General features: G+C 40.8%; 3 protein-coding genes and 1 long non-coding RNA gene across 8 annotated transcripts; 2 read left to right on the plus strand and 2 right to left on the minus strand.

Moving 5' to 3' along the window:
• The first annotated feature begins 4,454 nt into the window (after positions 1 to 4,454).
• Positions 4,455 to 36,865, plus strand: LOC144685891 (uncharacterized). 2 transcript variants are annotated; one of them, XR_013577806.1, is made up of 5 exons: positions 4,455 to 4,506; positions 19,467 to 19,699; positions 24,749 to 24,884; positions 34,988 to 35,024; positions 35,131 to 36,865. It is a non-coding gene; the product is annotated as an uncharacterized LOC144685891 (long non-coding RNA). The 2 variants fall into 2 exon arrangements; XR_013577807.1 differs by lacking the exon at positions 34,988 to 35,024 and having other exon boundaries at positions 35,131 to 35,267.
• On the minus strand, positions 22,013 to 40,291 carry LOC144685890 (CCR4-NOT transcription complex subunit 7-like). The gene is made up of 7 exons (XM_078550894.1): positions 40,148 to 40,291; positions 35,071 to 35,220; positions 28,286 to 28,479; positions 27,488 to 27,649; positions 25,895 to 26,039; positions 24,992 to 25,102; positions 22,013 to 23,785 (listed from the first exon to the last, which is right to left on the minus strand). The coding sequence occupies exons 2-7, from the start codon at positions 35,185 to 35,187 to the stop codon at positions 23,654 to 23,656; spliced, it is 861 nt and encodes a 286-aa protein (XP_078407020.1). The 5' UTR covers positions 35,188 to 35,220; positions 40,148 to 40,291; the 3' UTR covers positions 22,013 to 23,653.
• Positions 40,292 to 57,820: 17,529 nt separating this feature from the next.
• Positions 57,821 to 89,752, minus strand: LOC144685892 (protein FAM114A2-like). Of its 4 annotated transcripts, none has more exons than XM_078550896.1 (14): positions 89,610 to 89,752; positions 84,524 to 84,834; positions 84,217 to 84,316; positions 83,389 to 83,490; positions 81,603 to 81,709; positions 80,671 to 80,805; positions 77,717 to 77,875; positions 75,879 to 76,002; positions 73,462 to 73,547; positions 71,375 to 71,518; positions 68,831 to 68,970; positions 63,563 to 63,635; positions 63,038 to 63,091; positions 57,821 to 60,241 (listed from the first exon to the last, which is right to left on the minus strand). In XM_078550896.1, the coding sequence occupies exons 1-14, from the start codon at positions 89,650 to 89,652 to the stop codon at positions 60,140 to 60,142; spliced, it is 1,680 nt and encodes a 559-aa protein (XP_078407022.1). In that variant the 5' UTR covers positions 89,653 to 89,752; the 3' UTR covers positions 57,821 to 60,139. The 4 variants fall into 4 exon arrangements, with proteins under 4 accessions (XP_078407022.1, XP_078407021.1, XP_078407023.1 ...); XM_078550895.1 differs by having other exon boundaries at positions 81,603 to 81,712; positions 89,610 to 89,751; XM_078550897.1 differs by lacking the exon at positions 89,610 to 89,752 and adding an exon at positions 89,397 to 89,518 and having other exon boundaries at positions 81,603 to 81,712.
• A 184-nt stretch (positions 89,753 to 89,936) lies between these two features.
• On the plus strand, positions 89,937 to 99,026 carry LOC144685894 (microfibrillar-associated protein 3-like). Its single transcript, XM_078550899.1, has 3 exons — positions 89,937 to 90,076; positions 94,287 to 94,765; positions 96,492 to 99,026. The coding sequence occupies exons 2-3, from the start codon at positions 94,492 to 94,494 to the stop codon at positions 97,289 to 97,291; spliced, it is 1,074 nt and encodes a 357-aa protein (XP_078407025.1). The 5' UTR covers positions 89,937 to 90,076; positions 94,287 to 94,491; the 3' UTR covers positions 97,292 to 99,026.
• The last annotated feature ends 45,153 nt before the right edge of the window (positions 99,027 to 144,179 follow it).

Raw genomic sequence — 144,179 nt, forward strand, 5'->3', positions numbered from 1 at the left:
CGCCCCTTGATGTTCAATGGTATTGCCATCACTGAATCCCTCACTATCAAAATCCTGGGGGTTACCATTGACCAGAACTGAACTGAACGTGCCATATAAATACTGTGGCTACAAGAGCAGGTCAGAGGCTAGGAATCGTGCAAAGAGTAACTCACCTCCTGACTCCCCAAAGCCTGTCCACCATCCACAAGGCACAAGTCAAGAGTGAGATGGAATACTCCCCACTTGCCTGGATGAGTGCAGCTCCCACAACACTCAAGAAGCTTGACACCATCCAGGGCAAAGCAACCCGTTTGATTGGCGCCACATCCACAAACATTCACTCCCTTCACCACTAATGCACAGTAGCAGCAGTGTGTACCATCTACAAGATGCACTGCAGGATTTCACCAAGGCTCTTTCGACAGCACCTTCCAAACCCACAACCACTACCATCTAGAAGGACAAGGGCAGCAGATAGATGGGAACACCACCAACTGGAAGTTCCCCTCCAAGTCACTCACCATCCTGACTTGGAAATATATCGCCGTTCCTTCACTGTCACTGGGTCAAAATCCTGGAACTCCCTTCCTAACAGCATTGTGAGTGTACCTCATGGACTGCAGTGGTTCAAGAAGGCAGCTCACTACCACCTTCTCAAGGGCAACTCGGGATGGGCAATAAAATGCTGGCCCAGCCAGTGAAGCCCACATCCCGAAAATGAATTTTTAAAAACCCAGAGAAATGGCACTGAGTAAATTGTTGGAGCTCCAGGCTGCCCAGGTCCTGATGGACTTCATCCTCAGGTCTTGAAAGAAATGTCTAGTTAGATAGTTGATGCATTGGTTTTGATTTTCCAAAACTCCCTAGGTTCCGGGATGGTCCCTTAGATTGGAGATAGAAAATATAACTCCATTATTGAAAAAGGGAGGGAGACAGAAAGTGGGAACTTACAGACCAGTTAGCTTAACATATGTTGTAGGGAAAAGGTTAGAAGCTATTATTAAAGAAGTTATAGCAGGGCACTTGGATAAGCTCAAGGTCATCAGGCAGAATCAGCATGGTTTTGTGAAAGGGAAATCATGTTTAACCAATTTATTGGAGTTATTTGAGGAAGTAACATGTGCTGTGGATAAAGGGGAACTGGCGGATGTACTGTACTTAGATTTCCAGAAGATATTTGACAAGGTGCCACATCAAAGGTTATTACGGAAAATAAACACTCATGGTATAGGGGATAACATATTGGCATGGATAGAAGATTGGCTGGCTAACAGGAAGCAGAGAGTAGGCATCAATGGGTCCTTTTCAGGTTGGCAAGATGTCATGAGTGGTGTGCCACAGGGATCAGTGCTGGGACCTCAACTGTTTACAATTTATATAAATGACTTGGATGAAGCGGTGGTTGCCAAATTTACTGATGACACAAAGATAGGTAGGAAAGTAAGTTGTGAAGAGGACATAAGGATATAGACAGGTTAAATGAGTGGACAAAGACTGGCAAATGGAGTATAATGTGGGAAAATGTGAAATTGTCCTTTTGGCAGGAAAAATAAAAGAGAAGCATATCATCTAAATGGTGAGAGATTGCAGAGCTCTGAGGTGCAGAGGGATCTGGGTCTCCTAATACATGAATCACTAAAGGCTAGTAAGCAAGTACAGGAAGTAATTAGGAAAGCTAATAGAATTTTATCATTTATTGCGAGGGGCATTGAATACAAAAGTAGGGAGGTTATGCTTCAGTTGTACAGGGCACTAGTGAAGCCACATTTTGAGTACTTTGTACAGTATTGGTCACCTTATTTAAGGAAGGATGTAAACATGTTGGAAGCAGTTCAGAGAAGGTTTACCAGGATAATACCTGGAATGGGTGGGTTGCCTTATGAGGAAAGATTGGACAGACTAGGCTTGTATCTGCTGGAGTTTAGAAGAGTAAAAGGCGACTTGATTGAAACATATAAGACCCTGAGGGGTCTTGACAGGATGGATGTGGTGAGGATGTTTCCTCTTGTGGAAGAATCTAGAACTCGGGGTCACTGGTTAAAAATAGGGGGTCGCCCATTTAAAACAGATGAGGCGAAATTTTTTCACTCAAGAGGGTCGTGAGTCTTTGGAACTCTGTTCCTGAAAAGGTGGTGGAAGCAGTGACTTTGAATATTTTTAAGGCAGATTCTTGATAAACAAGGGGGTGATAGGTTATTGGCGGTAGGTGGGATGCAGATTTCAGGTTACTGTCAGATCAGCCACGATCGTATTAAATGGCGGAGCAGGCTCGAGGGGCTGAATGGCCTACTCCTGCTTCTTGTTCATATGTATGTTCGTACGTAAATGGCGAAAACACTAATGACGAACATACTTTACAATGGGAGTCAATTAGATAAGTTCCAGCCATCCTAAAATTTGAACATGTATAAAGGATCAAAGGTAAGAAAATATATAGTTTTAATAAATTTAAGAGAAATTTACTGGAGAAATTGTTTAAAAAAAAATAAAACAAGAACAAGGTCAAATTTGTCACACTTACAGAATAGAACTTGAGCGTGGAGATGGAGGGAGTGGGTGAAGTGGCTGATGTAGATGCGGATAAAAAAAACAATGTTATTTTTGACTGCTTCGCCTTTTCCTTTTCAATTTTGTAAAGTTCTTGGTAAGATGCAATAGCAATGTCAGGCAGTTCTTTCCACGTTTGTATCATAGTCTGTTATCTGTTTCTTTTTTTCAAATCTTCTGCTGATCCTATAAGGTCTGCCATCATCTTGGGTGTAAAATGAACCTTCTTAGGCTCTTTTTCCTGCTCTTGTTTAAATGAATTTATTTTTATCAGTTCCATCAATTCTTTTGTAGAGAGCTCCTCTTGATGAGACTGAAGCAATTCCTCTACTTCATCTGTGGCCAGGTCTTCAAATCCCTCCCTTCCAACTGTTTTGCCAACTCAACAATCTTGGTTACCTCAGCATCCACATTGGGAACCCTGTGAAATCATTCACAGCATCAGGCCAAACTTTCTTCCAGCAGGCATGGCTGATTCTCTAACCTCATCCCATGAGTTCTTATTTATTCCTATTGCTGTGAGGATATTGAATTTCTTCCAGCAATCACAGACTGTGGTCGTAGGGTTTGCTTCCATAAGGTTGAGAATGTGGCTGAATCTATTTATGGGTTTCGTCAGCTTTGAAGCATGCAATAACCCCTCCTGGTCCATTGGTTGGATAAATGAGGTCATATTTAGGGGTAAAAACAAAATGGCAGTGTCTGGATGGCTATATGCACAAGAGTGTGGATGTCCAAGTGCACTATCAAGGATAAGTAGGCCCTTGAAGGACAAGGTCTTTTCCCTCAGATAAGTGCTGACCTCATGTCGAAAGCAATTCTCAAACCAGTCTTCGAATACTGCTGCAGTAATTCAGGCATTGCTGTTAGCCTTCCAAAAAACTAGTAGATGAGATTTATTTTTCCCTTTAAGAGCTCGAGGGTTTTTCTAACCTATAAGCAAGCATTGGTTTACACTTAAAACCAGCCACATTAGCACATATTAAGAGCATTAGCCTGTCCTTTTCAGCTTTAAAACCAGATGCTGTTCTTTCTTCTTTGGATATGCCAGTCCTATTTGGCATTTTCTTCCAGAACTGGCCAGTTTTGTCTGTGTTAAAGACCTGTTCTGCCTGGTACCCTCTCTCCTCAATGTATTCCTGCAGAGCCTTGGAAAACTCTCCTGCCATTGCATGGTCAGCTGATGCAGCCTCCCCCACCTTCTTCACATTATGCAGACCAACACTTTTCAAAGTGATAAAACCATCCTGTGCTGGCCAAAAATCCACTGGAAGGCAAAGGAGAGGCCCCTTCTGTGCCACCTTCATCGTCACTATTATCACCAGTAGCACCAGCTCTACCCTTTTTGCTACTTTTTATGCGTTGGTACAATTCAAGTCCCTCATTTCTAATGATTGGACCATTAACTGGGATCCTCCTTTGTTGCTGGTTCTCTATTCACACGTTTGGTAATTCTCCATTTCTTCCAAGTGTGGATCTCTCCTGCTCAGAAAAGTTAACCTGGCAGGACAACTACCAGAAACACTAACCCTTATTTTATCTTCAGACTACCTAATATACCTATTTGTAGATTCATTGACACTGTATTTCATGGCCAGCATGGTAGCACCAGCAACATTTTTCAGTCTATCTATATGGGCAAATGTCATCTCTTGTTTAGGATTTTTACGGCTTGGTTCTGACTCACTCATTTTTTACAGTACAGTACTGCCTAGATACTGCACTGTGATCAGGAATTAAATCCCAGTAACAAGGAACACCCAAGTGCAAACAACAGCAGATGACACATGTGCAGTGCTCATCATCTACTACAGGAAATACGTCATGGACACCTTCCTTTTTTTAAAATCTTCATTTAGGTGTTTTTTCTTTCTTTCGGCGTTTTCTAACGTTGGCTTCTAGTTATTTTTAAAACCACGGAGAAGCGAACATTTGGGCCCACAATGGACGATCTGGCGTACAAATACTTTTGCGTGGGTAAGTGAATTCGCAAATGGCAGGATTTTACTGTACTCAGTCAGAAAAGTGGTTTAATTGAGACCAGCCTAGATGTCAAATGGGCATTTTCTCAGGAAACTAAAAGTAATGTGTCTAAGAAATTGTAGTTTGACGCATTTGTATAAACTAAAGCATTTCGACTAGGTCTCCTCAGAGCAAAGAAGGCTAAAAGGGCATTTGATAGTAGTGTTTAAAATCTATGAAGGGTTTAGATAGGGTAAATGAAGAGAAAACTGTTTGCAATGGCTGAAAGATTGATACCTGGTTTTTTTGTCAATTCTGTTAAAGCTGAGATGACGTGAGGAAAAAATTTACAGGAGGAGTTAGGATTTGGATTGCTCTACCTGATAGGGTAATGAAAACGGATTAAATAGAAGCCTTCATAAGGGAATTGGATAAATACTTGAAGGAGGAAAAAATTGCAGGAATATGGGGAAAAAGCCAAAGAGTGGGACTAGCTGGATTGTTCTTCAAAAGAGCTAGTGGGCTGAATGGTCTCTTCGAGTCCAGGTTATGATGCAATGAAAAAAAACTTCCATTTTAAACAAAGGTTTAACATTATACAGTTCTTTAAAAGCTACAACAGACCCGCGTGGCATGTCAAACACTAATGTAGCAGAAACTGCAAATTCCTTCACGGACGGAAATATAAAGTAAAATGCTTTAGCAAAATTAATATAAATTTATGCTTCCCTACAAAATTTTTGTGGACAGAGATTAAGTACAACAACTCCTTACCTAAAATATTAAAGTTTATCATGCAGGGTATTAGAATATGAACCAAGACATAGAAAACATTATCAAATGTGTATATGTATTTTGTATGTTTTACAGCACAAAATCAATGCAATTGCTTTATTTTTATACAGACAAATCAATGGCAACATTTTCAAAGTGAATGTTTCACTTGCCACACTTAGTTGGCTGCAGTGGACTGGGAAAGGAGTTTAGCAGAAAAGACGGTTGATGATCAATGGCAGACGTTTAAGAAAATAGTTCATGACTCACAACAAAGATATATCCCAGTGAGGAAGAAGGATTGTAGGAAGGGGATAAACCAACCATGGTTAACCAAGGAAGTTAAGGACAGTATCAAATTGAAAGAAAAAACATAGAATGTGGCAAAGATTAGTGGTAAGCCAGAGGATTGGGAAAGTTTTAAAAACCAACAGTAGATGACCAAAAAAATAATAAAGAGGGAGAAAATAAACTTTGAGGGTAAACCAGCAAGTAATATAAAAACAGACAGTAAGAGCTTCTTTAGATATATAAGAGAGAAGCAAAAGTCAATATAAGCCCCTTAGAGAATGAAGCTGGGGAAATAATAATGGGGAACCAGGAAATGGCAGAGGAGTTGAATAAATACTTTGCATCAGTCTTCGCGGTAGAAGGCACTAATAGCATACCAAAAATACTAAATAATCAAGGGGCAAAAGTGGGGGAGGAAATAAATGCAATAGCTATCACTAGAGAAAAAGTACGAGGGAAACTAATGGGGCTAAAGGCCGATAAATCACCTGGACCTGATGGGTTGCATCCTAGGATATTAAAGGAGATGGCTGCAGAGATAGTGGATGCACTGGTAATCTTCCAAGAGTCCTTAGATTCTGGAAAAGTCCCAAAGGATTGGAAAACTGCCAGTGTAATACCCTTATTCAAAAAGGGAGACAAAAATCAGGTAACTTGTAGGCCAGTTAGCTTAACATCTGTCATTGGGAAAATGTTGGCGTCTATTAGAAAGGATGTAATAGCAGAGCATTTAGAAATGCATAATCTAATCAAGCAGAGTCAGCATGGCTTCATGAAGGGGAAATCATGCCTGACAAATTTATTAGAATTCTTTGAGGAGGTAACAAGCAGGATAGATAAAGGGGAACCAGTAGATGTAATATATTTGGATTTTCAAAAGGCATTTGATAAGGTGCCATAAGGCTACTTAATAAGATAAGAGCCCATGATGACGGGCTTATTAGCATGGATAAAGGACTGGCTAACTAATAGGAGACAGAGAGTTAGGATAAGGGAGGTATTTTCAGGATGGCAACCTGTAACTAGTGGAGTACCACAGGGATCAGTGCTGGGGCCACAATTAGTTACAATATATATTAATGACTTGGATGAGGGAAATGAATGTACTATCGCCAAGTTTGCGGATGACACAAAAACCGGTGGGAAGGCAAGTGCTGAGGATGACACAAAGAGTCCGCAGAGGGATATAGACAAGTTAAGTGAGTGGGCAAAAATGTGGCAGATGAAATATAATGTGGGAAAGTGTGAGGTTATGCACTTCGGCAGGAAGAATAGAGGAGCTGAATATTATTTAAACGGAGAAAGACTGAAGAAAGCTGCAGCACAGAGGGATTTGGGGGTCCTCATGCATTAATCCAAAAAAGCTATAATACAAGCTCAGCAGGTAAGGCAAATGGAATGTTGGCCTTTATTTCAAAAGAAATGGAGTATAAAAATAGGGAAGTCTTGCTAAAACTATACAAGGCACTAGTTAGACCACAACTAGAATACTGTGAACAGTTTTGGTCCCCTTATCTAAGGAAAGATATTCTGGCATTGGAGGCAGTCCAGAGAAAATTCACTAGGTTGATCCCGGGCATGGAGGGATTTTCTTGAGGAGAGTTTGAGTCGGTTGGAGTTTAGAAGAATGAGAGTCAACCTTATTGAAACATATAAGATTCTTAGGGGGCTTGACAGGCTAGTTGGTGAGAGGTTGTTTCTGCTTGTGGGAATGTCTAGGACCAGAGGGCATAATCTCAGAGTAAGGGGGCGCCCATTAAAAACAGAGATGAGGAGGAATTTCTTCTTCAGAGTGTAGTCAATCTGTGAAATTCTTTACTGCAGAAGGCTGTAGAGGCTGCGTCGTTAAGGATATTCAAGGCTGAGATAGACAGATTTTTAATCAGTAAGAGAATAGAGGGTTATGTGGAAAAGGCAGGAAAGTGGAGTTGAGGATCAGATTAGCCATGATCTCATTGAATGGCAGAGCAGACTCAATGGGCCGAATGGTCTGCTTCTGCTCCTACATCTTATTATGGTCTTATATTTGTACTAAGCAGTCTCTTACAAATAGTAACTTTTACGTATAATAACATTTTTCCTGTCATGCTTTATTTTGATGGCCTTTTTTTACAAAACCCACAAATTGCAGTTACCTCACTGAAACTATAAAGGTATCCTAGTCGATAGGTTTGTCCACATATTTCTATTAGAGTCATAGAGGTCTACAGCATAGAAAAAGGCCCTTCAGCCCATCGATTCTGCGCCAGTCAAACAAGTACCTAACCATTCTAATCCCATTTTCCAGCACTAGGCCCATAGCCTTGTATGCCATGGCATCGCAAGTGCACATCCAAATACTTCTTAAAATGTTGAGGGTTTCTGCCTCTACCACCCTTTCAGGCAATGAGTTCCAGATTCCCAACACCCTCTGGGTGAAAAAATTCTTCCTCACATCCCCACTAAACCTCCTGCCCCTTACCTTAAATCTATGCCCACTGGTTATTGATCCCTCCACCAAGGGGAAAAGTTCCTTCCTGTCTACCCTATCTATGCCCCTCATAATTTTATACACCTCAATCATGTCCCCCCTCAATCTCCTCTGCTCCAGGGAAAATAACCCCAGTCTATCCAATCTCTCTTCATAACAAAAACTCTCCAGCCCAGGCAACATCCTGGTAAATCTCCTCTGCACTCTCTCGAGTGCAATCGCATCCTTCCTATAATGCAGATTCCAGAACTGCACGCAATACTCTAGCTGTGGCCTAACCAGCATTACCTCCCTGCTCTTATATTCAATGCCTCGGCTAATAAAGCCAAGTATCCCATATGCCTTCTTAACCACCGTATCTACCTGTCCCGCTACCTTAAGGGACCGGTGGACATGCACACCAAGGTCCCTCTGATCCTCGGTACTTCCCAGGGTCCTGCATTCATCGTGTATTCCCGTGCCTTGTTTGTCCTGCCCAAGTGCATCACCTCACACTTATCCGGATTAAATTCCATTTGCTACTGATCAGCCAATCTGACCAGCCCGTCTATATCCTCCTGTAATCTAAGGCTATCCTCCTTACTATTTACCACCCCACCAATTTTCGTGTCATCCACGAACTTACTAATCAACCCTCCTACATTCAAGTCTAAATCATTTATATATACCACAAACAGCAAGGGACCCAACACCGATCCCTGTGGAGCCTCACTGGACACAGGCATCTAGTCACAAAAACACCTCTCGACCATCACCCTCTGCTTCCTGCCACTTAGCCAATTCTGGATCCAATTTGCCAAATTGCCTTGAATCCCATGGGCTCTTACCTTCGTTATCAGTCTCCCATGTGGGACCTTATCAAAAGCCTTGCAAAAGCCCAAGTAGACTACGTCAAATGCATTGCCCCCATCTACACACCTGGTCACCTCTTTGAAAAATTCAATCAAATTGGTCAGACATGACCTCTCCTTAACAAAACCATGCTGACTGTCCTTGATTAATCCCTGCCTCTCCAAGTGTAGATTAATTCTGTCCCTCAGAATTGCTTCCAATAGTTTCCCTACCAGTGAGGTTAGATTGACTGGTCTGTAGTTCCCTGGGTTATCCTTTCCTCCCTTCTTGAATAACAGTACCACATTGGCTGTTCTTCAGTCCTCTGGCACCTCTCCTGTGGCCAGTGAGGTATTGAAAATTATTGCTAACGCCCCTGCTATCTCCTCCCTTGCCTCACTCAACAGCTTGGGATATTGTTGGATCATCGTTGCAAAATTTGCAAACAACACCAAATTGGAGGGTGTAGTTAACACAGAAGAGGACTGGCACAAACTACAGGAAGACACCAATAAACTGACAGAGTGGATGAGTAGCTGGCAAATGAATCACAATATAGTTAAGTGTGTGGTAGTACATTTTGATAGTGAGATTTCTAAAGAATACTCCTTGGAAAATAAGTGCCTAAATAGGAAAGAGTAGCAGAGGAGCCTAGAGGTACAGAAACACAGATCGCTATAAGTTGCAATGCAGGTTAATAAAGCCATTAAAAAGAGCAAACAAAGCACTAGGGTTTATTTCCACAGGGATATAACTGAAAAGCAGAAAAATTATTATTAAACATGTATAGGATCTTGGTTAGAGCACACTTGAGAGTACTGTGGACAGTTCTGGTCTAATAAAAAGGATATAGAGGCACTGGAGAAGTGAAAAATATGTTTACTAGAATCATACCAGAACTGAGAGGTTCCCCCTATCAGGAAATACTAAACAGGCTGGGATTGCAGAAGACTGAAGGGTGATCTAATAAAGGTCTTTAAGGTTATGACAGGGTTTGGTAGACTAGATGTAGAAAAGATGTTTTGACTTGTGGGGAGGTCAGAACTAGGAGTCACAATATAAGATAGTCCTCTAATAAATCCTATAGAGAATTCAGGAAAAACTTCTTTATCCTGGCTGGAATGCAGAACAGTTCACTACAAGGGGCGGTTGAGGTGACTAGCATAGAAGAGAAAGCTAGTTAAACATGAGGGAGAAAGCAACAGAAGGATATGTCAATGGAATTAAAGGAGAAAGGTGGGAGGAGACTTATGTGGAACAATAAACACTGGCAGGACCCGTTGGGCTGAATGGCCTGTTTCAGGTTGTAAGTATGTGATTGGAGTGGGGGCTGCAGGTCTTCTGAACACCAAGGGTTCCAGATTTGCACTAAATGTAGTAGCGGGCGGGAAAAAGAACGTTTTACCCGCTGGCCACAATGGCAGCTTTTCACGCCTTATGGTCCCAATTCCGCCTCATTAATCATGCATTCCCTGGAAACACGCCGTTTCGAGGGCGGGTGGGATGTCATTTGCCTGCTGTTCATCTCGCCGCTTTCTCACGCAAGGTGTCATATTTAAAGTGTAGCCGTGCACACACCATTCAGTGCTTCTAGCCCAGGACTGCTGCACAGAAGGCATAGCCCCAAAAGGTAAGAAACTGCAGTCCCCTGATTGAGTGACGTGTCCCTGGAACACCTTTTGGACACCGTGGAGGCCTGCTGTGATGTCCTCTATCCCTACTCTGGCCACAGGAGATTCAGCAATCTCACCACTCTGGCCTGGTAGGTGATGGCAGTGGTGATCAGTGCCAACGCTGCACAGAAGAGGTTGGCCATCCAATGCAGAAAGAGGATGAATGATCTCATCCATTCCACCAGGATAAGGCAACCAATTTATCACTCTAAACTCACACACCCACAACGCCATCACATATTCACTGGCATCTCTCACTGCCAACTCAAGGGACATCACCACTCACCCTCTCACACACACCCCTACATTCCCTGGAAACACACTGTTTAGATGGCGGGCAGGTTGTCATTTGCCTGCTGTCATCTCACCGCTTTCTCACGCTGAGTATCATATTTAAAGTGCAGCCGCGCACATACCGTTCAGTGTTGTCTAGAGACTGCCTCCTCAGCCCTCACCCTCTTGAGGCCACTTGCACAGATCAACTTGTGCCCCCACACACACCCTGGGATACCCTCCTTCCATAGTACAGCCCTCGTCCTGCAGCCTCTTCCCTTGCTGGAGGCTACTTTTCTCTTTTCCCCAAGCAAGTCCTAGCCCTGCAGCGGTTGAAAAGTCACCCCCGCCTTATGGTTGGTCTGGTAGGTAGAGAACTGCCTGTGAGCCCCCAAAAAGTGATGTGGTGCTGTCTGTGAATCTTGACACTGATGAACGTGAGTGCTGCCCAAAGCAAGGTAAGAAAACAAACCTCGAAGTCCCGAGCAAAATGCACCTCGCCAGGTGCACATCGCTTGAGAACAGTTGTGAAACATGTCGGCGTGGTTGATGATCCAGCATGGAGGGATGATTTTGGTGAGCTGGGCTTGTAATGCTATGCAAATGTATTACAATGAAGTTCCCAACATCGGACGGCAGGGAATGCAGCCCGCCATTGACAGGCAGAGCAGATGATTGCAAACTGGTTTCACAACGTTGTGAAACTGATTTTTGGCCATCTCGCCATATTGTCCGCTCACACCACTAAACACACCTGCCGCCAATGGGCATGGAAAATTCCGCCCCAAGTCTTTTCATGCTCTGTGAACAGCCAGTCCTGCTATCAACCATAAAATAAAATGAGAGTTACGAACAGATTGCTTGCAGAGTGTAATGGGTGCATCTTATGAGATTTGACCAGAGTGCTTACACAAATTGACACTGATACATTCAGATCATCAGTTGTTGGCTCTCTTCATTTAACTAACAGAGTGACAGATCCACAAAATGTTATGAACTCAAGCCCAGGTTTCTCAGAGGCACAGTCCCTGACTGAAAAGATGAGTGACCTTTTAAAGACTACACAACATGAAAGTACACATGGAACTTTATATGCATTGTTACAAACATTATTCCCAATACTAAATTCCCCAGCTTAGCAAGAAACCGAGATAGTTGAAAGGATTTTCAAAAATTGTTTCAACTGATTGTCTTGGCGCCTTTCTATTTTTGTTGTTGGTAGTTGTTTGCTGTGACTGGTCATGCTTTTTTCTGCCTGTTATTTGCTCATTGGCACATCCCCAGACTTCACTGTGATGTTTTATCAACACAGTATTTAACCAAACACATGAACATATGTCACATGCTAGGCAGATCAAATATGACATCTGAAATGTGGTAAACACATCAGGCTAGACACATTAGACATCAGACACACAACATGCAGATTTCCTATAGCATTTCTCACAATGTATTATCAGGACCATTGATATTCTTGTAACTTTCCTTGCATTTAATTCGTCCAGTTCTGATTCACTGCTGTTTTGAATTAACGAACAGAGTGTGATGTCTGATATGTGACAGGAGGCAAATATGATGCTTCCAGGAAATACACACTACATTCAAGTATGTGAGAGAGAAGTGGATGGATTAGTGCAGAGTGATGAAGTCACATTAATGGATTTTATTAATCATTCCAGGCAGTAAAAAAGTTTTATAAAAAATAAAGGCCTCAAATAGGGTGAATAACGGATGGTCCAAGCTTTTAAGAGACACCATCAAATGTGTAACAGATAAACAAAAATGTGAAAAAACCTCACTACTGTAGCAACATAGGGCAGTCAGAAAAACAGTAAAATCTATAACAGATGCAAATGGAACCAAAACTGGAGATGAGTAGAAGCCAGTTAATATTCTTACTGATTACTTTCCTCCATATTCACAAGGGAAGATGAAAGCAATATGACTGCCAATGAAATAGCCAAAATCAACAAGTTTTGGTATAAATTAGATCAAGACCTGTTTGAATATAAACAGTAAGTCCTCACTTAAAGTTGTAGTTGTGTTCCTGAAAATCACAACTTTAAGTGAAACAATTTTAAGCAAAGCACATTTTCCCATTAAATGTTCTGTAGGACCTACCTCGTAAACAAAAAAAATTATACCCTGAACAAAAGACTTTTTGTCAAAACAATTAATCTTGCACTCATCAGGACAATTCACGAGAAAATACCAATGTCAGGGGAAACAACATATTTATACTGTATGAGAAGAGAGTGCTAGATTGGTTGGCAAGTGAACTCTGGTAGAGGCGTTGCCATGGAGAATGCACCAGTTGATGGCAACTGATAGTTAACTCCCAAGCATTATTGAAATTTAAACCGGGCAGCTTGACTCTGGTCAAGACATTGCCTTGGGGAATGAACCAGCAAATAGCTGTCACTTATTTTGTTTAGCTGAAACAGGCGCAGTCTGTGCGTACACGTTCTTTCTGTCTGCAAAGAACAAGACCTTTGTATTAATATATATAGCTTCCAGTATATGCAAATGTGCCACACTGCGAGCCCAACTGACAATCTTAAATTGGTTGTCAGCGTAATTCTTAGCACACTGAGGATTATTTTGCAAATGTTGTCCAATCACTGAATTACATCTAATGTTGGACAATGTGTTTTGAGTTTTGCAAACACAGGCTGGTTGGGCATGGTCCGTATCTTGCCCGTTGTGAACAGCGGTTGGGACATTCTGTTTGATACGATCTGCTAGTCTTTGGGACGTTCGTCCTACATACCTAGCATCACACTGGCACTCGAGCTCATATACGTTATTTATTTGTGTGCCAGAATACCTTTTTGGCTTGACGGCAGCATCCTGTTAGTGGTGAATACCACTTGTGTTACTACCTCATAGTAGCAACGTCAAACAGGTAACTTCATCTGCTGCTCAAATTTCTGAGATACCTTGCCCTTCCAGTGTAATCTGACCGGACTCTTTTCAGGGCCAAAAGTGACAGCCTTGGGCCCGTTCATGAGCTTGCGTGATATACAGCGTGAAATGAGCTGATAGGATAGTCATTATCCCGCAGGATAACTTTGCGCCCTATTTCAGCATCAAGCTTGCATGGTGAGAATGATGCTGAAATAGGGCGCATCGACGGCATTCTGCAGGATAAAGCCGGAATGTGGGTCCTGATGGTGCCAGAAGTGCCCAGCTGCGGCTGTTATAATCCATTTTTTTTTAAAAATGCTCCCACTCACCGCTTCTCTCTCCTCATCCCTTGCTGTGAGCGAGGGCTCTGGAGATGGGCGGCGCAAGAGGAGCAGCTTCGACTTAAGTCTTTGATTCAAATCACTTAAAAGAAAGAACTCCCTGGTGTATTTATCCTTGAATATCGAAAGGAAGATGATGGTTCGCACAGGGCGAACAAAGGGTTTTTGAGATGTGACCCTGGAATGAAGTAACTGCGGCAGCGCTGGGATCCTGGGAACACGGCTGCGGTGAGTGGTGGTTGAAATGTGCGCAGCAGACAGCGATATGGAGCAAACATAAACTCATTTCCGGTTTCACATACTATTGTAGGCATTTAAAAGCATTGACTGTAACAGCGCCAGCTGTTGGAACCTGCACTTTCACATTCCCGGAGCTCCGGCTTTGGGTCAGATCTGCAGCTGGACCGAGGACCTTCCTTGAATTGGAGTGCCAGTTCAGGAAAGGGAAGCTGCAAAGCGATACAGTCGGGGAGCGGGAGGTTTGGAGAGAGGCATATGTCAGGGAGTGGGAGAGGCCACTCCAAAAGGCGCCGATCGGATCATGCGGCTCTACCGCAGGCCGTCCAGAAATGAATTTTGCGATGCCAGACAAGAATTCAGGCCCCATTAACTTACCAACGTTCAAGCAGAACAGTGTTAAATGGGACATTATTAAACAGGGACTTACTGTATGCAATTCCTACTGTATGTTTGTTTTTATACTTGCTACGTAAGATACGGTTAGGGTTATTTGAGTAAAAGAATAATTTATCGTTAGGTACATTGATTCATCATTGGAATTTTGATGTTTATATTTACAAATATAAGCAAGGGTACTCTGAAAGGACACGGTTTATGCTTGTTTATGCTAATAAAAATGCTTTATCCACTTCCATTATTTTATGCTTCACACTAGTACACATATCTTTAAAGTTAGTGTGTGAAACTTGGTTCCAGGAAACCATTCATTTCAATACTCTGTCCTTGGCGGAGTTTGCTTATTCGATATAGTCGAGGTTCACACCATATTACCAAGTTCTCTGAATTTACTCAAGCGATTTAGATTTACAAGTACTAATTATTTTAAAATGTTTATAAATAAAGCGAGGCACATGCAGTAAATACCAAATGAGCATTAAACATACAAAGAGGACATAAAATATTAATTACCTTTCTATAAGAGTACAATATGATCTAATTTTTAAGCACTATCACTTCAATTTGTATGGCAAATTCAGACATTTCCTCTTGTTCTCACAAATCTGCTTCTCCCTCAAACAAGATCATACTGCAGGCATACAGATTGCTTTATTCTCATTGCTATCAGGATTCTTGAGTTGCACCCATCCAGGTGAGCGGTGAATGTCCTAACAACTTCTTGACCTGTTGCTTTGTAGATGATGGACAGGTTTTTAGGAGTCAGGAAGTGAACTGTTCATTACGGAATACCCAACCTGTGTCCTGCTTGTTGATGTGGCTGACCTAGGTAAGCTTCTTGGCCAATAGTGATCACCTAGAGGTAAATGGTTGTCTTATTGGAGGTCAGTGCAAGGTGGTTGGACTTTTCTTGTTGGATCATTGTTATTATCTGGCAGTTAGATGGTGTGTATGTTGCTGCACCAATCATCCCAAGTCTGGATATTGTCCAGATTGGCAAGGGAAGCTTCATGATCAGTGGAGTTGTGAACAATGTTACCTTTAAAATGTGTGTGTGTGAATGAGTGTGCTGTCCCTTTTGTTTTGCACAGCCATGCACACCTGCTCAGAGAGATTAGGATGCCCCTGTACAAGAAGCACAAAGTGAACATCCAAGCAATTAGGAAGGCCAATAGTACGTTGGCTAAATTGCAAACAGGTTGGACAACAAAAGTAAGGAAGTCTTTCTGCAACTGTACAAGAACTTAGTGAGACTACATCTGGAGTATAGTGTGCAGTTTTGTTCACTGTACCTACGTAAGGATATACTTGCTTTGTAGTGGGTGCAATGAAGGTTCAGTAAATTGATTTCTGGATGAGAGGATTGTTCTGAGGAATGAACAAGTTGAATGGGCCTATACACTCTGTAATTTAGAATGATAAACAATCTCATAAGAATGTACAAAATTCTTAGGGGGCTTCACAGGGAAAATGTTGAAAGACTATTTCAGGATAAGGGGAAAGCCATTTCAGACTGAGGTGAGGAGAACTTTCATTCAAAGTTCTGAATCTTTGGAATATAGTCATGGACTGAATATCAAGACTGAGATCAATAGATTTCTGGGCTGTAAGGAAATCAAGGGATATGGGGATAGGGTGAGAAAGAGGAGTTGAGGTTGGGCATCAGCCAAGATCTCAATGAATGGCAGAGCAGGCTCAAAGGGCCTATTCCTGTTCCTATTTCTTATGCTCTTTTCTTCCACTTGTCATGCTATATGTAGAGGTTTGCATTTGAATTTCAATTTTAATCAATTTAAGTTGACTATAGTTAGTAGGATTTTGTTTACTCGCTTATCTCTTTTTGAATTAAATCTGTTTTATCAGACTGTTGTGAGAAATGAAGCTATAGCTCAAGTGAACAGGGTTCCAGTTTGTACAGGAAATTCACTAATAGTAAAAACAGCTAAGTGTATTTTGACTCCATTGTGTTAGCCAATGAGTTGGAGATCAGGGAGGACTCTCAGCAAACAATGAATTTTAGAGCAAAGTCCATTTATGCAGCAGGCAGCAAATCAAACAAAGTTACAGTAATTTACTGAGTCTATTTAGAAGTCTACAGCAAACTCATGGCCAAAACTGCAGCAACCTTTCTGATAAAAGCATGCTGATATCTCCAGCAAAATACAGAATGTGGAGGATAGTTACATACAAATCATGTGTAAATCAATCCCCATCACTTACAGCAGGTATGATGGACAGGGGAATGACCAATCATCTCCATTTTGGCCAGGAATAATTAGTGTCATTATTTGCATCCATAAAACAAAGCATATAATTTTGTCTTTGTGCAAGACTTTGGTTAGGTCTCAGTTACAATACTGTGTTAGACTGGATCTCATCTTTTAGTTATAATTTTTTCCCCATATGCAGGCAAGCATTATTCATCACCACAAGTAGAAGCATCATTGGTAAACAACGGCCTTAAACAAAACGTTTGTAACAAAAATATTTGGAATAGTGCAATGAAAATTTTAAATCCAGTCAATTTTCTACATGTTACCAAATTGTATTTTCACCATTTAGAGCACCATCTGGTGGTAAAGCCCAACAACTCCCAGTTTTAAAGTCTCAAACCTGTACTCAAAATACAGTATTACGGCATTTCAACTGGCAGGTGTAGCTTGTTTGTTCCCCTTACACACAAGACTTTAAAATCTGGTCTTTACCAAAATATTTCTTACATACACTAACATAAACAAGCTGCAAATGTCAAAGACCATCAATTCTTTAATTGGATTCAAAGATACAATTCTACCATCAATTTGTTGACTATGAGCCAGTTTTGCTACCTATGCAAATTCTAGCCAAAAGGTAAAAGAAAGATGGTGCAATAACACAAAATGCCAGTAAACAGCTTATGTCGTTTAGTGCTGATGATTGAAGATTCACGTTCTTCATTAATCAATTTTGAATATTTACTAAAAGTGAGGATTAAAAAACCTTTTGCTCGTTAAGGCTGTGTTACTGTGTTAACTCATGGAACATGCAACTTCAGTGATATGAAGAAATGGCTATTTTACTCCAGGTGTGAATTGGATTTAGTGAGTTTATTGAAAAGGATATTCCAAACATCAGAATACCTGTACATAGTTTTCTCCCAAGTAGCATCACTGAAGTGACCACTGAAGGGTGTATCACTCTGCGAGGGGGCGGGGGGCGGGGGGGGGGGGGGGGGGGGAGGAGAGGGAAGGATAGAGAAGAATCAGAAGAACTCACCATACAAATGGTGCAAGAAACATGCACACAACACACCCAAGTAGTAGACAAAGTAACAGGTGACCCGCAATAGATTCAGCTACTTAGACATAGCAAAGAAACAAGGTACAGTATGAAGATAGTAACTGGTGTGCGCCATTGGTCAAAGATCTGCAGGAGCAATCAACCATATTTTAAACACTACCAGTGGCGGTGAATGTCAACCCTACCCTCAACATTTATGTGAAGATACTTTTTTTCCCCCCCATTTATTCATAGGATGTGAACACTGGCCACAGCAAGCATTTATTGTCCATCCTAAATTGTCCTTGCCAAGGTGACGGTGGACTGCCATCTTGAACCACTGCTTGTGGAGTAGATCAGTGGTTCTCAATGGTTTGCAGATTATTGCTGGTCCAAAATGCAAGTCATTGACGTGCAACGCCCCGACCGAGGTCATACAAGAGAACAGGCCAGAACCCTCATTCCCACTCAAGTGACGTCACAAAACAAGACCGGCTGCCACCTCTGTGGCATGAGTCATAAGCATGAGCAACAGCACTGTAGTTTTACAAATAATGTTTATGTAACTGTTAGAACATACAACTGCAAGATCATACTTTCAATATTTGGGCTGAAAACAAAAGGAGGAACCACCAGATGAACATGAAGCCAGACATGAGACTGAAACTGTTCAGCTTGGAACGAGACATCATCTCAATAGAATTTTATTAATTCTAGTGCATTTTTTTTCAGTATCAAGTGAAAGCGAATGGGGTAGGACTGGTAAGTGATCTGCATGGTCTTTTTACCCTGCCTAAGTAGTCCACAGTCAAAAAAGCTCGAGAACCATTGGTGTAGGTTGACCACAGTGCTGTTAGGGAGGGAATTCCAGGATTTTGACCACCCAGCACCAACGAAGGAATGGCGTTATAGTTCCAAGTCAGGATGGTATGTGACTTGAATGGGAACTTGCAGGTGGTGTACCCATGTGTCTGCTGCCCTTATTTTTCCAGGTGGTAGAAGTTGCAGGTTTGGAAAGTACTGTTAAAGAAGTTTTGGTAAGTTGCTGCAGTGCTTCATGAAGGTGGTACACATTACTGCCACTATGCACAGATGGAGGGTGAGAATGTTTAACATGGTGAAAGGGGTGCTGATCAAGCAGGCTGCCTTGTCCTGGATGGTGCAAACTTCTTGAGTGTTGTTGGAGTTGCATTCATTCGGGCAAGTGGGAAGCATTCCATCAAACTACTTGTGTCTTGTAGATGCGGCACAGGCTTTGGGGAGTCAGATGAGTTACTTGCCGCTCAATTCCCAGCCTCTGACTTGCTCTTGTAGCTACAGAATTAAATGGCTGGTCCACTTAAGTTTCTGGTCAGTGGTAACTCTCAAATTGTTGATGATGGGGGAATTCAGTAATAGTAATGCCACTGAACATGAAGAAGGTTGGTTAGATTTTTCCTTGTTGGAGATGGTCATTGCCTGGCAATTCTGTGGCGCACATGTTATTTGTCACTTATCACCCTAAGCCTGAATATTTTCCAGGTCTTGCTGCAAGTGGTTACAGACTGCCTCAACATTGAGGAATTGCAAATCATACTGAACACTGCAATTATCAGTGAGCATCCCACTTCTGACCTTATGATGGAAGGAAAATCATTGATGAAACAGCTGTAAATAATTGGGCCTAGGACATTACCTTGAGGAATTTGTGCAGTGATTTCCTGGGGCTGAGATGATTGGCCTCCAACAACCACAGCAATCTTCCTTTGTGCTAGGTATGACTCCAAACAGTTGAGTTTCCCAGATTCCCATTGATTTCAATTTTGCTAGTGCTCCTTGATGCCACACTTGGTCAAATGTTGCCTTTGAAAGCAAGGGCAGTCAATCTCACCTCACCCTGGCATTCGGCTCTTTTTGTCTTATTTTGGCTAAGGCTGTAATAAGGCCTGGAGCAGAGTCACCCTGGCAGAACCCAAACTGAGCAATGAGCAGATTATTGTTGAGTAAGTGCCACATGATAGTACTATCGATTACACCTTCCATTACTTCGCTGATGATCAAGAGTAGACTGATGGAGCTGTAACTGACTGGGTTTGATTTGTCCTGCTTTTTGCGGACAGGATATACAAAGGCAATTTTCCACCTTGTTGGGTAGATGTGGTATTGTAGCTGGAACAGCTTGGCTAGGGAGACAGCTAGTTCTGGAGCACAAGTCTTCAGTACTACAGCAGGGATCTTGTCAGGGCCCATAGCCTTTGCTGTATCTAGTGTGTTCATGTGCTTCTTGATATCACATGCAGTGAATCAAATTGGCTAAAAGACTACCAACTATGACGCCAGTGACGTCAGGAGAAGGCAGAGATGGATCATTCACTCGGCACTTCTGGTTGCAACTGCTTCAGCCATGTGTTTTGCACTGATGTGCTGGGCTCCACCATCATTGAGGATGAGCATGTTTGTGGAGCCACCTTAGCTAATTCATTTTTAAGCTGTCCACCACTTCATGACTGGATGTGGCAGTACTGCAGAGCTTTGATGATACCTCAGTTGTGGGATCACTTAGCTCTATCTATCGCATGCTACCTCCGCTGTTTGGCATGCATGTAGTCCTGTGTTGTAGCTTCACCAGGTTGGCACCTCATGTCATGCCTGGTGCTGCTCCTGGGATGCTCTTCTGCACTCCTCATTGAACCAGGATTAATCCCCTGGCTTGATGGTAATGGTAGAATGAGGGGTATGCCAGGCCATGAGGTTACAGACTGTGGTTGACTACAATTCTGTTGTTGCTGATGGCCTCTCTCAGCTCAGGTGCCTGGTTCTGTGCTTCTAGATCTGTTGTGACTCTATCCCATGTACCAGGCAGCCACAGAGCATTTCACATTCTGGAAGTGCTCCTACTCTATAGGCTGTGTAAAAGGAAAAAATCTTCCTTAATATAACACTGTCCACAACCCCAATATCCCAAAATACTTCAGAATCAATTAATGTGCAACCATTGGCGATTTGTAGGAAAAGTCAGCAGATAATTTGCACACAGCAAGCTTCCACAAACAGTAATGAGATAGATGACCAGTCATCTGTTTTGGTGATAATAGCTAACTGATCTAAATTGGTCAGGACACCAAAATTGTGATCATGTTTGAAAGTTCCATGGAATCTTGTTCCATTCATAAATAGATGGGTCTCAGTTTAATGTTTTAAGTGAAAGGGCCTCAACAATGAAACACTCCTGTATAACTGCCAGCCTATTTCACTTTCTCAAATCCAAACTTGATTGAGGCCACAATCTTCTGATTCAGAAGCAACAGAACTATCATTGAGCCACAATGGCACTATAATCTAATGATTTCACTTCAATACTACTGCCACCTGTTAAATCACACTAAGTTAAAAAGCCAACCATTACTATCTTTCAAAGTTAAGATAAGCAATTACTCAACATGGACCTTGTTCACTGCAAATGCATAGTGGGTCCACATTTCAGACCATTGAGCTTTGTGCACTAATGTGCATTAATTAACAATATCACTATTTGCATCAAGAAGGTACAAATTGTGACTTTAATGTAAACATTTTGAAGGGCATTAAAGCACAACGTCCATGATTATTGGTCTAGCTTACTGCGGTATCAATTACACTATTATTCTAGTAGAGTACACACTGTAGCAGTTCAGAATTTATAATGTGATTGAAAAAAATTAAATTCTTCATCATTCTCATTCATGACTTTGATGAGGACATAGTCTTAAATTTGATGACAACGTGAAACTGCAGTCAAACAAATGTGTAATTTAGACCAAATGTTAAAACTAAAATAGCAAAAGGGAAATAAAGACATTTGCAGAATTAGAGTGAACAAAAAGTAAGTGGTAAAACATCAACTCTCATTTAAATCACAACTTTTAACAGAACATTTTCCATGGTGCTTTACGAAGAGGAGAAAGGTACTCACATTCTGCAACTCCAAACTTTGTGCACCATTGTTCATTTGTATAATGAAGATTGTATGGATGCAGGGTGACAATGTCATAATATGCTATTCTTTGTTGCTAAGTTTGTCCTCCAAAGACAAAAGATTATACATCCAGTTATTGTATGAAACAAACTTTTAATTTACAAACATATTTAAATTACATTGGTTCAGGTTCTTGTTTAAAAGTTTGGATAGCCTGCCTCATTACTAAAGTATTAAAATAAATACAATGAGTTAATTCTTAAAAGCAGATTTCTGTAGAGAGAAGTGCTTAAAACCAAAAGATCCTCATCTCGCATGAAATATCAATAGCTGGGTCTTGACCCAGCTATTTAAATCAAGACCCATTTTTGCTAGTTGGAGCTAATTAAGCAATGTATGAAGTAAATTAAACATTTTACACGTAAAAATACTTCCATCAACAAAGACCCCTTTCAAAGCAATGTGAAAAGGCTTGAGTGTATTCTTGACTTAAAAGTGAAAGTAACTGTATGAAGGTATTGTTTAAATAAATGTACAAGTGGCATTTTCCACTCAAATCATCTTAAAGCAAAACTATAATATTTAACCAATGAGACTTGGATCAATTTATGATTCTTGTGGTAACAGTAATGCAGTCATTAATCATATCACATCAAAAAGCAACCAATTCAGTTCACAATGGAAGATGGGGAATCTACCTGCCATTAAATATCACATTTCAGGTCTATGGTACATACACTATGTATGGTAAAGCACTATTGCAAAATTAGATTTACTTTTAACAAAGGGATACTCAGATGATGAAAATCAGATCAACAGCTACAATTAACAATTTTGTTTAAAAAAATTGAAGTAAAAAAAATCTTAATTCTATTTTCTTCCTATAAACAGTATTAGTTATAACTTTAATAACAAGTATTTGATAAAAGTGTAAACAAGAACAACTCGTTTTAAATGAACTCAATTATGTTGAAAAATAACAGGACAGTACTACTGTAAAATAAGTTCAATCCCCCCGGCTGAAATTCCTGCTTTTAGCTGTTTAAGTCAATTGAACAGGATAATAAATGTTTGGGGCTTACTCAGTGTTACTGGATCTGGATTTTTTCTTTCCATTCAAATAATGGAAATTCCACCCTACATGCCATTAAAATACTTTGTGAACACTGTACCGCACAATAAACATTAACTAAGAATAGCTAGTACTGAAATCATTTTACACTCACAGCAGTCCTTTGTAAGAAAATGTTTTTTTAAGCATATGTAAATACCTCTCCTAAAAATAAGCCAAAAGTTATCATAATGCACAAGTCCATGGTGCTATGGCCCATTATTCCACAAAACTACCAAAACATTGTGATGTGTAATTTTCACTGCTAACGTCACCTGATCAAGAAAAACAAAGAGGAAACAAAAGAGAAAAAGGAACTTAAAGGGAGAAAAATAGGAAAAAAAGATGGGGTAAAAGAAGAGAACATAAACATATTTCAGAGTACAATCTGAAGGATCCTTATTTGACCACTGCAGATTAACCTATAGTCTGGTTTCCCTCCCCTGTCATCTACTGATCTAGAAAACAAAGAGCAACAGCACAGCATTTACAAATGTCAAATGGCAAAAATGTGTTTTTCTTTAAAAAAGCAGCCATGTTTAATACCTCTGGGCAGTATATTGCCAAATATCTCCAAAATTTGTGCCAGGAGAATAACACTCATTTTGTAGTAAAATGTCTGTTTAAAAACATCAAAAGTTTGATAAAATATCTCAGCTGTGGTCAGTGCTGTTTGCTGTTGGTTTCTTCTTCAGATGTCCCAGCTGTCCCATTGTGGTTGTTAGTTAAACCTGATCCAAGACCATACAAATGTCCACAGTACTTTGTGTCATCAATGTTGTCTTCAAAAAATAACTGAGAAACAGAAGTATAAATATTTAGGATGAATTTACAGCAACAGTCAGCATTGGGCTGGCATGTTTCAGCAACCCCTGTGCATAAAACAGTAACCTTGCCCCATACTGTATGGTCTGCTAATCTACATATTTGTATAGCATGCTAACATGGAGCAATTAATGCACTTGGAGCACCAGGAGGTTGGGGGCAAACTGCGGGCAGCAGCAACCAATGAATTCCTGTTGGCTACGCCCAGAACAGTAACATTTTTGTTTCAGTGAGGGGTGGCAAAATGCAGAAGAGGTTGCAATCCAAGAGGTTGCCAAAAAGGAACAGCCGGAGCTATAGAGCATAAAATTCTTCTCTTTACTGGGTCTCCCCCATCAGGCATGGGTACTTGATAACTGGTGCAATACTCAGGCAGTCCCATCACATAATATTGAAATGCCCAATTTAATTATTTCCATGGGTCTCATTAGCCTTGCACTACGTGTACTCTCTCAGCAGCCTTCATACCGAGCCAAAAAGGAACATCCTAGGCCTCATACCGGTCCACCTAAAAATAAAGGAAGCCAAAGCCTGCTGTGTGTAATGCACTCCTTTCATCTCAAGATTTAGGCTCAGGATAAAGCTTGGCCAAGCTTGTATATTTAAAGAGAAATTGTATATTTTATTTAGATAGTGTGCTCTCTTTTATCCTATAGATAAATACAGAATTTTTGTCTTTGGTTTCATAAAGTTTTAAATACAGTAACTTCATATTAAAATTACATCAGGCAACAATGTCAGAGATAAACTGAGTTCTCTTCACATTCCAGTCAATATTCCTCTCTCAACCAATACCACCAGAAAACAGATTCAATGGTTATTAATGTCATTGCTGTTTGTGGGATGTGATTGCTGTTTTTGTTGATATAACAGTCTGTACATGTTCCAGCACTGTCCTTACTCACCCAGGTGAGCATAACTTGTATTTTACAGCACATCGTTTAAGTGTTGTATGGTACAGAATTGGAAAAACAAGTCAAAACAGGAAGAATTTATTCTCCACTACTTCAAAAAAAATTTCTGCAGTCCGTACAAGAAAAAGAGTTGAACCAACAGTCTGATTATTAAGGTGGCGGCAGCCTTCCATCTTGTAAGATGATGGTTTGTGCCAGTTGTTAATATTTGCTAATATTAAAATGTTTTTAAAAATTGCTATAACATCTGTCACTTTCATACCTCCCTCATTCTGAAGAAAGCCATGCCTGTCAGTAGTGAATCTGAGCCTGCTTGATGCTGTCGTCCAATTCGCTCCAGCTCAAGCTGTTCAGCAACTTCTTGTAGGCCACCCTGTGGAAAATGTCCACTAACTGTTAAATGTGCCTGCTTAATTTCAGACTAGATGGCTGCTACAGCAATTAGGCTTTATAACACATTTTTCAGTTAGAAACGTTATTTGGAACACAGATACAGTAATTGTTTGTGCCAGCCTGCTGATGCAAACTGAGTGTAGGGTACAACCCCTTTGCCAGAATGGGTAGGCCCAAGACTATTTTGGCTGGAGGCCTCATTTACGTCTGACAGACAAGCTTCGGCCATCTGCTGGCTGCCCCAAGCTGATTACCAGTGAAAAAAATTTGAATTTCAGACCACTACCTCACCAGCAGTGGGAGGAGGCAATGGCCATGAGAGAAAGTTGAGGCAACAGGGGATGGGAGCCTTGGGGAGGATAAAAAGCAGACATTCAGCGGCCAGCCTGTGAAGTCAGGAAGAGCACTCCTGCACCTGAAAGGAAGCAAAGGCGCAGTGAAATGAATCACTATGCTTGACATAAACTGAAGGCTTTCTTACTGGTAACATAATAAATCTTTTTTGTTCTTCAAAAGAAATTTGGCTGATAGAAATACAATTTTAGTCAATGACTATTTTCCTCACTTTTGTAAAATGGTGACCTACAGGCAGATGCACATATACACAGAAGTCTTACTATATGAACCTGCTTGAAATGATTTTACTAAAAATGAAAGCACACTTGCTGTTTTGGTACATTTACCTTAATTATTACTGTTCTTACTATTGTTCAGTTGTGATGTCTAACGTATGCTGAAAATATGCAATTTGTATTCAACTTCATACAAATACCTTAAGGTTTTTACAGCTTTTCATCAGATACTTCACATCGTAGATAGCAGGGAAGAACAAATGCAGGATATCAAAGAACTCTTGCTCTTCTTCTGGTAGTCGTGAGTGGGTTAGAAGCTTGATCAAGTAGCCAAAGTCATAACCACTGCACCAAAACAAATTTCTCAGGGTTAATACAATTTCAATAACTGAACTCTTGTTTTAGAATGGTACAGTTGATGTTTAAAATGAAAAGTTGTAAGTTTTTTAAAAATCTACATATGCCATAAGAACAGAAAAACCAATAAAGGTGTCAAAGACTGTTAAACTAAGGATCACTGATGGGAGGTCCTGCTTCCCCCTACATTTTCACCTAATGCAACATATGAGATCTTAGCTGAGAGGGTAGCAAAGTTTCTGTTAATGTTTCAGTGAAACTGTTAAGTCTTAAGAATGCAAAAGTAATTGAATATTCAGAGGGTTCCTTTAAGTGCTAACCAATCTCCACTCAGCAGTTTCTGCAAACTTCAGGAATCTGTGGACATATACTCCAAGTACCTCTGTTCTTCTACACTTCTTAGTATCCTACCATTTATTATGTATTCCTTTGCCTTGCTTTTCCTCCCAAATGCACCACCTAATTTTTTTGTGTCTGCCACTTTTCTGCCCATCTGGTCAGTCTATTGATATCTTCTGACAGTGTACAGGTTTCTTCCTCATTATTAGCCACACGGTCCATTTCTGTATCAACTGCAAACTTCTTAATCATGCCCCCTAAATTTAAATCTAAATCATTGATTTATATCATGAAAAGCAAGGGATCTAGTACTAAGCCCTACAGAACCTCACTGGAAACAACCTTCCAATCACAAAAATACCCACCGACCAAGACCCTATGCTTTCTACCACTGAGCTGACTTTGGATCCAACTTGCCACTTTCCCTTAGATATCGTAGGCTTTTACTTTTCTGACTAGTCTACCTTGTCAAAAGCCTCACTAAAATCCATGGACAATATCAAACCTTCCTTGTTACCTCCTTTAAAATTCAATCAATTTATAGTCAGATATGACCTTCCATTAATAAGTTTATGCTGACTGTCCTTAGTTAATGATTTCATATTCTGATTCAGTTTCAATCATAGAAACAGAGGTATTTTTTTAATTGTTAGCACTGTCAAAAAAAATCAGGATACCAGTAAGCCTCAGTTCGCATGTTATCCACTTGAGTGTTAAAAATAATTAACATTTTATTCTGAGAAAGGATCAGCAGGGATTGGTCTATTTACAGATTAGAAGAGCAAGTATTCGGAATAGACCAAACAGTTTCAATTCCTGATCATTTTCTTTGTCACCCTTGCATATGTGGATGCAAGGTCCACCTCAGCAAAATGGCAAGCTGATCAATTTGCCTGCCCAGTTTGTTTAAGTTCACACAAAGAATGGCCAACTATCGGAGGGACCAAACGGCAGCCGGTTCTTGTTGTACTGTTGCATCATGAGCCAATGTCTTGAGGAATGGAGAAAAAGATGAGGGGTGGTGGGGGCAAGAAGCACATGATCAGGTTATAATCTATATCAATGTTAAATACTCCACTTTAATTGCAGGGACCAACCTGTGAAATGAAAGCCATTTAACATTATCACACAGCACCACCCCAGATGTCATGAGCAGCTCTGCAAAGTAGGAAGTTTCAATTCCTTCTTCTTCATGTTTTTTGAACTGGAGCCCGGAAGTTCTCAACAGATCTATCGAGTCTTGTGAGTACATGTCCTCCCTTTAAAATAAAACAATTTTCAAATATATTTTTCCCCTCCACTAACAATGATCATTCTATAGACACTAAAACTCAAATTAAATTTAATTATTTTTCTATAAAATGAAGTAACCGTTTAAAGTTACTTCACCCCTTATACAATTACCAAATGCATGAAGAATCATTATAGTGAACAACTCTGTTGACAAGTGTTACTAAATTAAGATTTTGAAACTGATATGCTTTCAGGAAATTAAGTCATAGCTGGTTAAAATGCATGTAGGCACCCCCAATGATTCAGCAAGTGTATCCAGTAAATAACTATCACATAGACCAAGAAGGTGCCACGTATGAGGCAGCTCTGTAACAAGTTAATCAACCTCATCCAAGGCACCACAACTGCAATTAGCACAACTGGAGTGGGAGAACTGGAATCCTGCTCCCGATCACCAACGAGCAAACCCTACTGGAAGTGTATTTGTGAGAGATACTGGGCAAGAACTCAACTGTCATGGCACTAAAAGCAAATAATTTGTTGCACAACATCCACCTGGATGAAATACTAGAGAGCACTAATAAAGCCATACACAGCAACACATCAAACCAAAAAAAAAAAGAACATGACACATACGGTTGGACAGCATTATTTGTACTTACGTAAGGTTGAATTTAAAGTTGAATTGCCAAGTAGAGGTTCCAGGAGGATACTGGTTTTTCTCATTCATGAACGTCAATCCTAGCTGGATGATTTTCAGCAAGTCCACATTACATCGCAGAAGCTGGTATTGGTAATCTACAGTGCTACGGAATTCCCCAATTGGTCTTACCACAACACCAGGAAACTCTGTATCCTATTAAAAGGTTAAATATTTAACATCTAAAGTTGATCACTTATTAATACAACTTAAAAACTTAGTAAACTGATGATCCAAGGGAAACAAAATAAAAACAGCTCATGAAATTAGACTGAAAGTTAAATATCTGTGTCACATATACAGTATCACCTGTTAGCCTAGCATAGAACAGTCTCACTTATGTTGAGACCCAGTACTGTTTTTTTTCCATTCATTTATGGGATATGGGTGTCGCTGGCTAGGACAGCATTTATTGCCCACCCCCAATTGCCCTTGTTCAGAGGGCATTTAAGAGGTACCCACAATGCTGTAGGTCTGGAGACACAAGTAGGCCTGGAGACACATGTAGGCCAGACCAGGTAAGGATGGCAGATTTCCTCCCCTAAAAGGACATTAGTGAACCAAATGGGCTTTTACAACAATCAACAATAGTTTCGTAGTCATCATCAGACTGTTAATTCCAGATTTTTACTGAATTCAAAATTTCACCATGGTAGGATTCAAACCCAGGCCCCCAGAGAATTACCCTGGGTCCCTGGAATACCAGTCCAGCGACAATACCACAATGCCACCACCTCCCCTATAACTGTTCCAGCCAAATCCATAATGGGTGGACATTTAAGGTAATTAGCAAAAGAATTAGAAGTGACATTAGGAAAATATTTTTATACACTGTTACAACCTCGAATGCATTGCCTGACGGAGTGGTGAAAGCAAATTCAGTGATAACTTTCAAAAAGGGTATTGGATAATACTTGAAGAGGGAAAATTTACAGGACTATGGAGAAAGAGCAAATGAGCGAGGCTAGTTAGATAGCTCTTTCAAAAGTGGGTATTGACATAACAGGCCACATGGCCTCCCTTTTATACTGTATGATTCTATTACTGTATAGCTGCCCATTCCCACTGCTGAGCAATTTCAGTACTAATCTTTCCCCTGTTGATCTGCAAGCCAATGGACACCCACAAAAAAAGATGAGGGTAAAAGGACAAGAATTATAATTAAAATGTGAAATCATTAAGTAATTGGAGAGGAGACAGGAACAACTAGTGTGGTTATATTTGTAAAACTGTTGCTATTTTGGGTATTTGGATGGATTCTTTCAAACAATATTATGCATTGAAGAGCATTCAGTGAATAGCAACAATGAAGATGGAGAGACTCCAGTTATAAGTGGAGAATAGAAGAACCATGCTTGTTTTTATTATAGAAGAGATGGCGTGACGAGCGGTGAAGTGCAGAATCCAGATAATAATATTGTAAGAGTTTTGAACTAAGAATTAGAAAACGATGGCATACTGAAGCGGTGTCAAAATGTCAATTAAACTATTATAAGGGAAGAGGGAATTATCTTCCCCCCTAGTCCACCCACCAATATCGTGAATATGTGGATCAATCTTCCAGCAAAAAAAAACTGATGCTATACCAGTTAATTCCTGCAAAAGCAATTTGGTTAAACATAGGCAGATATCTTAATTATTCAAAGGATATGTTAGTTTCTATGCAAATGGAAACAGAAAATGTTGGAAAACATTCAGGTGAGTCGGGATCTGTGGAAAGGGAACAGAGTTAACAAATCAGGTCATTGACCTACAGTTCTGATGAAAAGTCATTGACCTGAACCATGAGCTATGTTTTTCTCTCCAAAGATGCTGCCTGACTTGAGTTGTTTTCCAGCATTTTCTGCTTTTATTTCAGATTTCCATTATTCACATTAGCTTGCTTTTGCTACAGTTTCTATGCTGCTGGGTTCACAGATGTGGGGTTAATATGCCAGGGTTGAAGTAAAGATGCAAAAACAAAGAAATTTTCTGGAATTGCACTTATTTCTCTTTGGGAACAGCTAGCATTTACGAAAAGCTTTTCTTAAAGAGTTTAAATGGGTGGCGGAAACACACCTGAGGTGCACCAAATGGTCTTTCCGCATTCTGTGATTACTTACACTCAAATCTTCCATCAGTATTGGCACATCTCCAAATCAGCAACTGTGTTTTCATTGCCGCCAATTATACTTGTAGTGAATCATTAGTTGGTGCCTGAAGGCCAGATTTCAGGGCTAACCCAACTTTTATTTGTCACCATTAAAAATATAGGAAAATTTAAACTAGTTCCACTGAATAATTTGTTGGAAGAAAAAGTAACTTTAAGGAATTCAAAGTATATGAAAAAGAAAGGTGGATGCAAGGTGGAAGTACAATTCTAAGATAGACAGAAAATAAAAATTAGGCATCGCTAATAACAGAGTGGCAGCTCTAAAGGGTTGGAATTCTAATGCAAAAACAGATTCTTTTTGCCTTATTGAAAAAAAATTATTGGCTCTCTTTATTCAATCTCCAGGCTGAGAAATTCCCCTTTTCCTGTGGCACAAGCATCATTAGAAGCTGGTGTAGGGAATTGAGGATGCTTTGGTACATGCTAAATCAAATATATATTTGATGTTTTCCAGCACTAAGGCATGCCATCTATTACTAACCCAAGTTTTATACTGCTGCTTGTATCTTAATTCACACCAAGTCCTATTCAACTATTACCCCTGTAATCTTTGATAAAAATGGCTTCCAGTCCAGCAGGCAACTCATCAATTTTTAAAATTCTCATTTTTTTTTTTCCAAATCCCTCCATAGCCTCACTCTTCCCTATCTCTGTAACTTCCTCCAGCCCCACAACCTTCCAAGGTATCTGTGCTCCTCTAATCCTGAGAAGCTCTTGAGAATCTCCGATTTTAATTACTCAGTCACTGGCGGCTATGCCTACAGCTGCCAAGACCCTAACCTCTGTAAATACCTCCCTAATTCTCTCCCTCCTCCTTTAAAGCACTCCTTATAACCTACCTTTTCAACCAAGCTTCCGCTCACTTGTCCTAATATCTCCTAATATGGCTCAGTGTTAGACTGTGTTTTATTAATGCTCCTGTGAAGCATCTTGGGACAATCTACTGGATTGAAGGAGCTGTATAAGTGCAAGTTGTTATAAGTAACCAACAAAAGCGTTTCCAATATTCCTTTCTCAGCTGTTACTTTTTTTGTGCAGAAGGAAGAATTAGAAAGCCATTGTAATCTTGTCCTTTTGACTTTTCTAGCAATATGCAAACAACGTGCCTTTTCTTTAGTTTTCTTGGAAAATATAAAATACTGTAGCACTGTCACCTCTCAGTCAAAAGGTTTAAACCCCACTCCAGAACATGAGCAAATAAACTAAGCTGACAATTTAATACTGCACTGAGTGAATACTACAGTTTCAGAGGTGCCATCTTTCACATGGACAAAGGCCAAATCTGCCCTCTCACTTGAAAATAAAAGATCTGTGACAATATTCAAAGATCAGGGATTTTTCTCATTGACCTAACCGACATTTATTCCTCAACCAATGTCCTTGAAACAGATTTATCATTCATCCCTTATTTTTAATAGGACCCTGGTGTATGTAACCTCATGGCCCGTTCTTCCACATTACAAAATGGCAATAGTTCTTCATTGGCTGTGAAGCCACTTTGGGACTGAGGTCATGAAAAGGCACTATATAAATGAAAGTTCTTTCTCTTTCCTCACTGTACAAAACTGTATGTAGAACAATTTTTCATTGAAGTAAATATCTTCTCTCGTCTTTACTTGATAAATTTTAAAACTTAGAACCTTTTAAGTTACTGCTTTCCCACATGAGCTTCCCATCTGTGCATTCACCATCCCTTCCCAACAGACAGGGCAAGATATTCAAAGCTAGGCATTAGATTTCTATTGTGTCCAAGATTAACCCAAACTAGCCCATTTCACAGAAATGAAGAGACCTTTCGGCCCATCAAGTCTGCACCGACACATGAGAAATACCTGACCAACCTACCTAATCCCATTTACCAGCACTTGGCCCATAGCCTTGAATGTTATGATGTGCCAAGTACTCATCCAGGTACTTTTTAAAGGATGTGAGGCAACCCACCTCCACCACCATCCCAGGCAGAGCATTCCAGGCCATCACCACCTTCCGGGTAAAAAGGTTTTCCTCACATCCCCCTAAACCTCCTGCCCCTCACCTTGAACTTGTGTCCCCTCGTGACTGACCCTTCAACTAAGGGGAACAGCTGCTCCCTATCCACCCTGTCCATGCCCCTCATAATCTTGTACACCTCGATCAGGTCACCCCTCAGTCTTCTCTGCTCCAACAAAAACAACCCAAGTCTATCCAACCTCTCTTCATAACTTAAATGTTTCATCCCAGGCAACATCCTGGTGAATCTCCTCTTCACCCCTCCAGTGCAATCACATCCTCCCTATACTGTGGCCACCAGAACTGCACACAATACTCCAGCTGTGGCCTCACCAAGGTTCTATACAACTCCAACATGACCTCGCTACTTTTGTAATCTATGCCTCGATTGATAAAGACAAGTGTTCCATATGCCTTTCTCACCACCCCACTAACATGACCCTCCGCCTTCAGAGATCTATGGACACACACGCCAAGGTCCCTTTGTTCCTCAGAACTTCCTAGTGTCATGCCATTCATTGAACACTTGCTTGTCAAATTACTCCTTCCAAAGTGTATCACCTCACACTTTTCAGGGTTAAATTCCATCTGCCACTTATCTGCCCATTTGACCATCCCATCTAATATCTTCCTGTAGCCCAAGAAACTCAACCTCACTGTTAACTACCTGGCCAATCTTTGTGTCATCTGCAAACTTACTAATTCTACTCCCCACATAGTCATCTATGTCATTTATATAAACGATGAATAATAGGGGACCGAGCACAGATCCCTGTAGTACGCCATTGGACACTGGCTTCCAGTCCCTAAAGCAGCCTTCTGTCATCACCCTCTGTCTTCTGCAACTAAGCCAATTTTGAATCCACCTTTTCAAATTACCCTGTATTCCATGTGCATTTGCCTTCTTTATAAGTCTCCCATGTGGGACCTTGTCAAAGGCTTTGATGAAATCCATATAAACTACATCAACTGCACTACCCTCGTCTACACACCTGGTCACCTCCTCAAAAAATTCAATCAAATTTGTTAGGCATGACCTCCCTCTGACAAAGCCATGCTGACTATCCCTGATCAAACCTTGCCTCTCCAAGTGGAGATAGATACTCTCCTTCAGAATTTTCTCCAATAGTTTCCCTACCACTGACGTGAGACTCACTGGTCTGTAGTTCCCTGGCTTATCTCTACAACCCTTCTTAAATAGCGGAACCACATTAACTGTTCTCCAGTCCTCTGGCACCTCCCCTGCGGCCAGAGAGGAATTAAAAATTTGGGTCAGAGCCCCTGCGATCTCCTCCCTTGCCTCCCTCAGCAGTCTGGGACACAAATCATCCGGACCTGGACATTTGTCCACTTTTAAGCCTGCCAACACCTCCAATACCTTGTCACTCCCTCTATCAATTTGCTCAAGAACCTCGCAGTCTCTCTTCCCGAGTTCCATACCTTCATCCTCATTCTCTTGGGTGAAGACGGACGTGAAGTATTTGTCCAACACTCTACCGATATCCTCTGGCTCCACCCACAGACTGCCCCCTTGGTCCCAAATGGACCTTACTCTTTCCCTGGTTATCCTCTTCCCATTGATATACTTATAGAATATCTTAGGATTTTCCCTACTTTTACCAGCCAGAGCTTTCTCATATCCCCTCTTTGCTCTCCTAATTGCTTTCTTAAGCTCCATCCTGCACCTTCCATACTCCACTAATGCCCCCGCTGATTTGCTCCCCTTGTACCTGCTGAAAGCCTCTCTTTTCCTTCTCATCACATCCTGAATATCTCTGGTCATCCATGGTTCTCTGGGCTTGTTACTTCTTCCTAACACCCTAGAGGGAACATGTTGAGCCTGTACCCTCCCCATTTCCTTTTTGAACGCCGCCCACTGCTCTTCTGTAGATTTCTCCACAAGTATCTGTTCCCAGTCTACCTTGGCCTGCCTTATTTTACTAAAATCCACTCTCCCCCAATCCAAACATTTTTTTGCAACTTGTCGATTTCTTTGTCCATAACCAGCTTAAATTGTACCATGTTGTGGTTGCTATCACTAAAATGCTCCCCCACCACCACCATAGCCACCTGTCCGGCTTCATTCCCCAGAATTAGGTCCAGCAATGCGCCGTCCCTTGTTGGACCCTCTACATATTGACCTAAAAAGTTCTCCTGTACACATTTCAAGAAATCCACTCCATCCAAGCCCTTAACACTATGTCTATCCCAATTAATGTTGGGAAAGTTGAAATCACGTAATATAATTACCCTATTGTTATTGTTTTTACACAACTCAGCGAATTGTGCACATATTTGCTCCTCAATTTCCCGCTGACTATCTGGGGGTCTATAATACACACCTAACAGTGTTAACCTACTCTCAATTATGAATTGTTTGGAGCCTGCTATTACTTTAATACAAACTAGATCCCTCACCTTTTGCTCCATCTCTTCAAAACTTCTGTATAAACAAATGTTGTCATATAAAAGCATAACGTTAAGATACATACATAGCAATACCTATTTCAATTCATTCCCTAGGTTTCTAACCACTCCATTTACAGCAGTGGAATATCAGGTAGTCAGAATTTAAACACCCTTTCACATGGTTCATGAACACTTACCATTGCTATATAGTTGTATTTCTGAATAATCAGGCGAATTTTTCTCATCTCTTCTTCTAGGTTATTTGCCCATACCTCACGGATTATCTGACTGTGGTCTTCTTCTGCAGCTGGCATTTTGAAGAGGTTGCCAAAGCGGGCTGACAGGCACTGGAAACAGTAAAGAACATAAACTGATGCAGACATGCCAATTCTAGAAAATGCAACACGTGAGACATGATTTCTGAGCCTCGCTCATGATTTTGTGCCTGAACTTGCAAGTTTCCCATCTGCTAGTGCTAATCTCTCTGGCAGGCGAGAAAAAAACACAATGAGGGGAGGAAAAGAAGATAAATCGCCCAGTTTGTATAAATTAACTGTAGTTAGTGTAAGATCCACATAAGCAGCTGACAAGATGTCCACATCCGAAGCTCCCAAACACTCGCACTTCTACACAGTGATGGGTACATTGGCTGCCATGGTTTTCAGCAGTGAACCTCGCACTTAGGTTTGGCAAGAGGGAAGGGATGGTGAGAAGCCAGCTGCTGCTGTGATACTAGGGTGCATTCAATTTGGACTCATGCAATGAGCAATTGCCATTGCAATGCTGGCTGGCCTGCTGAGTATTACTAGCATTTCTGTTTATATTAATCTTGTGTTTTTATTTCTTGTATTAGTCTGACTTGCTTAACTCTTCCACTAAGCTGTAGTAATGTAAATTCCTTGAATTAGTAAATAACATTAAGGAACTGGGTCCGGTTTGCACAGGTCTGTAAAACATTCCTGAGAATGTCACATTCAATTGGAAAGAAGGAAACTAATTTTATGAGAAGTTATTTTTTCAAACTAAAATAATCACCTGCTTGGAGCTTGTTAAATATCTAAATGTGGTGTTATTGCAGTAAATAATGATTTGGCCAATAGCTATTTGTATTGGATTTGATCTGTGAATTGGTTGTGTGGATACCATTAACAGGCAATCTTTATCCACATTAAAGCAGTTCAGTTGACATACACTAAATTGTTTGAGTCTCAACTTGTCCTTTATCTCTGATTTGTCTCTCACTGTCCACATCAATGAAATAGTCTTCAAATTACTAATAACTTAATAAGAAATAGGGGTAGGCAGAGACCATTTGGTCCTTTGAGACTGTTCTGCCATTCAGTAAGATCATGGCTGATCTATCTCAACTCCATCTTCCCACACTATTCCCTTATCCTTTAATTACTTTAGTATCTAAAAACTATTGATCACTGCCTTGAATATACTCAACGACTTAGCTGTCACAGGGGTAGAGAATTCCAAAGATTCACAATCTTTTGAGTAAAAAACCTTCTCATCTCTGTCCTAAATGCCTGATCCCTTATTCTGCAACTATGACAAAAATTTCAGATTCTCCAACCAGGGAAATACTTTCTTAGCATCACAAGTCCCTTAAGGATGTTATGTATTTTAATTAGATCACCTCCCATTGTTCTAAACTCCAGGGAATATAAGCCTAGCCTACTCAGTCACTCCCCATAGGACATCCACTCATCCCAGGAACCAGTCTGATAAACCTTTGCTGCACTCACTCTACAGCAAGTATGTCCTTCCTTAGGTAAGGAGACCACAACTACACACACTGCTCCAGGTCTGGCCTAAACAATGCCCTGTAAAATTGGAGCAACGCTTGTTATACTCTTATACTCCAATTCCTTTGTAACAAAAACATGCCAATTACCATCCTAGTGCTTGCTGTACCTGTATGCTAACTTTGTGATTCATGTACAAGGACACCAATCCCTTTGAATACAAACATTTCCCAGTTTCTAACCATTCAAAAAAAAATCCATTAAAAAAAAAAAAATTCTTACCAAACTGGAGAACTTCACACCTCACCACATTTTATTTAAGCTATCATGTTCCGGGCCACTCATCCAACCTGTCTATGTCCCTCTGCAGCCTTTTTTGCATGCTCCTCAGAGCTTACTTTTCCACCTAACTTTGCATCATCAGCAAACTTGGATCATTACACTCAGTCCCTTCATCTGTCATTAATATTGATTGTAAATTGCTGAGGGCCAAGTACTGATCCTTGTGCCAGTTAATCTGCCAACCTGAAAAAGTTCCATTTATTCTTACTCTGTTTTCTGTCTATCCCCAATCCATGCTAATATAATATTTAACCCCAATCCCATGAGTAGTAAGTAAATACTGTTTTCATTAGGTAGTACAGAACTTGAGTATGGCTGAAAAAAGACACACTATCGAAGCTTTACATCCTGCATTTATCAGGACAGCTTGTGAGATAAAGCAACAATGGAGGGAACAACAATTTATACTGCACAGGAGAGTGCTGATTGGTTGGCAAGTGGACTCTGATTGGTAGAGGCATTACCATAGAGAGTGTAGCAGAGAACGGTTAAATGCCAAGCTTTTGTACAAATTCAAACCAGGCAGCTTGACTCTGATTAGTCAAGGTATTGCCATGCGGAATGAACCAGGGAATGGCTGTCCCCCAAGCTTTTGTTCACAATCTTGATTGTGTTAAGAATTACACTGAAAACTAATTTAAGATTATAAGTCAGGCTCACAGAGTGGCTCATTTAAGTATGCTAGAAGCAACATATATTCATGTACAGGATCTTGATCTTTGCAGACAGAAGGAGCATGTCCACGCATTGTGCCTTTCTCAGCTAAACAAAAGCTGGGGGACAGCCATTCCCTGGTTCATTCCCCATGGCAATGCCTTGACCAGAGTCAAGCTGCCTGGTTTGAATTTGAACAAAAGCTTGTCAGTTAACAGTTCTCTGCTGCATTCTCCATGGCAACACCTCTACTAATCAGCACTCACTTCTCATGCAGTATAAATTGTTGTTCCCTTTACTTTTGGTTTATCTTGCAAGCTGCCCTGATGAGTGCAAGACAAAACGCTTCGATAGCATATCTCTTTTTTCAGCAAAACTCAAATACTGTTTACTTAAAAGCATTATTAAAACAATGTTTACATGGAGCACTTACATATAAATATTATATATTATAATTTATATGGGAGGTCCATGATTACTAATCCATTTAAAAAGGGGTCCTTCAACCAAAAATGTTTCAGATCCACTGTGCTAGTGATCAGGTTTGTATTAGTTTTAAAGGCTGCAAAACTTAAGTCAGGTTTTATCCACTTTCTCTGAATTATTTATGTTTTACAGTGTAATGCTGGTGAAATGCTTCTAAGATCCATGGTGCGCACATTTCCAAGATTGTTTCTAGTAAGTTATAAACATCTAATATTTTCTTAGACTGAAAACCAGCCCTTCCAGGTGAAGCTATTTGAGCAACTAATTCATTTTGCATTCAGCCAGCTTTCCAACTCTGTTGATTTTTTTCCAATTCAGTGTAATCGCCATTGGATCACAAAACCCAGAGATTTGTTACTATTTCCTTGCACAGTATTTTAAATTTATTAAGTACTGCCTAGATTTACATATTACTAAGGTATTTTCTCCAAGAGGGCAAAGGATGTCATTAGTTCCTTTGCCATTAAAGTTTGACAGGAGATACGTATTCCTTTTTGACCATTATGTATCCATCTTTTGTTTTTTTCTATATTGGTCTAGGTTTGAAAAAAATAGCAACTCATAGGAGGTGAATATTATGGGAGGGGTTTAATGCTCAGATGTCCCCCCCACCCCGGTAGTAAAGTCAGTCTTGAACCAACCAAATTCATGCAGCAAAAATACACTGGGGGTGGCCTTAACGAGCTGAGAGTAGCACCTCCATCCCTCAGGGACAGGACCCCCACCCTCGAGCTGTTGGCCAATCTGACTGGCCAGCAGCTGAATGGCCCCAGAATGCAGTAATGGCTGCTGCTGCTGCGATTACAAGGAGTCCCAAGAAGGAAGAACATGGATGCCAGACTTACAAATGAGTCTGGGGCTTTTGGTCAGGGAGGGATCAGGAACCCAGGTGCAGAGGGGTCTGGTGTAGCAGTAAGCAAATGGGGGGTGGGGGTGGGGGAGGAGGAAGGGATGCAAAGGGAGGTACCATCTTGAGGGCTCCCCCAGTGGGCAGAGGACACCCCAATGAGGGCAGGGGATACCCCCATTCCTTCCCACCTTTTAGCCCAAGGTCGTCAAAGAATGGGCTGGCCATCTTCGCTCTGCCTTACCCCACTCAATGTATTATGGCAGTGAAGGTGGAAACAGGCTCTAAATTGGCCAGTTAAGGGTCTCAACAGGCCTATGGGTGGACAGGCTGGATGACATCCTTCTTGTCCACCATATGATGGGGGAACAGCTCTGGGGTAGGCAGGAGGGTGGTGGGGTAGCCTCCCATTCAATTGTATGTGCTCCTCACCGCTTGCAAATAAACCAGAGGGTGTGTAAAATTCCTCCATGATTTATGCATTGAATCTCTTGATCTTTAACAGTTTGTTTCTTCATCTGAGACAGTGGATTGGCCTTGCTACTCATGCAGTAGTAAACTCTGAACACCAAGTCCCCCACACCATTTTTAATGTATTTAGAAAAAAACTGTCAATGTACGAGACTTGGCCTTGCATGTTTTAATTTAGAGTACAGGTGATCCGAGATGTTCCATCATCTTCAATTCTACAGCAAATAATGAATAATCGAAGAATGCTGAATTTTGCGCAGATTTGATCATTTTCAGCATTATGTGATTATGGCCCATCGAGAGTTGACTGGTCATTTACTCCAGCCACGAAGTTTACGTAAAATAAATTCCTCGGTGCGACATAATACAATTTTCGGAGATTGCAGAGAATGTTGCGCAAGGACACAACATTCAACATGTCCTGCACGCTGGAGTCATGAGGTGCCGTTGTAAGTAACTTCTGAATCAGCAGCGCCGGCCCGGAAAATAAACAAGAGTTGCAGCAAAGGAGAAGTAAAAGTAGGTTTGGAGTGGAGGCGGCCGGACCGTCTGTGCTGCGCCCGGGTAGCGGCGGGAAGGTTTTGAAAGGTGGGCATGGACCCTTCTTCCTCCCCCCCCCTCGCCCGGGAATACTGTCACCTCAGCTCCGCACTTGGACCAGGCCAGTCCGGCTTCTCAAACTACCTCCCACCCCGTCACTGCAACCAAAAACCTACCGCTTACCTTTGTCGCCGTCACTCGCCAAGTTTAAACAAAACCCGCACTCACAGAGCGCGCGAAACCCCCGCTAACAGATTCCTTTTTATTTTAATTCGTTGAGACTCCGGCAGCTTCCCGGCCGCCCGGAGCGAATTGTGAAAGGACAAAGACGGCAGCAGCGGACATGCGCACTGGGTTCTTGGGGGCGGGGCCAAACCAAGTAGAACATGTCAATCGTTTCCCAATCATCCAAACACACAAGAAGCAACAGGAACTAGCAAAGTACTGAATATGCCTATGCAAAATGGTGAATGGACTCTAATCCTAAAACCCAGATTTTAATTAAACACACCTGTTTAAAAAAAAATAGCAGTTTTCTCACTAATTCCAATTAAATCATCTTCTCAGTCAATGAGTTTATTCAAGACAGAGTCATAGAGTTATACAGCACAGAAACAGGCCCTTCGGCCCATTGTGTCCATGCCGGCCATCAAGCACCTGTCTATTCTAATCCCATTTTCCAGCACTTGGTCCATAGCCCTGTATGCTATGGTGTTTCAAGTGCTCATCTAAATACTTCTTAAATGTTGTGAGGTTCCTGCCTCTACCACCTCAGGCAGTGTGTTCCAGAATCCAACCACCCTCTGGGTGAAAAAACTTTTCCTCAAATCCCCTCTAAACCTCCTGCCCTTACCTTAAATCTATGCCCCCTGATTATTGAAGCATCTGCTAAGGGGAAAGGTTTCTTCCTATCTATGCCCCTCATAATTTTGTATACCTCTATCAGGTCCCCCCTCAACCTTCTCTGCTCTAAGGAAAACAAACCTAGCCTAAACAGTCTCTCTTCAAAGCTGAACGTTCCAGCCCAGGCAACATCCTGGTGAATCTCCTTTGCACCCTCTCCAGTGCATTCACATCCTTCCTATAGTGTGGCGACCAGAACTGCACACAGTAACTAACTAGCACTAACTAGCGTTTTATACAGCTTCAGCATAACCTCCCTGCTCTCATATTCTATGCCTTGGCTAATAAAGGCAAGTACCCCATATGCCTTCTTAACTACCTTATCTATCTGTGCTGCTGCCTTCAGGGATCTATGGACATGTACACCAAGGTGCCTCTGATCCTCTGTACTTCCTATGGTCCTAACATTAATTATGTATTCCTTTGCCGTGTTAGTCCTCCCAAAGTGCATCACCTCACACTTCTCAGGATTAAATTCCATTTGCCACTGCTCTGCCCATCTTACCAGCCCATCTATATCGTCCTGTAATCTAAGGCTTTCTTCCTCACTATTTATGACACCACCAATTTTAGTGTCATCTGACACTAAATCTGATCATACCTTCTATATTCACATCTAGATCATTAATGTACACAACAAAACAGCAAGGGTTCCAGCACCGATCCCTGCAGTACACGACTCATCACAGGCTTTCAATCGCAAAAACAACCTTCGACCATCACCCTTTGCCTCCTGCCACTAAGCCAATTTTGGATCCAATTTGCCAAATTTCCCTGGATCCAATGGGTTCTTAACTTCTTGACAATTCTCCCATGCTGGACCTTGTCAAAAGCCTTACAGAAGCCCATGTAGACTACATCAACTGCTCTACCCTCATCTACACAACTAGTCACCTACTTGAAAAATTCAATCAAATTTGTTAGACACGATCTCTCCCTGACAAAACCATGCTGACTATCCCTGATTAATCCCTGCCTCTCCAAGTGGAGATTAATGCTGTCCCTCAGAATTTTTTCCAATAGTTTCCCAACAAAGGCATGGGGTAAGGTGGAGTTCAGGTAGAAGATCAGCCATGATCTCATTGAATTGTGCAGGCTCAAGGGGAATTATAACATAATTCAGCTATCTTCTCTCTTCCATCGTCCAGCTCGATGGGGCTGTCCTCATGCACTACTTGGTACCACACGTAACCTATCTGGCCATGGAGAATCTCTAGCAACAGTTTCTCTTCCTGTTGTCCCACCATCACTTCTGGAGACCCTCCATCCAAGTATCTATCCTCAGCTCCTCTTAGGTTTACAAACTCTACTTGAAGGCATTCCTGGAGGTTCAATCATTTCATGTTCTGAGAAGTCTGCAAATTCTGTTGCATTTACCTTATAATGGTTGGGCCTTCTGTAGTTAAGCATCTTTGGTTGTGGTTTCACAGCAGCAGCTTTTGTGTGTGAAGAACCAAGAACCAGGAGTCCAGCTGTGAGCAGGTGAAAAAGGGAAACCAAGGATGGGAAAGAGGGGAACATTAAGGTGAAGGTGGGATTAGCAGGAGGGAAATCATTGATGAGCAAAACTTTGAATCCACCTGTAATTAATAGTAACTCACTGAAGCTGTACCAATAATTAATATTATTCTGCTAAACAACAACATGTACTTATATCACACCTTTGAAGTATTCCAAGGTGCTTCAAAGGAGTGTTAGAAAGCAAAATTTGATACTGAGCCACAAAAGGAGATATTAGGGCAGTGACTAACAGCTTGGTTAAAAGGGGTACGTTTCAAGGTGTGTTTTAAAAGGTGAAAGAAAGGTAGAGAGGTTTATGATGGAATTCAAGACCTTAGGACCTTGGCACTAATGGTGGTGCAGTTAAAATCAGGGATAATCAAGAGGCCAGAATTAGAGAAGTGCAGATATCTCAGTGGGTTGTGGAGTTGGAGGAGATTACAGATATAGGGAGGAGCAAGGCCAGGGACAGATTTGAAAACAAGGATGAGGATTTTAAAATCGAGGCTTTGCTTGACTAGAAGATAATGTAGGTTAGTAAGCACAAGGATGATGGTGAACAGGACTAGGTGCGAGTAAGAACATGGGCAGCAAAGTTTTGAATGACCTCCAAGTTTATAGAGGTACAATGTGGGAGGCTGCCCAGTAGTGTGTTTGAATAGTTAAGTCTAGAGGTAACAGAAGAAATATGAGAGTTTCAGCAGCAGTGGAGCTAAGGAAGGGACTGAATCGGGGGATGTTACAGTGGTGCAAATATGCAGTCTTAGTGATAATGTGGATATGTAGTGGGAAGCTCATCTCTTGGTCAATTATGAGACCAAAGTTAGAAACTGTTTGTTCGGCCTCAGACTGTTACCAGGGAGAGGGATGGGTTGAGTGGCTAGAGAACAGAGTTCGTATTGGGGACTGAAGATAATGTCTTCTCAATATTTAATTTGAGAAAATTTCTTCTTCAGAAGAGTCATATTGGACTCAAAATGTTAACTCCGTTTCTCTCTCCACAGATCCTTCCAGACCTGCTGAGTTTTTCCAGCGCATATTATTTTATTTCGGTTTTCTACTTGTTCTGTTAATTTTTCCTCCAGCGATTGGAAATATTAAGCACCATCTCTACTAATATCCCTACATCTCTTCCAACATTAACCGTGACATTAAAAAACATGCCATTCTTTAGTTGGTCTATTTGAATATATTTTTGAGATCAATGCCTCTACAGATTCGACTAAGCCTCCTCTCACCAGCTCATATTGTCTGAAAAATTATCCTATTTGCATTGATCTTCATCAAAGTTGCAGATATAAATTAGTAACATAGGACCCCAATTCATATCCGTAGGGAACTCTATATAACAGTTAATCCAACATTAGTTCTCCAACACATACTTGTTCCTTCCTATCTTTCCAATTTCTTGTCCATTCACATCTCTTAACTTGAATTTGCATCTTTTTTAAGATGAAGTAGCAACTTTTCATGCGGATCTTTAAAGGTATGAGCGGTTTTGATAGAGTAAATAATGAGAAACTGTTTCCACTGGGAAGTGGGTTGATAATTAAAAGATATAGATTTAAGATAATTAGCAAAAGAACTAGAAGGAAGATGTTGAGATTTCTTTTTATGCAGTGAGTTGTTATTGTTAATAGGATCCAAGCCAGTTGGTGAAGCTGAAACCAAGACACAAAGCTTCTTTTTATTAAGAGAGTTTATTGACTTGTTCAGTCTCACAGCTCTCCTCCCACACAACCCAGTATCTCAGCTATGCCCAATCTCTATTTGCTCAAAGACAATTAATACCCATCACCTATTTCTCTTAACTGTAACAATGTAATTAACAAACCTTAGCAATGTCATCTGACAAGACATTAACAGCTATGATCAGGGATGCACTGCCTGAAAGATGGTTGAAACAGAGTCAATGATCATTTTCAAAAGGAATTTAGGTAAGTACTTGAAAAGGAAAAATTTGTTATAACACTTCCTCAAGGTTGGTCAGGCAGGTTCATATCTTTCTGAAGCCATGTTTGATGTAATTAGACTATAAACAAATACATAATCCTCAAGTTTACCCAATAATCCAATACAGACATTAGATTATGTTATCTGTAATTGCCTGTGTCTGTTTATCACCCATTTTTAAAACGGGTACCACATTAATTCATCTCCAACCACACAGAAGCTCTATAATGTCCCCTATTTCTTTACCAAAGCCATTTACACTCTTGCCTCTCTTAGTGCATTTGGATCAATACCTGAGAATTTGTTTGTTTTCAGTCATTTTAGGACCTCCGTCCTAAATGGTGAGTTATTAAACCTGGTTGGATTATCTATGATTATGCAGAGCATGCTACTAGTGTTGACTCCAGTGAACACTTGGAGATAGTAATCTATATTTTATATTCACATGCACTTCCACTGTGAGCATCCTTTAATACTATTACCACTTTTTTGACTGCCCTCCTACTCTTAATGCACTATAAGAATTTGGTGTGTTCAGCAACTGAAACTATGTTAATTTCAAGATTATTTTCATCTCTAAGCAGTCTTTTAATACCCTTCTGAATGTTCATAAATTTTCACAATGTCCCTCTGACCTTCCTTCCTGCAATATCTGCTACAGGGTGAATGTGATTTCCTCAGACAGAATTCCAGGATGCCCTCATTAAAAATAAGAATCATAATAAATGGCATGATTCATAATTAAGGAACCATGCTGAGTTTGTTTCCTACCTGTGAGTAACCTGGTATCAAGGACGCTTTATGAGCTGAACAATTAATTATATGGCACTGGGTAGAAATTAGCATACCCTGAACTTTAACACAAATATGGTATGTTTGCACACAGTCCTGTTCATTATAATTGTTGAAATCCTTCACATCTATGATTTAAAAATCACTACTATAATTGAATGTGTATTTCTAATTCCTGCTCGTAATAAAATACAGTAACTTCAACAATATTGATTTGCTGAGGATTAAAATAGTGAACTATTCCCAAGAGGAGAAAATATGTTATCATAGGCTCTGAAACAATGTTAACATAATTAAAAGCTTCTTGAAATATGTATACGTATTGTATCAGAAATATGCATATTACAATGATTTATAGATACTGGGTTTATCACACGAATGGAAAAGATCCATAAGTCACATCACAGACACAAATAACAAAAATCAATATTATGATACACTGCTATTGGTATAAATTATGTAATATTTTATATCCACTTAGCTGCAAAGATGGGTCTTAGCACGCAAGTAAAAAACTAATATCATTGATTGTGACGTAGACAAAGATTTCCTCAGACATGCCTGGTAGGTGAAGTAATACCAGCCTCATTCAGCAGATCCTACTCATCTAAAGGGGAACCGACTAGTGAAATAATTTACTAAGGCCATTAAAGCAGGCAGTATAGCGGGTTTCCAGAGACAATCAGACATATTTCTAAAATGGGAAATAATTAAGGACCACTGACAAATGGGTGGGATTAGCCAATCGAAGAAATGATGGGCTTATTGTACTTGAGAAAAACCAGCAGCACCAGATAACAGAGTTTCAACTTCTTCCTGCAGGGATTGGAATCTATAATAAACCCCTATACTAAATAAAAAAATTATTGTGAATAACCATATTGACAAAAAGGACAATCACTAATTTAGAATGCAAACCAACAAGGTTTATTGGACTATAAAGATTGATACTTATATTTCATTAATCGAGGCATGGCTCGATCCACAAGTTCAATGCATGTCAGTTTGTCATTCCTGTGGATCCCAGGACTTTTGGGGTCTTTTCTTCTTGGTTCCTTGATCCCGGTCTCTTTATTCATGACATCCTTCAAGATTTTAGCATATCCAACTTAACTCTAACATACATACAAAAACATTTGCAGATTTCAGATTTCAACTCTGGTGGATCATTTTCCAACCCACAGTTTCCAGTCCACCTTAACTGCTGAAACCGCACACTTCACAGCTGCCTGTTCTCTCTCCCTCTCTCTGGTAGAAACAGCTTTCTAACAAAGACTGTGCTTTTTCCAAGTGACTAAGACTGTACTTTACTACTGATTCTCCCAAGTTAGACTTAAACTGACTGAACGATTCCTCGGCAGTCAAGTTGTTATACATTTTCTATTTGCTCTCGAGGCAATCACTTTAGCCCTGACAATCCTGTCTTTACAGGATCCACTGATGTCAAATACTGGATTCTTACAGCAATCCTCAGCCATGTGACTGTTACTTTAGTCACTAACTAAGCCTAACACTGGGTGCTTATGACAACCTCCAGCTTGTGACAAATACCCGTTGACTGGCAATTTCCTACGCAAAAGCTAACTTCCTAGCATATGCCCTATTCCTGGTAAATGCCCTACTCCTAACTCCCTCTTCTGACAAATGCCCCACCATCTCACAGCAAGTGACCTGTGACAAATGCTAACCCTTGCCAAGACCTCAGTGATGCACCCTATTTTGATACCCTTTTTGCAGGTAACCTTGCAACATTTAGCCCAAGTATGTGCACCTGGGTCAACACAACTTGCGGCTTCTAACCTGTGAGGGACTAAGACCCCACACTGTATATTTTTATAAAATATATATAGATATGCTCATTGCTATTTCTAAATTTTTAAAAACTGAATAATGATCTTTAAAATGGCTAAAATTGTGTTTGTCTGTGATCCCAGAACAAAAGAAGTCACTTGGCAGTTTTAGGAAAACCAACACCTTGTTATCTCTGAGAAACCACTAACGAACCCCTGTGGACTGTACAGTCCAACTTCAAAGGGAGCTATACAAAGGCCACCTGCATTTAATAATCCAGGCTAACCAGAAGGAGATGGATCATCTGCTAAGGCAAAGGCCCCGCAACCTTCCTTTCAATTCCTAATGGCTGAGACATTTAACTGTTGTTGGAATCCAGTCAATGGATACACATCCTTTGTCAAAGATGGTGGAGAGGTGGGAGTCATGTGACATAGGCCAATGACTCATGGAACAAGTAATATTGCCTTGCTGAACTGAAAAGCTCAGTCTGCTGTTTACAATCTGGCTCACAGCCTCACAAAAAAGGAGCTTTGCCCGAGTTGAACACCTGGCCCCATCTACATTGCTTCTGTTGAAAGTTCTGTGCCATCGCCTACAAGACTGATTCATCTCTGCCTATTGCAACATGTTGAGTCCACACCGCCAGAAAAGTGAGTTCTACAACATCGGTTTCCAGCTCGCCGACCTCCGTGAAGGAACACCTCATTGGACTTTGATTCTGGACACTGGAACTCGTGAATCAATATTTATTTTCTCTGTGGGGTCTCTGTATTGTAAAACCTTCTTTTCTCTTTCCCTTTCTTTACTGTCTGAGTGTGGAGCAATGTTGCAACCCTCCTTTCACATTTTGAATGTGTGCAATAAATCCCATCTCGAGTTTGCTGTGGGGTTATTAACAGAAAATTAGATTGCACCAAAACCAAGGGGTTGGGAAGTATGCCACTGCTTATAAAGAGGGAAACAAATCAAATCACCTTTCTGTTTACAGACGGGTGGTGTGAGGAGAAATTAGTGTCATTTAAATGAACCCCCTTCCTGTCTGAAACAAACCCAATATCTTGACTGATCGGAAGAGCGCTACTAGCACCTCCTTAATTTGTATCTCTAACCAGAGGTCCTCGGCACGTTCTAGGCCCAAAGCCATTCTTCTAGCCCATCAGCTTTGCAGCCTTGGTGTCCCTTCTAACTGCTAACCTATAACTTATATCTTTGACCGGATGTCACAAAACATTAGTTTTATTATTATCATAATATTATTGTCGGGTTTTGTAAAGTAGGCTTATGTTGTGTGTATGTGTGTAGGTAGTCCTGTGTGTGACTGATGTAATTAAATTAGAGATGGATAGACTGCAAAGTTGGAATTATCAAAAGAGTTAGGTGTAAAAGGGCATGTGAAAGTTAATGAGTGAATTAGGGTAAAGTCTCAGCAGAAGGGGGTGAATGAAATTTGCATTTTAAGATGTGGAGAGGTGTTTGGTTTTCAAAGAGACATGGTAGGATGTTTACAATTAACAAGATAAATAAGACAGGTTATTACATTGATTTTTCCCAAAAGTGCTGGCCATAAAGACAGCATAAAAGATTTTTATATTATGGGAAAATTAAATTCCAAAGACATGTGGGAACAATGGGATTTACAGATTAAAAAGGAAGAAATATCTTTAAGGAAGGATGGAAGGCTGTGTGTGGGGTGGCTATGTAAGATCTGAAAGATACACTGTGTGAATAAGACTTGGGGAAATGCCTCTAGCCACTTTGCAGAAGTCTGCTGTTCCAGTAACCAAAGTTATGTTAAAAGCCTTTAAAATTCCACTTTTAAGTGGGTGCTTGTGGTAATCTTGCTGGATTGTCGCTATCAATTTAAAATCTATTTTGGACTGTTGCCTTAAAAGGGGTGTGTAGTTGGGAGTCTAGTTAACTAGGAATTTTTGGAATTGTTATAATATTAAGAACCGTGCATTTGTAATCTCGAGTATGTGTTTTATTCTTTTTTGCTAATAACTGTTTTAATTTAATTTTTAAAATCTCTAAAGGTGTTAGTGGACTCATTACTTCTGAATTCAGTGCACAAATATTCTCATAATAAATACAAATTGCTAAACCATTGTGATAGCGTGACCAAGTTTCCTTTGTGGATTTGGTCAGCCTGGCAAATAGCACCTGCCATACCATAACACCGGAGGCCCTGGAACATCCTGTCCTTAAGCCACTCTCATGATACATCAGCATTGTAGCTCTGGTTTCGCTTTACTAAGCTAGACTTTTTGGAGCTCGAAAGTGCAAAGGTGTCTTAGTTATAATTTCAGTTCACTCCAAAAGGACCCATGTGTACTTTCTTAAAGCTACATCACAGTATTTGACAGTTAAAGAGATGCCAACTTTAAGACTTTCTTAACAACATACCCCAAAATACATGAATCATCCCAATAATACATGCAAATTAAGACTTTGATCACTAAGCTTATGTACAGTTTGATAATTTAAGCCTTACTAATTACACAGGTGTGCCGAGGTGAAGTCTAACATTCCGAAGCTCCAACAAGTTATGTATATAGAACAGAGTGTAATTAATAATAACCAGCAATGACACAAGTCTGCAACTGCAAAAATAGTTTGGTTTTTGCCCTTCTTCTTTCTTCCAAAAGAACCTTCTAGGATTTACCTGATATATACAAATTCTCCCCTTCTGTGAGGTAGGGGGAGCTGCCTTTCAACCCGTACAGCTCCTTAGGATTGTTACAAGTTTCGTGGTCTTTTTCTATCCCTACAGTTTGCTGCCCGACATAGAGCCTTTTGAAGCAGTGATTCATTGATCTACAATAGAATTCCAATCTTTGACTTGATGTGTACATAACAATATGTAGAATACTTTATATTTTTTACATAATCAGGTCAGAATTAAAATGTTATCCTGGCTTCATAACCCTGAAGTATTTTTGATATATAGTTATGGTCTGAATGTGTGATGGCAATAGCAATGAGACTATCAGTGCTCACTGTTATTATTGGAGTAAATTTGACCCCAACTTCTGGCATCTGAATATATGTAGTTAAACGTGGAAATCCTGAATTGCTTCTTTACACTCCTTGCTGTAGAGACTCTGTGCTGGAAAAATACATGAAGAGTGTGAAGTTGTGGTACTTACCCAGTAGTTACCTACTAAACATGCCAGAAAAAATAAGGCTAATGAATTCAGGTATCAGTGAATTTTTACTGGCATATTAAGTCTTGATCGCTACCAAACAACCTCCCTGGCCCTGGAAAATTAATGTTTTAATTGTAGAGTCTCATTTCTTCAGAATTTAATTATTGTTAGAGATTTTAAAAAACTTTTTTTGTCTCTTATCTCTTTCTTAACCCTATATTTCTTTCCATTTCTTTATTTCACTTTTTTTAAGTGACAGGAAACAGAGATTAGTGTAAGTGGTTGTTTTTCAGGTAGGAGGAAGTTAGACAGTGGATCTCCTCAGGGCTCGGTACGAGGGCCACTGCTTTTCTCGATACACACTAATGACTTAGACTTGGGTCTACAGAGAACAAATTTATAGATGACACTAAACTTGGAAGTATTGTGAACTGTGAGGAAGCTAGTGATAGACTTCAAAAAGACATAAACAAGCTGGTGGAAAGGCAGATACATGAGCCCAGATCTTCCGAGCAGTGACAATGAAACACAGATTGCCAGTGCGCTTGTAAATTCCTCAACACTACACTGCTGCACATTTTTTCTGATGTCTTACGATTTCAGCTTTCATAGAAATGTGCAGCGCAGCATCCCTCAGGGAACTTCCTTCAGTAGTCAGGGGAAGATTGGACATGACCCCTTTTTATGGCACAAGCTGCTGTTTGGTAAGTTTAAAGGTCCAGTCTTTGAATGTTAGTGAATGGATGAGTGAATGGGTGAGTGGATGAATGGATGAGTCAGTGAACGGGAGGTGGGTAAGGGGGTTAACTGGGTAGGAGGGTGAACAAGGTGGGTAAGTGGGCAGGTGTGTAGGGGGTGAGGTGGGTTAGTGGGTAGATGCATTAAGTGGGTAGTGTAGGTAGCTTGGTGATCTGGGCAAGTTGAGTAGGTGAGAGAGCTGGGTAAGTAGGTGAGTGGGTAGTTGGATCGAGGTGTCGTCGGTTCTTGGAGGTAGTCAGGATAGGGGTTGTTAGTGCTCAGGAGGATAGTCGGTTCAAGTCGGGGTCAGTCGGGTGGTCGGGAGGGTAGTTGGGAGAGGCCGGCGGGATAGTCAGGTGGTTGGGAGGGATGGTCAGATTGGGAGGGTAGTCAAACTGGGTCAGGAGGGTGGTTGAGGGGGTAGTTAGCTTGTCGGGAGGATAGTCAGGTGTTGGGTGGTCGGGTGAATAGTCGGATGGTCAGGAGGGTTAGTCAATTTGGAGGGCTAGTTGTGTGGTCAGGGAGCAGTTGGGTTGGGCTAGTCAGGTGATCAGGAGGGGTAGTGAGGTTGGAGGGGTAGTTGGGTTGGGTCTAGGGGGTAATTTGGTCAGGTCAGGGGGATAGTCGGGTCGAGGGCGCAGTCAGGTGATTGGGGGGAGATAGTCAGGTGGTCGATTGGGGTGTCTGTTTTGGAGTTACCCAGGTGTTAGACTAGGTTTTAATCTGTCCAACATTTCCTGGGTAACTATTCAGGTGCATCGCATGGAAATGTCACAGAGAGCTCAGAGTCGGAGACATTCACAGGGGATCTCGGGGAGCAGGAGAATTGCCCATCAGAAGTTTAAACTTTCTGTGCAATTCTCACGTAGATCCACACGTCTGGACTTCCACAGGCTCCTGGCATGGATCTTCAGTTATACATCCAATCTCTAATGATCCAGAGACCGGAAGATTTGGCCCACCAACGGTGAAATTTAATGCATGAAGTGATAAATTTTTGACAAAAAGAATGAGGAGAGGCAATATAAAACAAAAGGCGCAAATCTAAAGGTGGGGGGGGGGGCGGGGGGCGGGGGGGGGTTGCAGGAACAGAGAAACCTGGGAGCATACGTGTACAAATTGTTGAAGGTGGCAGGGCAGTTTAAGAAAGCAGTTAATTAGTGTTTTATAAATAGAGGTATAGAGTACCAAAGCAAGGAAGTTATGATTATCCTTTGTAATACACTTGTTCAGCTAGAACTGAAGTATTGGCCCGGGTTTCGCCAAGTCATGACAATTTGAGAGCCCCTTAAAACTGGGGGTTAGGAGCCAATCTGGGATTCCCGCTCCCATTTCTGGCAATTTTTGGGAAAAAAGTGCAGGTAACCTGCCCGCAAACAGCACTCCCACCCTTGCCAGCACATTGTGGGTGTGTGCAGTTTAACCCCCACCCCCTGTGCAATTTTAGTAGAGTCAGGCCTCTTCATTAAGTCGACATGGTCCATGGCCTCTCAGTTTCAATAATTAGATGCTGTATTGTAAGTTAGATGTATTTTCACTGCAGTGATTGATTATAGGGCTCTGTCCTGCAAAGATAAGTTGACCATTACATTGTGTAAGTATCAAGATACATTAGAGTACTTTTGGGAAAAGTATTCCTATGTATCAAAAAAACTGAAGAAAACACTGCTTGGGATCTCCAATAATCTGAAGTGACATCCAGAGCCCGTTTATAATGAAAAAAAACTACAACAGCTTTCGAGACAGAAAGCCCCCACCTGCTCCTGGACTGCTTTGATGGAGCTGATTTGCTCTTTCAGAATTCAAAGAGATTTTTTTTTTGAAAAATGTACTTTATTCATAAAATATCTGGAAGAACATTACAAAACATTTCAAAATCACAAAAGTACAATCAGATTCAACTTCTACACATGGATCACTAGGTGCATCAATACAATCAATGAATATTACAATCATTTCAATATGGTCAATGCAGACAATCAGACAATGGTATTGGAGTTATCAACCTACATCATGTTGCGCTCTGAGGTGCTTCAATACAATTATAATACAATTAGTATTCAATGCAGACATTCATTTTGAGCTATACAGCCCGAGGGACTCTCAACAGTTCCCAGACCCTCGGTGCACTATGGCTGAAAGGTCTTAGACAGCGACCTTTCCCCATTGCGCCTTTGCGGCGGCTGCCCCAAGCTTTAGTGCAACGCTCAGCACGTAGTCCTGGACCTTGGAATGTGCCAGTTTGCAACACTCGGAATTCAAAGAGATAGCACAGACAGAAGGGGCCGACTGGATTGCTCTGCTGTAACAATTTTACGACTTTCACACCTAAATCTCCAAGTCACATTTACTTTTGTCTTCAATGCCTTAAATAGCAAATCTCTTTCAGACAATATTTATTTCCTGCTCAGAATCTGAGCTCCATGAGGCTAGGGTTTCTATCAATGTACACCGGCCTCTTTTAGTTTAACCCGCTCGAAACCCAAGCCGGGTTCATATTCAGAAGCCGTCAGGACGAATTCTCAAACTTAAATTGGCAGGCAGAGGCCGGCCCAGCGCTTTCAACTACTTTCAAAAACTCCTGCTCCCCACCCAGCCCGGCCAAGCAACCCCGAACCCCTCCTCCACCTGGCCCCGCCTCTCCACCGCTCCCGCACCTGGCCCCGCCCGCTCCTCCACCTGCCCCCGCCCCCTCCACCACCTGGCCCCACCCCTCCTCCGCTCCCGCACCTGGCCCCGCCCGCTCCTCCACCTGCCCCGCCCCCTCCACCACCTGGCCCCGCCCCCTCCACCACCTGGCCCCGCCCCTCCTCCGCACCCGCACCTGGCCCCGCCCCTCCTCCACCTGGCCCCGCCCCTCCTCCGCTCCCTCACCCGTTCCCCCCTCCTCCGCTCCCTCACCTGGCCCCACCCATCCCCCACCTGGCCCCGCCCCTCCTCCACCTGGCCCCACCCCCTCCTCCACCTGGCCCTGCCCCCCCTCCTCCGCTCCCTCACCCGGCCCCGCCCCCCTCCTCCATTCCCTCACGCTGCCCGGAGTCTCCCACGTGATTAATAATTAGCATCCACTGACGTTAGGGCAGCGCGCGGCAGACAGCGTCCGCTGATTGGCCCGTTCCAAGGAGGCCGCGCGAGCAATGGCGCCGATTGGCCGCTGCCTTGGAAAGCGGTCACAGGACGGGTAACCTTCATTCATTGACGTCGAAGGGAAGGGAAGTTGGGGGCAGTGCTGTAAAATGTCGTCGGTTTGGTGGATGTAACCTGCTAACTGCCTGTCCAGGTGATTTTAAACCTCTCCTCAGACATTACCAAAAAGTATTACACAGATGCAAAGTTATATTGAAGGGGGGCAGGAATGGGAAAAATGACTCCTGAACAACCTTCTACTAGTACATATGTGACAGTGGCTGGAGTAGAGCCAAAACTCTTGCAGAACCTGAAAATCAACATACACTAAGGAAGACCCTTGTGGAAGTGAGGCTACTGAATTCATATCTCAGTTCCATTGGAGAGACCAGACAAATAGATGAAATAAAGCTTGACACACTTGATTCCATCTTAGCAGATTTTATTGTCTCCATACGTAAAAAGAATGGGGATGAATTTGAACCCAGTTCATTACGAGGAATTTTGGGTAGTATTGACCGGTGGTTGCGACGTTACAAATATGGCCATTCCATCTTTCAAGGAACTGGAAACCAGTTCAAAAAAACAAAAGATGCTCTGAAGGCAAAGCAAAAGCAACTTAAGGAAGATGGCAAAGGAAATCGTCCAAACCGTACAGAAGCACCAACAGAGGAGGAATTAAATAAGTTGTATGACTGTGGAGCCATTGGTCTACATGATCCAGCTGCATTAATTCACATGCTTTTCTTCAATATCAGCATATACTTTGGTTTAAGTCCCAAGGAACAATATGATTTAAATTGGGGAGATGTCAAATTATGTATAGATTCGTCAGGGCTGGAATACCTTGAGTATTGGGAAAGGCAAACAAAATCTGGAACTGGGGATAATTTTCATGATGTATGTGCATTTCGGCTACGCATGCATACAAATTCTAACCCAGAACGAGATCCAATAAAAGCCTACAAAATGTATGCTGACCAGCGCCCTCCCGATATGCAAAATCCAGAATCTCCTTTCTATATTGCCCCAAACTACATGTACAATCCATCTTATTCGTTGTGGTATAGAAACATGAGAATTGGTAAGAACACCCTCCGAGCTATGGCAAAACTCATAAAACAAATGGACACCCTACCCAATGATAACCATTTCACTAACCATAGCCCAAATGAAGCATCAACTCAGGAACTCATGGAGACTCAAGTTCCTCCAATGGAGGTTCCTCAACTATCAGGTGATAGAAATCTTCGGAATACTAACTACTACTCAGAATTGTCTGATGGGAGAGAGCACATTCTGACTCGATCTGCACAGAATTTCAGCCTAAATGCTACAGTCAACCCTAATCTATATTATTACGAAAGTGCTGGGAATATGATTGGAAATTCTAACATAATTAACTTACAAGATGTTTCAAGTTCCAGCAATATATTTAAAAAAATCAAGGAAGAACCACAGAGCAGCAATTTGACTGATAAGCTGCAAGTGGAAAACCTTCCACTAATATCACAGGTCCATAAAGGAACAGTTGGAATCAGTTCATGTAACACATCAGACATTATGTCCAGTACAATTCAGTCTATCTTTGAGCTTCATAAATTACATGGTGACATTCATGTTCATATTCATGATAATCCGCCACAGAAACGTTTGAAATGCATCATCATCAGATCTGAATGTGATAAGTAAGCTTTCATTTCTTCTAAAAGACTACACTTTCAGAGTAAATACATGGACATGTTAACGTGATATTTTAATTTTGGAACTTAAATATTTCAATTTGGTATCTTATGTAGTTCTGTTAATTGTATTTATTTTGTTTCAAGATTTAACTTCTACCACATTGCCATGTTATTTTTTGCAACTACCAATTTGGCACTAGATTGTGTATACTGTATTATATATGGTAATGATTGAGATATTATATCAGGTACTTAAACACTAATTTGACTTGCTATTGTCTGATTCAGACTGCCTTTTGACTGTTGAGACTGATATTACATGACCAGGAAGGAAATCTTCTGGGATTGTTTATACAATTTAATGTAGATTATTATCCCTCATTGTAAATGCTAACATAGAAAACAGTTGCCTGGCACATCATCCAAACTGACATAAATCATGAAAAACATGACATACTGACTGAGCTATACAGTGCATGCAGGTACACTATTTCCGCTATGAAGCCAAAATTGCTTATTACTTTTAGCTGATGGCCACCGAAGTGGCGCCTACAGATTTAAAGTGAATTGACCAATATTCAATCCTAACTCTGAATGTAGAGGAACAAACTTAAATTCACAATTAAAGATATACAGTAAGATGCGCCAGGATTGAAGCTTAAACCCTTGGTTGCTTTAATATACTATTTGGACCACCCAGAATTCTGAGCTGCTACTAATTTACTCAATGTGAGAATGTAATTATTAAATAGAAGAATAAGTGGCACATTGTCCTTTAACTTTTGAAACCTGGATTTAGATCCAATCCTGACTGAAGCAGCAGAAGTATTCTCTTTCTATAGGCCTTAGTACTTAGTTAAAAAGCTTGGACACTGAACCCCACCGCTAGAGAGTGAGGAGTTCAGAGCTGAAAACTTTCTGTAACATGACATCTTTCGGTAGTTTCACTCAAGAAAACAAACATTATTTAAAAATGCCTGGATGTAATCTTTAAAGAGATCCATTCCATTTGCCATTGATGCTATGGAATTTCATGAGAACCTTTTGGCATACACATATGATCAGTCTTTGTTGAATACCAAGCATTTTTTTAAACCAGCAACATGAGTTAATAGCTGCTATGAATTACTTAGCTGTAGAGCTACTTTCTCCTGTATGGTTATCTTAACGGGAATTTTTTGCTCATTTTGGTTCAGCTCAATTTTAAATTGTCAGTAACAAATTAGTGAGTGTAACATTTACGCCAGTCTGCCAATTTACTGTTAACTGAACCTCTTGATTTAACTCTCTTAACTCATTCACTGACATTCTAAAATTAAGTTTATTGATTTTTTTATTTCTAAAGAATGTACCAAGGTAGGACATGATGCAGAAGATTAATGCATAAGATGACCTGTCAACATAACTCACTATGTAATCTGTTCAGGGTAGGAATCACATTAGCTTTCAGTTGCAAGTTATTGTACTGTCTAATAATGATCAATAAGATGTTGCAATGAATAGTTTTGGTCTTTCAGTTTCTGCTTGCATAACAAATATTGACCGGTCAGTCACACCATATTGAATGTGAAATGTTGCTAGCTGAGGATTTTTGACTTTTGATTGGGGTATCACTTTTGCCTAACTCAAAAGCTTGTGGGTTCAAGTCCCACTTTGGAGAGGAGCATTGAATCTAGGCCAACACTACAATGTACTACTGAAGGAGGGCTGCATTTTCAGCAGTCCCATCTTTCAAATAAGATGTTAAAGCCTGTCTGCCTCTCATGGTGGACATAAAAGAACACATGGCACCTGAAGGAAAGCAGAAGAGTCCCAACATCACAGAAACAGATTATTTGGTCATTTTGGTGATTGTGGGATCTTGCTGTGTGTAAATTGCCTGTTATATTCCCCTACAGAACAAATGTGATTGCACATTAAAAGTATTTAATTGGATATAAAGTGCTTTGGTCACCCTGAGGTTGTGAGACACTCTTTATAAATGCAAGTTCTTTCTTTATAGAAACAATTTCTATTATATTTATAATTATTATATTTTGTATTGGACATATAAAAATATAAGATTACAATATATGAATTTAAAATAGGGACTGAATTACAATTATGCAGTTTGGTCCAATTATCCCCTGGCTGCAACTTCTCCAACTGAAGACTACACTTGGCTTTGACTCGGAATACAGCTGGTATGTATAAGTTGATGGCAGACATTAACTGGAGAATTTACTCCAATTATAACCAGCACACAACTGATTTATTCAATGACACTTGCTCATGGAATAAATTCTACATTCAGTGACTTATCGCTAAGCATATTTTGCACATTATTACTGGGTAATGGCTAATAAACTAGATAAGCACCAATAAATTTATCATTTCCTGATTACCACAATTCATCTGTAATATAAAAAGCTTTACAAAAAATAATTTTACATAATGTTCCATTTTACAAGTTGAACATAAATAGGTTGATTTGAAGCAATCATTTTTTTAAGTCATGAAGAACGGATTCTCGAAAGTCATGAAAAACAAGATAAAGTCCAATAAATTATGAAGTTTTGATAGTGTTTTGTTTACAAAGGAAACAAATGAAGCCATGGAAACATACATCATCACTAGGTATGACAGACATTAAATGAAAATGCAGAATATTTATAATAAATGAAATAGTTTTGCATTTCCCTGCATTCCTTGGCGACCACAAACTTCCTGAAATTGAAAGTAAGGTTAAGTAAATACAAATTCCTCCAGGCAATACTGGGCTCAGTTAAGGGAACCAGCCACTTTAATTTGCAACAGCTAATGAATAGGAACCCAAATAACTGACAATGAAGTATCATCCAATATCTGGATGCATATATACAACACTGCTGCAGTTGTAGTTGAATAATTTATTGGTGCTCAATTTAAGACAATACATATAAATGGGTTGCATAACTAGACAACAGAGCAGCAAAAGAACAGGTTTCAAAACTCAAAAGCCTTTTTTTCCTTTGTTAGAAGGGGGCAAATAACAGTTTAATGTTGCTGTTACAAATATACTTTATCCTAATTATGGGTTGATATCAATATAGGTTATGTAAATACAACCTCTTGCATTTATAGAAGCACCTTTTCTTGTCTTACATAGAGACGTACCACAAAACGCATATTTCAATCAAAAGCCAGTCAATGTGCCATTGCATTTCAAGTATAATGAACTGCAGTTGCTGTGGCACAACGAGGTGAGAAACTAGCTTATCTGTTAAAAGTATTGGTGAAGGAAGGATGTCAGCCAGAAAACTGACATGGCTCCCTGCTGCTCTTTGAATAGTGCTATGAGAGCTTGAACTATAGAATCAGACAGATCAGACCTTGGTATAACAACTCATCTGAATGAAAAATGGACAATGCTCTCCTGAACTTCTCTCAGCATGGATTTTGTGTTTATCTACATGTCAATTCAAAGTAATTCATTGCATTTCTTTGAAACGTTTGAGGTACACGATAAGAAAATACAGATTACCTAAAAGTGCATTTAGTTAAATGGTCAGCCTGGCACAACAAAAAAAAACTAGTGGCACAGTATTTCGCTACAGTTCGGTCACTTTCGTGCATTCTCCTTTACCATATATAGTTGCATGAAAGTTGATCTCATGTAAAAGTTGACCCCATAATTTTGGCCTGAAAAATGCAATTTTTCATATACCTCCTGTAAAAGTTGACCCCAGTTTTTCAGGGAAACAAAGCCCAACAATTTCAAAACCAAAGTATAATCCTGACGATATTAATGATTTGGTTTCATTGTAAATGCTTAAAACATTTATACATTTAAATTTTGTTTTTATTTATGGTTTGTAATGTTATAAAATAAATAAATGTTAGTTAATAATATGAATGCTTTAATGTTACTGATTTTTTTTTACTTTATTCCATTACGATGGTCTATTTTAGATTTCACTTGGGCCCAAATCAAGCACAAGTCAACCCCTCGAAAAAATTACCCGTGTTAAAAGTTTAGCTGATGACTTTGGGCCTAAAAAGTTGGTCTCAAAAATTTGACTTTTACACAAGTACATACAGCACTTCATAATTTATATAGCAATGCCAAATTAATATTTCATACTGTAAAAAGATAATAATGAAAATAACTTTTGTTATGTATAGCTATTACTTTATACTGGGTGCTGAAAAATATATTTAGAGGCAATTAATTACAAGGAGCATGAAGCTGTCACTCAAAGACAAAAGTTTTGATTTTAAGAAAATCTGAGCATCAGATCATATGCTGGACTTTAATATCTGAATATTATGGTACATTCTTGCAGAAATGGGACTGAAGAGAGAAAAACATTTTTTTTAAAAGATTGATTCATTGAAGCTTTTTATTCTGAGGTGGGATTTTTTCTTCTTCCCTCCGTTGAACTTCACCTCCCCTCAGAATCCATGTCTAACATAGCTCTGATTGTTGCAAAATGCATCCTAAAATAATCCACACTGGTAGTTAAGTGTTTGGCATAAAATTCATGAAGATTTCATATCAGACAAGTAAATTAAGCCAGTCAGTGTGCAGTGGTGTCCAAGCGAATCTGGATTTGAGACATTTGAAGAACTGGAAGCAGGAGCTGGAATGCATCCTGAATGTAAGTTGCACTGTTGGAAGCCTGGAAGAGAAGTTTAAACATGTTACAAAATACTGGGGAGAGATTTGGCCAAAATAATTACTTCCTCATATTCACAAGCATGGCAGCAGAAGGATAAACAGGTGAGTTTTGCATTCCTGCCTCTTCATTTGAATTACTAGATGAACTTTACATGTATAATGCTGGGATCTTAGAGCCTTTATTGAATGCTAGCAAGCCTTGTTTTTCTTTCTTCTAAGCTTTCTTTTATAACTAAACTAGAGTGAAGGATCAATACTGATGATCAGATACCACAGAAGTAGCAACTGAGAGAAGACCAGAGAAATGAGGAAGTTGTGATCAAGCTAGGATTTTAAAAACCTCAAAGTTGTCACAGATAACAAATATTGAGGAAGTCAAGCGCTGACAGAGTTTTGTATTCCAAGGACAGCATTTCACACAACTTGCAGGGACCTTCCGTATTTGGTCCTATGAATAATTTTATCTTTTCTCCTATTGGCTGGCTTACACAGAGCAGTTGTTTAAATTAGCAGTCTGCTTTCATGGTGCTGTTACAGAATGGCAAAAATGGAAGATGCACATTGCAAGCTTTCACAGGGTGAAATATTAAAAGTTAGATGCGTGTAAACACATCATTTATTAATCCACAATTATTAAAACAACTGATTTGGAAAACAATTAAGATGGAAGGGCAATGGACCACTGGCGGACAATAAATGATTTTATTATTTTTTAAATTAACTTGCATATTTTGTGCCATGTCTCGAAAGGAAATTCTCTCCTTTGGCAAATTGTTTAATTTTCTAATATCCTTTATGGTATTCCATTTGCACCTGCTGTATATATGAGCCTTGCTGTAGACAAATATATTTACAGACTTCTACAGAATGCACGAGCAATATTTTTGTGTAATGGAAACTTAGCTTCAATAAAAAAAAAACTTGGATTTATGTAGATTGTCATGTCCTTAGGATGTTCTAAATCCATGGATCCTTGGATCCAATGAATGTAGGAACATAGGACTTAGGAGCAGGAGTAGGCTATTTGGCCCTTCCAGCCTGCTCTGTCATTCAATAAGATCATGGCTGATCTGGTTGTGGTCTCAACTCCACTTTTCCGTCTGCCTCCCCATAACCCCCAATTCCCCAGTTTATCAAAAATCTGTCTAACTCTGCCTTGAATAAATTCAATGACCCAGCCTCCACTGTCTTCTGGGCAAGAGAATTCCACAGACTAATGACCCTCAGAAAAAAATTCTCCTCATCTCCATCTTAAAAAGGAGACCTCTTATTCTTAAACTGTGTCCCCTAGTTCTAGTCTCCCCCGAAAGTGGAAACATCCTCCTGGTATGGAGTATCTTTGAAGTGTAATCACTTATGCAAGTAAATTTGGCAGCCAATTTATGTACAGAGCAATCTCCCAAACAATAAGATGAAATGACTCATCATATTCTTTTTGATGCTGTCAATGGAGACATTGAGCTAAAAATTGCTGCCAAAGAGTGCTAGATTTTCTATAAAACATATAAACAATCTTCAACAGAAAATAATTACTTTTGGTCATAGAGTCATAGAAGTCTACAGCACAGAAAAAGGCCCTTTGGCCCATTGAGTCTACGCCAGTCAAACAAGTACCTAACTATTCTAATCCCATTTTCCAGCACTAGGCCCATAGCCTTGTATGCCATGGCATCGCAAGTGCACATCCAAATACTGCTCAAGTGTTATGAGGGTTTCTGCCTCTACCACCCTTTCAGGCAGTGAGTTCCAGATTCCCACCACCCTCTGGGTGAAAAAATTCTTCTTCACATCCCCTCTAAGCCTCCTGCCCCTTACCTTAAATCTATGCTCCCTAGTTATTGATCCCGCCACCAAGGGGAAAAGTTCCTTCCTATCTACGCCCCTCATAATTTTATACACCTCAATCGTGTCCCCCCTCAATCTCCTCTGCTCCAGGGAAAATAACCCCAGTCTATCCAATCTCTCCTCATAGCTAAAACTCTCCAGCCCAGGCAACATCCTGGTAAATCTCCTCTGCACTCTCTCTAGTGCAATCACATCGTTCCTATAATGCAGATTCCAGAACTGCATGCTATACTCCTGCTGTGGCCTAACCAGCATTTTATACAGTTCCAGTATAACCTCCCCTGCTCTTATATTCTATGCCTTGGCTAATAAAGGCAAGTATCCCATATGCTTTCTAAACCACCTTATCTACCTATCCCGCTACCTTAAGGGACTGGTGGACATACACACCAAAGTCCCTCTGATTCTTGGTACTTCCCAGGTACTTTGACTTTTAACTGGATGGTTTGGATTTCAACTAAATGATCATGCAGAAAGAAGAAATAAATATCTTACATTTATGTAGCATCTTTCAGAGTATAATTACTGTTATTATGTAGGCATCCAATTTACACACAGCAAGGTCACAAACAGTAATGAGATAAATGACCATTTACCCTGGCATGTTTTTGGTGGTGTTGGTCAAGTGATAACTTTTGGCCAGAACTCCCCTGCTTCAAATAATGCTTCAGAATATTTTACCCACACCTCAGTGAGCAGGTGAGGCCTTAATTTAGTGTTGTTTCTGAAAGGTAGCACCTCCACCAATGTATTACTCCTTCAGTACTGCACTGATGTGCCACTCTACACCATGTGCTCAGGTCCTGGAATTGGGCTTGAATTCACAATCTTCTGATTCCAGAGTCAAGAGTGACACCACTGAGCCAATCTGATACTTATGGAGTGACATTTTGGTTTATATGTGATGAGTTCAAACAATTAGTGTGTGTAAATTGATTTAGATAAAATTTACCTCCAAAAATACTCCAGTAATTAATGGATTAAGAACCTCTACCTTCTCTTTAACCTGTAAAGAAAACAGAGCAAAGTGTTTTGTGCGTCTAAAGAAAACCTTCAAAGATAAATACTGGAAGAAAAGACAGTAAAAATATATTTAATATATTAAATTAAGAAACCTAAGTCATAGCCAAGAAACAGGAAGCATATATAATTTTTTCTCATTCAACCGAAAGGAGAGTGAAATCCTGATCACAGGCTTCATTATTACTGCTGAGGAGTGAAAGAGCACATGAGCAGCAGCATCAGATGAACATTTAATTTTTTTCTCCCTTTTCCAAGTTACAAAGTTCTGATAATGAAGTTCATTTAACAAAATGCCCCAAATATGATAAGCTGATTGAATCTCACTGGATGTAACTGACAGCCATCTATTTGGGAAGTCAGTGTTGTAATTTCTATACTACATCTCCAGCCACTTCAACAGATTTTATAACTTGATTTAAAGTTCTGCATCAGAAGAAAAAACTCAATTCCTTACCCCCATTCTTGTCAGGCAGGAGGTAAATTGTTTAGAAAGAGCAGCCACTTCCTTACATAAGACAATAGTCACTCTGTAAACAGAAACTGGAATTAGGAAAAAATGTTCAACAATTCAAAAGAAAACATCTGCCCTTGAAATTTTCCCAAGTTGTTCTCTCTTCCTCCTGGTCCTGAAAAAAGTATGTTATCTTCTTCACTATCATCCATTTGGGAGGGAGGGATAATTCAACATGGAATAATAAATGAGGAGAGTTATGAGAAGAGAAAAGTTGGATATTATCAGTTTACTTCCACTTGCAAGGTGGAATGCTGTAATATGTACATTCCATCAAAAACTGATTACAGGCAGCTCCGCTATGCTGGATAAACCATGATGTGGTAGACAGATTAGTATCCCAGGTTGTCTCAAAAAGCATTTGGTCATTCACAAGTTAGAAAGCTATGCTAAAATTATGACATTTTTAAAGATTATGTTTTATGCTACTTATGATTTTAGTGTCCTTTCTATAATGGGTTGTCCAAACCTGCACACAGCACTTGAAGTGGCTTAACCACCCTTTTGTAAAAGTGTTCCATTGCTCGTTTACTTTCTATGCCCCTACCTATAAAGTCTAAAATGTCATGGGCCTTTCTAGTGGTGTTATTTTCCTGACACATAGATTTTTAAGAGGTGAAACTGGGATGGCAGTGCAAAACAGACAAAAGCAAATCAACATCTCATTTCCATCTACATTCACAACTGCATCTAGTAACATTTCGGGGAATGAAGCTCACAATATTCTACTTTGAAGCACATGCACTTCAACTTAAAAATGCCAAATAAACCTTCTCTTCTATTCTGGGAGTGGTTTAAAATTTCATAAAACAACAACAAAAAGTTCTACAAGTACTCAGCAGGTCGGGCAACATTTGTGGGGACAAAAACAGGGTTAACATTTCAGATCGATGGGCTTTCGTTAAAGCTGGGAACAGTTAGAAATGTAATAGATTTTAAGTAAGTGAAAGGGGGTAGGCTAAAAAAAGAACAGGGAAGATCTGAGATAGGGTGAAATACAGGACAGGTTAAATGACAGAAGAGTTGGTGATGTAGGCCAAAGGAAGTGGTAATGGAACAAATAAAGAAACAAAAGGCGTGTCTATAGGAGGTGTGAATGGCAGAATGATAAACAGCTGCCATCCAAAAACCAAAACAAGAGATAAAATAAGATCCCCAAATCTACAAAGAAAAAGATACAAGTTGGGGGCACAGATTACAGTCTTAAATTGTTGAACTCAATATTGAGCCTGGAAGGCTCTAAAGTGCCTAACTGAAAGATGTGGTGCTGTTCCTCAAGCTTATATTGAGCTTCAATGGAACATTGCAGAACACCGAGCAGAGAGAGATTGATGTGAGAGCAAGGGTGAAGAATTAAAATAACAGGTGACCAGAAGGTCAGGGTCATACTTGTGGACTAAGCAGAGGTGTATTCCAAAAAACAGTCACCCAACCTGCATGTGGTCTCCCTAATGTAGAGAAGACTGCATTTTAAGCAATGAATACAGTATACAAAATTGACAGGAGTACACGTAAATCACAGTTTTACCTGGAAGGACTGTTTGGGGCCTTGGACGGTGATGAAAGAGGAGATAAAAGGGCAGGTGTTGCATCCACCATTCTTGCATGAAAAGGAGCCGTGGGAAGGGGGCAGAGTGTTTGGAAAGATTGAGGAGTGGACCAGGGTGTCACAGAGGACACGGCCTCTTCGGAATGCTTATAAGAGAAGGGAGGGGAAGATGCATTTGGTTGTGGCAGAAATGGCAGGGAGGATGACCTGTTCAATATACGAACAAACGAAATAGAATCAGAAGTAGGCCATTCTCATGCCCCTCTGCCATTCATTGAGATCATAGCTGATCTGTTTGTGTTTCGAATTCCATATTCCCATCTACCCTTATAAACTTTGATTCACTTGTCTAACAAGAATCTATGTACCTTTGCTATAAAAATATTCAATGATCCCACCTCCACCACCTTCTGAGGCAGTGAGTTCCAAGGTTGCAGATCCCTGAGCAAAAAAATTCTCCTCATCTCTGTCCTAGAAGGGCAACCCCCAATTTTCAAACAGTGCCCCTAGTTCTGGACTCACCCACAAGAGGAAACATCCTTTCCACGTCCAGCTTGTCAAGGCTGTTCACGATCTTATATACTTCAATCTGGTCACCCCTCACTCTTCTAAACTCCAGTGGAAACAAGCCCAGTCTGTCGAATCTTTCCTCATAAGAAAACCTGCTCATTCCAGGTCTCAATCTGGTAAACCGCCTCTGAGCCGCCTCCAACGCATTTACATTCTTCCTTAAATAAAGAGACCAAAACTGCACACAATATTTGAAGTGTGGTCTCACCAATGCCCTGTACAACTGAAGCATAACATCCTTACTTTGATGTTCAATTCCTCTCGTAATAAAGGATAGCATTCCATTAGCCTTCTTAATTACTTGCTGTACCTGCATAAAAACTTTTTGTGACATGCACTAGAACCCCTAGATCCCTCTGCACCTCAGAATTCTGCAGCCGTTTTCCATTTAAGTAATACTCTACTTTATTATTCTTCCTGCCAAAGTGAACAACTTCACATTTTCGCACATTAAACTCCATCTGCCATACTTTTGCCCATTCACTCAACCTATCTATATCCGTCTGCAATCTCCTTATGTTCCCATCACAACATACTTTCCTATCTTTGTGTCATCTGCAAGTTTAGTTACCATGCCTTCACTCCACTCATCTAAGTTATAGACATTAATTGTAAAAAGCTGAGGCCCCAGCACAGACCCCTGTGGGACTCCACTTGTCACATCCTGCCAATCAGAAAAAGACCCACTTATGCATACTCTCTGTTTTCTGCCAGCCAGCCAATCTTCTATCCATGCTAATACATTAGCCCCTACACCGTGAGTTTTTATTTTCCACAATAACCTTTGATGTGGCACCTTATCAAATGCCTTCTGGAAATCCAAGTACAGCACGTCTAGGGGTTCCCCTTTATCTACAATGCATGTTACTCATCAAAGAACGCCAATAAATTGGTTAAGCGTGATTTTTCTTTCACAAAACCATGCTGACTCTTCCCGATTACCTTGAGTTTCTCTAAGTCCCCAGCTACAATCTCCTTAATGATCAATTCTAACACCTTCCCCATGACAGATATCAAGCTAACTCGCCGATAGTTTCCTGTTTTCTGCCTCCATCCCTTCTTGAATAAAAGGGGAGGGAGGCAGAATGTAGAAAATTAACACCAACTAATGTGGGAAAATGTGAAGTTGTTCACTTTGGCAAGAAGAATAAAAAAGCAAAGTATTACTTAAATGGAAAACGGCTGCAGAATTCCAAGGTACAGAGGGATCTAGGCGTTCTGGTGCATGAGTCACAAAAAGTTAGCTAGCCACCTCTTTTAAGGGGTAGAAGGCGAGGACAAGGGAACGCCTTTCATGGTTCTGGGAGGGATGGGAAAGGGTGAGTGGAGAAGTGCGCAATATGGTTGAGGGCCCGTCAACCATGGTGGGGAAAATCCTTGGCTGAACAAAAAAGGAGGACATATCAGAAGCACTGGTATAGAAAGTTGCACCATCAGAAAAGATGCGACTGAGACAGAGAAACTGGATTGAAATGGAATCGTTACAGGAAGTGAGGTGTGAGGATGTAGATTCCTCCAAAAATGGGCCCTAGTTAAGTTGGGCTTTTGTAGGATATTAGGAACATTCCTTGTTCCAGTCCTAGTCGGGTCCCCTCCCTCACCTCTTTCTGGTACATTGATGATAGTATCGATGCCATTTCCAGCTCTTCCTTTCAATTGTCAAATTCTACCAATTCTTCCAATTTCCACACATTTCTCACCTCCACATTGTCCATTTATGAACTCTTCCCTTTCCTTCCTCGACTTTTCTGTCATCATTTCTGGGGATAGGCTATCAACCGATACTCACTATGGGCTAACTGACTCCCACAGCTCCCTCGACTCCACTTCCTCATACCTTGCTTCCTGTAAGGACTCTATTCCATTCTCCCAGCTTCTCCATCTGTCACATCTGTTCAACGATACAACCTTCCATATCAACATTTCAGATATGCCTTCCTTTTTTCTCAACTGAGGATTTCCCCCACCATGGTTGACAAGGACCTTGACCTTGTCCATCTCATTTCCAGCACTTCTGCGCTTACCCCTTCCCTTCCTTCCCAGAAACTCGTCCTCACTTTTTACCTCACCAGCTTCCGTATTCAACAGATTATTCTCCGCCATTTTCACCAATTTCGGCAAGATACTGCCATAAAATGCATCTTCCCCTTCCCTCCGGTTCCAGCATTCTGAAGGCACTGTTGCTTCTTCAATCCTCAATTACCCCAACATCCCATCCCCTTCCTACTTCACCTTTCCATGCATGTGCAGGAGATACAATGCCGACCCTTTTACTTATTTTCTCCTCACTGCCCAAGGCACCAAACACTCCTTCCAGGTGAAACAGTGATTTATGTGTACTTCTTTCAATTTAGTCTAGTGTATTCACTGCTTACAATGCAGCCTGCTCTACACTGTGGAAACCGCTTTGGGTGACTGCTTTGCAGGTCAGTCCACATTCCTAACTCCAAGCTTCCGGTCGCCTGTCATTTTCATTCTCCACCTTACTCTCACAATGACTTCTCTGTCCTCAGCCTCCTGCAGAATTCCAATGAAGCCCAAGGTAAATTTGAGGAACAACAAGTCAGCTTTCAATTAGGGATTTTATAGCCTTCTAGACTCAACACTGAGTTGAACAATTTTACATTGTAACCTCTGCATCCTCTGTATCCCTCACTCCACCAAAACACCCATTTTGTTTCCTTTCTCTTTGCAGGTTTTGGTTTTACTCTTATTTTGCTTCTGGACAGCAGCTGTTCATCGTTCTGTCATTTACATCTCCTCTAAATACATCTTTTGTTTCGTTATTTGTCCTATTACCATTCAGTTTGGCCTTGCACCACCAATCCTTTTGTCATTTAATCCCTCCTGCATTCTACCCTATCAGACCTTCCCTTTTGTTCTTTTCCCTCCCTCCCACTCTTTCACTTGCTTAAACCTATCACATTTCTAACTTTTCTCAGTTCTGACGAAAGGTCATTGACCTGAAACATTAACTCTTTTTCTCTCACTCCACTGATGCTACCTGACCTGCTGAGTATTTCCAGCATTTTCTGTTTTTATTACAGATTTCCACAGCATATTACTTTTGTAACATTATTAAAATCTCATACTTTGACAGAGTTTTGGCACGGTCCAATGTGCCTGCATCTTTGTCCTGACTGTGAAGAATGAGTACTGCCACTTTATGGAACTGTTCAATGGATCGAGCAGTGAGTTCCGCCAGGCTTCTGATAGCAGATGCATGGATATTCTGTGAATTACACAGAGACATATGATAAATTCTGAGATTAGGACAAGCAGTGTACTGCCTTTCCCCCCCACCCCCCACAATAAATTCACATATTTAAAACCAAGAATTGTAGTTAAACCAGAATTCAGTGTACTTATTGGGTAATAAGATTTAATGGAAACCCTCATGACATTGAGATGCTGATTACAAATCTTTGTCTTCCCTGTTGAATACCATGCAGCAGGAGATGGGAAAACTACCAAGTCACACATGAAAATACAATGTAAGTTTAAGGTGCACAATTTATTTATTTGCAGTACAAGAATGCTATGCATTGGTGCATATGTGTTCCAAGACTGTGTGGACATTTAAAGAGTCAGCTGCCTGTTCCGGTGATAGATGGAGCAAACACGCTTATTTAATATGCAATGCCATCATATTGCATTTGTTTGCTGAATATATTTCTAAACATTTGTGTGATCAAGACAACACATTGTACAGAGTTGCTTCGACAGGGAACTCATCAGCAACTGTCACCCAGCAGTGCCATTTTCTTGTTACAATATTCAAATACTTAATACATCAGTAAACTGCCGACTCACAATTGACTCAGGAAGCCTGCCTAAGCCAGCAATTACATTGAGCCAGAATTTGCTGTAGTATGGCAGGTAACAGAGCTTGTTGTTAGCTGGTCTTAGACTCCAGCTCAAAAATGTCTTTCCCATAAAGCTGTGCAAAATTCCAAGCTGACAAAGTCACAGCGAGAGAAACAGACCATCTTGGATCTGAGTGAACAGGGCAGCCAACAGGTTCTCTCCTTAAGCAAGGGAATTTAAGGACTGAGAAATAAACACAGGAAGGACGGAGAAGGAGGGCGAATTCAATCTCAAGTCAGGTACAGAATGAGAAATAAAGAGAGGGAAAGAAAGATTGAGGAAAAAGAGAAAGAAAGGAAAAGAAAGAAAATTGAAGTGAAATTTTTTAAATCTCCTTGAAAAATTCAAAACCTTCAAAACCAAAAAATTTTAAAAATTCCCCCTTGAAGGAATGAGATGTCTCACTTGTAATGGCTAATTTTTAATGCCAGAGAGGTCAATTGTTTGTCATTAATACTCATATCATTAAAAGGATATGACTTTCATATCTTTTATCCTTGCTGTTATTTTGATAGTACATAACGAACCAGAATTTGTTAACTAGCTGATGTCCTCTGGCATTGCTCCTGCACAAGCTTTTTAATTAAAAAAAATGTAATTCAACAGACTTTAGTAATCAAGAATGCTGACTGGTCTTGTACATAAACGGATTTCCAGGATCGAACAGACCAAAATCTTGAACTCAGTAAATAAATTCTTTTTTCTTTTACATGATTTTAACCACCACTTTAGTAATCAAGAATGCTGACTGGTCTTGTACATAAACGGATTTCCAGGATCAAACAGACCAAAATCTTGAACTCAGCAGATAAATTCATTTTTTTAATAAAAAACATGATTTTAACCACCACTTAGTTAAATATTTGATTACAATATTTAACTGGCTTGTAATTTGAACTTAAACTTCCAATTGGTATTGATATGTACTTTCTGCGTTTGTTTTTTTGTCAATTACAGCTAATGACATTCTAAGTAGCTCATAGCAAGCATAATTTTTCAGGTCATTATGCAGCATCACCATACTCTATGTCTTAAACAAGAATACTCAGCCAATATAATATTTGGCTTCATATAGCAAGCTGTGACAGATAAAATTGAGCCACTTGGAACCCAGTTTATCAACTGTTTCCTTATGCAAAAACATTACATTGTGATGCTTTAGCAAAATTCGGCTGTGAAAGCAATCTGTTACCTTGTGTGCCAATTTGTCAAAAGCTAATTTTTTACTGCATCCCTCTAAGGGAGTCTAGTTGTAGATTTACTGTGATCTTTATTAGTACCATGCTGCAATATGCTAACAGGTGGTATGATCTGAGAGAAGCAATCCTGATTCTGTTATGAATGCTCTCTCCAAGTTCCTCTCTTTGACTTCAAAGCGATCATCATCTTTGAATTGGAGTTACAGTCTGGCTAAGATTTAAGAAACATTCCTTGCTGGGATGATGGAGTTGGAACAACAGGCACCCACATTGTCTTCTAACAGTGACTCAAATGACCAACTGCCCCAGCTCCTGACCTGAACAACACATTACATCTAGCAATGACTAGCAGGCTTAGGTATTTGTAAAACATGCTTTGTCTCCTATTTTAGCAGAGATATTAACTCATGCAAAAAGAAATAGGCTATGGTCAGAGTTAAAATAGGGGATGTAGGCATGCTGTATTCAGGTGTTAAACATTTTCCTGTAATATTATGGAAGCAATTTCTAAATCTGCTAACCACTATTGGAAATCCAGTCCTCCAGGAACTTTAAATCATCTTTCATTACCTCAATTGAAAATTTGTGATCTTTGCTCAAGTCATCAGGTCCTTCACTCTGTCCTTTCTTCTCTAGATCTTCTGAAATCTCTTCTATTTGCACAGGCGAGATAAAATTTACTTCAATTAAACGATCATGTGCATGCTTTCTGGCCTGAAACAGATGCAAGTCTTTAATTATTCAGTACAACCAAAAGAAGTAGAAAATAACTATTCTTGAGTTTGAAGGTGAAACAAATCATTGAGGCAGGGTACAGTGATGTACCTATGTTACATGTTACCCAAGAATGCTTCGTACCTAAAATGGGAAATTATTCTCCTCCTCTGAAACTGATGTAACCAAAATTTTGTTGATTATCATTTGGATCATTCAATGGATGTGTATTTTTTTTTAAGAACATAAACTCATAATCACTAAGGCATAATAAAACTATGGCCATGACATGCTAAAAGAGTTAAAGAAAAACAACTCCATTTTAAATGCTTATTTTCTCAATATTTAAAGGTACACATTTTTACAACATTCATTTACGGAATATGGGCATCGTTGGCTAGGCCAGCATTTATTGCCCATCCCTAGTTGCCCTTGAGAAGGTGGTGGTGAGCTGCTTTCTTGGACTGCTGCAGTCCCTGTGGTGTAGGCACACCCACGGTGTGAGGGAATTCCTGGATTTTGACCCAGCGAGAGTGAAGGAATGGTGATAAATTTCCAAGTCAGGATGGTGAGTGGCTTGGAGGGGAACTTCCAGGTGGTGGTGTTCCCATGTATCTGCTGCCCTTGTCCTTCTTGGTGGTGGTCATGGGTTTGGTAGGTGCTGCCTAAGCCTTGGTGAGTTTCTGCAGTGCATCTTGTAGATGCTACACAATGCTGCCACTGTTCGTTGATGGTGGAGGGAGTGAATATTTGTGGGAGGAGTGCCGATCAAGTGGGCTGCTTTGTCCTGAATAGTGTCAAGCTTCTTGAGTGTTGTTGGAGCTGCACTCATCCCGGCAAGTGGAGAGTATTCCATCACACTCCTGACTTGTGCCTTGTAGATGGTGAACAGGCTCCGGGGAGTCAGGTGGTGAGTTACTCGCCGCAGGAATCCTAGCCTCTGACATGTTCTTGTAGCCACAGTATTTATATGGCTAGTCCAGTTCAGTTCAACACATCTGATGTTGCAAAGCTGATTCTGATGAAGGGTCTATGCCTGACTTTATTGTACTCTGATCTGTTGCATGTTTCCAGTATTTACTTGATTTTATTTCTGTGATTTTTATTTTCTATTTGAGGTACTGACATCTTCTTAGCAATTTTTTTAAAATGTGTAAAAACAGAAGATTCATAGTATTTATGAGTATAGAAATAGGTCATTTGGCTCATTGGGTTTGGTGTCAGCTCTTTGAAAGATCTAGTTGCTTGGTCCTTTTAGCTAGCCCCTTAAACTTTTATTTTCAAATTTTTGCCCATTTCCTTTAAAAAAAAAGATTTCTTTTTCCACCAGTTTCTGATAGACAATCCAAATCCTAACAATCCCCTGCAAAAAACGCTCTTAACCTCTGGTCATTCTAGTGATATTAAATTTATACCTTCTAGTTACTGACTCCTCAGCCAGTATCAATATTTTCCCGTATTTAGCTTATCAAAACACTATAATTTCGAATACACCATCAGATTTTAATCTTGGTAACAAAATTAGTTTCTAACTTGTTGAAACTTGAGTTTTCAATGCCCAGAATTTCTTCTGGCTTTCAAAAAGTGCTCTAATCTAATAGCATTTTCCACAAATAGTGACGTGCAATGAGCAAATTCTGCAATGTAGGCAGGAAACACACAATTATCCTCCGAAGCACGGTGTGATAATACTGCAATGAAAATGCCAGTAAGTGTGTATTAAATTGGCTTGGAAATGGTTACTTGGTAAGTTCATTTTGTTAACTGATTAAGACCCTATCAAAAACTGAAAACCCCATTGTGTACACTGGGAATACTGTTATTATTGAATCATCACTACCACCACCATCACTCTACAATATTCAAAGAACTGCATCTTATGAAGAAGTACCCTGATTAAATTAAATGGTTTTGATGACACAATCAAATCAGTGTAAACTTACTTTGCCCAGTTTGTCAGACGTTGCCGTGATATTCAGCTCCGATAATAACTCAGACAGTTCTTTCACAAATCCAGACCCATCATCCCCTGCAAGGCCAATCAAAGAAATTGTCGAAAGTGGTAAACCTGTTTTTAAAAAACGTTCTAGGACAACACTGGCAAGGCAGTGTTTAATGCCCATCCTGGTTTGCTCTAAGGGCACTAAGAGTCAATGCATTAAATGACATTAAAATTGAGGGACTCAAATCACACCTATACCAGGTCTGAAATCATATGTTACCCAGACCAAATGGAGGTTGCAAATTCTTTCTTGAAAGGCAGTCATCAACCAGTTGGATTGTTATAATATTCCAGCAGTGTTCAAGGTCATTTTAGCTGCAGCCGGCCCACAAACTACTTAATTTAATCAATCCAGATTTACAACTTTCCACATTGTGATATAAACTCACAAGTACCATAATAACCAGGCAAATGCATGCTAATGTTGTGTGCAGCAACACTCAAAGTAACAAGCTACCAGGTCCAAAGGGAATACATCCTAGGTTGCTGAGGGAAGCAAGGATGAAGACAGAAGAAGCTTGGACCAGAATCTTCTCTTTGGGTATGGTGTAGTAACGAAGGATTGGAGAATTAATGAAGTTACACCCTTTTCAAAAAAGAGAGAGGAGTAAACCTAGTAACTGCAGGTTGCCAGTCTAATGTCAGTGACCATTGTCAAGGACAAAATTAATACTCACTTGGAGAGGCATAGGTTAATGAGTGACAGGCAGACAGAATTGTTAAAGGCAAATTGTGTCTGACTAACCTGATTGAGTTATTTGAAGTAACAGTAAGAGTTGATGAAGGTGAGGTAGTGCAATAAATAGGGGCACTGAATATATAAAGAGCATGAACATTATGCTAAACCTTTGCAAATCACTGTTTAGGCCTCAGCTGAAGTATTGTGGTCGCCACACTTTTGCAAAGATGTCAGGGTACAGAGGAGATGTAATAGGGTGATACCAGGATGAAGGACTTCAGTTACGTGGAAAGACTGGTGAAGCTGGGATTGTTTTCCTTCAAGAATAGAAAGTTAAGGAGGGATCTAAAATTGAAGGATTTTAAAAAATTCGTTCATGGGATGTGAGCGTCGCTGGCTAGGCCAGCATTTATTACCCATCCCTAATCGCCCTTGTTTCCAGGGCATTTAAGAGTCATTGCTGTGGGTCTGGTGTTGCATGTCACACCAGGTAAGGACGGCAGATTTCCATTAGTGGTTTTTTATGACAATCGGCAATGGTTTCATAGTCATCATCATACTTTTAACTTCAGATTTTTGTTGGATTCAAATTTCACCATCTGCCTTGATGGGATTCGAACCCTGGGTCTCTGGAATACTAGTCCAGTGACAATATCACTCTGCCGCTGCCTCCCCTGTTTAATAGAACAAGGAGGGAGAAACAGTTTCTTCTGACAAGGTCAGTAACCAGAAGTCATGCATTTAAAATAATTTTTAAAAGCATGATAGAAGGAAGGAGGGAAACAACCCTCTGTGAAAAAAGATAAAATTTAGAAGACAATACCTGAAAGGGTGGTGGAAGCAGATTTCGTAGGAACTTTCACAAGGCAGCAGGACATGTCCTTGAAGAGGACTAATTTTCAGCATTATGGGGGGAAAAAGCTAGGGTGTGGGACTAAATTGGGCAGCTCTTGGGCACCATTTGTGCTACAACATTGACTCCAATACTGCAGTTTTTGCCATCATTTAAGCAGTCACTTCTATAATTCCTCTATTGTTGGTTTATTTGTGCAGGAGGGGAGTTATACTTTTGTATTGCTGAAAGAAACATTTTTTGTCAAAGTTTTTCATCTTGCACTTATCAGGACATTAGTATTTTCTTGCAAATTGTCCTGATGAGTGCAAGGCAAAAAACTTTGACAAAAAGTATCTTCTTTCAACAATAATCAAATTCTGTACTACCAAATGGCTATACTTTTATAACTTACTTTAAAAAGAATTATAAAGCCCATTAGTAAGTAATCTATTTACAACACAATGCAATGTTAAAATGACTGCTGACATTTAAGAGTGAAAGGCTATTCGGAGCAAATACAGAAAAACATCCAATTCTACTTCTTAAAATTAGGTCAGAATAACCTCAATAAAAGGTTACAAAGGAGTTATCAGGAACATGTAGGCACTAACTGAATGATAAGTTGAACAGAGAAAAAGTACACAAAAATAATTAATATCAGAAAATGGTGGAAATACTCAGTAAGTCAGGCAGCTTCAGAAGGTCATCAACCTGCAACTTAACTCTGTTTCTCTCCTCCGATGCAGCCTGACCTGCTGAGTATTCCTGTATTTTCTGTTTTTATTTCAGATTTCCAGCATCTGCAGTATTTTGCTTTTGATATAGAGATTATTTTTCTTTTCACCTTTATGCTCTTCTTCATCCTCATCATCAAATTCAACCAAATAAAAGGCTTCTTTAATGGCTGCCAACTCCTCCTTCAATTTTTCCAAATCTTCTCCAGTCAGGGCATTCAGTACTGATTTAACCTACAGAATATAATGAACAGTCCACACATACATGGTGAGTAGATCTAGATAAAAAATCAAGTCAGCAATGGAAAACCAAAATCAATTTCCATATTTTAATGTAAATTTTAGATAATCATCTATGTATATAAAGTAATAAATATTTAGAGGACTTTGAAGGCCTGACATAGACCACAACTAAGGATACATTTATTATTGTTAGGAAATAATTTAAGTAAGTTATATTTGTATTTGTGGGTGTTAGGAATGAGTTTTAGCTTGAATGTTTAAGTTTGATTTGTATTTCTGTATTTGTGTGTTAAGGAAAGGTCAAGTTAAGTTTTAGTTTCACTTTAAAAGGTCCCTGCATTTCTAATGAGTGTTTACGACTGTAAGAGAAGTTAAGCAAACACAAGAGTAGAAAAACTGGGCTGTTGCATAGCAACAGGGGTCCAGAGGCTGATCCCTCCCACAGACACACACAGAAGAAACGAGAAACAGCAGTTTTTAAGTTCAGTTTTGAGGACGGCTGCCAGGCAGAAGCAGCCTAGGAGTGGACAGCCAGTCCCAAACTAAAGTTGGTTGAAAGTAGCTGCCAAAGAGAGACTGAAGCTAAAGGGACAGAAAGTAGGACCCAAGCTAAAGAAGAAAGTCTCCAAAATCCAGGGGAGTGGAACAGGAGAAAGTCCCAAGAAGACCTTCTAGTCAAAAGGAAGGACAGGAACCTGGAAAATGTCCTGCTCTGTGGAAGTGATAGTAAAGAGAAAAGAGAAAGGCTCCAAGCTTCAAGTGATAAAGGCTTGTGAAAAGTCAGAAGGTCCAAAGAGGCAACCAAAGGTCTGTAACTCTTTGTTATGGATATGTGAAGCAGTGGTGTACTGTTGACAGCTGAGTTGGTGAGAGAGAGCGCATGGAAGAAAGCATGAATGTATGTGGTGACCCGGGGACAGGAACATCGGAAGGAGAGTTCGAAACCCTGGAGGTGAACCTTTGCGGAAGGAGTCTGAGAGAAAGTGTCGGTTTGGGAGAAGATTCCAAGGTGAGTTCTTGGAAAGCGGAGATTGGAAACCCACGTGTGAAAGACGGAGTTCAGTGAGACTGGTTGGTTCATGGTGTAACAAGCATCTGGGGGAGGAGTTGAGGACAGATCCATAGCACCTGTCTGGGGTGGCATTTGTCACTTGGTTTCAGAGTGTGGTGTGTCTGACCACAGGTCGCCAATTGGTTTACATGGACTGTACTTACTGTGAACATTAGAGTATAAGATAGCTTTTGTAACTTGTGCTATCCTTACAAAGCTGTATATATCTGTAAAGGTATAGTTGTGGGTGAAGGAATATTGTAATATAGTTCATCTTTTCTTGTTTAATAAATGTTTTATGCTTTTTAAAAGTTCATTAGCTGACTCTGTCCAATAGCCCCTCGCCAAGTACCTAAACAAACAATTACAAGTTGGAATCTATCAAGCTGGGTTCCGCCCTGGAATCAGGCTTGTCCAGTGGTAACATCCGCTGGGATCATAACATTATGTCCAGTGTAAAGTAATACATACAAAATTGAGATTTTATTTAGTAATCTCAAAATATATCATATTGTAATCTGGGTGATCCAGATTTCTAGTAAAGTACGCTTCTCTACATTAGGGAACTGGATACAGAGTTAATGCAAATTCCAGGCAATGACATTAAAAACACATGCAAATAGTATAAGTTGAATTTCTTTGTTCCTTATTTACTTTTACTTCACTCTCACTTGACAAAATCTCCAAAGCTTCCAGATGAGATAGACCTTGAAACTCATCAAACAACATTCCATAATGAGCTTTCTTTTCTGTATCCACAGAAACATCATCAGCTGTTTGTTGCTGTTCTCTTTCTTTTGCCTCTCGCAGAACCTACGCAGAGAAAAATAAAGCATAATCAACTTCAAGATCCTCGGCTTTGCAAGAAAGTGAGTCGTACAACGGTTTAAGGATTTAACCGTCATTTTCTCTGTCTTACCCATGTTCCAATTTGGATCAAGAGACAGGAGAGAGGAATTTGCCTGAGAAACCTTTAAATATGATGATTTGGGGGTATTTCCATCCAGTTCCTCACAGGCTTAAAAATCTATCTCAAATCTGCTTATAATTCAGTTGAATACTCCAATAACCAATTAAACACGTTAACGTCAATTTAACTCAAAACACTTGAAATTTAGTAATTTACCATGGATAATAGCATCCATCTCACCTTATACTATTCTGCCGATCAGGAAGAAATGCTAAAATATATTTAAATTATCAAAATGCTGATATTTGTCATCAGTTCCACAAATATAATGAGAATTTTGGAAGGGCTGGCAGGTACAAAAATAAAAATTCAATATATAACTTCTTTAACACATTAAAAAGCATATTCAGTCCCTGAGTGACAGCTTCAAATACAGGCATAGTGCTTTCCTCTGTGCTTTCCTTTTCCAGGTATATTTCTAGCAGTACTCCAACAACCAATATTCCCACACTCATCAGCACCATATCAGTTCTCAATCAAACCAATGCTGCCTCTGCCTTTTGCCACACAGTCCCATTGCACTGCCCCCTGTACTCCAAGACACCAGGGCCCAGAACATCTGCTCTCTGTGTGGGGAGGGCGGGGGGGGGATCCTAGAAAATGCACTGGGGTGTCCTTCAGGAGTCCCCATGCAAGGATTGCATGGCAATTGCCCAGGAAGTTCAAACTTCCGATGGACAATTACTCTGCACTGGGAACGATTTAAATCAGAGACTTCAGATGATTCCACCTGCCTTACCAGAAAAATTACCCAGAAGAAGTTAGAAGAATTAAAAACACTTCTAATCGTGGATAACTATTAGTAACTGAGCTCACCTGACCCTCCACTGGACCCCTTGACTACAACCATGATCCCATGGCTAACGCCCCCCTCACCCCACCCCCGAGTAGCAGCCCACATCCCGACTATCTTTAAGTCCTGTTGACTACACCCCCCAACCCCACGACTAACACACCCCCAGTTGACCATCCGACTGCTGCCCCGGGTGACCACCCAGCCAACCCCTGGTTGACCACATGAACACCCCCATTCACCACCTGACCCCCCAACCCATCATACGCCTGCCCGCCCCACTGACCACAAATCCCTAACTGACCACCTGACAAACCCCCACTGACCACCCGAACCCTGCCCCACAATTGACCACAGCCATAAAAAAGGGGTGTGGCTACACTTCCCAGACACTGCTACCCGCACTGAAGGCCTTGGGAACCCGCTGCACTGCATATTTCTCACCCAGCCCGCATCGGTAAATCGGGTAAGAAAGGTGCAGCTCTCAACTCAGGCAGGAAAAAAGGAGCGGAGTGGCAATCCAACTGTGATTGCCACTCCTTGGAAGCTCTTGACCTAGAATTCCCCTCTTGCTACTGTAAAATCTCTAGATAATCCTTCCAATAGTTCAACACATTACCTTCTCAGAAAATACCATCCCTTCCCATGACAACAATCCGTTCATTAGCGTTCCTAATATATTCCTAAAAATGACCTAAATGAAAATCACTTTCCCATAAGAAAACATGTAATAAGGTGTTCCTGATCTGCAATTAATACATTACAAAAATCCGTTGGCTGGCTTGAACTGAACTGGCCAAAATTATACTTACTTACACTTACTAACTCTTTCCACTTAACTCATTCCCGCCTCAAGCTCACCACTTCCCGCTCGACGCCTCTCCCGATCGGAGTTAGGTGCATTTTTTATAGACAAGACAGTCAAAGGTTATGGGAGCAGACAGGAAGATGGACTGACATCACAACCAGATCAGTCATGATCTTATCGAACGGCAGAGCAGATTGAAAGACCAAACGGGTCTACTCCTGCTCCTAAGTCCTATGTTCCTCCCGCTCACTGACCCTGCCATGAACTTCTTCCCTCCACGATCCTCCCACTCACTGACCCTCCTGCTTGCTGCTTCCTGACATTGCCCCATTCCCTCCCTCTCCTTCATAGTGAGGATGTGGGAGAGGGAGGCGGCAAGGAGGGAGGGTGCGGGAGAGGGGAGCGGCGAGCTGGAGGGAGTTTGGTTTCAGAAGGAGCTGAGCATACTCAAGGTATGCTAAAACAAGGTAGTGCTATTCAGGGAATGTCTCCAATGTACAAACCGTGCTAAATGGGCTATTAGAATGGGCTTTAAATGGAGGATAGACAACCCTTCTAATTCTACTAAATTATATCACCAACCCCCCATCATACCTCATTCCTATTTGCAATCTAGAACAGCCCCTTTACTAACTACTTTCCAAAAAAGGTAGGCCATAAACTTCAGTATATAATCAATTTCAGCACATGTTCATTTCATATATGTATTTATTTCCACAAAAGTGTAGACATAACCACAATTTGAACTCAAAAATATAGCCAATACTTCCATAATACTCAGTATTAAAAAGGGACTTTTGGGAAGTTGTCAGACAGGTTTAGTTCCTGCAACAGTCTGCTCTGAAAACTTGATTTTACAAACATGTTATTCCATAAACAATCATACCCCAGCATATAACAATGTTATTGCAGTATCAGTCATATCATTGCACATTTGTATATAAAATGATCAAAAATTGCCATATAAGTGATACATTGCAAGACTGATAAAAAAAACAATGATTTTATTTCAGTCACTGCTGAAGTTTAGAGAATACCTGAGACAATGTGGTTGTCCTGTACATTAGTTCTCTTGTCTTCTTGAATCCTGGATCTCCTTCTGCAATAACATCCATGGTCTTTTTGCCAATAAATTCAAGCGCATCCAAACCACCACTTAGTACAGTTTTCCCCTGAAAATAAAGTAATCTATATTTATATTGTATCTGATGAATGTATACAGAAAATTAAACACTATAATGAACATAAAGTACCAGTATGACTTTATCTTTGGATGCTTCCTACTGCAGGATGTGAAGTTAATTTACCTACCTAGTCAATATGTAAAACTATACTCTGAAATTTCAACATTATCCTTGATAATTATTCCAGCACAAAGTTCCAATCTTAAATGACTGTAAACTATATTTAAAAATTCCAAAATTAAGCCACACCTCTTTTTAAGTTGCATTAAAAGCATACTCTGCTTTGTTACTTGGAACTATTATGAATAGATAAACCTGTGATATAATTGGAAGGGCAGGATGATCCACTGATGAGCAGTCCATCTGTTGCGCATGCTGCTAAAGATGTAACAATATAGTTTTTAAATTATTGGATGTATTAAATCATTATTATTTGCATCAATTAACACTTCAATGATGTCAGGAATTGTCCCCAACATTTTTAGATATTTAAGTAACAATTATGTATATATTTTGAACTTTATAATGTAAAGAAAGAATTATAATATAGCAGGATAGGCTTTTTATTATGAATACCAATCTAAAGGTCTGGGAGCAGTTCAGTTAAAACCAGAGTTCAGAGAAAAGAATAGTCACGTGGTAGGGTGTGGGCAGAAAGGAAAATGCTTTACTAATTAAGTATGACCCAGTTTTCTCCAAAGAAGTAAAATTATCCAAAGGTAATATTAAACATCGACCATCATATAAAGGACATTAACCATTAGTTAAATAAAAGACATACTCACAGTGCTCTGAACTGCACTAGTGATGGTAGAAAAGATCCCAAATGCTCCACTGGTTGGAGAGGAGGTTTCACTCTCAGCTTTCGGGCTGTCCTTACAGTTCTCCAATTCTGCTGTTTCCAAAAAAGCAACAAGTCTGCAAGTCTTAGAATAATTTGTTCAAATCAAATAAACGTAATGATATTTATGCAAAGAACTGAATTATTGACAGCTACTTGCATTTACACAAAGCTTTCTGCCTTTCTACCTCACTTTCCTCCTTTAAGAGGTTCCTTAAAACCTACCTCTGTTCAAGATTTTGATCATCTGTTCTAAAGCCTCCTTAAACTGAAGTGAAATATTGCAGATGCTGTAAATTATGGAAAATGCTATAAATACTAAGGTCTGGCAGCATCTCTGGAGAAAGGAAGAGAGTTAGCATTTTAAGGTTAAATGTTCTTCACAGACACTACCTGACTTGCGGAGGATTTCCAGCTTTTTCTGTTTTTATTTCTAGTATCTCCTTCTGTGGCTCAGTGTGCATGAACATGATCTTGTGAATGGGATGTTTAACTATGTTAAAGATACTGTATAAACGCAAGTTACTCTTATTGTTGCTTTTGATTAGTGAAACAGTCCAGAGTATTTCACAAGAACTAAGTTAGACAAAGAAATTTATACACAATTTTAACAAGCTTACCTGTCAGTTTGTTACCCAACAGTGCATTTTTATATTTATTTTTGTGCACACATTATTTATGCCTTGAAAGACACAAAAGTAATCAGGTTTAATTGGCATTACCCCTACACTATTTAAAGGACTCACATGATAGTGGCAATCTGTAAGAAATTGTGGCATAATAACTTAAAATCTTGAGAAATTTATTGAGCATTATAGAAATCTGAAAGAAAGCTTCCGTCACAGCTTGCTGTCTGCAGAACACAGGACAGGCTTATTATCACTGCCAACAACATGTCTCTAGAACAGGTGCTCCTGATAAGATTGGATCTCATGACCTACATGTAAACCAGCCAACTGAGAAAAGGGTTAAAGCAGGCTCGAGAGAGAAACAAAATCCCTTCGGGCAGAAAATAATTTTATTGAAGTGATCCATGCTGCCTAGTCTTTTTCAGATGGAGGCAGGCTGGGAGAGAGAGCTTCCTAGCATGTCAGTTAGCTTGAGAAGAAAGAGAACAAAAGAGAAGGCGGCTTTGAATAGAACAGACAAGAAGCTGCTGTCCCAAGCTGCAGAAGTCGGCTTCATCTGTCCCTTCGTCTTCTGGAACTGGTAAACTGTCCTCACCTGTCACAGGTCTTTTGCTTTTCCTGTCTATTTAGCTTATGCATCATCTTTAAACTGTTGCATTTTAATAAACTGCTTAATGAATGAATCTAAAATCCCTTATTAGATTAATCCCCTTCTTTGAGTAAATAGTGACCCCCAGGCTTAAATCTTATAGAATATCTCAGTGTTCGCTATTACTGGGACCGCAAAATCCAAGCCATGAACAGCGGCTGTTAATGCAAGATACTGGAGCCCATGGAACCACAAACCAACAAGAAGTCAATAACTTTATACTAGAAGAAGGAAGACATAAAAGTTCACTATCAATGTACAACAAAAACAGAATATACAATAAGAAGGAATGCAAATTTATTCTGATTGAGTGACAGACCTTCAAGGTTTACTATATTTGTAGATTCCGTCTCAATGTTCCTTATAGCATCTTCATCTTTAACCCTAAAATAGGTTTAATCATTGTTAGAAGCTAATTTTTCAGAATTCAGAGGTAGCTCTTTTGTTATCACCTTTGTCTCCATCAGACACTTTCACTTCTGCTGAAGCTTCTGTGGGGCTGGGAATCCCAAAAGACGACTCAGCTTTCTCAATCACATGGGAAATCCCATGACCTGTAGCAATTAAAATAAAAGACATGAAACCACAAGAAGAATATGTTAACGTTAGCAACACTGAATTGCTTGCTAATTATGTGATAAGTATCTCATTAATAACCAACAGCGGAAGCCAAATTATCAGGGATTGGGGTGGGTGGAAATTGGTGGATTCTATTCTGCTTTGCAACTACAAACATCCAAATCTCTCTGGATTTTGTTTATTTTGGATGAACTGAATACTATGATGTTAGTATGTTCTACCGTAAAATTGAGGTTATAAATCAAAAGCTGTCAAGTGTCTTCCTTTTGCAATGATTCACTCTGCCACATACTTTCTAATCACCGTGAAAGAGGTCTTTCAAACCCAATGCAGCCAGCTGTGCAACAAACTGGATTACTGGATCCTGAGAAAACTAATAAGCAACATCAAGATCAAGGGCTGGGTTAGGACTGGGAGAAAGTACAAGCTCATAGGAGTTGACTATCTAGCTCCTTGAGTCTCTTAGGTCCTTCAAATAGATCAAGGCTGATCTGTACCTCCACTTGAGTTACCTGCCTTAGCTCTGCATCGCATGAGTTTACCCAACAACAACAAAATTTATAATATTCTCCTACCAGGCTGACATTTTATACTCAATATCTTTGATGCAGACGCTTGATTTGATTTATCAAATGAAGCAGTAAGCTAGCTTTGTAGGATAAACTGCTCAGAAACATGTTTAAGAGCAGCAGTGAACTCACCAACAGATGCAACTGTGGCTGTTGCTGTAGTAAGCAGTGACTTTCCCCAATTTCCCCAGTAGCCCCAACTTCCTGCCTCTTGACTAGAGAGCTCTTGCGCCTGCAAAAGATTAATGAGGGTTATTACAGGAATTAGACAATGAACTATATTTTTAAAATTTTAGTCACTAATGTATATAACTAAGTTTTTGTATTCAAGTAGAGCAATAATGAAGCACTATCAGGCACAGGGTGAATCAAGATTTGTAGGGTAAATTAGTATTTCCTGAAAATCATGATGAATACTTGAACCTCTAATATTGATTACCTTGTCAGCAACTCCCAAGGGTTGTTGTTCAGTTAACCCATGTTGGCCGGATCCCTTTGATTCTGGTCTTTTTCTTGTCATGCTGACTGACTCCCTCCCTTTACTAGTACTGCTTTCAGGAATGCAATCAGCAGACCCACATGCCTCATTTTGGGCATTGTCTGTAGTGTACTTGCCAATTTCAGTCTCAGAGTGCTGTTCTAATTCAACATCTTGTTTGCACTCTTTTTCCCTAACTGCTGCAACACTTCCTTCCGGAGCCACAGGTTCTTCATCCACAGTCATCCCTGTGCCCTCCATTTCTGACATACCTGTAAATAAATGAATAAATCACTTCGTAAGTGCATAAGAAATAGGAGCAGGAATAGCTTATTCGGCCCATCAAGCCAGCTCCACTATTCAATAGGATCATAGCTGAGCTTCTACCTCAACTCACTTTCCCCTGCCCCCACCCATCAAATATCCCTGGATTCCGTGTCCAAATATCTATCACTCTCGATTTTGAATATACTCGTCAATTAAGCATCCACATCCCCCATGTAAAAAATTCTAAAGATTCACAATCCTCTAGAGGGAAGAAATTCCTCCTCCACGCAGTCCTAAATGGCTTACCTGGCCTTATCCTGAGACTATGGCTCCTAGTTCTAGACTCTCCAGCCAGAGGAAATAGCTGCTTAGCATCTATCCTATCAAGTCCACTCAGAATTTTACACATTTCAATGAGATCACCTCTCATTCTTCTAAACTCCAGACTATAGTCCCATTCTACTCACGATCTTCTCATAGAACAGCCTTCTGAGCCCAGGAAGCAATCTGGTGAACATTTGTTGCACCCCATCTAAGGCGCATATATCTTGCTTCAGGTAGGTTTGTCAATTATGATTTTCCTTTAATAAAACCACGTTGACTCTGCTGAATAATATTATGATCTACTAAGTGTTCTGTTACAGTGTCCCCAATATTAGATTGTAGCATTTTCCCTACCACTGATGTCAGGTTAACTGACTCTGTTTTCTTTCCCTCCTTTCTTGAACAGCGAGATTACATTTCCTATTTTCATGGGGACCATTCCAGAATGTAAGGAATTTTGGAACATCAAAGTCAATGCATTACTATTTTTGCAACCATTTCTTTTAAATCCTAGAATGTAGGCCATCAGGTCCTGGAGAATTCCTGAAGTTTAATAACAACTAGTTGTTGTTAATAAATCTAAAACTTGGTATTATTTAAACCACTGAGGTGATAAAGGACTACCTTACTTGATGTAGCTCTTACTCCTTGCAAAATAATCAGGGCAGATCTTTGAATAACAGGCAGAATATGGAAGTTACTTGCATATTCTAAAACAACATTTCATAAACAATAGATAGAGTTCTTCAATTTGTTTCATTTTAATCGATAGAATGTTTTTATAACTGAATCCTTGTGAAAAAGGGAATAAAATGGCTTCAAGAGAGCAAAATCCAAATGAGACAGGAGCTACAAAAACCCAAGAAAAACATTTACACATTCTGTCTCTTTGTTTGTTTAATTATTATTTTTGATAGTGTACTGCAGGCTAAATGACATTTCTACTTGAAAAATTCTCATTAAACACAACAATTTATACTGATATTGTGTATTTAACTCAATGAAACATTCCAAGGTGTTTCAGAGGAGCATTATAAAACAAAATATGACACTGAGCCACAGAAGGAGCTATTAGTCAGATGACCAAAAGCTTGGTCATAGAGGTAGGTTTTAAGTGTCTTAAAGAGGGAATGTGAGGTGGAGGGGCACAGAGGTGTCGGGAGCATATTCCAGATGGGCTTACACAACTGAAGGCACAGCTGCCAATGGTGGGGAAATAAAAATTTGGGGATGCAGAAGAGGCCAGAATTAAAGAAGCACAGATAATTGGGAGGGTTTGTAAGGCTGTAGGAGATTACAGAGATAGTGAGGAGCGAGGCCATGTAATGATTTGAGAACGAAGATAAGAATTTTAAAATCAAGACAATTCTTGACCTGAAGCCATTGTAGGTCAATAAGCAAAGGGATGACTTGGCATCGGGACTTGGTACGAGTTAAGACACAGGCAGCAGAGTTTTGGATGTTCTCAAATTTACACAGAGTAGAATGTAGGAGACCAGCTAGGAATGTATTGGAACAGCTGAGTCTAGAGGTGACAAAGGCATGAATGAGGGCTTCAGCAGTAGATGAGCTGAGACAGATGTAGAAGTTGGGCATGTTACAGAGGTGGATTTGGAGGTTTTAGTGATGGCACAAATGTAAATTTGGAAGCTAATCTTGGGATCAAATGTGATACTAAGGTTGTGAACAAACTGGCTTAATCTCAGATTGTTGACAGGGAGAGGGATGGAGTCGGTAGCGAGGGAAACGAATTTGTAGCAGGCAACGAAAACAATGGCTTCAGTCTTTCTGATATTTACAGTAGACAGGTGCTGGAGAAGGATGGTGTGGTCAAGTGTCAAAGGCTGCAGATAGGTCGAGAAGGACGAGGAGGAAAGTTTACCTCTGTCACAATCATACAGGATGTCATTTGATACTTTGATAAGAACCATTTCAGCATTGTGGCAGGAGCAGAAACCTGATTGGAGGAATTCAAACATGGAGTTCTGGGAAAGATGGGAATGGATTTGGGAGTTGACAGCACATTCAAGGACTTTCAAAGAGATTTTACTTCTATGGGTTGGATAGTCTTGTCAAGTTTTCAATGGAAAAAGTCCAGTACAAACCGATTGAAGAATAATTTTCAAATTTAAATGTTGCACATCATGTATAACAACTGGCATTAATTTTACATATTTAATGTACAATGAGTTCCAACACATTGTTTTTAAAAACAGATAGCAAGTGAAGAAGAGTAGGTTAAAAGGAAGGTCGAAAACTTGGTCAAAGAACCAAAGATTTTAGAAAGGTTGAATGTAGAGGCAGAGAGGTTTAGAAGGGGAATTTAGCAGAGTAAGACCCAGACACCAAATGCGTGTGCAAAGGGCCAAAGTTGTGGGGCAGTGGTGGGTTAAATATATATATTTTTAAACACAGATGGTTGTGAGACTGTGGAATGGATGACTGGAGTTAATAATTGAAGTAGAGACCAGGTCAATAGGCGGTTGAAGGAAAAGATGGGATAAAGGATTTGGAAAGAGGACAGGCATTTGAGATTGGGACAACTGTTCTTATGAAGGATAAACACTAATACAATTGAGAGAAACAGAGTTAACATTTCAGGTTGATTCTTTTTCATCATGATGAAAGGTCATTGACTTGAAATGTTAATTCTGTTTCTCTCGCCACAGCTTCTGCCTGACCTGAATATTTCCAGCATTTTCTGTTTCTTTCTGAGATTTCCAGCATTAGTAGTATTTTGTTTTTGCATCTATTTCCATATTGTAAGTGCTATACAATTCCACGATCATGATTTCTTCTCACTTGTATTCTACTTTTTCAGTTCATGTAGTTCAACATTCTATTAGAATTTGTCAATTGCTGCATGGTTGGACATGTTGAGCATTAATTTTATTTAAAAGCACTCATTTACTTTCAGAGAATTTGTTACCCATTCCCAAGGCTTAACCTGAATCCCAATAACACCAACATTAAACAGCATAAGTTTCAAGTGCTTGTGGAAATCTCGGTGTACCACATCATATGGTTTTCCACAGTCCATTGGGCTTCACTATTTACTTGAATCTCCTCAGATGCATAAAAAATAGTTCTCCTGAGGTGTCAGCCATGGCTCAGCAGGTAGCACTCTTGCCTCAGAATCAGGAAGTTATGGGTTCAAGTTCAACTCCAAAAACATGAGCACAAAATCCAGGCTGGCACACAAATGTAACAGTGCTGTAGTGTTGAAGGTGCCATCTTTCAGATGAGAAATTAAACCAAGGCCACATCTGTCCTCTTAGGTAGTCGTAAAGGATCCCATGGCACTATTTGAAAGAGCAGGAGATTTATTTCTAGGGTCCTGGCCAATGACCCCTCTAAATTTTCAATTTTACTGGGCAGCTACAAACTCCTCTGAGCACCACATTTTGTCCATGGGCAGTTTGCATTTTAAAAGTCCTGATTTAGATCATGCTGAAGATTCCTCCTGATGAACTGACAAAATTGCGAGCCGCTTATTTGTTTTAATAAGTAGCAAACCCCAGGTTGCTACGTGATCTTAGCAGGGAATATAGGTCCTGACGGCTGGCCTATATTTATCTTTCAACACCACTGAAACACATTATCTGGTCATTATCATAATCATAGTTCGTTTTATGGGGCCTGGCGTGCATAAATTGGCTGTTGAGGTTCCTACATTGCCACAGTGGCAACACTTCAAAAAGGCACTTATTTGGCTGTGAAGTGCTTCGGGACATTGAGGTCGTGAAAGGCAAGACTTTCTTTTGCAATTCCTGTAACTGAAACTGGATAATTGCAGGAGTAGGTGTGTTACGTAAAAACATTTTTACTCTCGGGCGGAAAAAAGCTTCAGTAATGCGTGGCATTCATTAGGCAAAGTCCACACGTTTAGAAAGATGCAATAAAGCTCAAAACTATGTCGTCCAACTTAAGTAAGTCATTTCACTGTCCAGTGCATCAAGATAAACTTAATTAAACCAGCAATCAAGTTAAAGCGGATAAGTTGTACATTTCAATATTACGTTGGCCTCACAGTGGGATGTACACTGTTTAAATAGATGCAGACACCAGCTTATACCCTGTCCCCCTGACAGTCAATAATGACCAGCAGTCAGACCGACTTTCACTCCAGTTTGATCGGCTCCATGCCGTCTGAGCTCCGCACCCAGTGCCTCACAGAACCAGCCCAATGGGCTATGAGAGCCGCGCCGACCGGCAGTTGACGGCTGCCCCACTCCCCTCTCACCTGTAAATTTCCAACCTCAAACTCCGCGGCCACGTCAGTCACCTTTCACCCCAGGAAGTGGTAAACAGCATTCAGCCAACTGCGCCCGCGCCAAGGGCATGCAGTTGACAATTCAATGCGCATGTGTCAACACAAACCTGGCCATCAATACGCATGCGCATATATTTTCAGTTCTTTAGTGAAAGATGTTGAAACTAAATTGAACATACGTACATGTTGACTTTGAATCTGAGATCACAGGACTAACAGTAGGCATTTACTACAAATACGTTCTCGCTCAGATTTAGCTGTGTTTTATCGTTTAAAAAAAGTCCATGGATAGGAATGTATTTTTTAGCGGAGGGACCGGTGTTCAGTGCGCATGCTCCACATTGTCTTCCCTGCACAAGACCGTGTGGCGGGGCGGACGGTAAATACGATTCAGTGCGCATGCTCTATAGTGTCCCTCCCTACACAAGACCCTGTGTGGCGGGGCGGACGGTAAACACGATTCAGTGCGCATGCTCCACACAGTTTCCTCCGTGCATACGGCCCTCTGATGAGGGTCTGTAAACAAGATTCAGTGCGCATGTTCCACACTCCTTGCACAGCGCCTCTGTGGCGAGGCGGACTGTAAGCACGATTCAGTGCGTGTATGCCAGTTGTTGGCTCCAGCGAGGAGAAAAACAATGGAATTGGAGGTTAGTTGGCAGGAAGCTAAAGGAATTGACGGATTTTGCGTTTTTCCCGGTTGTTTGGATATGTAATAATGTAATAAATCGCGGTTCAGTGAGACAGAGTAAATGTGTTCCATTGTCATGGCTTGAAATTGCTCCATTGGTTTCACCACCGTTGTCGGTGCAACATATGAAATTGCCCATTGAAACGGTAACTCATTAAACCGTTGTTTTCATTTAATGTAAGGTTTCTAGATCCAGTAATTTACATTCAATTGGTTTGATGTCGTCATTTACAGTTAAGTAAATTTGATTGAATGAGTGTAAGTTTTGTTTGCAAGGGGCTTTATCCCAAGGGTTTGTACGGCTACTGCAATAATTATTTCACCTTTTTGACAATACTTTCTATAAGTCTTTCCTGTTTGAAATTAAAATGGCGGTTTGGAGATATAATGATTGATTATGTGGAATCATCTTTTATGGTAAAGCTTGTTAGCACAGGGAGTTAAAATAACTTGACCACAAATAAATTCTGCCAATTAATGTAGCAAGTGGGGGTTGCCATGATTTTGTTGAGTTCGCATTAACGGAAATAGTGGTATTCCTATGACCTCTTTAAATGATTAGTGTTTAGAATTGTTAACAAAGTCCTTGCCTAAGACTAGAAAAATGTTCTCTGGATGTAAGTCATCACCACAGATGAGTAAACCTGTGCTAACACAATAGGAATACAATTGTGCAAATGTGTATTTTCAAAACCAATATTGGCAGATAGGAAAACTAACTTACTGAAAGAGCGATTGAGGATGTGAAAGAAACTATAAACGTGTGTCATGTGTCTTTCAGTCTGTCTCTCATTTAAGGAATCAATATGGTTACTTGTATTTATTGAAAAACTATAGGTCAGAGTACCATCAAAAAGCATGAGAAATCAAGTAATAGAGTTTAAGTTTGTCCAAACTTGAGTTTTAAAATTCATATATTGTCATAGGAGGGCAAGAGAAGAAGGCAGACATTTATTTAGTTAGTGCCTTTTGCAACCTCAGGACACCACAAAGCACTTTACAGCGATTTAAACTGTTGTAACCACGGAAATGCAGTAGCCAGTTTGTGCACTCCAAGGTCCCACAAACAGCCAGGAGGTAATGATCAGATAATCTGTTTTAGTGATATTAGCTGAAGAATAAATATTGACCAGGACACTGGTGAGAATTCCCCAGCTCCTCTTCAGATTAGCAACATGGGATCTTTTATGCCCACCTGAGAGGGGCAGAAGTAACCCTCGCTTTAATATCTCTAAGATAACACCTTCAACAATACAACTCAGTACTGCACTGAACAGTAGGTAGGCCTGGATTATGTGCCCAAATTTCTAGTGTGGAGCTTGAACCATTGGCCTTCTGACTAGGGCAAGTATGTGAACCATGATTGAAATAAGACCAAAGGAGTAACAATGAGCTCATTGTAGTTCACATCCAAGGTAGGCAGATAAGTGACCTATACAGTTCAAAGTAGAAAAAGTGAAGAAAGATTGGGAAAGGAAATACATGGAAAGACTTTAAATAGATTAGAAGAGCAGAAGGACTTCGAAGTGCAGATTCACAGATCATGACTGGTGGCAGCACAGGTGAACAGTACCAAAAAACAGAAATGTAATCCTTGCTTTTTATCTAAAGATATGAATACAAAACTAAGAAGTTAATCTTTAACTTGTACAAAATCTTAGATAAAAGCAAAATACTGTGGATGCTGGAAACCTGAAACAAAAACAAAAATTGCTGGAAAAATCAGCAGGTCTGACAGCATCTGTGGAGAGAAAGACAGAATTAACGCTTCGAGTCCGCATGATTGTTCATCAGAACTAAAGAGAAATAGAAAATCTTAGGCAGTGCTTTGAACATTGTGTACAATATTAGATATCCCATTATGGGAAGGATGTGAAAATAAATAGTCACGTTGTCACATCAGTTCATTAGAATGTTGTCAGTACAGGAATGGCGATTGTCGGAAAGAAAGACTTGAGTTGGTGTTTTTTCCAATAGAGAGTTTAAGGATGATCTGATAGAGATCTTTAAAATTATAAGGAGGTAAATGGTGATAGATTATTTCCACTAGTAATGAAAATGCAGAAAGTTAAGGCAATCAGTCCTAAACAAAAGGGGAAGTTCGAAAAAAAAATTGCAGTGTTGCTCAGTTGAGAATTAAACCATGGCCTCATTTGGCTGTGGATATGAGAAGTAAGGAGTTTTTTTGGGGTGCCAACATTCATCACTGACCTTGCTATGTGTAAATTATTTCCCATACTTACCTATAAAACAGCAATGACTACAATTCATGGTGAAACACTTTGGAATATCCCAACAACGTGACAGGCACTGCATAACTTTCTCCTTTTCTTCTTTCTTTGAATTTACAATTCTTTGCCACTATTAACTAGTGAGGGGCATGAGGAAAGTGGGGTTAGACAAGGTGACAGACGTACAGAAAAATGCCTGTGCCGATTTGATGCACTAATTCTGTTTCTAAGCTGCATTATACCTAGATGCATAAAAAAACTGGAATTGTCCCAAATTAATTGAGACTTGAACTGTCACAGCTATTAATCAACATGAGTATAATATTGTCATTCAAGGAGTTAGTTTGCTATTTTTGTTCGATGGGAAGTTAGCTCACTGATCAGCTTCTCCGGTTATACACAAAGTATAACATTGCCCTGAAGCTTTGCTGTAACACTAAACCCAGCCACTGTTTTATAGGTCCTTTGAAAATTAGTTCACAGCTCGAAAGCAATTTTTCTTTATATCCATTCATGGAATATGGATGTCACTGGCAAGGGCAGCACTTATTGTCCTTGAGAATGTGGCGGTGAGCTGCCTTCTTGAACCTGCTGCATTCTGTGTGGTGAACTTCCACATTGTTCTTAGGAGAATTTCCAGAATTTTGACCCAGCAATGAAGAATGAACAGTGCAATTCTAAGTTAGAATGGCGTGTGACCTGGAGACAAACATGCTCTTCCTACCCTTGTCATTCTAGGTGGTAGAGGTCAGGGGTTTGGGTGGGGCTGTCGAAGAAAACTTTGCATGTTGCTGCAGTGCACCTTCTAAATGGTACACAATGAGCCATGATGCATTGGTGATGGAGGGAGTAAATGTTTAAGGATGTGGGTGGAATGCCAATCAAGTGGACTGCTTTGACCTGGAAGATGTCATACTTCTTTAGTGTCCGAGCTGCATTCATCTGGGTATGGAGTGTATTCCATCACACTCCTCACTTGTGTCTTGTAGATGGTGGAAAGGCTTTGGGAAGGAGAGGTGGCAAGTTACTCACCATATAGTACCCAGCCTCATGTTATAGCCACAGTAATAGTTTGGCTGATCAAATCAAGTTTCTGGCAGCATTAACACCTCAGGATGTTGATGGTGGGAGATTCAGCGATGGTAAAGCTGTTGAAAGTCATGGGGAGATGGTTAGATTCTCTTTTGTTGGAAAGATCATTGCCTGGCAGCTCTATGACACAAATGTTTCTGGCTACTTATTAGCGCAGTCTGAATGTTACACATGCCTAGCTGCATGTGAGCATGGAGTCCTTCGTTATCTGAGGAGTTGTGAATGAAACTGAACACTGTAGCAACAGAGTGAATATTCCCAGTTCCAACCAATGATGGAGGGCGGGCCCTGGAAGCAGCTAAAGATAGTTGGACCCAGGACATTGCCCTGAGGAACTCCTATAGCCTTCAGCAACTGCATCTATCTTCCTTTGGTATCATTCCTATCATTGTGTAAGAAATTGTGTAGGATATACAATGTTAACCTGTATGTATTATTGAAACTTGTACCATTGACATCACAAGTATCTCTCACTTCACATGATTTAGATTTTTTTCTTCATGATTTATTTCAATATTTATACAGGTTCTAATTCACACTGCCATTATGGCATCATGTAATGGTCCTCCCATTTTTTTAATAAAGGAAAAGATGGGAAACAAACACAAGCGTGAAAGCAAATGTCTTTAAAAGTTAGATTTCCATTTCACCTGTCTTAACTCACTTTGTGAACTATTCACCTGGCCTCATTTGTAAGGGAAAACCAGTTTTACAGTTTTACATTTTGTTATGATTTGCAAAGGAATGTAATATCAATGAACCCGACTATATTATCTTATGATTACCTGATGAAAAACCTCTTTGTTATGCATATGTGTTCATGGATTTCTGTTTTTATTACTACAGGTTTTTAATTGAACTTGAATGTACACGTGGGAATCTGATCTGGGCTCCTTGTGGATACCACAAAACTGGCAAGCGTTATGAACAGATTGTTGAAAAATCCGTATGTCCACATGAAACCTGCATCACATTGCATTGGATTTGCAGTAGATTTATACTAATAATTAGACTTCCCTGTTGTAAATGCTGAAAATATCTTTCTTTTCTAATGAAGCACTCAGGTTTAACATTATCCATGTTTTTCAACTGCTGCACATTTGTTTGCACATTATATAATGGTGCAAATCGCAGTTATGTCAGTACAGAAAGGGCCAGTTCTGCGGCAAATGCAAGATCTCTGTCAAGCCTACCAGCACACCGTGACCTAATAGTAAAGGAAGGGACCAGTGTGTTAATTGAATGCAATGTGAACAGCAGCCGGTTGCACAATGTTCTGTGGTACAACTCAAAGGGAAATCTGTTGGAAGAAACTGGAGAAACAGGTAAAGAGAGAAGTTTAGATCACTCAACTACAAATTATTGAATACCTTTTTTAAGAACAAATGCATAATAAGTGACTTACTTTACAAATGCACATGAGATAATACAAAGAGTTGGTGTTATTAGAAGAATTGTAATTAAAAATGAATTCTGTCCTGATTAAGGTGTGAGTTGTCAGTTTTGGGGAAGGCAGCATATTCAATTGCAGGCATGCAGTATTGTTGTTTGCAAGTCAGTTATGGTACTACTGTGGAATAAAGTACCTGTCCTAATACAGGTAGAACATTCTAATCTGGATTTTTTTTAAGTTGGCGTTGAGTTTAGGAAGGTTTCTAGGATGGACGTAGTAAGCTATAGTACAACAGCAGCATTTTCTGCCACTGGAGAGTAAAAAGATATTTTCGTATTTTGCAGAGCACATCTAGTGGCACGAACCTTTAAAAGAAGGGCAAGTTATTGCATAATACAACAGAATAACACTAGTAGATGGATCTTTGGAAAATGCCTGAGAACTTGAAACATTTTCAGTTAGGCCCTGCACTGGTGTGGTACAAAAAATACTTGGTGAATGAAAAAGGGAATAAGAGGGCAAAGAGAGAGAGTATGAGAATAGATTAGCAACTGAGGGAGTGTTGAACTGTCAGAGGTGCTATCTTTCAGATGAATTGTTAAATCAAGGGCCCTATCGGGTGACACTATTTCAAAGAAGAGCAAGGGAAGTTATCCCCAGGTGTCCTAGCCAATATTTATTGCTCAACTAGCATCTCAAAAATGGTTATCTAGTCACTATAAAATTTCTGTTTGCCAGCGCTTGCTAGGCTCAAATTGGCTGCCATGCTTCTTATGTTACAGCAGTAACTACACTTCAAAATTGCTTTATTGGCTGTAAAGTGCTTTGGGATGTCCAGTGGTTGTGAAAGGCGCTATATAATTACGAGTCTCCCTTTTTCTTTTAGTGGATAACATAAAAGAGAATTCATAACGCCATTTATAAACAGTAAATGGATAGTCAAAGGAAGTGCGAAGCCGATTAGGGACCAAAAAGGAGATCCTCTGATGGATACATAGGGCATAGCAGAGGTACTAAATGAGTACTTGCTTCTGTATTGTACGATACACCAGTGCTCTCTTAATTTTCAGAGACTTCAGCCTTGATGAAAGCCTGTCTCCCTGCATGTAAAGCATTTGAATGTGCTTGAAATTGAACTAATTTTAAAGCCGAGGGATTATTACACAACGTAGAAGGAAATTTGGGATTTTGTCCATAGTCTAATTGACAGGGACGATAACCTTCAACCATGGAGAGTCAATTCTTTGCATAAACGACCCATTGTTGTCAATTTGCACTCTGGTTGATCAGTGAAAATTTTATGCTGCACTTCATAGACCACTGCCTGATATCTTTTACAGGGTCCATTGCTGAAAGGACTTTCAGCTATGATATGACTATAATGTTCATGTTTTCCCACATCTCTGAACTCGTCATTGGCAAATTCCCCTCCACTATCAGCCAGAAACTTCACTGGTATCCTAAGTCCAATCCCTATCCATTTCTCCATGAGTTTGTCTATAATCACTTTTTTTTTGACCTTGGTAATTAATATTGCGGAAAGATTAAATCTTGTTGCCAGGTCTACAAAATGTAAAATGAGTGTACTTCTGTCCTTGCCCCATACCTTCTATGATTGTACCCTTATGAAATCTGATTTCGCCTTCTTTATTATACAGGTGGAAAATGGCTTATTTTAGACAGTGGAGAACTGAACATCACCAGTATTACATTTGCTGATCGAGGTCGTTACACATGCGTCGCAACAAACTCTTATGGCACTTTAAATTACACAGTCACCCTGCGTGTTGTCTTCACCACAGGCGACATGGGTGTTTATTATATGATAGTTTGCCTCATTGCTTTCACAATTGTTATGATACTGAACATCACTCGCCTCTGTATGATGAGCAGTCACCTCAGGAAAACTGAAAAAGCAATCAATGACTTCTTCAAGATGGAAGGAGCAGAAAAATTACAGAAGGCATTTGAAATTGCAAAACGCATTCCTATCATCACATCTGCAAAGACCCTTGAACTGGCCAAAGTAACTCAGTTTAAGACCATGGAGTTTGCCAGGTACATTGAAGAGCTTGCTCGTAGCGTTCCTCTGCCACCTCTTATCTTGAACTGCAGAGCCTTTGTAGAAGATATCATTGAGGCTGTATGGATGGAGGATGCAGAACAGACCACAAATGAAGAAAATAAAGATGGTCAGGCAGTTGGGGGCAATGAGGAGATTTACACTATTAATACCGAAATACAGCGCAGTAGTTCACCTGCAGGAGAATCAGATGACTCATATGTTCATGAGGAGTGCCAAGAGATTGCTGTTCAAGTTTCAGTACATTCTCAGTCAGAAAAACAGAGCATTGACACACTATCCCAAGGGAGCAGCCAACTTGAACAAAGTGAAGAGAATTTGCCCAAGATACAGATAAACAAAACGGATGGCATAGTGTATGAAAGTCATATATAAATTGTGTAAGCTATCTTTGATATGGATTAAAATTGAGAGAATTATTCAGTGAGAGAAAGCAAACTTAAAATGTCAGCAAAACAGTTTTTAAGAATTTTTAAATGGACCAAAAAGGCAATTATATTTAACCCACATCAAACTTATGATTGATGCAGTGATGTCATTTTTCATAGAAATGTATATGTAGCTTGTGGCCTCTGGGCTGCCACTGAAGAGGCTAATAGCCGCTTGTATCTAGAAGATGCAAGGTGCCGAGCGTAAATCTTCTTTTACGATCATATGTAGCTGTAATTTGATAGTCGTGCCCTATTTAATGGATGTAAAGATGATTTGACTAAATGTATAGAGAAAATCAAAAGTGTGGTGTCGTGGAAAGTGACCCATTGACATGGCTTTGCAATGCCGTCTTAAAAATTTGAATTTAACATATCGTCTAGGGTTTATTTGAATGAAAAATATTATAAGACTGAAGACCTTGCCATGGGGACTAATTAAAGATCTCAAGAATTTCTAGCCAGTCTTGAAATTCGCTAAGATTCAGTCTAGCTTCTAACTATACATTGCCTGCCAATGTATAGTTTAAGCCAAATCTTTGAGCATTGACTCATTATTTCCCCAGCAAACTCCACCAACAAATCATTCACTGCAAGCCTGGAAAAAAATGATACTAGCCCATGATTGTTCAGAAGACCCATGTGGTAAGGCTACAGCCTTGCTGGTAACAGATGTACATTATTGTTTCTGAAGCACCAAAAAGGATTAAGTTTCTTTTCTGTCCAAAAAAGTATATTTTAAGATACATTTCATGATCTTTATTCTGTTACACTGAGGTGTGGAAGGATTTTTGGTGTCTAAAGAAGACCTGAATTTTATTGTATGTTCAAGTGCATGATTCTCTTCTGATATCTCCTTAAGAGGTATTGAGTTAACTATTTTCTACATAATGCATGCAACTATTTCTACACTTTGTTACTCCCCTTGTATCCCATTTGTCTGCCAATCCTAGCACACTTCAGTATAGCAGCTATGATTCTAATGTTCAATGAAGTGTCTTGTAGATATGCCTTCTCGTCTATAGGAGTGATTTGTTACAAAGGTGTATTAATGACATTAACTTCATGGCACTTAGCAATCTCGTACAAATGCAGTGGTGCTTTGAATTGAATACTCAGTAAACTGCATAAGATGACTGACTCAATACCTCATCTATTTTCACTTTACCTTTTTGAATGGATTATTATTATTGTTTTATTGCTTCAGTTGGTTTAGTCATGTTTCAAACTCTTGCATATGTAAATTGTGATGTTTAAACTCATCAGCACAGGATAATCTAGGGACCAATAGTAGTCTTAATGACTGCTCAAAGCATTACTCATTTCGTTTCTCTTAATTTACCTTAAGTTTACTTTTATCTTTAAATGATGGCTAATTATAACTTAGAAAATTAGGTCCATGAAATTTCTATGTTAACCAGTTTGGAAATGTTAGCCATCTATGCTCTTTTTATATAGCCAAAGCAAATATTCTTTAGAGTTGTAATTTCAACTTGATTTCCGTGGTACTGCTTTTCTATGAAGTAAAAGTTGTTAATAGCTGATGCTAATGATTATTTTACAGTTTATGTTCTGATATTAAATAATTTGTTCTGTATACATTCAATTTTACCAATGCAATTGTATCCTGTCAATTAAATTTATCAGCTATAAAAGATGAAACATCCAAAAGGAATATATATATATCAATTCCTGCATATGTTTATTTATTTTCATACTCTAAAGGCAGTTGGTATTACGGTGTGTAACCCCTTTGAACAACTGAACAGACAGTTCAGTGCTGACATCATATTGGTAATAGTTATGACTTTATTTGGCACAAGCAAGAATTAATACATTACAGTATTTAACAGTAGTTTACAAAATAGAGCTCAAAATTATATTATCTCATTGCCCCATGATTAGAAGTTGTGACTTCGCTCCACTGACCCTCTACAATTTTGCCCTTGTCCTCTACTCTGAGTTAATTTTGAGTTGCCTACTTATTCCCTGAAGATTCCTGCCCACTCTTTTGTCATATCATACCCAATATTGTTGTTACAGCCTCCTTCTCCCTTTCCTTGAGCCATAAGAATGAAGAATAGGTCTTGATGCAAACCTCCACACTTGGTTGTGACAGCTTAACACATGAGTATGGCTAAGGTATAATGAAAATATTATTAGCAGTTGTATATCCCACATGTTCCTTTTTCTGACCCATAATACCTGCTATAACAGACTACACTTTAAAATTGAAACAACTGTTCTTCCTTAATTCTAGGGTTTACAGAGGTTTGGTCAGACTTGTTTCTTTGTTCAGGTTCATCCTGTAGACTTTGAAACTAACAACAATTCTAACTCGAGAAATATCCTTGCCTGAACATCATTCTCTTTACTAATTCTAATAAAGGAATAATGAGTCTAGTCTAACAATATTAAGATTTGGTAGTATGAATTTTAATATTGGAAAATGGTAAAAGGGGAATTATAATTCCACAAATAAGTTGTTTGTGACTGCTGCTAGGAGGGGTGAATAATGAGTATGTTCATTCCAAAGCAAAAAAACTGCAGATGCTGGAAATCTGAAATGAAAACAGAAAATGCTGGAAATATTCAAGCCAGGCAGCACCTGAGGAGAGAGAGTTAACGTTTCGAGTTGATGACCTTTCATCAGAACTAAGAAAAGTTAAAAATGTAATTTTTACGCAAGTGAATGGTGGGGGGGGCGGGGGGAAGGTGGGGGGAAAAGAACAAAAGGGAAGGTCTGTGATAGGATGAAACATGGGAGAAATTAAATGACAAAAGTGTTGGTGGTGTAAGGCCGAAGGGAGTGGTAATGGGGCAGGTAATGAGGCAAAAGATGTAAATGACATAATAATGAACAGCTGCGACCCAAAACAAAAACAGACCAAAAAAACGAGTTAGAACCAAAACCTGCAAAGTAATAGGAAGCAAAATGTGGGCAGAGGTTAAGGTCTGAAGTTGTTGAACTCAAGCGTTTGGAAGGCTGTAAAGTGCTTAAGTGAAAGATGAGGTGTTACTCCTCGAGCTTACACTTAGCTTTACTGAAACACTACAGGAGGCAGAAGACAGGTCAGTATGTGAGTAAGATGGAGAGTTATAATGACAGGTGACCTGAAGTTTGGTGTCTCAATTGCAGATTGAAAAAAGGTTTTCTGCAAAATGGTCACCCAATTTGCATTTGCTCTCCCCAGTATAGAGCAGACAGCATTTTAAGCAAAAAAAAATCATGCACATCATCCCAATTTGACATAAATCGCTTTTCCTTCTATGGTCTGGGTCAATATTCTAGAATTTCCTTCTGGGAGTACCATCACTACAATGACAGCAGTGGTTTAATGAAGAGCCCACCACCATCACCTCAGAGGAACTAGCGATGTATAATGAATGCACTTTTGCAACTGTCTACATCCTGAGAAAAAATATAACAAAAAGGTTCAGGAACTCCCTACAGCCACTTCAGCCATTTTGTTTCTGTATTGGAAGTGCTTTATATGGAACTGGGCAAACAAATAACCCAAAAATTGCTTTTCATTTTCCAAACCTTTCACAACAACAACTGGAAATTCATGAAAACAAGAAAAATTCTAATCGGATATACTGGATAGGTATGTGCCAACAGAAATACGATTTGTTTTAATGTTCAGAGTGCTGCACATTCAATTGAGTATTAAGAATAGATTATTGAATCCTTTACATTTTGAAATGACAAACTGTGAACATATGCAACACTTCTTTTCCCAGTTTATTTTCTGTAATCAACTTTTAATGTTGGATAATTAACTGGACAACCGATCATCCACAACAGATAAAACATCAAACACTTTGTTTCACAGTCTAATCTGTTTGTCTTATTAATGATCAATACCAAATTTCCTACTGAGAGAATGCTGCAGTGTTAGAGATAGTATCCTGTGGAGGTGTTAGTAAATTGAGATTGTCTCTTGTCTGTTCGCATGGAATTTGAATTTTCTGACTTTGTGCTCCCAGCAGGTAAGGCTTCACATTGTGCGTGCAAAGTTGGAAGATTACCCTGAATGTTGCGATGCAAAGATGGTAAGGTGAGTATGCAGGAATAGTAAGACTGGATGGACCGAAAAATGTTCTAATCCACACCTTTCTTAAATAAAAGAAGTGGTGCTAAGCAACATTTAATTGCACACGATAACACTTTAAGTATTGGATAGATTTTCGTAGTTTTCAAGATTGGCTCTGCTCTTCTATCCGTTGTCAATAATAATCCTCAGTTTTTGTCTGTCTGGATTGTTTTGATTGGTCACTTTAAGGAACATACTGGTGGGTTTATTTGGTGGCTGGTACCCAGAAAGCACGTGATGCACATGTGGCTGCCAGCAGCGGTGTGGTGGGGAGAGCTTGGTGGAGAACAAAACAGAGGGAGGTAAGGGGAGCCCAATAACAGCCTGTCAGAAGAGATTGTTTCCATAAAGGCTGGGTTGGTATTGATGGGAGGGGTGCGAATGGTGTCGGAGGGATCGAAGGAATGAATTACAGATGCCATGGGGTGGAGGAGATGACATGGAAAGATAGATGAGATTATGAAATGAGTTAAGTGTGGCAAAAAGCTGGGAAGGTGGTAGGCAATTCTTTGAATAGCTTTTGAGTAATAAGTTGTATCAGTGTGCTAAAAGTGAAGATTCACTAGATTTGATTGAAAGCGTTTTAGAAAAGCTGACCAGTGAATTTAAAAAAAATACAGCTATTCACAATATATATTAATGATTTAGATGAGGGAACTAAATGTAATATCTCCAAATTTGCAGACGACACAAAGCTGGGTGGGAGGGTGAGCTGTGAGAAGGATGCAGAGATGCTTCAGTGTGATTTGGACAAGCTGAGTGAGTGGGCAAATGCGTGGCAGATGCAGTATAATGTGGATAAAGGTGAGATTATCCACTCTGGTAGCAAAAACAGGAAGGCAGATGATTATCTGAATGGCTATAAATTGAGAGAGGGGAATATGCAACGGGACCTGGGTGTCCTCATACACCAGTCGCTGAAGGTAAGCATGCAGGTACAGCAGGTGGTAAAGAAGGCAAATGGTATGTTGGCCTTCACAGCGAGAGGATTCAAGTACAGGAGCAGGGATGTCTTGCAATTATACAGAGCCTTGGTGAAACCACACCTGGAATATTGTGTGCAGTTTTGATCTCCTTATCTGAGGAAGGATGTACTTGCTATAGAGGGAGTGCAGCGAAGGTTTACCAGACTGATTCCTGGGATGGCAGGACTGAAATATGAGGAGAGATTGAGTCGGTTAGGATTATATTTGCTGGAGTTCAGAAGAATGAGGGGGGATCTCATAGAAACCTATAAGATTCTAACAGGACTATACAGGGCAGATGCAGGAAGGATGTTCCTGATGGTGGGGGAGTCCAGAACCAGGGGTCACAGTCTGACGGATACAGGGTAGACCATTTAAGACTGAGATGAGGAGAAATTTCTTCACCCAGAGAGTGGTGAGCCTGTGGAATTCGCTACCACAAAGTAGTTGAGGCCAAAACATTGTATGTTTTCAAGAAGGAGTTAGATATAGCTTGGGGCGAAAGGGGTCAAAGGGTATGGGGAGAAAGTGGGAGCAGGCTATTGAGTTGGATGATCAGCCATGATCATGATGAATGGCGGGGCAGGCTCGAAGGGCTGAATGGCCTACCCCTATTTTCTATGTTAATACATCAGTGTTGATGAAGAAGATGATAAACGCTATTCCCTCCAGACTTTCTACTATAGTCTAACTCCAATAGGCATGTTATAATGTTGCTACGAAACTTGAATCCTAAACAAGGACTTTATCATATTTAACATATAAGATCCTGAGGGGACTTGACAAGGTGGATGCTGAAAGGATGTTTCATGTTGTGGGAGAGATGAGAACTAGGGGGCATAATTTAAAATAAGCAGCCTCCCGTTTAAGACGGAGATGAGAAGAAATGTTTTCTCTGGTTCTGTGTCTTTGGAACTCTCTTCCTTAGAGCGGTGGAGACAAGGTCATTGAATATTTTTAAGGCAGAGGTAAATAGATTCTTGCCTATCAAGGGAGCCAAAAGTTATCGGGGGTAAGCGGAATGTGGAGTTGAGGCCACAATCAGATCAGCCATGATCTTATTGAATGGCCTACTGCAGCTAATTCGTATGTTCGTATGTATCATGGAACAAGATTGGTAGTTAGGAAGCTGTTTCCTTCAATGATAAATGCTGAAATTATAACAGGCGGATCTCAAGGAAATAGTGTTTATTCCCTGAACAATATTGAGCCCATCAGATGTAAATCTGCCTTTCCAACTCGGGAGAAAACAATTCCCAATTAGACTTTATATTCTAGGCCTATTAACAAATTACAAAGCCAGACTCTTGACAAGATTTGTATTTATATTCGTAGGCCTGTTATTACACATGGATGGCATTATGTAACTTTTTCCAGAATGAGAAGTTTTGATTCTGTTCAAGTCTTTGGTGAAAGAATAACCAGAAATTGTATTTAAAGTAGTGCTGTTGCAATAATGAGACTAATTTGAATGCAAATGATTTGCGGATCTCTGCTATAAAACAATAATTTTCTCCTGTTGAACACTAAATGTAGATGGTTTTGTTAGTTATTTGGTATAGTTCCCAGAATACACTTGCTCCATTGAGTTCTAATTTTCAAAGGAAAAATGACTGGTGTGAACTCTGTGAATCCCCAGTAACCTAACTGAATATGGAATTGAGAACTGAACTTAATTCAATTAAACTATATTTTCCCATTCAACGGGCACAGTACACCAGGACATCTTTATTGCTACTTGATCACCGTTAAATTGATCTGATTTATCTTGCTGGGTTGTGTGATTGCTAGCAAAGATGTGACAATTTTCATGAGAGTGCTGTTGTTTTGTAGTTGGCTTGTTTTATGGCTTGTAGTTACATTTAATGAACACCAGAGGGAGCTTGTTTCTTTTCATCGGGTTTATCGAGTCATTGGGCATGATTTTACACTCCCCAATCAGCGGGTTTGAAGGCGGGCGGTTACATAAAATCCAGCAGGCACCCTGCCCACAACCTATCCATTCAGCCCTGCCCTTATCGTAATTTTACCAGTAGCGGGGGTGGTGCCAACCAGCCCGCCCCACTATTGGGCCAATTGAGGTCCTTAAGTGGGCAACTAATTCTCACTTAGGGGCCATATCCCACTGCCACTGGGATTTAACTGGTGGCAGTAGAGGCCCATGCCTGACTGATATCTCTGGCTCCCCCCAAGATCTTACCCTCCAGATTCCGCCCCCCCCATGTCTTCTCAAACCCTGACCCCACCACCCCCTTACTGAAGCCTGCCAGCTTGGTACCCAGGAAGCCCCAAATACTTAAAACGTGATCCAGCTTTGAATGCCTTCTCATCGGCTGAGTGCTGTGTCAGCAGTGACCACCGCTCCCAACTGTACTGCTGCTACTGGAGAGCTGCCAGCCGCTGATTGGTCAGCAGCTCTCTGAGGTGGGACCTCTGCCTAAAAAGCAGCAATTCTGCTTGCAGTCAATTAATGACAAATCAACCATTAACTGTCTGCAAGATAGCTGTCCTTTGGGCTTCCCTCCACTCTCCCAACTTCTTAGCTGGCTGAAAAATTTGGGAAGGAGGGAACCATGATGCCCATAAAATCCAGCCCATTTACAGCACAGAAGGAGGCCATTCAGGCCATCAAAACTATGCTGGCTCTCTGTGGACCAATCCAATCAGCCGCATTCCCCTGCTCCATCCCTGTAGCTCTGCAAGTTTATTTCCTTCGAGTGCTGACCTAAGTTCCTTTTGCAATCATTGATCATCTTTGCATCCACCATCCTCATAGGCAGTTTTTCCAGGTAATTCTGTTTTTGTTTTGGATTTCCAGCATCTGCAGTAGTTTTTTGTTTTTATATCAGTGAGTTCCAGATGCTGCATAATAAAATTCTTTCTCACATTCTCCCTGCACCTCTTGCCCAAAACCTTATATCTGTGTCCCCTAGTCCTTGGGCCATCAGCTAATTGTCTACCTTATCCAAATCTCATCACTGAGAGATTATCTTGCCATGATCATGTTGCTGTTTGTGGAAGCTTTCTACGTGCAAATTGGTTGCCATGCTTCCTGCATTGCAATAGTGGCTATACTTCACAAGTACTTAATCTGCTGTACAGTGTTTTTGGTTGACCTGAGGTCATGAAAGTTGTTATATAAATACGAATCTGTTTTTCAATTGGCAGAGCAAAGAAATTCAGACACGTTTCACTGATGTCTGCCACATGTAAATACAATAACATATACTTGGTGGTGTGTTAAAGATTTTAAGTATTTAGAGCTTGAAAAAGAGAGAATTTCAAGATCCTTTGTTCTCTGTGAGCACAGTTCACCTCTGAGATAACAGATCAAAGAACTGGAATGACAATGTTATAATCATACTCTGAAATGAATTCCATGTGAGCACAGGACCCTGCTGGAGGTGCAAGATTGCTGAATAATCCTTCATATTCAGAAATAAAACTTCAAAAGCAAACTCTAATATATTTTTAAAATCTTCTAAGTTTGACAGCTCTGTAACAGTTTGTCATTTATGATTCACTATCCAATTCGGCTATCCCATTAAAAGTGCTACTGAATCCGCTGCACGAGCTCATTCAAACAATTGCTGAATGCTTCACAGCTACCTCATGAATATAATGATGATCCACTCCTCAGTTGAGACCTTGACCTGCTGATGCTGTTCAATATTGAGCCTGCAGCTAAGCATAGGAACAGAAGTAGGACAGTCAGCCCTTAAGCCTACTAAGCCATTGAATTAGATCATGACAGATCTGTATCTTTAACTTGATTTATCCACCCTGTTTTCATTTGTCTTAATGCTGGAATGCAACATTGAAGTGCTGTGCTTGGGTGAATGGGTGGGTATTGGTTGCTGAAGTTTCAAGTGCAGCCTTTTTAAAAAAAAAACAGGATTTACTAAAAGTGCAGCAACAAGCTAAGCAGCAGATAGGTATCGAACCTTCTGCCACAGGGTGAAGTAAATGTCAGCTGGTTTCACTAGATAACTCATCAGAGATTTTGTAAGATTATGTTGCTCAATGTTAGATGAAATATTAACATGAAGCTTTTGTTTCAGGCAGGAGTTTCTGTCACTGATTCCTTTGTATTGTAGTATTAATTATTAGTTTAAGTCTGAATCCAGAGAGAATGAAGTAACATTTGGTACACAAAGATATCATACGTGTAAGGTTAGTTAAGCTAGGACAAAAACAAGACAACTGAAGAAAGATGACAACTACGGGCAGTGACAATGATTACATAAGCAACTTCCCAAGGATAGTCATGGAATTGGAGCTGAGCATCCAAGAGGAAGCCAATGCTGCAGCAAACCAACTTAATAAAATGAAGAAATCGAATGTTTTATGTTCCTTGTACAGAGAAAATTGCTGCATGTGAAAACTTATTAGTGGCATGTTGAATACAAAGTTCTATATATACAATGTCTAAACTTAACTTCTGTTATACAGTGTTGCAATCTTGAGCATTTAGCTGTGCAATACTGTTAAGTGAAATCCAACAAGGGCCGAGATAGTGTGATGCACTTAAGAATCAAGTGGATGAATTTCCATGGAAGTTCATCTGCTTGTTTGCCATAATTTTAGAGGAAGAACACCGAAACCCCAGAAAAATTGTGTAAATGGAGTTTGTCATTTCTCTGCAGCGTTTTTACATCTACTGAAGTTACAGTGAATAAGCAGAAGAATACTTGTAGAAATTTACGCCCCCCCCAACAACAAAGTGTAGTTTTGAATGGTTAACCTTGTGATGGCATTAGTTCTAATCTAAAAGGTATTAGAAAAATAATAATTAATTAATGCTTTTGCTCAATTTCATCTGTGATGATTGGCAACTAGCAATATTGCATTTGTTCCTACATTCCAATTATGACTCATTTGAGGTTGTGTAACTGTTCAACAGATTTACACTGGATTATGAAAGATGGTTTATCAAAGGTAATTAATTTGACTTATTAACCCAAATCTCCAATTTGAAAGTGTAGAAAAAGTGTACTAGTTGATTGGTGCCGTTCAATGAAATATTCCATATGATCTTCAATATATCTAGGGAAATGATATAGATTGCTTGATGTAGATAACCACCTTCTGTCCTTTTAATCATTATATTACTGCAATTCTAAATCTAATTACATTATATATTTTCTTTTAACGATCTACGGAAAGACACTTTTGCTCTTTGAGACTTTGGCTAAAATTTTGTTTAGTACATGAACAAAGTAAAATATGTGATATAAAGTTGATACATGAACAGCAGAACATTTTGATCTCCAGAGGTTTCTTGGGCAGTCGGCCAACAGTGCATTGAATTATTCCCATTAATCATTGACTTCAGTTCCGCTTATTCGTGTGTTAGCATAATTGGCCCTGATATTTACAAGGAGATGGGGAGGGAGCAGGGGCACTTTTTGCAGCCAGGAAACCTGGGAATGCAGAAGTCCTGCTAAAATTTTCAGCAGGACCTCATCAGCATTTCTCTACTCTGGTTCTCATCCAGCCTTGAGGGGTTGGTGGAAGCATTCTTACTCCTCTTGGCCCATCTGCAATGCTCTAAGCACTTTTCCGCTGCAGCCAACAGCTCCAGCCACCCTGTTGTGAGGGTGGCTGAGTTGCTACTATTGATAATAGAGTTTATCTGCAGACACTTCTTGGGTAGAAACATTAAGTTTATTTACCATGTAGTCAGCAGCAACTACTCATGTGCTTTCAACTCCAACTCTATCTCAACACTACTGAGGTCGACTGCACTGCTCTCCTATTGGTTATTACAGATCATGTGATCTTCCTTAAGCAATATTCTTAAAGGTACGTTACACACTAAATAAAACCATAATTGCTATATTCCTTCCCCTTTAACTTGGCTATACATATTATAATTATAAGTACATATTTTTCAAGACAATATAGTATTTACACTGGGTATGGAATTTACAAGTTCAGTTTTTCAGGTGGCTTCCTGGTACATCTGGAATGTCGCAGCTCCACAGCTTCAGATTCTATGTCAGGAACCTCCTTTTCCGGAGTTGCCTAAACATCAGGTGCTTCGGGGGACACTTGTAGTTCTGTATCCCCAAACCTTACAGGAACATGAGATGTGTCTGTCTTGGGTTGAGTATTCTCAACAGGAAATGCAGACCCAGTCATGATCACTTGTGGAACCAGATCTTGGTGATTTGTCTCTCTCTTCCTTAAATGGTCCACATGTTTCCAGATGGTCCGGCCTTCCACCTCCATGTGGTAAGATCGAGGTCCAGTCACTGCACTTATCTCACCCAGTAACCACTTTGGTCCTTCTCCGAAATTCTTCATGTATACCATCTCTCCCACGGAAAATTTCCTCTCATGACTATTCCAGTCATGTCTAGTTTTCTGGCTTCCCAGACTCCTTTTCACCTTCCCCTCTGCATTCGGCATTACTAAGCACAATCTCGCCCTGAGATGGCATGTCAACAATAACTGCAGGTGTGACGCCTATTGTTGTATGAGGGGTAGTCCTATAATGGAAAAGAAAGCGTGCTAGCTTGGTTGCTAAGGAATCGCCAGTTAGCTTTTTCATGCCTGCCTTGAATGTTTGAACCGCCCTTTCGGCCAGTCCATTTGAGGAAGGGTGGTACGGTGCAGTTTTTATGAGTGCAACCGTTGAGGCTGATAAACCGTTGAAACTCGGCAGTCATATATGCCGTGCTGTTATCGGAAACGACTACTTCTGCTAGTCTGTGAATGGCAAAACTTTGACTTAGTTTCTCAATTGTAGTGGTTGACGTTCATGACTTCACTTCATACGTCCAACCATTTTGAATGGGCATCAACAATGAGTAGAAACATTGTTCCCAGGAAAGATCCAATGTAGTCAATGTGCAGCCACACCCGGGGTTTACCTGGCCACTCCCAAGGGTGTAACGGAGCTATTGTTGGCAACTTTTGCAGTTGTTGACATTGCACACAGTGTTTCACTAAACTCTCCCTTTTGCCATCCGTCCCAGGCCACCATAGATAGCTGCATGCTATGGTCTTCATTCAGGAAATTCCTGGATGTGCACTGTGTAGTTCAATTAAAAGTGGCTCACTTCCCTTTGGGGGAACTAACACTCATGTTCCCCACAATAAGATGCCATCTTATTGGCTGGTTATTTCATGTCTTCTGTTGAAGTACGGTTTCATTTAATCAGATACAGGCTTCTGTGACCAACCATGCAGCACTTGTTCTTGTACTTGAGATAGGACAGGGTCTGATCTGTCCAGTCTCTGGTCTGTTGAGCACATACCGGCGAGGAATCTAAGAAATTTAACAATAAAGCAAGTTCCTATGGACGTGCTCATCATTTTCTTGTAAAGGCAAACGACTAAGGGCATCGGCGTTTGCGATTTGATTGCCAGGCCTATGTACGAAAGTGTATTCGTATGCTGCCAGGATTAAAGCCCCTATTGGCATTTCTGTATCTTCTTTCTATGTGCCACCTTTTTAGCACAGACTTCAATCTCGACCCTCTTTTTGACTTCACTATTGGCCAGACTTCTTTCAGATGCAAACTCAACTTGTCTGAGCACGGTGGTTGAGTCTCCCAAAATTTCATTATTTGTCAGCTTCTTGGAAAATTCTCGACCTTTATTTCATTTAGCTGATTCTTCAGCTCTTTTTCTTTTTTTTTTGTAATTGTTTGCTGCCTCCTGGAAAATTGAGCATTGTTTGAGTCTTCTCTGCCAACTCATTCTTCAGTTTGTTCAGAGAAGTGCTGAATTCTTTCTGTATCTCTTCACACTTTTCCAGAGGTACAAACTTTGACCTGAGGGAATATTGTAGCGTGTGGAGGTCTTTCAGCAGGTTTTTTTTTCCCATCAAAGGCTATACACCTCATCTTGAACTCTTCATCAAGCAGGGTCTCTTCGAGTTCCTTCTGCTGTTCTTCCAGGTTTTGGCTTAAGACAGCCTGCATTTCTTCAGGTTGTTGAGTCCTTACACAACCCTTTTTCAAAACAGGAACACTTCCAGCTTCCTTTTGGAATCTCAGTGGCCACTCAAGGTTGATTTCCCTTAGCCAATTTCACCCAAAGAGGCTTGGTCCTCTGTCTCTCAATACCAACATTGGTAACTTTGTTGATTGACTTCCATAGTGGACAGCTATTCTGCTTATGCCTTTTACTTGAATGTCTTCACCCGTGTATGTTTTTAGTTTGGCAGCAGTTTCTTCTCAACTTAATTGATGTTCACCATTCAGATATCTGAAGGTATGTTCCCCAATTATTGTAGTGGAAGTTCCTGTGTCCATTCCCATTCTAACAGGTCTGCCATTTACTTTCACTCTGACAAATATTGGTTCTGTCTTTCTAACTTTCAAATTAAACAACGAGTAAATGTCTGAACTTCTTGTTTCTGGCTCTTCTACGTTGTTGATTTCATTCGGCTTCTTCTTTTGTTTACAAGCCTGCTTGAATCTTTCCTCCCACTGCCTCATTATATGTCCATTTCTGTGACAATAGTAATTTAATTTTTTAAAACTGCTGATCACTAAAAGGCTGCTTGTTTCCATCTCTATTGAAATTATTCTTCGATTTTGCTGCTAAGTTCTTTACTCTTCAGCCAGTGGGGGCTGTTTCCTGCTTCTTGGCAGAGTCTTGCATTTTCGCGCCCTTTTCGACTGGAGTTTCCCGCCCGATGTGGAGGACGGCACCTTTTGCACACCCTGTATTGGTTTTGAATCTCTTACTGTGCTTTCCTTGGCCAGTGCTATCTCTAGCGCCTTCTTGAAATCCAAATTCACATTGGGCAATAACCTTTTCTGAATAATGTCCTCTTTCACACCACACACTAAACGATCTCTAAGCATGTCGTTTAGAGACGTACCGAACTTGCAATGTTCAGTTAGCTGCTTCAGATTTGCCATGTAGCATGCAGTTGTCTCACCTGGGGCTCTATTTCACTAATTAAACCTGAATCTCTGCATCATGACTGAGGGCTTTGGTTGAAAATGACCCTTCACAAGGTCCACCAATGCAATGAAATTTTTTGAATCTGGGGCACTGGGCGCTGTCAAACTTTGAATCAAACTGTAGGTTTTGCTCCCACATGTACTTAAGAGAATTGCTCGCCTTTTCTCTTTCCCCCATAAGCTCATTCGCTTGAAGAAAGAATGTGAGGCGTTCTATGTAATGAGACCAATCGTCTGTGGCTGGTTCAAAAGGATCAATTCTCTCTCAAAATGCCGCAATTTGGGAGGATAACTTCTTCAATTCCAATAGAGCTTGCTACTTACGATCACTGGGCGAGATACAGTGCCGATTTCTTTTCAACTTTGTTTCTTCTGTTCAATCCTGTTTTATCCTCATTGCCAGTTTGTTGTGAGGCTGGCTGAATTGCTACTATCGATAATAGAGTTGACATGCAGACACTTCTTGGGTGGAAACATTTTTATTTACAATGTACTCAGCAGCAACTACACGTGCTTTCAACTCCAACTCTATCTCTACACTACTCCTGAGGTAGCCTGTGCTAATCTCCTATTGGTTATTATAGATCATGTGATCCTTCTTAACAAGCACTATTCTTAAAGGTGCATTACACATTAAAACCATAATTACTACACTCCCTTTAGTTGCTGGGTTTCCTAAGCCCAGGAAACGCGGCCTCCGGTCACTAAATTCAAAACCTGAGCAACAGAACCTCATTCAAATATTATAATTATGCATCCCCTTCTCCAGATTGAGTTACTAGGTGCTCTTAAATGAAGCAAATGGAGGTTCTGGGTCAAGTTTCATACATTTACCAATTTGACCTCCTCTGACGACCTTCTACCCATCATGGGGATAAAATTATCCCCATTGATTCTGTAATTCTTCTATTCTATATAAAGTTACACTTGTTTGCTTTTACCATTTATTTAATATTTCAAAATATAGATTTTAAATAATTTTGGCATTATATATCCATAAATTGTTTTGAAATGGGTAGGAGTGCTAAGCTTTTTCCCTTTGCATCGTTCTCTACCTTTCTTTTATTCCTCCTTCCTTTATTCTTTTTTTTTCAGTTCCTTCTGTTCCAATATTAATATACTCATATCATGAAACGTATGATTCAAATGTGTTATGTGGTTAGCCACCTTTTTATAAGATTAATTTTATGAATGCAAAATGATTTGGTTTTTTTTGCCAGACTCAACGACTACAACACACGGAATATTAGCAATTCAGGAAGTAGGCATCAATTAATAATTCATGCCCACCTGGGCAACAAGTAATTGGAATATGGAATAAATCACATTATGCAGAACAGGAGCGGAAATGGAATCTTCTAAGCTCTGAAATCTTATGAGAATGATGGCAATTGTCAAAGAAGCATGGAGAAAATAGAAAGACGATTATGATTTGACTGAAACAGCAACACATTCAGAGGCTAGGAATTCATTGTGTGCTTCAAGAGAGGAAGCAAATAGTGCCAGTTGCAGCACATGTTTGCAAATGGGGAGAGAAAAGCTGTCTGTTTACAGTACAAATTTGAAGAATGTTTCTTGTCTCAAATGAATATTTACATACGAAAAGACACGTTTAACCCTAGTGTTATATTTGTTTTAGAGGTGTAGCTTTTTAGTTTTAGAAATTGAATTTTAAGTGCAAGTTCAGTGGGGGGGGAAAAACCCTGGTAAACATCTAGAGACTGGCAAACTACCTAAACTTAAGATAATTACAATTCAGAAGGTAACTTGTGTTACTACACCATTCAAAACTGCACTATGTTGTGTATATAGTCAGTGGACTGGTTGTGGATAAAGCCAGAGTGTAAGGGCGAGAGTCATAAAACTGCGGGTGGACATACTTAGCTAAAGAACTGGAAACATGGTATCTGCAGTTATTCCAATAAAAGAGATGCTATTCATGCAATTTGCCAGAATTAAAGTAAGTATGGGAATTAAAAGGTAGTTAATTTTTACCTGGGCACAGGTCATGGGTGGAGCTTAGTGGGATTCATTGTTTTGAGTTATCTCTTTTTATTCAAGGGATGTGGGCTTCACTGGCTAGGCCAGCATTTATTGCCCATCCCTAATTGGCCTTGAAGGTGGTGGTGAGCTGCCTCCTTGAACCGCTGCAGCCCATGTGGTGCAGGTACACCCTCAGTGCTGTTAGGGAGGGAGTACCAGGATTTTGATCCAGTGACAGTGAAGGAATGACGATATATTTCCAAGTCAGGATGGTGAGTGGCTTGGAGGGGCACTTCCCAGGTGGTGGTGTTCCCATGTATCTGCTGCCCTTATCCTTCTAGATGGTAGTGGTCGTGTGTTTGGAACATGCTGCCTAAGGAGCCTTGGTGAGTTTCTGCAGTGCATCTTGTAGATGAAACACACTGCTACCACTGTGTGTCGGTGGTGGAGGGAGTAAATGTTTGTGGATGGGGTGCCAATCAAGTGGGCTGTTTTGTCCTGGATGGTTCCAAGCTTCCTGAGTGTTGCTCGAGCTGCACTCACCTAGGCAAGTGGAGGGTATTCCATCACACTGCTGACTTGTGCCTTGTTGGCTTTAGGGAGTTAGGAGGTGAGTTACTCGCCACAGGATTCCTAGCCTCTGACCTGCTCTTGTAGCCACAAATTGGTAAGGGGAAAGATAACTGGAAGATATGTTTAGCTGGAAGCTAAAGGAAAAAATCTACAGTAATCTTTTCAGTAAAATGCAGTTAATCTTGTTGCAGTGGAGTTCTGGAAGTAATCAGCTTGGTTGCAGTTTGAAACCATAGCAGTGGGCTATTGGAAACCAAGGATGTTTTCTGATGTTTTAAGCCATTTCTCTGGAGTCACAGGGAGACCCATGCTTGAGCTGTGGAATCCAGAGTTGTGGGATCGATAAGAAATTGGAGGGTTGCTTATTCAAAAGACTTATGGAAGGACCCCCATGAAATCTTGTACCTTGGCAAATAGCTGGAATGCTGATGTTACAGACAGGCGCGGGGGTTGATTTAAACAACACTAATTTCTCCTCTTGCCACCCATCTGTAAACAAAAAGGTGTTTTGATTTGTTTCCCTCTTTATAAGCAGTGCCGTATTTCCCGACCCCTCGGTTTTGTTACGATCCAATTTTCTATCAATAACCCCACAGCAAATATGAGAGAGGATGAACTCAAAGGGTAAGTTTATTTGCACACTCAAAACGTGGGAGGAGGGTCACAACGTTGTCTCATTTGCACTCATACAGTATAAGAAGGATAGAGAAAAGCAATATTTACAGTGCAGAGACCACCAAAAAGAATTATTGTTTCACGTGGGTTCCAGAGTTCAGAATCAAAGTCCAATGAGGCATTCCTTCACGGAAGTTGCTAAGCTGAAAACCGATGCTTGATAATTCACTTTTCCGATGGTGTTGACTTCACACAATGAAATAGGTATGCAGGGATGAATCAGTCTTGTAGGTGGTAGTACAGAATTTCCAGCAGAAGCAGTGTAGATGGGGCCAGGTTTCCAACCTGGGCCAGAGCTCCCTGTCTGTGAGGCTGCTAGCCAGATGATAAAAAGGCAAGAGACTTTGCAGCTCAGCAAGGCAATATTACTGGTTCCACAAGCTGGAGGCCCATGTCACATGACTCTCACCTCTTCACACTGTCTTTGACAAGGCATGTGTATCCCTCTCTGGGCCCCCGAGATTGTTGAATATCTCAACCATTAAGAATTGAAAGGAAGGTTGCAGGGCCCTTTGTCTTCGCGGACGAGCAGGCTCCAGTTGGCCAGCCTGGGTTATTGAAATGCAGATGGACTTTGTCTAGCTCTCTTTGAATTTGGTCAGTGCAGCCCACAGGGGGATCATTAGTGGGTCTCCAGGGATAACGATATACCAGTTTCCCCAATATTGCCAGGTAGCTTCTTTTGTTTGGGGTCACAAACAAACATAGTTTCAGCCATTTTAGGTCTTTGACCAGTTTGAAATTTTTAGAGACATCAATGAGCGTATCTCTATATATATTTCATAAGAAAAATATACAGGGTGAGGTTTTAGACCCTCACACTGAAGAGAAACCAGAGTGAATTCCAGAGAGCGGTGATATACTTTGAGTTGGCCCCAGGAAAAGTGAATGAACCTTCAAGGTTTTGTAAGATAAGGGAACACTTGTAGGGAGATAGAAAATAAAACGGAGTTTATAGCATAAGTCTTTATGAGCTATAGTGTTAAGTTAATAGTGCTTACTTTGTTTAATGCTTTTTGACATACAATAAGTTTGTTTTTGTTAAAAAAAAAATGTTAAATTTTAGTGGCGTAGTTCTGTCAGTTAATTGTCAGGTGTTCAGATTTCTTTTTTTCAACATTAACAGTTCCCGACAGAATTGTAAAACCAAAATTCAAGTTCGAGGAGAAAGCATTGCGGGGAGGTTTGATAGTGCTGTTGGGGAGGGTTTAAATTAACCTGGCAGTAGGGTGGGATCCGGAGTGGAGGTTCAGCAGGGGGAGATGCACAGCCAAAATTAGAAGAGCGAGCAAGTGAGTCTGGAAGGCATAGAAATTATAGGCCAGTTAAGGTACAAGGGAGTTTGGCAAGGTTGGATGGTATTTATTTTAATGCAAGGAGTCTGACGAATAAGACAGATGAGTTGAGGGCACAAATTAACACATGAAAGTATGATGGCATTGCTGTCACAGAGACATGGTTGAGAGAAGGGCAGGATTGGCAGCTCAATATTCCAGGATATAAGGTCTTCAGGTGAGACAGGGAAGGAGGTAAAAGAGGAGGGGATATTGGAATATTGAGCATGGAATCAATTACAACAGTAAGGAGGACTGACATCTTAGAAGGCTCCTCAAATGAAGCCACGTGGGTAGAACTTAAAAACAAAAAAGGAGCAATTGCATTGCTGGGAGTGTACTATAGGCCCCCAAACAGAGAGAAATAGAAGAGCAGATATATAGGCAAATTTCAGACAAGTGTAAAAATAATAGGGTAGTAATAGTGGGGCATTTCAACTTCCCCAGTATTAACTGGGTTAGTCATAGTGTGATAGGTTTAGAGGGAGCGGAATTCTTAAAATGCATCCAGGAGAGCTTTTTAAGCCAGTATGTAAAAGGTCCTACAAGAGAGGGGGTGGTCCTGGACTTAATTTTAGGGAATGAAGCAGGGCAAGTGGCAGAGGTATCAGTGGGGGAGCATTTTGCAGATAGTGATCATAACTCCATTAGATTCAAGGTTGTTATGGAAAAGGACAAGGATGGGCCAGAAATCAGAGTTCTAAATTGGGGGAAGGCTGATTTTAATAAAATCAGATATGATTTGGCCAGAGTGGACTGGGAGCAGCTACTTTTAGGTAAATCTGTGTCAAAGCAGTGGAATTCATTCAAGAAGGAAATAGGGAGAGTACAGGCCCAACATATTCCAGTAAAGACAAAGAGTGGGACCAACAAATCTAGGGAACCCTGGATGTCAAGGGATATACAGGACTGGATAAAGAGAAAAAGGGAGGCTTATGGCAGATACCAAGGCCTCAAAACAGCGGAAGCCCTAGAGGATTATAGAATGTGTAGGGGGAACTTAAAAAGGAAATTAGGAGAGCAAAAAGGGGGCATGAAAAAACATTGGCAAGGAAATTCCAAAGTTATTTTACAAGCACATTAAGAGTAAGAGGATAACTAGGGAAAGAGTAGGGCCCATTAAGGACCCTAGTTGTAATTCGTGTGTGGAGCCGGAAGATGTAGGTAGTGTTCTCAGTGAATACTTTGTCGGTGTTCACAAGTGAGAGGGACGACATGGATATGGAAATCGGGCAGAAGGACTGTGATATAATTAAAGAAATTAGCATAGAAAGGGAGGAGGTTCTAAGTGGTCTGACAGGCTTAAAAGTAGATAAATCTCCAGGCCTGGATGAAATGTATCCCAGGCTATTGAGTGAGGCAAGGGAGGAGATAGCCAGGGTGCTGGCAATAATTTTCAATACCTCTCTGGCCACAGGAGAGGTGCCAGATTACTGAAGGACAGCCAATGTGGTACCGTTATTCCAGAAGGGATAACCCAGGGAACTACAGTCCAGTCAGTCTAACCTCAGTGGTGGGGAAACTATTGGAAGTAATTCTGAGGGACAGAATTACTCTACACTTGGAGAGGCAGGGATTAATCAAGGACAGTCGGCGTGGTTTTGTTATGGGGAGGCCATGTGTGACCAATTTGATTTAATTTTTCGAAGAGGTGACCAGGTGTGTAGATGAGGGCAATGCATTTGACGTCGTCTACTTGGACTTCAGCAAGGCTTTTGATAAGGTCCTGCATGGGAGACTGATAACGAAGTAAGAGCCCATGGGATCCAAGGCAATTTGGCAAATTGGATCCAGAATTAGCTGAGTGGCAGGAAGCAGAGGGCGATAGTCAAGGGGTGTTTTTGTGACTGGATGCCTGTGTCCAGTGGGGTTCCACAGGGATCGTTGTCGGGTCCCTTGCTGTTTGTGGTGTATATATAAACGATTTAGACTTGAGTGTGGGAGGGTTGATTAGTAAATTCGCAGATGACACAAAAATTGGTGGGGTGGTAAATAGTGAGGAGGATAGCCTTAGATTACAGGAGGATATAGACGGGCTGGTCAGATGGGCTGATCAGTGGCAAATGTAATTTAATCCAAATAAGTGTGAGGTGATGCACTTGGGCAGGACAAACAAGGCACGGGAATACATGATGAATGGTAGGACCCTGGGAAGTACCAAGGATCAGAGGGACCTTGGTGTGCATGTGCACCAGTCCCTTAAGGTAGTAGGACAAGTAGATAAGGTAGTTAAGAAGGCATATGGATATTTGGCTTTATTAGCCGAGGCATTGAATATAAGAGTAGGGAGGTTATGCTGGAACTGTATAAAACGCTGGTTAGGCCACAGCTAGAGTATTGTATGCAGTTCTGGAATCCTCATTATAGGAAGGATGTGATTGCAGGCCGATTAGCCTGACCTTGGTCTTGGTAAGATTTTAGAGTCCATTATTAAGGATGAGATTTCAGAATACTTGGAAGTTCATGGTAAAATCGGGCAAAGTCAGCATGGTTTCATCAAGGGGAGGTCATGCCTGACAAATCTGTTAGAATTCTTTGAGGAGGTAACGAGTAGGTTAGACAAAGGAGAGCCAATGGATGTTATCTACTTGGACTTCTAGAAGGCCTTTGACAATGTGCCGCACAGGAGGCTGCTCAGTAAGATAAGAGCCCATGGTGTTAGAGGTAAGGTACTAGCATGGATAGAAGATTGGCTGTCTGGCAGGAGGCAGAGAGTGGGGATAAGGGGGTCCTTCTCAGGATGGCGACCGGTGACTAATGGAGTTCTGCAGGGGTCAGTGTTGGGACCACAACTTTTCACTTTATACATTAATGATCTAGATGAAGGAACTGAGGGCATCCTGGCTAAGTTTGCAGATGATACAAAGATAGGTGGAGGGACAGGTAGTATTGAGGAGGCGGGGAGGCTGCAGAAGGGTTCGGACAGGTTAGGAGAATGGGCAAAGAAGTGGCAGATGGAATACAACATGGGGAAGTGTGAGGTCATACACTTTGGTAGGAAGAATAGAGGCATAGACTATTTTCTAAATGGGGAGAGAATTCAGAAGTCTGGAGTGCAAAGGGACTTGGGAGTCCTAGTCCAGGATTCTCTTAAGGTTAACTTGCAGGTTGACGCGGTAGTTAGGAAGGCAAATGCAATATTGGCATTTATTTTGAGAGGACTAGAATATAAAAGCAGGGATGTGCTGCTGAGGCTTTATAAGGCTCTGGTCAGACCACATTTAGAATATTGTGAGCAATTTTGGGCCCCGTATCTCAGGAAGGATGTGCTGGCCGTGGAGAGGGTCCAGAGGAGGTTCACGAGAACGATCCCAGGAATGAAAGGCTTAACATATGAGGAACGTTTGAGGACTCTGGGTCTATACTCGATGGAGTTTAGAAGGATGAGGGGGGATCTGATTGAAACTTACAGAATACTGAAAGAGAGAGTGGATAGAGTGGACGTGGGGAAGATGTTTCCATTAGTAGGAGAGACCAAGACCCGAGGGCACAGCCTCAGAGTAAAGGGAAGACCTTTTAGAACAGAGATGAGGAGAAACTTCTTTAGCCAGAGAGTGGTGAATCTATGGAATTCATTGCCACAGAAGGCTGTGGAGGCCAGGTCATTGAGTGTATTTAAGACCGAGATAGATAGGTTCTTGATTGGCAAGGGGATCAAAGGTTACGGGGAGAAGGCGGGAGAATGGGGTTGAGAAACTTATATCAGCCATGATTGAATGGTGGAGCAGACTTGATGGGCCGAATGGCCTAATTTCTGCTCCTATGTCTTATGATTGCACTAGAGAGAGAGTGCAGAGGAGATTTACCAGGGTGTTGCCTGGGCTGGAGAGTTTTAATTATGAGGAGAGATTGGATAGACTGGGGTATGTTCCCTGGAGCAGAGGAGATTGAGGGGGGACATGATTGAGGTGTATAAAATTATGAGGGGCATAGATAGGGTAGACAGGGAGAAACTTTTCCCCTTGATGGAGGGATCAATAACTAGGTGGCAAAGATTTAAGGTAAAGGGCAGGAGGTTTAGAGGGGATGTGAGGAAGAATTTTTTCACCCAGATGGTGGTGGGAATCTGGAACTCACTGCCTGGAAGGGTGGTAGAGGCAGAAACTCCCATAACATTTAAGAAGTATTTGGATGTGCACTTGCGATGCCATGGCATACAAGGCTATGGACCTAGTGCTGGAAAATGGGATTAAGATAGGTACTTGTTTGACCTGCGCAGACTCAATGGGCCGAAGGGCCTTTTTCTGTGCTGTAGACCTCTATGATATTGATTAATATGCAATAAATTTGTGAAAAAGGCCAAACTTTATGAATACAGATCCCCCATTATTAGTTTTGTTAAAGACTAGAATCCTAATCCATATAATAGATGACCAATTTAGACTCAGATAACTATGGGAAAAGAGTCTAGTTTGACAGAAAGCAGGTGATATATGTAGAGCAGCTGAGATCGAATACCTGTGTGTTACCAGCAGCACTGGTTGAAATCATCTGTGCTCACTTACCACTCCATCTGACTTGTTCAACTCACCTCCTGCCCACCATCCATCTTGGTGCCCCATATGGAGCACCCTTCCTGAACAAGATCTACCAACAGACATCCCCTTTGGATCAAGGAATGGGAAGCACAGGAAGTCACTAACAAGTTCTTTGTGACAAACCCCATCTGTTGAATGGCACATTTTGAACTACCATAGTGAGAGTGGTCCTTGATAAACAGATTCAGGACAGGCCAAGGACCCTGTGCAGCTAATCTCCACTGTCAAGGCCTTATTACAAACCCCTTTTTTAAAAAAAAATTCTTTTTTCAAAAAATATCTGGAAGAACATTACAAAACATTTCCAAATCGCCATCACAAAAAGTGCAATCAGATTCAACTTTAACACATAGTTCACGAGGTGCTTCAATACAATCAATGAATATTACAATCATTTCAATATGGTCATTACAGCCAGTCAGACAACTCCAATACCATTGCACTATCAACATACATCATGTTGCACTCTGAGGTGCTTCAATACAATTAGTATTTAATGCAAACATTCATTGTGAGCCATACAGCCCGAGGGTCTATACCTTTCCCAGCCCCTCGGTGCACTATGGCAGAAAGATCTTAGACAGCAACCCAGTACAAACCCCTTATGCACTTGTGGAAAGACACACACGATGCTTCATGTTACCAAGGAGTGTCCCCTCTACAGACCAAGTGGTGGACTAATCACCTTAAACTCAGCAAATGAGGAGGTTATTGTTTGGCTTTGAGGATTTGCATTCACTAAATAAATAAAAAAAATACCAGCAGCACTATGAATAATGTTAGCAAAGAAGAGACATTACTTCATAATGAAAAGTAATTCAGATTAGGTTTGTTGATAGGAGATTATAGATTGTAGGTACTGTGGTGATTTGCAAAATATGAAAAAGATTCAGCATATGGCTAAACATGTATGTTTTGCCACAAAAAAACACATTTTATGAAAGTATGCAAAGCCAAAACAAAAAAAAAAGTTTGTAGGGTGAAAGTGATGATGATTTTCATGAATATGATTCATACAAAAGATAAAGTTGGATGGAGAGTTGGCCTCAGGATAAACAAAGGAATTTTTTTTTAAAGCAGGACACAGGAGCTGAATGTAATATCATGGCACAGTCATGTTTCAAGAAGCTAAGGATAAAGTTGAGCAAGTTGAATATAAAGCTGGTGATGTACTCTGACCACAACATCAAGCTGTAAAAATATGTAACAAGGCGTGTAAAACTTACAACAAATACTAAAATGTGAAATTCTGTTCCTTTGCACCCATTTTTTCAGCGCAGGGAACATCACTGGACTTATGCAGAGTAGGAAGATTGCGACATCATTCAGCGTGTAATGCTGATTTGACTGAAGCAGTGCCATTTTTGACCTCAATACTCCTGCTAATGCCTCCGTTAAGTTCAGACAACCAACAGCAGGAAGGTTCCCCACGAGCACAATTTAAGGGGAACTTTCAGGGGAATTGCTGATTGATGTCTACTGGCTGGTGCTGTGATTGTAGAAATGTTGGTGGTTTCTAGAGTTCTTTAAAGTTGCTATGTCCACAGGGAGTGGTGTGACATATGCTGAAGGACATTTTCATTGCTTCATGTATTCTACGCAAACCGTTGCTCCTAGAATGCAGTGTTTTGCATTCCCCCTTGGACTACGGGGGGAATGAGCAGAGGCAACACAGAGCCAGACAAGCTGCTGGAAGTGCGAGGGAAAGGAGTGGGGATAAGGACTCTCATCAGGTGACCATTATCAGCCCAAGGTGTTCAGGGAGCAATTTTCCTATCTGAACCTCAGCGAGGAACAGTAAGTCAGAGCCCTCTGCTTCACTAAGGAAGTCCACATTGAAATTTGCCACCTTCTGCAACCACAACTGCAGTATCAGAGCAAGGTGAGGACAACATTACTAGTAGCTATGAAAGTGACTGTGACTTTGAACTTTTGTGCATCAGGGTTCTTCCAGGCTAGGGCAGGCAATATTTGCAACAGCTTCCAATATGCCTCAATTGTTGCCTAAGAGAGATGACTAATGCTCTGCATTTCAAGAGAGCTAAATATATTTCAATTTCTTTCACCAGCGAGAAGCAGATGGAACAAGCAAGTGGCTTCCACCAGGATGGTGTAGGGTGCCATTGACTATCGCGTGTCGCTTTGCCGGCACCACATGTCAGCTCTTAGTTATACCCAACTGGAAGGGATTCCAGCCCCTCAATGTCCAGCTGGTGTGTGACCATAAGCAGTGTAAATATACAGGTCAATACCTGGTTCTCTGGCAGCAGTTGCGTTGCGTTTATTCTGTGGCAGTCTGCTGAGTCATTGGCATTTGCGCCATCATGGAAAAACCAGAGGGTGGTTACGGGGCTATCCTTTGACGACATGGTTCATTACTTTGTTGTGCAACCAACACAGATGTGGGCAGCATGCATAGCACAACAGCCATGGTACCACATGGAATGTGATCTAACAGCCCATTGCAGAAACAGGCCATTTGGCCCATCTAGTCCAATTCAGTGTTTATCCTCCACTTGAGCCTTCTCCCAGCTATCCTCGTTTAAATCCACAATCAAAACCTTCTATTCCTTTCTCATTTATTTGTCTAGCTTCTAGGTCCTCTGGCCTAGATTTCTGGCATTGCCCTATATGGCTACCTGGTCCTACGGCCTTCTTAAAATTTGTTTGGAGGGTGTCATGGTCCCCTCTGGCTATGTGGCGTCTCTCCTCCTCTCCACTTCCTGCACCAATTCTCCAATGCAGAGTTGAAAAAACTTGGACAATGCTCTCTGCTACGTTGCACCATTATTGAGTGTTCCTTAGGTCAAAATCACTTTGAGTGACTTCCAATACCTGGCTCAGCCACAATGCGCTCCCACTTTAAGAGGTGAAGGCTGACTTGAAGTAGTGCAGGTTGGCTTCAGCTCATGCTCATCTCTTGATTTTGTACTTCCTGCTCAGGTGGGCAACCACTCAACAGTATGGTTAGCGCTGGCTGCTGTTATAGAGTGTTGGATGCTGTTCGGTAGGTGTTAATGAAGTCTTTGCAATCTTAAATAGGTTAACTCTCTGTATTTATTAACAACCAGAACTATACGAACATATGAACAAAGAGCAGGGGTAGTCCATTTAGCCTCTCAGGCCTGCTCTGCCATTTAATAAGATCATGGCTGATCTGATTGTAACCTCAAATCTGCATCTCACCTACTCTCCGATAACCAATCAGCCCCTTGCTTACCAAGAATCCATCCACCTCTGCCTTAAAACTATTCAAAGGCTCTGCTTCCACCACCTTTTCATGAAGAGAATTCCAAAGACTCATGACCTTCCGAGAAAAAAATTTGTCTCATCTGTGTAATAAATGGGCAACTCCTTATTTTTAAACAGTGACCCCTAGTTCTAGATTCTTCCACAAGAGGAAACATTCTCACCACATCCACCCTGTCAAGACCCCTCATGACCTTATGTTTCAATCAAGTCGTCTCTTACTCTTCTAAACTCCAGCGGATACAAACCTGGTCTATCCAACTTTTCCTCACAAGGTAATCCACCCATTCCAGGTATTAGTCTGGTAGACCTTCTCTGAACTGCTTCCAACGCATTTACATCCTTCCTTAAATAAGGTGACCAATACTGTACAAGCATATGAACAAAGAGCAGGGGTAGGCCATTCAGCCCCTCGAGCCTGCGCTGCCATTTAGTAAGATCATGGCTGATCTGATAGTAACCCGAGATCTGCATCCATCTACCCCTGATATCCTATCAGCCCCTTGCTTACCAAGAATCCATTCACCTCATCCACTGTACACAGTGCTTCAAATATGGTCTCACTAGTGCCCTGTACAACTCGAGCATAAACTCCCTACTTTTGCGCTCTTAAGAGTCACACGGACTCGAAAAATTAACTCTGTCTTTCTCTCCACAGATGCTGTTAGACCTGCTGAGTTTTTCCAGCATTTTCTGTTTTTGTTTCAGATTTCTAGCATCCATAGTATTTTGCCTTTCTTCCTACTTTTGTATTCAATTCCCTTCGCAATATATGACAACATTCTATTAGCTTTCCTAATTACTTACCGTTTTGTGATTCATGTACTAGGACACCCAGATCCCCCTGCACCTCAGAGCTCTGCAATCTATCACCATTTAGATAATATGCTTCTCATTTATTCTCCCTCCAAGATGGACAATTTCAAATTTTTCTACACTATACTCTGCTAGATATTTGACCATTCACTTAACATATCTATATCTTTTTGTAGCCTCCTTATGTCCTCAATATGAACAGTAAAGGGGTCAAGCTAGGAGATATCTCATGCTTGCGCACACAGCTCACAACAATAGACTGATCCCTAGGTGCGGGTCATGTGTTCTCTATTTCACTGTGTGGGCAGTACTATACTCAATCTCGCATTAACCCGATATGTGCCAGGCCCTCATACTACACCTCCCTTAAGTCTTTATCCAATGTATTTCAAGTTATTCTAGTTTACCCCTTGTATTTGCATCATTATTACTACCCCATTTCCCCCCCCTTTAAGTCTCAGAGTTCATAGGTTCAGGCACTCTGGAGGCCTTATAACCCTTCCAGATCTTGTTCGATCTACTATCAGAGGAGTGGTAGGCTCTGTCATTGCAGGTAAACTCTGTTGATTTGGAGGTTGTTCTGGCATCTGTGTCTTCCTCGATGTCTCTTCTCTGGGAATGAGGAGGCGCCTCCTCCTGTTTCTCCTGACTGTACCCTCTGGGGTGCCAACCAGGTAAGATAAGGCTGAAGCACTTACTACAATCTTCAGCCAGAAGTGCCGAGTGGATGATCCATCTCAGCTTCCTGCAGAGGTCCCCAGCATCACAGGTGCCAAGCTTTAGCCAATTTGATTCACTCCATGTGATAGCAAGAAACAGCTGAAGGCACAGGATACTGCAAAGGTTATAGGCCCAGGCAACATTCCAGCAATGGTTCTGAAGCCTTGTGCTCTGGAACTGGCCGTGCCCCTAGTCAAGCTGTTCCAGTACAGCTGCAACATTGGCATCTACCCAGCTATGTGGAAAATTGCCCAGGTATGTCTTGTACAAAATAAGCAAGACATATCCAACCCGGCCAATTACCGCCCCATCAGCCTACTCTCGATCATCAGTAAAGTAATGGAAGAAGTCATCAACAGTGCTATCAAGCAGCACTTGCTTAGCAATAACCTGCGCACTGACGCCCAGTTTGGCTTCTGCCGGGGCCATGCAGCTGTTGACCTCATTACAGCCTTGGTTCAAACATGGACAAAAGAGCTGAACTCCCAAGGTGAGGTGTGAGTGACTGCCCTTGACATCAAGGCAGCTTCTGAGTGTGGATCAAGGAGCCCTAGCAAAACTGGAGTCAATGGGAATCGGGGGAAACTCTCTGCTGGTTGGAGTCATACCAGGCACAAAGATGGTTTTGGTTGTTGGAGGTCAGTCATCTCAGCTCCAGGACATCACTGCAGGAGTTTCTCAGGGTAGTGTCCTCGGCCCAACCATCTTCAGCTGCTTCCATCAATGACCTTCCTTCCATCATAAGGTCAGAAGTGGGGATGTTCACTGATGATTGCACAATGTTCAGCACCATTTGCGACTCCTCAGATACTGAAGTAGTAGGTGTCCAAATATAGCAAGACCTGGACAATATCCATGCTTGGGTTGACAAGTGGCAAGTAACATTCACGCCACACAAGTGTCAGGCAATGACAATCTCAGCAACAGAGAATAGAGTCATCGCCCCTTGATGTTCAATGGCATTACCATTTCTGAATCCCCCACTATCAACATCCTGGGGTTTACCATTGACCAGAAACTGAACTGGACTAGCCATATAAATACTGTGGCTACAAGGGCAGGTCAGAGGCTAGGAATCGTGCAATGAGTAACTGAGTAACTCACCTCCTGACTCCTCGAAGCCTGTCCACCATCCACAAGGCACAAGTCAGAAATGTGATGGAATACTCCCCACTTGCCTGGATGAGTGAAGCTCACACAACACTCGAGAAGCTTGATACCATCCAGGATAAATCAGTGGCACCACATCTACAAACATTCACTCCCTCCACCACTGACACACAGTAGCAGCACTGTGTACCATCTGCAAGGTGCACTGCAGGAATTCACCAAGGCTCCTTAGACAGCACCTTCCAAACCCACAACCACTACTATCTAGAAGGTCAAGGGCAGCAGATAGATGCAAACACCACCACCTGGAAGTTCCCCTCCAAGTCACTCATCATCCAGACTTGGAAATATATCGCTGTTCCTTCACTGTCACTGGGTCAAAATCCTGGAACTCCCTAACAGCACTCTGGATGTACCTATACCACATGGACTGCAGCGGTTCAAGAAGGCAGCTCACCACCACCACCTCAAGGGCAATTAGGGATGGGCAATAAATGCAAGCCCAGCCAGCGAAGCCCACATCCTGTGAATTTAAAAAAAAGACTGAGGTTGATCATATCATCATCGTCATCCTTTCTGATGATGGTACCTTCTCTCTCGAGATCTTTGATCCAGACCTTGTCATCCTCTTGTAGTTGTGGCAAGTGTCTGGTGCAGTATCTTTTGTTGCTTCTGCTCATAGGACTGCTCTTTGTCTTGGATAACCTGGTAATCCTTGGCTACCAACACTGATATTAGTTTTCTCAGCAGGATTGGAAATTGTATGCAGAGTTTCCTGCCCATCAGGAGTTTGGATGGGGCCAGGCTGCATTGTAATGGGGTGGACCAGTAGGCTAGCAGTGTTTTCGTAAAGTCCTCATTCTTTTTTAGGAGGGCTTTTACAATGCGGATCCCTCCTTTGGTCTCCCCATTTGACTGTGGGTATCATGAGGAGCTGATATGGTGGTGGAAGCCAAAAGTTTAGGTGAATTGCGCAAAGTACTCACTTGAAAATTGTGGGCTGTTATCAGACACAGTCTCATCCAGGGTGCCGTTGCGTGAGAACATCTCTTTCAGTACCTTAATTACTGCCTCTTTGGTGGTCAAATATAGTTGCTTTGCCTCAACGCATCCACCACTATAAGGAACTATTTGCTGTTGAAGACAAATAGGTCGATACCCAGCCTCGCCCATGGCCTGGTAAGAAACTGTGTGGAGATGAGGGGCTCTCTTTGGTCCTGCCTGTGCAGGGCACACACCTGCCAGTTTATGTGGTGTCCTCAATTGCCTTGGAAATGCCTGGCCACCAGACATCGGATTTGGCCCGTGCCCTGCACATGGCGATGCCCAGATGGCCCTGGTTTATTTTTTTGAAGGATCTACAGCTGAAGGAAAACTGGGATGACCAGCCACTCATTGTAGACCAGGAGACCGTCTATGACCGTAAAGTGTTGTTGTTGTTTTAACCGAGCTTTCATGGTACCACTGTTTGGTCTCTGTTGTGGCCACCCTTGGCAGTAACAGCGGATGAGGGCACACTCCTCATCACACAATTGTTCCTGGCAAATCTGCTGGAGTTTACTTGTGGCTGCTGGCAGGTGTCTCCTTGTCCATTGGGAGTACACTTCTAACTCTTCGATGAGATTGGCGTCCTATTTTGTCGGAAGGTTCTCTGTGGCCCTGAAAAGTGTGTCTGCCATTGTTAGGTTGTTATCTTGGATGTACACCATCTTGTAGGTGAACCTCATGAGGCATAGGTGGAATTTCTGGATTCTGGAAGCATCTTGCTAGCCCCCTTTCACCCATTAATAAAATAGTGGCTTATGGTCTGTTTTGGCTGTGACTTTGCGGCAGATGCTTTGGTCTGAAAACTTCTTGCATGCCCGCATAACCGTGAGAGCTTCCTTTTCTATGACTGTGTATCTCGTCTCCATGTCCAACAGCCCACTGGAAGCGTAGTACACCAGCCAGTGACTTCCATCCAGTTGTTCCTGGAATGGGACCACTCCAAGGCATGTGGACAAAGCCTCCGCTGCCATGGTGGTGGGCAGGGATGGGTCGTAGTGGGCCAGAATTTCAGTGGACAGCAGCATCGCCTTGACGTGAATGAATGCTTGCTCTTGATGTGAGTGCCAGCACCATGCCTGCTCTTTCTTAAGCAGATGCCTCAAAGGTTCTGTGACCTGCACTAAATTTGGTAAAAATTTTGCCAGCTGTTTCACCATCCCCAAGAATCGCTGGAGATGTGGAATCAAGGATGAAGTTGGGAACTCGTTAATAGCTTTATTTTTCTGTGGGTCCACCGTGATGCCTTTATTGCTGATTTAGTGGCCCAGGAACTGAATTGATGTTTTCGAGAACTTGTATTTCTCATTCAGCATCAGCTCGGCTTCCTGCAGGTGCTCTAAGATTGCTGAGTCTTATCATGTTCCTCCACTGTTTCACCGTGAACCAATACATCGTTCATGTGGCAAATGACCTCCTGTAGGCCCTGCAAAATGGTTGACATCGTACGTTGGCATACTTCTGGCATTGCCGTGATTCCAAATGGCAGGTGGTTAAAACAGAATCCGCCGAAGGAGGTACTAAGTGTGGTCAGCAGCCTGGACTCTTCATCAAGACTGAGCTGTCAAAAGCCACTGTTTGTGTCGAGTTTTGAAACCAATGTGCTGTTTGAGAGTTTAGTCAGGCTTTTGCCCACTGAGGACATAGGGATATACTTCTCTGGTTACAGCTTTATTGAACTGTGTTAGATCAACGTAAATACATACGGATCCGTTTGGTTTTGGGACTGAGACCATCCTGGAACACCAGGCGATTGGTTGTGTAACTGAGGAGATGACTCCCATGTTTGTCATCTCATCCAGCTGCTGCTGCACCTGCTTCATGAGTGGGTGGGGGATCTTTTGTGGTGTGGATAGGCACATGAGTTTAGCATCCTCCCTCAGTGTGATCTTCTGTCTGCAAGCATGACCCAGACCTCCCTGTCGCTTGCCATTTGAACACACCATCCTGCTCTCATGCCCACATATCCGTCCTTGGCCTGCTGCAATGTTCCAGTGAAGCCCAACGCAAACTGGAGGAACAGCACCCCATCTTCCGACTAGGCACTTTACAGCCTTCCAGACTTAACATTGTGTTCAACAACTTCAGACCATGAACTCTCTCCTCTATCTTCATCCCTTTTTTATCCCCCTTTTCTCTTTTTAAAAAATATTTATTTGAAGTTTTTATCTTTTTTTTCATTTTTATTCATTTATTCATTGTTTTATCTCTTTTTAAAATCCCTGTTTCCATCCTTTTTCCCCAATCACCACCCCCTCCCCATTCCACCCCCAAAAGGGCCATCTGTTACTTGTTCCATGTTGTTCTTTGGCTTTCCTTGTTCTGCTATTAACACATTCTGCTTTCTTACCTTTATACCACTATCAGCACCTCCTTTAGTCTTCACCACTACCATTAACATTCCTTTTGTCTTGTGTCCATAACATCTTTGTCAATCTCTCCTTAGCCCCCGCCTATCGCTGGCCTTCTATCCAGCTTCACCTGCTCCACCCTCCCCCTCCCAACTTACAGTATTAATTTCATGACATTTCTACTCTTTAGCCCTGAAAAAGGGTCATATGACTCAAAACATTAACTCTGCTTCTCTTTCCAGAGATGCTGTCAGGCCTTTTGAGTTTTTCCAGTATTTTCTGTTTTTATTTCAGATTTCCAGCATCTGCAGTATTTTTCTTTTAACCAAACTAATAGGTTGTTAATATAGTGATAGTCAATTCAAACAGTGAACTAATGTGAATATACCTTGATCCTAAAGATTTAAATAAAACTACAGATAAAGATATCCAATGCAGATGCTGGAAGGCAAAGCCTACTTTCACTGGTCAATATATGCGTTGGGATTCCTCCAGTTCCAAGTGCTAAAAGAATGGTCTTATCTGCAACCTCATAAATGAGGCCTGAGCCATTTGCTCACTGTGCAAGCTTAATGCTGAAATGGGTGATAGGGTGAATCAAAGCCTCCTGCGGAATAATGACATCCTGTATGCCATGCAAACTCATGAACAGGCCTAAGGCTGCCACTTTTGGTCCTGAAAAGTGCCCAGTCTACATCCAAATACCCTGGAAGTGTCAGGTGTCTCAAAAATATTGAGCAACAGTGAAACTAGTCATTTCATGCTGCTACCATGCAGTAGCAACACGAGTGGTATTGTCCACTAACAGGATGCTGCCGTCAAGCCAAAAAGACGTTCTGCCTATCGCACAAATGAGTAACGTGATATATGAATTCCAATGCTGGTGTGATGCTAGCTACGTAGGCCGGATGTCCCAATGACTGGCTGATTTGTATCAAACAGCATGTCCCTTCGGCTGTTCGTAACAGGCAAAGTACTGACCGTACTTAACCAGCCCATGCTTGCAAAATTCAAAACATTGGGCGGAACCGTACCAGAATTGTACGAAGTGCTGTATCGGGCATGAAAAATGACGTTTTAACCGCAAGCAATGGCAGGCTTTCAGGCCGTATCACCTGTTTCCCACCTCATTAATTATGCAGCCACAAGAAACATGCCATCTCGCTGGTTGGCGGCCTCTGAATCGCCTGCCAGGCCATCACCTCACTGTTTCCTCACTCCGGGTGCCATACCTAAACTGCAGCCGCGCAAATAGTTCTCAATGCTTGCAGCCAAGGACTGCTCCAGTGAATACATGACCCTGAAAGCCAAGAAGGGTTCAGTGACCCATCACTGGAAAGCCTTTTGAAGGTCCGCCGTGATGTCGTCCACCCCTGTTCTGGCCGCAGGAGGTCCAGCAATCTCCACTCTGGCTTGAGAGGCTGTGGCAGCGGTGGTCAGTGCCAATGCTGCACAGAAGAGGTCGGCCATCCAGTGCAGAAAGAGGATGAATGATCTCATCCGTGTCACCAGGGTAAGGCAACCATCTCATCACTCTAAACTCTCACACTCACAAGGCTATCACACATTCACTGACATCTCACTCACTGCCAGCTCAAGGGACATCACTCACTCACTCACACGCACCTCAACATCTCCATCTGGCCTCATCTCCTCTGGAGACTGCCTCCTCAGTGCTCACCAACTTGAGGCCACTTGCACAGATGCCCCCACACATACCATGGGATTCAGCCTTCGCCCTGCAGCCTCTTCCCTTGCCTGAGGCCACTTCTCCCCCTTCCCCAAGCAGGCCCTAGCTCTTCAGCCATTGAAAAGCCACCTCCGCCTTAGGCCGACCCCCTAAAAGTGATGTGCAAAGCCTGAGATTGATGACCACGAGTGCTGTCTGAAGCAAGTTAGGCAAACAAACCTCAAAGTCCTTAGTGAAGTGCAGTTTTCCAGGTGCGTGTTGCTTATGTACAGTTGTGTACGCCGATGTGCCTGGATGATCCAGCGTTGGGGATGATTCCGGCGATCTGGACTTATAATGCAATGCGAAAGTGTTGAAATTAGGTTCTGAAGTGTGGCGGCGGGAAGTGCAGTCCACCATTAATGGGCGGAGCAGACGATTGCAAACTGGTTTTATGGCGATGTTTTTTGCGATCTCCCGATATTTTCTGTTCCCGCCGACTATGACGCCCGTTGCAAGCCAGAGTGGACGATTCCACCCATAATTGTCTAACATGAGATGTGATTCCGCATTTGGACAGGACTTTGCAAAACAATCCTGATTGTGCTAGGAATTACACTGACAACAAATTTAAAATCATCAGTCAGCTCACAGTGTGCCTTCCCTTTATGCTTCAGCTCAGTATCACTTATTTTATGCTTTAGAACTACTGGTTAGAGACAGTCTGGTACTATTGACCTTTCTTTGTGTGGAATTCATGCAGCAGGCAATTCATGTTGGTTCATGTGAGGCGAATAAGACATTGGGTAGTGGTAGTGAGGAATCAACACTGGGTGATTTGCTCAACACAGGAAATCTGGAGGAATGATAATTAAGGCAGAATGTTAATGTTTGAGGAACATAATATGGATCTGAGCGCATTCTCCCAGGACATGCAGCAAGTGACAGTTTTGACTATTGAGACTATAGTTTTCCTTATGGCAACATCATAGAATAATATAGCACAAAAGGCCATTCAGCTAACTGTGCTTGTGCTGGCTCTGAAGGAACTATCCAATTAGTCCCATTTCCCCTTCCCTTTCTCCATAGCCCTGCAATATTTCCCCTTCAAAAATTTTTCCAATTCCCTTCTGGAAGTTGCTATTGAATCTGCTTCCGCCAACCCTCAGGCAGTGCATTCCAGATCACAACAAAGCAGTGTGTAAATTTCTTTTCCTCATGTTGCCCCTGGTTCTTTTGCCAGTTACCTTAAATCTGTGTCCCATGATTACCGACCTTATGCCACTGGAAATGGTTTCTCCTTATTTACCAAAACTATTCATTATTTTGAACATCTCTATTAAATCTCCCCCGATCTACTGTGCTCCAAGGAGAACATAATGGAAGCCTTGCCTTTCTTGCAGGGATCAGTGCAACATGTGGCAGCTACATTGAAATCTGCAGTAGATCCCCAGCTAGAGGTTGCTAGGAGCCCACACAGATTGCGATTCTGGAGGCATTGGAACACTGTGGCACAGCACTGATCATTGTTTTCAGACTCTGGTCCCTGCTGTGCCTCGGAGCTTTCAGGATCTATTAGCTGCCATTAGACCAGCCATCGCAGTGATCAGTGGCGGCCACGGATTCAGTGCCCAGTGTAGCTGCTGCGCCTCTTCTACCTGGGTGCATGTTACCAAGTACGCATCAGGGGCACAAAAATAGTAAATTTGTATCTGTAGCACCATTGGCTGAGAGGTGCTGGTATACAAGTGAGGCCTACAAGGGGTCAGTGGGCAGATTGCAGACAGGACCAAAGGAGAAAGCTCAGAGGTAGGGATTTAAAAGTGCACAATTATTTGAAATCGATCCTCCACTATTCCAGCACCAGAAGCTGCAAGGAAATTCATCCTGTAATGCGGTCAGTTATGTAAAAAATGAAGTAATCAAAGAGTTAAATCAATACTACTCTACTCTTATAATTATCACTGTCTTCCAGAACAGTTTATTATCATTAATTAGCTATCGAGTATGACAGCTTTAAATAGAATTTTAATTAATTGCATGTTGATGAGCTACTGGGTCTTCTGCTTATTTGCATAGCACTAAATACTTTTGACCTTTGAAAGGTTATTCTCTTACAATTTTCTATTTTCTGAATAATTTTCAGATTTGAGATACAAGATGTGATATGCTGAAATCCAGAAAATATGATTTTCCAGAGTGCTGAAACTATCCTTTCAATAGACCTTTATCGGCCATAATGATAAAGTGTAATCCATGTGGTCATGTCAAAGATTTACCATATGTGCTCACTGATTTTGCTTTAAAGTGTTCACTGGCTAACTGACCACTACTCAGCTATGTGCAGTTTGAGCAAGTAAAAATCGTTTAAATTGTGAAAAGAGACAACTTCTGCTGTACTTTTTAAACATTTCTATTTATGAGAACCATTGGACAATGCATCGTGCCAGCCAGACTGGATGGTCCAACCTTAGTTACCGAGCCTATACAGAATTGGGAAACAGCAGCAATGTTTTAATTAGTCTCAGCAACTTCATGTTGGGGAGGTACAGATCATCATGGACTAATTGAATTGGCGGAAGAGGCTCAAGGGACTGAATGGCCTACTTCTATTCCTATGTTCCTGTGGTCTATTCCTTTTCCAATGTCCCTATAGGCAAAAGTAAGCTATAAACTATTGTACTAGACTTTGTCGTACATGATTTTAAATTATCTTTATCATGAGCTTAACTAGTGAGTTTTTGCTTTTAGTGAAACATGGCAATATTATTTCTTGTGACTAGCAAATAATAATGTTGGTTGTCTAGTCTTTATATTTTAACCTAACTTGAAATGAACAGAAAATCCATTTTAAACTAGATTTGAGATTTAATAGAAAATTAATATCTCCCCCTCCTTTCCAGCAGCTCTTTAACACGAGACAGAAATGCAATTTTCTGTGCTGGTTTAACCGAAGTGATCAAGTGAAATTATGTGCCATCCAATCGTTGATAGCATATGAAATGCACAACCTTTGATTACTCAACAGATGCCAGTGACATACCAGATGTCTTAAGTAGCTACCACTCAAATTGTACCATGCAGTAATACAAGTAACTAAAGGAGGTATGGAGCAGCTGGAAAGACAGCACAAATGGGGTCGTAAGTGTGTTGCAGTGAACAATTTCAAAGTGAAAGTCTTCTGGAAAAAATAAAAATTATTGGATGCACTGTTATACTGTCCCACATGCAGGCACAACATTCATTATTTGGGTAATCTTCCAGGCATTATAACTGCTTCACTGATGCGCAGAGAAGGCAGACCAAAGAGAATCTGCCTCCCATTAAAACTATCCATTGAGGTCAGCTAATCCTATTTTGAATGCCACAAAGTTAGTTCCAGATTTTTTTTTTGATGTTGGAGAATATGGAGTGGGGAATTAAGGAGTCAGGGGAATATGTAGAAAGCTGATGAGCAGAGTTGCAATTATCTGAAATTCAACCATGTTAATAACATTTGAAACTCATTTAAAATAGATTAAGGCATGGCAGTTCTTCACAAGTAACCCTAAATTGAATAATGGTTTGTAAGGAAAAAGAAGGAAGCATATATCTAGCAGTTTCTTCTTCAGTAGACAAATCAAGTGTCTTGAATTCTGATTCCAGATTCAAGGTGTAGAAAGCATGTGGAAATCTATCTCTTCCCTTTTTAATACAGATAACTGCCCTTTGGATCAAAGCCAGTCTGCTTCTCTAGGATGATCGGGGTAATGCAGTGCAACAAGACCCCCTGACCCCCAGCAAGAGGTTAAACATAGAGTGATCACATTCTTTTCCCAATATCAAGATTATTTCTTTGAGATTTACCTATCATATTAAACATCAAAAATCCAGATTTCTGAAATGAATGTCGCATGATCTTCAGCGACATGTGCTCCTCCCAAGTGTGTGATTGATGTTGGAGACACCAGGTTAGATTCCCAAAATTCTTCAGCAGCATGTAAAGTCCGAGTTAACAATTCTGTCCTTTGACAACACATGGATGCAGTACCTGTTTTCCCATTTTTGAGGTAATCGGCTGTCTGTGGCTTCTCGAGACATTGTAGAGATGTATTTCCACATGGTGAGTTATGCCACAGTTAGCAAGGATTTACACTCGCTGCTACTTATGAGAAGTATTTACATGAGTGTTTCCTGAGTCAGTTCATTGGCTTGCCCATTGGAGTAGTGATTACTTAAAAAGCATTTCAGTCTGCACACTTCAGCAATGGACTGAACTCAATCAGGCAATGAAGGAGCAGTGCTTGGCACACTCATGTGATTCACAGATATCTTCACTGCATGTCTGATAGATTTTTTTTCCTCATTTTTTAAATCTACAGCAAGACCTTACTGATGTAAGCAGCCAAGCAAGGCAGTAGGGTATGACATTCAAACCCAGTAGAAGAACACAACATTTTTCTAGGTCAGACCTCCAAGTTCTGGAGGAGACAGAATTAGAGAGGTGCAGACAGTTGGGTGTCCAAGCCAGCAAGCCTGCCAGGAATGCCACCCATACCACCTGGAGAGAGGTGAATCTGAATGCCAAATCTGTTACCCCAGACTATCTGACCAGTGCCACAAGATATTCAATGACCAATTTCTTGCCATCCTTGCCCTCTGTCTTAAGCTGCCGGGACCATTCAAAACTATTTTCTCAGCCTAAGGCTGATTTGGTACCTTTTCTGTTTTTCCCGCAGCGAGGTCTGCATTTGGAGGAGGCACAGTAGCATCAATACTATCCATTGGATGAGGAGACTATAGTGAAGGCAAGGAATCAGGAAAGAAATAGGGCCACCTTGATGTCTTGCAGCAAGAGACATGTGAGTGGAATTCATTGCTCAGCGATTCCGATCACTTGCTCATTCCCCAGTTCTGAAAATATACACAAAGCCGCTCCGCATTGACAGTTCTTCCTCAATTACTTCATCCTGGAAAAAAAACATTGAAACCGTTTAGCTATCTTCTACATCAATGACATGCCTATAATGCAGACTCAGAAGCTGCCAAATTAAATGCAGTACCAAATGTGATAAAGGTAACGAATTCTGAGACAGTAATTCATTTCTCATCTAGTGTCAATTCTTAGCTCCTTTCTTATAAGAAGCTTTTCTAAGTCTAATACCCCTACAAGGTGCAGCTCTAGAGGCCTCAACAAAGCTGGTGAAAGGACTGCTTGTTGGTGGCCTTGCCCTATCGGTTGTGGGGAAACCTACCTCTATACTTGCCCTGACTTTGTTTGTCAGCACCTCCAGGGAGGTGTCAGAAAAGCAGGGCATGCCTTATAATCATTTCAGTATCTTGCAGAGTTTTTCAGTGATAAGTGCAAGCAGGGGATACAACCTCTCTGGGAATAGCATCAAAAATTATGAATGTCAGGCAGGTGGGTTTCCCGATTTTCCCCATTCAAAGAGTAGCCCATCAGTCAAATAAATATGAGGTATAGGAGTTATAATTGCCTGGACATTGTGCTGATGGCACCTCCTGCCTGCTCCATTGCTGCTTGTCAAATTGACATTTTGGATTAAAATTGGGACTTACATATCACATACTGCTATGAAATAAGACCAAAAAATTAGCATTGTCTGTTTTATGAGCCTTTTGTAGGTCATCTTGTGGTTAACGCTAAAGGGTAGAAATTGAATGTTTTTGCCCTTTTACAGGTATTAAACAAGCGCCTTGAAGCCAAATTTTGGAGACCAATGTCTTGTACCTTAGGAATGCCCAAAAAATATACGACCCAAAATTGAGTCGGGCGACTGTTTAGGTGTCCAGACCAACCACCTAAAATAGGTGTTCTGGGGCAGGTGATGAGTGGGCATCATGTCTCGGGGGGACTGGGGAGGATGTCAGTCCTTTGGGGGAGGGGGTTGGGTGTCGATTGTTGGGCATTGGTGGGGGGTGTGTTGGGCTCAGGGTGGGAAGGCGCGGTGTGGGAGTGTTGGGCTTGTGGCAGGGGATGTCAGGCCTCTGTGTGGGGAGTTGGTGCGGAGGGGGTTGTCGGGTCAGGACTCGGGGGGTGGGGGGGTGATGTCAGGTGGGACCTTGGACGGTGGGGGAGGTGGCAAGTCGGGTCAGGTCCGGGGTGGGGGTGAGAGTCGGGCCTGGTGGGGATTTAGAAGTGTCTCCATGGGGGTGGGTGAATCCCCTGGTTTGGGAAGTTCTGTCAGGGGCTGTAGTTCTTTAGGTCTGGGAGGGGAGTCCTTTTAGGGGTGTAGTCGGTGTGGGGGGAGGCCCCTGAATGGTTGGGGGTATCGAGGGGGGGATTGAGGGGGGTGTGTGGGATCAGGGGGTGGGGGTGGTTGGGGCATCCCGTGGGCCTGTATAATAGGCACCCAGGAGTTAGAAGAGGTTTTAATTCCAGCCTTTTCAGGGTAACTATTGATGTAACCCAGTCGGAACCATCCGAAGTTTTCAATTTAAATTGTATTTTTAGCTGGTTCCTAGTGCAGGGCAATTTTGTAATTCTGGGAATTGCCATGCAAACCTTACCTGTGAACTTCCGAAGGGGATTCCCCAGCCTTTCTTTGGGTCACCTCCCCCCCGCAACAAATATGATGCCCTGGAGCTCAGACATTATGGCTCTTTAGCTGAGATCTAAGAACCAATCTCTCATGATCCTTGGGCCATTGTCTTAAGGAGCAAAGATTATTTTTTTTTTAAAGCCTAAATTAATATTTAGGCCTAAAAAGTGAATGTAGTGTCTTTACAACCATGTTTGCACTGGAAGATGGGGCAGTAAAGGTTGAAAAGGCTCATGATCCGTTAGTGCCTGTTCTGTGCAAGAAGTCTAAAATTGGGTTATAGACCTAAAATTCTTCATATCATCTTTTTTCATGAAATAGCACTTATAAGAAAAGTATATTCCATGTGGTATATGAATACCATTTCAAATTTTTCCACATTTCCACATAGTTCACAAATTTTTAGACGATTTCCTTTCACTCTGTTTCTTTTTGTTCTGTTTGGCTTTCACTTATCACAAATAATAGAAAAAAAACTTGCCTTTATTTTGCACCTTTCAGAATGTTAGGATGTCTTAAAGTGTTTTACAGCTAAGGAAGTATTGTGACTGTTGTAATGTAGGAAATGCATATAGCTAGAGGTTTAGCCACTGAGGGGTATCATTGCTTTACCTTCTTCTGAATAGATTGATATTTTGGCTGCCTTGCCTTTGATAACTGTATGATATAACTTCCCACAGCACAGTTTCTGGAGAATTCAAATTTCTGCAGAAGTCGATCCTCCATGCATTATACATAGCATGTCAAAACCTAATGCACTCTGCCAAAAGAGTGACTTCAATGGATATGAAAATCAGGAGAGATGTATAACAGGCGACTGATTCAATATTGTCTGTTTTGTACTATTGCACAGTCCAAATTAGCCTCTTTTTTAACAGCAAAATGACACCCTTGAGCTATTTTATAGTTTTGATTTCTTTCTCACTTTTCATTAACCCTTGTCCAATTTTTCTCTTCCATTCCATTTTACCTCCCGATGACTGTGACATGATGGAGTAGAGTTCCACAGGAACAAGCAGATCTACAAGTTCTTCCCAAGTGATAATTTTTCATGTGTGAACCTGGATTTTTGGTGCCAGAAGGCTATGTGACTGTTGGATGCATTAGAACTGCTCACACCTAATGCTTACTTCCAGCAGCAGTCACTAGATGTTGCTAAAGAGTGGAAACCTTGGTTGTTTTCCCTCCGCAGCCTCCGCTCCTGAAGCAGAGGCCAATTTTAGCAGGTTCTGATAGAAATTAGCTAACTCAGTACAGGTTGCCAATCAAGTGGACCATCCTGTTCTGTCTGGCTGAGTGTCATGGTGTATTTGCCCATTAAACTATTGGCGGAGCCTGTGCATTTGTAACCATGAAGTAAAGTTAACGGTTTTTAATCCCGCATTGCTTATTCTCTCTGCCTCCTGGAGGATTCCACAGCTCACTTCCTTCTAATACAGTTCAAGAGAAACAGTCACTGTTTGAATACATGCTTCACCTGATTGCCTCCTTTGTCAGTATAAGACTTAGCTGTCTTTCATACAGATCAGTGGAATGAAAGAAAAGAGTGGCAGGAAATTACAAATCCATGATCAGTATGGAAGAATTATTCAATTTCTATCTGATGCTTGTCTAAAATCCATGGACTATTAAATGTGAAAAATTTATTTGAAATCTTCTTATCGTGTCCACGGACTGTCTATACGTGGCCCAGCCAGAACTGGACACGTTTTTGCGCCTTGTTGTTGAATTCGGCAAGATCTGCCACAGTGCAGGGTTCCTCTAGCGATAGACATTGCAGGAGATGTTGCATAGTCTGTGGCTCAGTTCCACATTCACAAGTTGTCGGGCAGGTTGTATATCCTCATTTGCTTAGTGACACCTTTGAACGACCTACACCAATCTTAAGTCTGTTAAGGCACTTCCAGGTTGCCCAGTTGCAATTAGCTCCTGGGGGAAGGCTTTCATTCGGTAGAATTTCCATCGCTGGGGGTTGTTTGAGACTGGCGAGCCGGTCTTTCCATAAGGCGATGCGGGCTTCAAATGGGGTTGGTTGTAATGGAACAACACTGTTCATGAAGCTCTTCCTTGACTTTAGGCGGCTGGGTGTAGGTGTATGACCATGTAGAGAGTGCCTCTCATCTGATGTTTGACGGAGTCGCTCTTTCTTGCTGGCTCCCGTTCTTCTTATATCGGGGGGAGCGATACCCGCCAGGATATATAGGCTGTTGGTGTTTGTTGGTTTTAAACAACCTGTGATAAGTCGGCAGCTTGCATTCAGAACGGCATCCATCTTCCACGCATGAGTAGATCTTTCCCATGCAGGGCAGGCCTATTCGGCAGTGGAATAGCAAAGAGCAAGTGCACTGGTTCGCAATGTTTTTGAGCTTGCTCTCCATTTTGTGTTAGTGAGCTTATTCAGGATGTTGTTTCGTGCGCTCACTTTTGCCTTTGAAATGATATACAAGAACAATTATTAATGCTATTTTAAGGTTGCCATGGAAACTACACGGGCTACACGATTGAAATTTTGTTGCTAAGGAAGAACAAATAGTTCATATTTCATTTGGCCTTCATAGACTAATTCTCTCAAGTGAATTTTTAAAAAAAATCTAGCTGCATGTCACCTTCAGAAATCAAGTGCTGCTATTTTGGTTAAAATAATTCTAATTTGTGGAATTTTGTTTCAGACTTTATGAAGAGAACAAATAAATCGGAGTACTGCTGAGAAAAGCAAATAAGATAAAATAGTTGTACTGTTGTTAGATAAAGCTCAAATAATCTATTCCCAACAGCCATATTTGAAATTACAGCACTACAGATAGACTAACTCGCTTAATGGAGTTCTCAACTCAAAATCAGCTATAATTATGGAAGAAAAAATTGACCTTGTTATTCGTAGTTCTTGCTGCAGAATTCTGATGCCTCATCACTGGAAATTCCTTACCATTATTGAAAGAACCAAATTGTATAAAAGAACAAGAGTACATTATAAGTTCTCTCATAACAGTCCCAACATCATTCACCTGTCCAAATGCCTGAACTGAAGTAGCCAAGGAGGTATCACCCATTGCAGTAATACGATAGATATATAACTGACTAGTGTTAAATGTATTATATTCCGACTGCTGGAAGATATGTGCGTCATGAATAAAATATTTTTAATACTGTTTATAACATACTGTAGGAATGTGGTAAGAGTAGGTGGCATATTGGTTGTGTTACTGGAGGCCCTAAAGAGAAACGAGTTCAAGTCCCAAGACAGCAACTCCAGAATTTAAATTCAATTAATTAAATAAAGTATCTGGAATAAAAAGCTAATATTGGTATTGTTATAAAAACTTATCTGGTTCATTAATGTCAATTAGGGAAGGAAATCTGACCACAGCAATGTGCTTGACTGTTAAACCCCCTGAAATAGCCTAGAAATTAGTTGAATCACCTACGTCTTCTCGAGGGCAATTAGGGATGAGCAATAAATGCTGGCCTTGCCAGCAATGCTCACATCCTGTGAGCAAACAAAAAAAGCATTATTTTAGAAAATTTACTTAAAATTCATTTAACTTTGTTCGTTCTTCCCTCAGAACAGAACATGCTGGATTTTTCTTGAGCAATATGGAGGACAGTTTGCAGCTTTATTCAAGGCCATGGTGTACAGTAAGAACTAAGGAAGGGCTCATTGCTTTCATTAGCTTTTGTCTTGTTTTTGAGCTAGAGCTTTCATGCAGTTATCATGTGAAACTGGAAGATATGGGAGTAAATGGCCAAATCTTGATGTTGGATTTTCAAAGCGGTGTAAATCCTGGGTCTTGAACCTGCGCCTCAACTATGTCACTTTCGCATTGCTATTTTTAACTTTTAAATTCCTCAACCAGTGGCACCGAGAACCTCTAGGAAATAGGAGCTGCCTGCCTGGCGCCAGCGGCAAAGGCAGGCGGCAGCACATGTTGGGGAGTGCCACTTGCCTTGTCGGATAGAGCAGTCAGCTCCTTAGAGGGCCAAGTGCAGAAACATGGAGGGAAATGGCTATGGACGCCAAGTTAATGTGCAGCACTGGACCCAACACTATTTGGCTCATCAAAGTTAATTTTTAAACAAAAACAGATAAACTTTCTTTGTCCCTGTGGTGAACCCTGAACAGCTGTTCACTAACGTGCACCAACGCCAAAAAAGCTTTAAAAATTCCAATCTCCACCAGACAAGGCCTCGACACTCTCCTTAAGGAGCTTCATAGGGCATTAATTGGCAGCAAATGGATTTCCTTTTCCTTCAACCTCGGCAGCCCTTTGAAAACCTCAAAAACTTCTAGACGTGTAAATATTCTGAGATGACCTTTGAAATCATGAGCCAGGTCCCGGTCCCATGGCCATTTGAAAATCCCATCCTTTGACTGTTTTGAATGTGTAGGTTCAATGAGTCTCTCATTTATCATATCTCTCAAAAGGAGTGAGGTAAAGTTACCCACTATCACTCATCCCGTTTGATGTCTTCATTGATGTTGTGTTCAATGGTAACATAAGGGACAGCTTCAGCGTGTGCCTGTTTCAGACATTTATGAAACTACTCCACCACTGCCTTTAGGAGGAGATATTAATTTGGAAGTCTTACTGTGAAATCTTGTTCATTCTACTCACCATTTTGTACCATGGGCTAACTAGTGTGGTATATTGGTGGAATAAACTGATGATGTGGCCTTGTTTGGCTCAGGAGGGGATCTCAAAGATATTGAATGGAAGATACAAGGGTGTCTCATATGACATTAGCAAACATGCACTCCATTTACAGCAATCACCGCACTATTTCCCCATCCTGATGCAGTAGTGCTGAAGCACTATCGACTGTCAGGCCAGCTGAGATGATCTGCTTCAGCATCTGAACTCATACACCATTACCATAAGTTTGCTTTTTATTAATTCAGCTCAAATAACTCCATTAAGCTGTGAAAGTGAGACTTTTTTTTTTACACATTTTAATCTAATTTTGCAATGTGTTTTAGATCCATATTATCAGGACAATTAAATGACAAAAAATTTGGTTTTGAGAAAATCATTGGCTGAAATTGAAAGCATGGAACTATACCTAATGAATGTTAATAGAAAATTTGAATAATTTGTCCTTCCACAAGAAACTTAAAGCTTTATCTAATCCTGCTAAGTAGGTTTTCCATAAACTCCCAGCTTGCCTGGCAGTAATGAGACTGCACTGTTCCACATCGCTTTGAGGGGAGTGACCAGTGGAATTCTGAGTTTTCTGTAGTTAATGATATTTAGAAGAGTACTTTTAATAAAATATTTGACATTGACAGTGAATTCTATTACCTAGAGATTAAGGTATTAAAGATTCAAAGGAAACTACAAAATTTAACAAAATGGGCTAAGGAAAATCTAATAGATTCAATACAGAAAAATTAAAGATTTATTGGGACATGATAGATTTCATTTGCAAAGGCGCTGAAGTAAATGCTTGTGGTTATGATTACAGTCTATTCACAGGAGGTTTCCAGTGAATATGAAGTTATTTGTCAGCAGAGTTAATCAAGTGCATGGCACACCTCAGCATTTTGGTTATAAGTTGGAATGGGCTACTTTAATTTTGCTTAACTTATTGATAAAACAGCATTTGGAGTATTGGGCAGAATTGGGGGCAGGGCTGTAAAATGCAGCGAGCCGTTCAAAAGTCCATTGACTTTGGCACCGTAAAATCCTGCAGCATAAAGTTCTGTCCATTGTGTGCAATTTTCAATGTCCTAACTTTAAACTAACATGAAATCATTGGACAGAGTTCATATGAGAGGTGTGGGTGATGATAGGACTTAAAATTCTAAGTTACGGAAAGTCATACAATTGAATTTATTCACAAAGGAGCAAAACAGATTGAGAGAGATGTTACTCATATGATAAATGTAATGAACGTGGCTCCGGGTGTGGATTCTTTGTGGAAAGGCATGGTTGCACCTCTCTCAATTTTCAATCTATTAACATTAATGAACAGGAAATCATAGGGTTTGTACCTCTGATTTCTTGATAGGGCATGGCTTCACATTGGGCACCATAGTTGTAAAGTTTACCCTCAAATATGTAATTTAATTGTAACAGGTTATTTAATTTGAATTCTGACCATGGAATTGGGGGACAAGAATTCAAAATCAATAATCCCCAAATTAGGATTTGTTTTTCCTAAAAAAGAGAAACGTGTATTAAGCATATATATGCCAGTCAGTGCTGTCCTGCAAGAAAGGATTTAGGGCTATCTTGATCATTGCT

Source organism: Cetorhinus maximus, chromosome 10 (genome assembly GCF_964194155.1).
Source record: "Cetorhinus maximus chromosome 10, sCetMax3.hap1.1, whole genome shotgun sequence".
Classification (NCBI taxonomy): Eukaryota; Metazoa; Chordata; class Chondrichthyes; order Lamniformes; family Cetorhinidae; genus Cetorhinus; species Cetorhinus maximus.

Bases quoted from the DNA above. Each gene is read 5' to 3' on its own strand.
- LOC144685890 (XM_078550894.1), bottom strand. From the start codon at position 35,187: ATGCCAGCTGCAGAAGAAGACCACAGTCAGATAATCCGTGAGGTATGG. The intron at 26,040-27,487 runs GTTGGTCCCTGC...GTTTTGGTGCAG, and splicing joins AAATGGCTTTCATTTCACAG to TGGTTATGACTTTGGCTACT. The intron at 25,103-25,894 runs GTATTTGTATGA...CATTTTCCACAG, and splicing joins AAAGCTGTAAAAACCTTAAG to GGTGGCCTACAAGAAGTTGC.
- LOC144685892 (XM_078550895.1), bottom strand. From the start codon at position 89,652: ATGCCTACTGTTAGTCCTGTGATCTCAGATTCAAAGTCAACAT. The intron at 80,806-81,602 runs GTGAGTATGTCT...CTTTATTTTCAG, and splicing joins CTAGTGCAGTTCAGAGCACT to GGGAAAACTGTACTAAGTGG. The intron at 76,003-77,716 runs GTAAATAAGGAA...TATATTCTGTAG, and splicing joins CAAGTGAGAGTGAAGTAAAA to GTTAAATCAGTACTGAATGC.
- LOC144685894 (XM_078550899.1), top strand. From the start codon at position 94,492: ATGAAGCACTCAGGTTTAACATTATCCATGTTTTTCAACTGCTGCACA. The intron at 94,766-96,491 runs GTAAAGAGAGAA...TTTATTATACAG, and splicing joins GGAAGAAACTGGAGAAACAG to GTGGAAAATGGCTTATTTTA.